This window comes from Sturnus vulgaris, chromosome 7, assembly GCF_052056855.1.
Source record: "Sturnus vulgaris isolate bStuVul1 chromosome 7, bStuVul1.hap1, whole genome shotgun sequence".
In the NCBI taxonomy this organism is placed as follows: Eukaryota; Metazoa; Chordata; class Aves; order Passeriformes; family Sturnidae; genus Sturnus; species Sturnus vulgaris.
The window spans coordinates 23,968,684-24,112,862 of NC_142249.1; the positions used below are offsets into that span (position 1 = coordinate 23,968,684).

The following is a 144,179-nucleotide window of genomic DNA, read 5'->3' on the forward strand; positions in this document are numbered from 1 at the left end:
AGTCTTTTAGCATGACATAGAAAAAAGTCTCTTCACGCTGGCTGTAAAATAGCTGTACCAGAGCTCCTCACACACCCCACACTGATGCATGTGCTTAATGCAAATAAACACTTGCTCTGCTCTCTTCAAACTCTCCAGCTCAAGGAGATGACAGTCATTTGTCTAAAACTTATTACATTTGACGTAGTCAAGAATTTTATCAAGGTTTAAAGAGAGAAGATGTTTCACAGAACATCTCCTGCAATATTACAGAGAGAAAATGCATTGGCAGGAAATGGATTTCAGATACAAAGCATAAAATATTTCTCTTTCAACAAACAACTGCTACAGCTTTTATTAAAAAATGCATATCAATAGAAACTAATTATTTTCCATTAAATTACACTCTGGGTGTATTGCTATTAATTGCTTTTTTGCATTCACAGAAACTGACATTTGCTCCTTTTTTTTTTCTTGAAACATCCAGGCAGATTTTATTCAGAAATTACTTAAAAATATCAGAATTGCAAGAAGACATGTGTTAGGGCCTCCAGACCCTGTTCCAGGAAATATTTCAGCATATGCTTATTTTCATCTTTGCTAAGACAGTATCTCTTCACTTACTTATCTTTAGTGTGTGGCCTGGTTTCTTCTTTGAGAGGGTGTTAAATTGTTCCTTACACTTTTTTTACTTGTTTCCAAAGTTGTTTTGTTATTTTAAAATTTTTTAAAATTAATCTTTTACTGCATAGTTCAAAAAGGAACCACTCCTAGGTGCAAAATAAAAATTTCCTTTATTTCCATTATTTTTTATAATTTTATGTTTACATGATTTGTATTTGCATAATATATGCGCTGCAGGACCAGCCTCATTTCTCAGTCACAATTTAATGCAATTAAAATGTCTATGTGGAAACCTTTGCAAGCATAGCACCTTTGTACTACCTGACTGAGCAGTTTTAAAGATACTTAATTTGCAGTTTTCTGTTAGTTTGATAATGAAATTTGGTTTTGTGTTTTGGGTCTCAAGTCTGTATGGATAAGATAGATGTGAAAATCACATCAATCTTTTGGCAGAAGCATGCACACAGATTTTGGAGTGTTGCAGTCAATATCTGGAAGAAAGTACTCGTAAACACATATCTTTATGTAGTGTTTTGATGCAGCATTTTGCAAGATCTGAATGGTTTGCTGAATGCTGAGCAGAAAAAGGTAATTTTTTTCCCCCTACAGTCAGGGTGTCTATCCTGTCATTGTACCTTGTGGCACAAATTATTTGAAATTCATGGTTGTCTGAATTGCTTTTTTTCTCCCATAAATCTGAAATATGCATGGTATTCTCATTTTGAAGAGATTTTGGTGCTAATGGATGGAGCTGTGTCTGCAATGGTACCCTGGATGTTGTTATACCAATAGGAGATACACAGTTTATACAGACAGACACACACACACACATATATATATATATATATATAGCAGCTGCTAAATATAAGTCTGGGAAGAGGCATAAACTAGGGTTTGTTCACAGTACAGGAATAAGGATGCACACAAGGAAAGCATTTGGGCACAGAGGTAAAGCAAGCAAAAACCAGAGGATTATCTTTTTATAAGGCGTGTTATCACAACTCACTGCTATGGAATGTACAGAGGTCAAAAATACAAAGGATTTAAAGAAAATTACATTAATTCACAGAAGAAAAGAAAAAAATCTCAAAAGTCGTTAGAAATATTTGTGGGATTTTTAGTTTAGGAGGTCTTTGAATGGTTGTTGGAGGCTGGAAAGATATGCCAGCTTGCTGAGTTAACTAAATCATTGGCATCTCTGCAGTTGCTAGTTGTGAATTTTATTGATATATTTACAAAATGAAGAATTTGGTTCATATTTGTTTGTCTAAGTAATTTATGTTTAAATGTGATATTTGGGAAATTTTATTCAAACAAAGAATTCTCTTCCCAGAAGACAAATTATTTCAGCTGAAACTTTTTAAAATATGGGACTAAAATGTTAACAGGCTTGAGAAACTTCAGATCATTTGATAGAAGCCCAGTGAATTAAGAATAAGTGTAAGTAGAGTCTTACAATAGAGCACCAATTTTACTTGTATTAATGTGTGACTCTCAGTTTTGCTGACATGTATGTATGTTTGTGTGTATTTCAGAGAATACACTGTATGCTTTGGTTGATAAATGTGGAGTCTACTCAAAGGATATAAAAACAATCAGCGTGTTTTAAATAGATGTACAGTAAAACCTAGGTTTGAGTTATTTTTTTCTGTGGAATAAGTCTGGGTTTTTGTTTATAGAGGTGGTGGGACAGTGATATTGACTTACATAGTTGATCAATTAATTAAATTTCAAAGTCTGTATATGATTATTTTTTATCCTGCAGACAGAAGCTGATGGAAGTATCCTAGGTGATTACTGAGTTTAAGGTAAATGAGCCCAAAACATTTTTGTTATTTATGACAATTTCTGGACATCTGCTTAGAGCAAGGATGGGTACAATGCAAAAATGAGCATGCAATTCAGCTGTACATGTATTCTGTTACAAAAATGTTTCTCCAGTTAAAATCCAGTCAATTTGAAAATTTCTGTATCTACATTGCATAGATTTCATCTGTAGCAGCCCAAATAACTTAGTCCATAATGGGATCTAAGACAGAAGTTGCCATTTAAAGAGGGATTGGTATTTTGGAGGTGGACTTGTGAAAAACTGAGCCTTAACAAAAGTGAAGGTGACCCCCATCAAGTTTTTTTGGCTTTCTATGCTAGAGAAGGAGAAGTTACTGGAGGGAGTAAAGAAATAAAGTGATGGGAGGAATTAGGATGTCTGCAACATCCTTTTTAATGAAAAGAAGTAGGGTAGGTCACATGTGCTTCCACCAGGGAAAGGCAAGGTGCAGGGAGTAAGACGAGGTTTTACATGCATTGCTGAATACACGGGAATTAAAGACCATATGAAAGATGCAATACATAAAAGGAATCTGCCAGACCTCATTGCAGCTTCAGTATAGAAGCGTTGGTGTGAGCTGGAGTCCACCTAATAGGTGTGAGTGACAGGTAACCCTGTGAACTAGAACATGTGAGGAAAATCAGATTATTTACGGGAGCAGGTTAAAATTTACAATATACTGCTGCATCACACTGCAGTTCCATGCCTGCTTTACACCACTTCCAAAGCACTCCCTGTAGCTGTGTGCTCCACCATTCCCCAGTGCCTAGCTAACATGATTGGAGTTGTGGGAGGAGAAGAGGGAGAGGACAGTCGTGAAATCTGAGGGATCAGTAGACACTTGAGCAGCTGTAATGTTCTCTATTTGTTGGAGAACAAGTATGGGAAGCAAGGAGGTATATTAATCTGCTGAACCTATTGGTTCTATCTCTCCTGGGGCCTCCAAAGAGCCCTTTGAATGTACTTACTTGAAAAGTACTGTTCTGAAACAGTTACTACGTTAAAAGTCTATTCTTTCTAGTTTCCTATTTTAAAATAGAATCTGCTTTAGCTCACATAAGAATTTGGGCCTTGTTTTTAAATCTAAATGCAATAAATCGAAGGAATTTGTTTATGTATATCCTCATGAAATGGGGAAAAAAAGAAAATAAGTCCCTCATGTAGGTTCTAGATAATCCATGTTACATTTAATGATATATTGCTTTCAAGAAATTTCTTTCATTTAATAGAAAAGGATGCTGCTTTCTGTTACTTAATCTGAATAAACATCTCTATTGTTTCTCTCAGTTAATGATCACTTCCAACATTCTCTTGACCAGTTTATTTTTCCAAAGAGAAAATTAAAAAATACTTAGCAACAGAAATCAGCAGCAGGATTACCTATTTCACTTCTCTAAAGCCTAATTTCTCCTTTTGAAGGGTAATAGTCTCAGATTTCTAATACAACCTAAAAATTGGATTGCTTTGGCCTTCTACCAGACTCAGAAAGAGTTATCATCTGAGCTCGAGTGCACCCATGCTGCTGCCCATGCACTGCCCTATTGAATTTGGCTGGGGGAGGGGGGCGGTTCTGCCATGCTGAGCAGCTGCAAAATTGGACCCTCACAAGAGAAATTATTCTGGTAGGCAGCCAGGAAGAACAAATACCGGGAGCTGGGTTTCTGCAGCGACAGACCCGCAGTCACACAATGCTTCACGCCCAGGTCTGCCTTGCTCGCTCAGTGCCTGTGTGAGATGCTGCCCTGCATCCCTGCAGCATCTCCCGCCCCGCAGCGCCCTGCCCGCACACAGCAGCGGCGGAGGCAGCACGCAGAGCACAGGCAGGCATGCATGAACACCAAAACAAAGCCGGTTCGCTCCAGTTTTAGGCCAGATCACTTTAGAGTATCCTTTCAGTAAGGACTTGGAAGCTTTCGGGGTTTTATTCGGATTATTTGCATTTTTAGGCAGTAATAAGAAAATTAGTTTAGTCTTCTGCTGGTGTTTCATTTTTTCCCATGTATGCACAATTTGCCAAGGGGATTCCCTTTCCTTCCAAATAATAACAAAATCTCAGTACATTATTCAACCCTACTTTACATATTTTTCTCTTCTAGGACATCTGTACTCTGCATACTTTTGCATTCTCCCCTCACCCTTTTCTTCTCAGCTGCTCCATGTTTTTATGTCTCTCAGGAGGGGTTAATTCTTTACAGCTGCGTCCTGCTTGCCAGGAATCTCACATGTGCAAATTATTAATCTTTTCTATTGCTACAGTAACTCCCAAGGCTTTAAACACCCCCTACCTAAAACTGGCTCTTTTCCAAAAAACTTTTCATATTCCCTCACTGAAAGATAATTTGGTCCCCTGCAGGGTTTGCACTGTTATTTAGCACAATTGCCTAAGTAAGTTCCTTATTTCCACATAATAATTTACAAATTGGAATTTAATTTAAAAATTTAAACCCCAGAGTATTAAATTTCTCTAGTTGTTGTATAATTGATTTGTTAGTTTGTTTGGGTTTTGGAGTGTTTTTTTTAGAAAATGACATTGTTTTAGTCTGTTTTGCTTTTAACCTTCAGTTTTAAATAATGTGTGTAGCTTAGTGATTGTAATGGTAATGACGTGATATGCAATTTGTAATGTCAACTAATGTAGCTAGGCTTCCTTTCCATGAAACATAGAATCTGGTTCTTGAATATGGAATTACTTAACTGGCTAAGTCCAGAATGTTCTAAATTTTTATTTAATAAGAGGTCTAGTTATTAACATCTGTTTAGCCCACTTATGTTTTCAATTTGTGATATTAACTCGATGCAGTTGCTCCATGGTTTATATCAGCAATCAGATAGGCACATGTAAGTGCACATCTTGTGTGATTCTCACCAGAAATCCACTGGTCGTGTACACACATCTCTGTGTCTGTAGGTGTGCACACACTTTGCTTAGGCCTGGCATGACTGATGAGCTGGCATTTTTTTCTACCCTCTACCTTGGTCTTTCTCATGTGTTCTCCTGATTTCATATTTATTTCTCAGCTACTGATTGGATATCGTTATGACACTTCCAAGCTTCCAAATAAATAATTTATTTTGAAAGTTAGATATGTCATAATAAAGCATTAAGACACTCCAGGCAGTGTATTTCTGGCTGATTATATACCTCCAGTGATATTATAAGGCACAGGCAGAGGACTGAGTGATTTTAAACACCTGACAAGTGCAATAATCCCCAAGAAGTGCATGGCCTGGAGCATCTTACTGCTGTTATGAAACAGAATTTATAAATAAAAATAAGAAGAACAGCCAGACCTATTTATTTGTAGGGCATTGTGACTGTAGAATGACATCACTAAGGACCAATCACTAACCTTGTTTTGCACTGATTAACGTAATGGTCATTTCCTAGTGTGAACAATAAACCCAGATACTTCGAAGAAAACATTAAACAGCTTTGAGTTTAATGTGTGCAAAGGAAATGTAAAGGTGGTTTAGTTGCAAGGCAGACACATGATCTGTTTAATACATACAGAAGGCCTCCCTGCAGGCCAATTAAAAAACCTTCCAAACAATGCTGACTATTAATTCACACAGTATTTATAACTCAAGTGAGTTAAATTTTTGCATCTCAGTGAAGAGCTCTGTAAGGAGGAGAAATAGATTTCATTAGGACAATAACCAGATATGAATTGTGTTTTGTTCTGAGAAGTAAATTTTAAACCTTTTAACAGCGAGGAGGTTATGGGAGATGTAAGAATGCTGCTTGAAAATTATTTTCTCATTAGGAATAAAAATCTTGATAAAGAAGTCTACTTCTGAAAACTTAATACATGTAGTTTATAAAACTGAAACTCTAAGAAGATGCTGCAGCATATAGTGGTATCATCAAAGCTGTAGTTGAATAAGTACTATCATAAAGAGCAGTTATAAAGAAATGTTTTATTTTATTTGTTTTTCTGTTGCACATATAAAAATAGAACTTCAGAAATGTCAGAGTTAGCACATTTAACTTCTGGGCACTGAAAATCTTCCTTGTGATTCACAGCCTGAGACTCAGTATAATCAAGAGCTCATATTCTTGTGCATAAGCACAAGCTGGAGGAACTTTCCTCTGTAGCAGGGAAAATGTGCTCAGGTAAAAGGGATCACCCTTAAAATAACATGGGATGTCTGTGATAGAAGTAAAGGTATGGAAAAGCCTCTGTGCTTCTGTGCTGCAAATAACTTACATCCTGAAGAAAGAGGAATCTTTGTGCAACTGCTGGGGAGGAATCTTTCAGGTGGACTGTAATTCACAGTATCCCAGAATAGCTGAGGTTGGTAGATCTCTGGAGAACACTTAGTCCTCCCCCCTGCTCAGGCAGGGTCACCTAGAGAAGGTTGCCAGGAGTTGTGCCCAGTTGTGTCTTGAGTATTTCCAAAGATGATGGTTCCCCAGCCTCTGTGAGCAACCTCCAAAAGTGTTCAACCTCCTTTGTTAATATGAAGATTTCACAGAATCACAGAATGGTCTTCTCCAGAAGGATCATCCAACTCTGAAGTGAATATGGGGATCAGACCTACAACCTTGATGTAATTAGCTCTGACCAACTGAGCTCATCCAGGTTTGACCCACCTATGTTTTCTTATGTTTAGATGGAATTTCATGTATTTCAGTTGGTTTCTTTTGTTTCTTGTCCTTCCATCAAATACCACTGAAAAGAGTTTGATTCCATTTTCTCTATTACTCCCACAAGCCAGGTATTTTTACACATTGTTAGGACCCCCAGGTTGAAAACTTCACCAAATCACTAAATCCATCTTTCTTATACTGGGAAGGCCAGGGCTGGACCTAACAACCCCCAGATATTTTTCACCAGGTGTGAGTAGGGATGAAGGATCATGTTGCTCAACTTGCTGACAATGTTCCTAATGCAGACTGCAGTGTTGGTGGCTGCCATTGCTGCAATGGATGATTTTTTTTATATATTCAACTTGTTTCTGGGACTGTTTGTTTCCTCACCTTTACTTGGATCAAGTAGAGGCTATCCTGGTGTTCACTGGATTTTCCTTCTTCTGACTTAAAGACAGGAGTGACACTTGCTTTCTTCAAGTCCTTGGGAGCTCTCAAAGATAAAGAGAGAGAGAGAAAGAAAGAGAAAAGAGAGTGGGCTTGCCACTATCAGGATGGGTCCTTCAGAACTTGTGGGTACATCCCATCAGGTCCCATGAACTTTTCCCCGTTGGTGGAGATTCTTTTGCCCCATTTGACTGAGTGGATCCCATCTGCTCCTAGAAACCCTCAGTCCTTCAAGAGGATCACATGGTTGTGAAAGCCACAGCCCTCTTGTCAGTGCCAGTTGAATGACCAGTTGTTGACCCACAGGACCCTGACCTTCCACCTCGAGCTGATTACCCTCACTGGTAGGACTGAGGAGAAAACATCCCAGGTCCCCATAACCCCTCACCCTCAGAGGCATGTAGGTATTTAGGACTGCAGCAGCAAGAAACTTAAGATGCATGTGAAGAAAGTTCTGTGTGTTAGTTATGCTCTTCCCCCTTGAAGTGTGGATTCCTCTTTCCTTTAGTGAGTTTCAGTAAGTGTAATGGCAGAGCCAGCATAATGCACCGTGTGTATCTGCCATACACACATGGTGAAACAGCCACTGGAGAATTTAATTGTCCTGGCGAATATAATCTGCATGATTGTGATTACAATTTTAAAAACCCACTACTTACCTACTGCCTGCAAGATCAAATGTTAATTTTGTCTAAAATTTCTGATAAACCTATAAATGATTTGTGTAGATATGCAACACTGAATTCATTCAAATAATATGGTAGTGCAGCCTGCAATCTAAGAGCAGAGGAACTGCCATGCCAGAGCAGACCAAAGGTCACAGTAACCTGGGATCCTGTCTCCAAATGCAGCCAGCACCAGATGCTTCAGAAAAAGCATAGCACCTCTATAAGGAGTGTAATGGAGTAACTTTCTCATGAGGAAAGATCTCTCCCCAGTTCTGTCATTTCTAGCATATTTTTTGTACAATAGTACAAAAAATATTAAGACTGCTCATTCACTTAGGATTTTTTCTATGACAAAAACTTATGTAGTGAAAAGTTACCAGAGAATTTTTCCAATTGACATAAAGAATAATTTTACTTTCAGTCTGATAAGCCCTTTTTCTCTCCAGTCCTTGCATCCATGAGTACCTCAGGAGAATTTTGTCTTCCATTAAAAAATTGTATGATTCTTTAAACTTCCTAAAATCTAATATAAAAATACCTCTCCTCCATGTATGTGCTGTAATTCAAAGTGGAAGAAGAGCAAAATTCAAAGATTAGAGAGCATATCTGTTTGCTTTGTCACAACTGATAGAATAACAGAAGTATATATTAAAAAAACCAACAAACCTCTCTTGATAGCATGGAGGTGCTCTAAGAATTGTGTTCTCATGTAAAATCCATATTCTGGACAAACTCTTCTTGTGTTTAGAGCCTGGTTCATTAGCAGCCCATGGGTAAAGATGAGATATTTAATGCATCTTCTCATAATAGTGAATCATCCTCTGAACTTAAAATTCAAGTGGGTAGAAGGCTTTTTTGCATTATTTTACCCTGCTCAGCACTGGAACTTCAAAGTCTTATGGAGATCTAAGAATCATTAAGGTTAGAAAAGGTCTCTAAGATCGTCAATGCCGACCATTAGCCCAGCCACCACCATGTTCACTGCTAAACCACCTCCCCGAGTGCCACAGCCACCTTCCTTTTGAGCACTTCCAGGGGTGTGAGATTGTTTTGTCATGTCTACCTGTTGAACAGGCAGTGGGAGTAAATGCAGGTGCTTGTTCCAGCCAGCACTGGGGTTTGCCTTGTCCTGTGTCTGCCTGTGCAGGGTCAGTGTGGCTATGGTAGCATTGTCCTCCTGTGTTAGTCTCCCACCACATATACACACATGCACACACAATTTCCTTAGCGTTTTCCAGCCCATATCATCCAATTAGTTGCTTCACATGCTGCATTCTTCATAATGAGAGTGGGCCACAAGGACAGTATGCTGGTAAGCTTTTCTGTTCTGAAAGGAAAGTCCATCACTCCCGCAGTGTACCAGTTCAGTGCTGTGAAATAATCCCTGGCTCTTGTTTTACCCTTCCCTTGGGGTATCTGCTCCACTGAATGACCCCATCATGCTCGGTGCATTGAGATTTTGAAACTAGCTGCTAACTACTGTGGATGCATTTCCTGACCTTACTGGTGGGAATTGAACCAAAGTCTCTCAAGTGCTGTAGGATCTAATTAATATGCATCTTATTCCAGGAAAGACTCATTACTTTATAGATATTTATATAAGGGGTATGTCTGCTATAATGGTTAATAACTATGAATAAAGTTTCATTTCTGATAGAGGAATAAAGCTTTTGTTTAGATATGGATTTTTAGTTTTATTAAAAAAATTAGAAAGTATGATTATGATAATTGGGTGAGAGTTCCAAATGGTGACACTAAGTTTTTATTCTTGTCTTTAGTACTAGCTGCAGTCAACTCTCCTTCCTCACCTAAAATTTAAACAAGAGGCAGGGAGGAACTAATTTAAAAATTAATTCAAAGCATTAGCAACGGATCCTGAGAGAGTCTGTGCTGGATATGGAAAACTTGTAGTGTATGAGAAAGTGAAGTGAGATATGGGTGACAAGGTATTGAAATAGTAGGTGTAAGCAAAGTCCTGTCCTTTCTAAACTGAGAAAAGGCATACCATAGTAACAAAGGCTACCTATGGATCTGGTCTCCTCTGATTTTTGGGAAGTATAAGGGTTGATTTAGAACCTTTGAAAAGCTACTCTGACACATTGTAGTTAAAGTTTTTGGCAACACTATATTCAGTCCCCAAAGGAATTAGCTGGTGCTGCAGAGGGGACAAACCCCAGTGGCTGGGCAGACCAAGCACCTGTATTTACTCTCTCAGGTTCTGCTCAAGAGGTAGAAATGACAAAATAACAGTGCTTCAAAATCACATGATTTCAAAGCAAATTTGGAGAGTCATGATTTTTGGACAACCAAATTTTAAGGCTTATTTATGCTGCACATAATGATTCAGAGGAACTGAAATACTATAAGCTGATACAGAGCTACCTCTGTAGAAAATAGTAAGAATCAGAGGCAATGCAAATGTGGGGTGCAGTCCTGCAGTGCTTACCTTGGGATAGCTGTGACAGTTACCCTGCTGCAATTGCAGGGGTTTTTTTACCACTGTATAAAAGATATGTTTTTGGCCACTTCAGAAGGCAGTGATAATTCTTCCCTATCTCTTTCCATTGTCTACAGCAGTAGGAGGAGTCCCAGGGAGTCTTTGGCAGTTTTTCACCATCTCGATCCTTGTGGAGAATCACAGCACACATGCAAAGATGATGTGCGAATTCAGGAGGCACTCCATGGCATCTGTGAACACGTGTGTCGAGGTACGTTAATTTTAAAATGACAATTGCTCTATCCCTCAACAGTCCTTAGAGTTATGCAAAGGAAGGAGTGCTTCAGAAGAAGAAAAGACAGGGAAATAAGTGAAGGTTTAAGGAAGATTTTTTTTTTTTTTAAGTATATATCTTACAAAAAATAATCCTTGGAGTAACATGACACTCTTGCAGTGCATGGTTTGATGAGGCAAGGGAAGCTTGAGACTATTGGTTTTGTAGGTAGCAGTAGGTTGTGTGCTTTGGAAGTGAGGCTTGGAGCACTGTACCTGTGTGTCTGCTAAAAGCCAGCAGTGCTGCTTTTTTGGCAAACTGTATCAATGGTAAATTCACATTCTGAAGATGACTGTCCCAGAGGTTCTGTGGCTTTTACTGAGACATATCCCCCGGGCTGCTGAAGATTTTCTCTTCTTCACATTCTCCTGTTCTTGCTTGGCCGTCTTCCAGTGTGTGCTGAAACCGTTTCCTGCCTCTGTTCATGCTAATCCACAGCCACAAGAGTAAATGGGAGTGAGTCTGATCAGTTGTGACCAGCTGCATGAGGGTGAAGTTGTGGGTTACCCCTCCTCTACTCACCCCAACACACACAACTGCACACGTGCACATGCTTGTGTTTCTGTGGGACACCCAGTGTGGGTACGTGTCAAGGCTCACTTAAGAAGCATCACAGCGTTGAATGGACAGATACCAGAGTCAGTGCCAGCAAAGCTACCTGGTTTATAGCTTTATGTTCTCTGCACTCAGCTATTGGAAATCTATAGCTACATGCTGTGAGGTAAAGCCAGCAACATAAGAACATAGGAATGGTCCTACTGGGTTGGGTTAAGGTTCATCTAGTCCAGCATCCTACTTCTGACAGTGGACGTCCAGTCAGACAAAGGCAGAATATTGCTATCTCTTCTACTCCTCCACTTCCAACAGTTTTCAGCTCAGGGTATTTCCTGAGCTGGATGTTTCTTGCAGTAAACTCCACAGAATTCTTCTCTGTGTGTTGTCCCAGTCCTCCCTTGTGACCTCTGCAGTGAGTTCCACAAGTTTGCTCACTCATGCTTAAACTTTCCTTCTTGAACTGGATTTTGTTTGTTGCTGCCTATATTTCTGAGACTCAGTGAACAACTGATGCTATGGGAATCGATGCCCTTTCACTCTTTCCTGACTGCTCATGGATAGACCCGTGCATTTGCTCTTAGTTTGCTTTTTCAAGCTGAGGTGTTCTTGTATACCCAGTCCTTTGCACTGATATACATTATCCTTACTGGCCTTTTTTCATTTAACCATATTCTCCTGAAAAAAGACCACAACTGCAGAAATATTAAAAATGCAGATGAGTCATAGATTTATTCAAAGGCAGTGTTTACTTCTGTTTTATTTCTATTCCTTCCTAAAAATTCTTAATAGTTTATTTGCTCCTTTGACTGATAATAAGCACTGACCTAATTCTTTCTTGGATCTATAGTATATTCTTACTGTGGAATCACAATTATCAGTTCAGAACCTATTTGCACATATTTGAAGTTGAGCGTTTTTCCAGTGTGTGTAGTCTTTCTTTATTCATAGGGAAATTCATCTGCCATGATATTGACCAGGCATGCAGCCTTGTAGGGTCCCTCCCTGCAATTCTTGGCAGTCAATTATTGTCCTCAATACCCTATATTTTGTAAATGCAGAACTGTGTTTTGCCTGGATGTAGGTAGTATAGAAGATATTAAAGAAAATCTGTTGCTCTTGTCTACAAACCTTTCTTCCTAGATGCCAAATCATTTTGAACTGGGGTAGTTACAGCCTGTGCTTTATCAGTAAGAAACTGCAGGATAGGATTTGCCATATTCAATTATTTATTGAGTGAAAGATCTTTCTGTGGTCAGTCAGTACCTGTGCATCGGCTGGGTGTCATCTGGCATTTACATTGCAGGATTATGTATTTGTCTTAAAAGCAAATCTTGGGTATTTTTAAGATGAAAGTACTGTTTCAGCCTTTTCTCTGGTACTTATTTCTAGAACTTCCAATCATTTTAGTTACTTGGGGATGACATCACTTGTTTAACAGTAACAAATTGGAGACCATCCTGAGATATAACAAAATATATCTATGGAAAGGAGGAGGAATTTCACCCCTAGGTGTTCAAAGTTGATTAGATCTCATTACAGAGCGCCTTAAGTGAAATGATTTGGAGCTCTGCATTTCTCAGTCTTCTATACACTGAAATTTTTGTGTCACAAAACCCACTAGATTTGTGTAGGGACTAATACTCCCTCTACAGAGAGTGAAGCCTTAAAGGGACATAATGTTTGAATTATCTTTCCATCCCTAGTGCAAGTTGTCAGCACTTATAAGCAGTAGTGTGGCTTGCCTTCCCTCATCACCCCTTTTACAAGAATCCATAGAGGACTTCAGTTTTCAGTGTTGTCAATTTGGCACCTTCGCTTGGTACTAAATTCACCTTAAAAAAACATGTCTACACATTATGGGTTCTATTCATGAATGACTAACACCTCATTTGCACTTGAATTTCATTCAGGTTAAATGGAAACATTGTGCAATGCTGTGGAATTTACACAAATTTTATATCCTTGAATACAGATTGCTGGTAATGAAACTGACACTTTGTTGTGCATATTAAAGATGCCCAGAAGCCAAAAGAGGATGGAGAATAGGAGAAAATGTGATCAGATCTAGCCTGAATGAGCAAAGTGCTCTCACAGAGGAGGGGGATATGGAAGGAGGAAGTCAAAACAATTCTGTAATGAGCAGGTGTTCCCTACAGCTCAGCCCTAGGAGCAAACAAAACTTGGGCTTTTGATGCTGGCTGTGTCTGCCTGGACACCTGAGGTTTTCACCTATCTGGGTGGTTACATTTGTCACTAGTGTCACTAGGTGGGAATCTGTACTGATCTAAACTAAGTTTCCCTCTTCTCATTTGAATTTTGTCTCCCTAGACCATTGCTGAAGGAGTTTTCCCCTACCAAGCTTTGTTTGTGTCTAAGTGTTTGGGGGCGTGTCAGGGGTGGAGAATTCATGAGCATGAAATTTGGAATTTGACTCAAAACCATCTTTACTTTCTTGTCCTTTATGCATTTGGACCACTATGACTTTTCTGCTGGAAATATTAAGCAGAGAGGGGCACTGAATGATCCTTCTTTCATAAGATTTATTTTCTTTTCCCTTGACTCATATGATGCCAAGCCCAGTGGCTCCCCTTTCTGACATGGACCCACACATGTGACAATATGGAGACTATAACTACACAATCCTGTTCTGAAATTTATTCAGAGTTGCAATTAGATGCATGTGATCTGGAGGAAATTACTGCACGACATACTGTGATACACCCTTATCACAGTCCACAGAACCGTATGTGAAAGCATTTGCCAATAGCCTGTAGAAGGTAAAAGTCTAGTTTCTTGCAAGAATTTCTAAGGTCAGTAGGGATCCTGTGCTCAATCTACAGAACCTCTGTCTAATGGTGTTACTGAGCAAGTTAAATTTTTTAAGAAGAGGTCTGAGCAGCAGTAAGGGAAGATGTTTGAAAAATTATTTTGATGTTAATGTTTTGTACCATACAATGTTTATTAAAAACAAACCTGAGATTTATGTGGCCTTGTTTTAACTCCCTACATCTAAGACTAGTAAGTATTGTGTCAACTAATACTTCCTTATTTGCTTATTTTAGTGATTAATATGTACTAGCAAATATCTTTAGTTTTGAGAACGAGAATTGTGTGTCAGAGCAAAGAATGTTAGAAGTACATTGTGACCTGACCACATATTTGAGGTACTCTCAAGGAGAAAAGATTCATCAGGAGATCCAGAACCATACCCGAATAAGTCCATGGAAACAATTAGCATATATGCATGTATTCAGGAACGTGATGAATATTTATTAGTTTGAGGAATAGAACCTGTTTAGGCTACTGGGCATGCGTGCTTTGAAGAGAATTCCCCATGCATCCAGCGTTGCTAACAAAGTAATCTCAGCTTTCTAACCAGCAAATTGGCTGGAGAGCTTATTTCACTGTTTTCAGAGACAATGGCACCTGTCTCCAAATGTAATTTTGGGCAATAGCAACCTTCAGGTGCACTTTTCCTCCTAGATAGTGATCTTGGATAAAAATTCAGAAGTTTTCTGCTACTGACTGTTAAGCTTTTCTGGTGATTGTAAGTATCTAAAACAACTCTTAACCTGTTGGAAAGAGCCTGTGACTGCTCATTATTGTTCAAACTGATCTTCATTGCACCACATAGAAGTTTCATTATCTCAGAAACTAGTGCAAAGTTTGTCTTCACATGCACAAATATAAACTAACAAAAGAGAAATAAGGGAAATGTTTAAAAATCTTTTTACTCCCTTGAACACTTATGCCTTTTCTTCAGTCTGCACTAGATCTTTTTTTCCATGATACACAATACATCCAATTTTCTTTCTTCACTGGTTAACACATGTGAGAATTATTGTGTGGGAAAAAAAATTGGCTATTTGAATATCAAGTCACAGTAGACAAAATCTAAACTCTGAGTATCTACTCAGGGGACAAGTACTTTCTCCACCTTTCAGAGGTCAGCAATCAACGGTGTAAGTTTTAGGAGTAAAAATGATTATGTATAAGAAATCCTCCTTTATTCATTATTTTCTTTTTGTTTCAATTTCCCTGCAGAAATTGATCTGCGTTGCAATTTTAATTTCAGCAGGGCTGCTTGGAAAAGCAAATCTGAAAAAGAGGCTGTCATAGGCTGCATATCATTATTACAAATTCATATGAGCGAGACAGGGGTTTGGAAGACTGGCTTCTGTAGCTTCAGTAATACCAAAGTGAGTTGTAGCCTGTGGAGGAAACATGTCAGGCATGTAATCTTGTTCTTCATTTAAAGTTTCTTTCTTCAGGAATATTAAATAAATAGACTGTAAACTGTTGAAATTACCATGCACACTTGGGGAACACCTATATACAAAACAAGCACTGAAGAACATATATGTGACCTCAGCAAGCTCTAAAGTTGCTTTGTGAACAACCCTGAGATATTTGGATCAGCTCCATTAAAAACAGAAATCATAAGAAGGATAACAGGAGAACACATCAATACATACAATTTTCAATTAGGTTTTTTTCCAAACAGAATTTTTTTGTATTCTTGTGAGCCTATCATGGTTACCAGCATGTTACCAGTTATCATAAAAATGATAACTTGATAAGCTATTCAAACCTGACTGTACTACACTGGGGAGTTTTAAGTTTCAAGGCACTTCCCTCTATTAAGGCAAAGAATCATAATCAGCCAAAGTCCAGTTATCAGCTTCCCCTGTTACCCTGTGTAGTGTGATTTTGCTCCATAGTAATGCAGCGTTGCAATGATTTATATCAAAGCAAGCAAACTTCAAGCTGAAGCTGCAAAAAATATAGGGAAGGTCAGTGATAGGAACTGCTAACATGTTGCAGTTTCTGTGAAAGCTGCAGAGAAGTCCACTATGAACACTACGAAGCTGAGAACATTTCCCTAGTCTTTGATTTCTAATTTTTGACAGGCTGTAATGGAGCCAGCAGGTAGTCTAAGACAATCAGGAAATGTCTTAGCAGACAATACCATGTATCTGAATTTCTTCTATAGCTTTATACTATCTATATCTTCCTTTGCTTTGCCAAAAGACAGAGCTGCTGCAAAGAAAACTAAGGTCTCTAGAGGATAATCATGTAAGAGAGAGATGATGCTGTGCAGCAGTTATTTACCTGTCTACAATCATAGGCAGGTATTAATGGCAATGGAAAAAGCAGTCAATGATAACATCAGGTGAAGAAAGTATATCAGCAAAAGTATTAAAATACCTGACTGGAATAAGTCAGGTTTTTGTCAATTAGCAGAGGTAGAATAGAAAGACATGCACTTTTCTTCCTTATTTTGCCACACTTTAAAAATAGGACAAGTAAAAGTGTTGTCCAGCCACATGATCTTCTTAGAAGTATTCTGTTGTTGTAAAGTTACACTTTTGTCCCTAAAAACCAAAATGACCCTTACTACTCTGGATTAAAAGACACAAGACCAAAAGCATTTTCTAAGTTCAAATTTCATGACATGGAGTTCCTATTTCTGGTCTCTGCCTTAACTGAATTGGACCAGCAAAATGTGATATTCCTAATACAACAGGCAGGAAAAGGAGAGGAGTTGTGTGGCCTCCATTTCTTCCAGTCTACCCAGTTCAGTGCCGTCAGGGACAGCTCTCTATACCAATCCTTATTAATGCCCTGACTATTTGAGATGTCAAGTTTCTTTTTACATCGCCTCAGTTTCCATTTCTTCTGTGATGTACTACTCAGTCATTCTCTTTCTAACTTCATTTTCAAGGCAATATGTCTGAAACTCCTCTGGCATTGTCTTCTTGGAGGTATCTGAAACTTGGTAAAGCTCCAGTTTTATTTCTTGCCTAGCTTATCCAGTTCAGAGCTATCATCTATTAGCTTTTTTCCCTCTGAAATGATTCACTTTTAAACTTCTTTCTCTCTGAATCAGCCATCAGACACTCGAGAGCCCAAGAAGTACCAGTAAGCTGCTTCTTCTCATTCTTATACCACTATCTGTGTGGTGTAAAATCAGGTAGTAAAAAGGAGTAAGGCAGTGGAGGAGACCTTCTTCATGTGCCCTAAAAACCTTTATGCCAGACAATGGTATGAGACTGCAGCACATATTTATTAATAGACACCTTAACTAACTGAATTTATATTAACAGTGGATTTTTTACAATGATGCCACCAAAATCAGGATTTTTTTGAAATTCACTTTTTCTTTTGCATTCAAAGGCATAAGAGAGAATTTTGTTGAACTCTAACAAAAAACGTTCTTAGGGCTTGGTATTATTGGAAACTGAGGCTGTTAAAAAATGAAATGACAGTTCTGTATTAGCTAATGGCATATTTTAGGAATAATTCCTTTTTCTTCCATAAAAATCTCAATATTTACCTCTATTCAGTCTTTTAAATGACATTATAAATTATTGAAGCTGTGTTTTTAAAATATAAGTGAGATTTTTTTCATACCTTTTATCCTCTGTGGAGTCATTTGCCTTACAGGATTTCTATTGTGACTTCTTGTATCTTCAATATAAACTGTTTCTACCAAGTTTCAAGCAATTGGTCCTGTCAATATTATTTCAGGGTTTGTTGTTTTCAGGAAACACAGTTATCACTGTGAGAGAGTTATTGATACGTTCATTAGGAGAAATAAATGTGCTTTACATCTGTATTTATAAATTATTCTGTGATCAGCCTGTCAGTACCACACATGCAGAACAGCATCAGAGCACCGAAATAGTAATAACAGGGGGAAATAGCAGTATCACCTTTATCCCTTCTAAAAACAGTGCTGCCACCAACATTAGAAAGGCAGGGCATGGGAAATACTGCTAGTGCAGCATCACAGTTCTTAGCACAGGGGCTCCAGAGCTCCTGGGAGAGCAGAGCAACAGCAGGGCTGGAAACACTGGCCTTAGGATGCAGTGCTCCTGCCCATAGTGACCAGGAAAAAGAAATAGCCCAGCTCAAAATCTGGTTTAAAAAGTCTGTGTTTAAAAGCCAGTGAGAGCAGGCCGGGTATCAGCACTGAAAAGGGTGTGAAAAGGCAGCAAAGTCAGCATAAGCAGATGAAAGAGCCAGCTAAAGGAACATGAGAAGTACATTTACCAACTCTTGACAGTTCTAACTAGAGAGATTTGGAGCAGATAACAAGGAGGTATTTTTAATGTTATTGAAATATATCACAACAGGAAGGATGTTTTGGGAAAATCAGACTCTTCATGCTTCTTTGTCCCCTGCAGAGTGGTTAACATCCTGGAGATAAAGGATGCTGATGAGTCGGGGGATCAGTGACGTTCCTTCCTGGTGGACAGGCAGGCAAAAGCAGCGCCAGAGCCAGCCCTTGTGGTGCTCTCAGGTCACACCCCAAACAAACACCTGCTGAGCAAAGCAGGACCTTCTGGGAGCAGCATTTGCACTGGGCAGCCCATGAGCTGCTTGCCTTGTGATGGGAACATGTGGGGGTTTCAATCACATCTAATAACAACCCAGCTGCCAAAGGCAAGCAAGGGGATGGGAATCTGATTCTTCTCCACCCAGCATTGTTGTGAAACTAGCTGTCGACTTCCATGCTAATAGAGCCAAAGCCAGCAGACCGAGTTTTAAAATGTAGTTCTAAGACACAATACCGTGTTTGGTTTTTGTTTCTTTAATAGCACAGATAGGAAAGTTGATCCTTCATGGAATACTTTGCTAAAATGAAAAGAACATAAATATTTCTCTTCCAAATAAATACGTATTTGAATTTAATCAAACAGGGTCCTTGTAAAAATAATTAAGAAAATAGATATTAGCTGAGCATGAACCAAACTACCCCTTGTTTACCTGAATTAGAAAAAGGATGATTAATGGTAATGAACATGTTACATTACTCATTTGTCAAAAAAGATCAATAATGTTAAATACCCCAGGAATGTCACAAAGCTGCCTCCAATGCTGTGCAAGTTTTTTTGTGAGCAATTCTAGTGGAAAACTGTCTATCGAAGGGGCCACTCCTCCACACACAGTTCTGCCTCCTGCTTCTCTCCTACCCTCCTGCTTGGTGTTGAGGAGTGACCTCTGCTAACAGGGGGAAAAATAAATCTAGAAAATAAATATGGTAATTTTTTGCTTTTATTTGGTTATTTTGCAATTCAGATAATTTCATGGGGGCAGGTATAGTTACAATTAGGCAAAATGTTAATCCCCATAAGGGGGATGAGGGAGGATGGGGCAACTCATCAGTGATGGCCCTGTGCAGTGGAAGGGACTGGGAGCTCCTGCTGGCAGGGCAGCTGCCCCTGCTGGCCCTGCTGCTGCTTGAGAAGAGCATGACACAGCCCAGGAGGAGAGGCCAGAGCATTGCTTGTGGCAACATTCTCTCCCTGTAGCTCTTCTGTAATTATTTCACAGTTTTTATGTTTCTGTGTGATGCAATGCAAATTCCTGGAGGCAGCAGTAGTTGCCACGAAGGACCAATTAGTGGTCATCTCAGGAGAACTCACGTGGTTGTATCCAGTCGTCACGGAGTCACATCCAGGAGTGGTTTATATGATGAGCAGAGATTGTTTTTCCCATTAAGTCTTGCAATACTGGGAAACAGGAATATGATAGAACCTACATAGTAGTTTGAAACCAGATGCTTAGAATTCAGAGTAACTAAATGCACTCTGACAAGTAATCTGGGCAAGCTTTTTAAAGTTACTATAATGCTTACTCTGCAGATTCAAGGACAGATGCCCTCAGTTTGTATAGAGGAGTGGGGTACAGACACATATCATCTTCCTGATTTTTAACTGATTCCCCTTCTCATCCTGAGTGAGATAATTTAACCTTCCCTTGGCTCACTTTTCCCACCTACAAATTATGTACATTGTTGTTTAAGTACCTCAGAGAGATATTTCAAATTTTAATTAGTGTTTGTAAAATGCTTTGGGTTATTTGGATCAAAGTGTGATTTATTATTCAGTAATGTATGTTATTGTGTGGTAGGTGTACACTGCATGTGCTGCAAAGTAGGGTGGAAGCAAATACACTCATTTTCACTTTGTTATCTGTTTATGTAATGTGGGCTGTAAGATTCTCTTTCTTTGGTTTCATTACCAACAAGTTTGATCAAAGATATTTTGATTTTTCACAGCCTTGCCCTTAATAGGTGCCCTTCTAGTGCATTTTCATGTGAAAAAGACCTAACGATATGAAGGGAAGGGACAACTAATAACCTGATATACTAATACTGATGGGACACCTCCACATATTTTTGTTTTATATGGACATGAATGTATGCATATCATATTGGCTAAAGGTCATGCTAGTATGTGAGGTCTGAGTTCTAGGTTGTGATTTTAGGAGAGTATGCCAGTCAGAATCCTGCCCAAAAATGTGGCAAAAAACTCTCCTCCCACATGGCAGGCTTCAGGAACGTGGAGTGCATGGGGAGCCTAGAACTGTGCAGGAATGGGAAATGAACCCTACTAATGAGATTTGCTTTAACTGAGACCTATAAGGAAAGCCCTGCAGAATGGAACAAGCTGGGGATTGTGTCTGTGTTCTCAGAGAGATAATTCTATTGTGTCTATAATTCTCAGAGAGTCACAGTATCCCAGATGAGGATATGAGCTCTGAATCGATCAACTTTGTTTACTTTTTTTTTAATATGAGTAGATTTCTCTTTGAGCTGTTTCAGCTACAGGTATTATTCCTCATGTTGGGAATGACAGAAAGCCAGAAAGCCTTGCTGAAGTTCACTGCAGTACAAGCTCACTCTTCCAAAGGTTTCCTGCCAACAGCATCACTCAGGTCCATCTAATGCACCTTGATTTGTTTTCATCTCTGCCCTGTCCATTTTCAGGTTTATTTCCTGTGGTAATCCTTCTGAGCCCACTCCTTCCTTGTTGGGCAGCCAGCAAAAGAGAGCAAGGGCAAGATGATCCTATGCTTTTAGCTCTTTGAAGGAAAAAAAAAGCTGTTAGAAATGTGCATATTTTAAGGGCAGAATAGGAGATCCAGTTGTGCAAAATGCACAGCACAATCCCTCCTGGAGGGAACAGAAAACAGGCTGCTAAGAGTGAAATGTTCAGGAGAAAACCCAGGGCTTAGGGAAGCTGTGCAAAACCAAGTGGTGGGGTAAAGAGCACTTCAGCTTTGCATGATGCTGTGAGTGGATTTGCCTTCAGTTATGCTGAGGCATCAAACATCAACTTCAGAAAAAGAAAAATAATATCAAACTGGCAGGGTGCAAATATAAACTCTTTATAAGATCAAGTGGAAAGATGATAATATGACAGGCACAGGAAAGCTATGGAGAGGCCACAGAGACTTGAGGTGATGCTTGCTGGGGCTGCAACACCATACCCTCTCCCTCATATTTTAGAGTGTTTAAAGTCTGTAGCAGTATAATTATAGCAAACTAAAACTTAAAGTAACTGCTTTGATTATGAGAAATTAGATCAACTGCACAGTTTTGATAGAATTTTAATTGAATGGGTGGCCTGCATAAAAAGAGAAAAGAAAAAGGACAAAATTACTGGATGGTGTTGACCACAAGATGGATTGGAACTCAAATACAGTTTCTTATATATGAATTTTAATAACTATCAATTTATTGAAGTATATATGTGTAAGTAGGTAAGATGTACCCTCATGTGTCCCACAATACATTTAGAAATATCTGCCTCAACTTTGTAAAACACACAAAACTAAATGATTAACAGTGCTTTGAAACAGAGCTGACACTGGTAAATTAGAGTAGTAATTCACTATGTCTTAAGACTTGAACTCAATTCTTCTACAAAGAGCTAATTCACTGTATGGAGAAAAGGAAGAATCATCTAGGACAGCAGTGAGGTCTGTAATAACCTGTTGTCTCTTTCTTTCCTGTCTCCAAGGTTTCACTTTTCCATGTAACCCTAAAGAGTGGACACAAAAGACATGTATTTGCTTGAAAGGTGAGAAATAAAATATATGTCTTGACTTTAAGTGGCTCCACACAGCACTGGTTCTTGAGTTTGATTTTCTTGCCTGTCTACATACAGCCCTCTCTCAGTTTCTCTGCTATTGTGCTCAGTGTCACTTTTGCTGAAGGAAAGTGGCTGAAATGTCGCTTTAACCAAACATCTTGAGATTTTGGAGACAAGTCCGAAACTGAAAAGAGATTTATTCTCATGGGAACATCCTGTTGTTGGACAAGGAGACGTAAATCACAGCTGGCTTACAAAACTAGTGAGAAAACAGATTTTGTTGTTGCTGTTGTTGCTAAATTGGCGAGAGGGTAGGCTAGGCTCTGTCAGGCTAAGGAATCCAGCTTTACCAGGGCCTGGGCTCCACTGCTCACCTGAATGCATCTGGTAGAAACTCTGCTGCTAGTACCCATCCAATACTAAAGCTGCCATGTGTTTTGGTCTTGCCAGCATCTTCCCAAGGTGTCTTTCACATCGCTCAGTCCCTGCCAGTATTGCATAACAATTCTTATCATTTTTATCAGTGCTTATTTTAAGCTTCTAAATAGTTTTATTTTCCATTGGAGGGGTTTTCCTGTGTGCAGTGAGGAAGCCATTCTGCACATCTTACAGTAGAGCTAATGCTGAGCTGTGGCTGCTGACAACAAGGGCTGATCCCACCAGGACTCATGTGCAGAAATAAGCGTCTGTGTGGCTGCCTGCCTGCCATTTCCCGTTGTTTCAGGGGGTCCAGAGACTGGCCCTGTGAATGGTGTTTACTGTTTTACATGGCTACAAAACTCTAGGAGAGAGTTTGGAATACTAAAGTGGTATAGAAATCTAGGGGTCAAGAGAAGAATCAGAGGGATGCAGAAGATGGCTCTTCCAGAGAGTCAGGGAATACAAAGCACCAGGCAAAGTGAAGCAGGGGAAATGTAAGGTCACTGGTCTGGGGACCAGCTGGGACTGCCAACAGCAGTATGCTGTCCACACAGATCCTATTTACACCTGAGTAGGAACCAGTGGTGGAGGAGACTGGATCTCTGTGTCCTTTGCAGGAGTCAAAAGCTTCATTCTACTGTGGCCAAGACATGGCCAGCTGAGTGGTGGAGTATACCAGATATACACACCAGAGGACAGTGTCCAGTGTCTGTGCCTCTTCTTGGCCCACTCTTCAGTTTATATTATAGCTCTTTCTCTATGCTTTGCCCACTTAAAGCAGTCATTACTCTTTTTTATCTCCTAACAATACAGAAAATTTCACCTCCTTCATTTTATATGGCTCTGTCAGTACCCTCTAATATTTTTGATTTCAAGACCTTTTCCCGAAACTTTTAATTTTCAAGACTCGAAATCTTATTCAGATAGTAATTCAGTCTTCTTTAAAAATCTCTACCTATATATTCACTGCTGTGATCCAGGATATCTCATTCTTCCATCTCTTCCTAAATCTTCCTTTATAGTTCATTTATTTTTAGTTTTACCTATAGCCATTTTCTTCAATAGGAAGTTTTTTATATGCTGGAGAATAATTAGAATGATTTTTTTCCTTTCAGGTTTTAGGAAATTTCTTTTTGTTTTTCCTTCAGAAGATGGTGGATAGATTTGCCATGAGATGATTCTTAGAGAATATGTGAGATTATGCTAACATCATCTGACACCTGTCAAACCAGCCATCTTCCCCCATGTCTCGTGCTAGAAATTGAAGCCCAAAGGTAGGTGTCCTCTGAGGTAGTGGTAATTTCCAGTAAGCAGATTTAGAGGAAAATAAGGCTTTTTTTCTTCTTTCAGGGCTTTCCTGAAGAACTGAAACCATGATATCTTTATTTTTGTAACTCACTGGTAGCAATTCCTCTCATCTACACTTACATACTCATGCATACATACAAATGCACATATGCATATACCTATTTGCAGCAAGAAATAACTGCACTAAAATCTTTAATGATACTGAGGAAGCAGACACCTGTTACTCTGCTCTGGCAGTTTCAGCTGTCGAGTGAATGTGAGTTATTGTGGTGATTTATCATTACTGCTTTAAGCCATATGCTATATTCTGTGCCTATATTTTATATTTATAGCTTCCTGCATTGAATACTTAAATTTTCATCTTATTTTCACAATGGAAGAATTTTTAATGTGAAAAGCACTAACCAAAATTAGTTAATGATTACTTCTTGTCTCATCTTTGATACCTGTTACCTTTTTTTTCAAGTGGTTGACCAAAATTGTACCTATTTCACCTGTATTCAGAAATTTGGGTCACAGGGATAAATAATGTTAAGGTCAGCAGCTGTTGCTAGTTTCCCAGTTTCTTCCGTCTTAGATGTTAAAACAATCTTGTCTGAGGCTGAAGGTCTTTGCCTAAAGTCCCTGAGAAGTGGTGCTGTTGATGATGGAACTCCTGGAGCATGTCCCCTGCCATCAATACCTTCCTAGGACATTCCGCACCTCCCTTGGCTGCTTATTCTCACTCGATCAGAGCAGCTTCTTTCCCTCTTGGCTGCTCTGGAGAAACAGTTTCAGGGGTGGTTCTGCATGCCAGATCAGAAAAATGGGCCAGGCAGAGGAGATGAGAGGTCTGGTGGTAGCACAGCATCCTTACACCAGTCTGGTTTCATGGGTCATGATCTGCAGAAATGAAATGGGCAGCACCTGAAAGAGAGGACTGGGGATTAGCAGCCACAAGCTCTTCCCTACTGGAAAAAATGGCTTCATCACTGAAGGAAACATCAGTAACTACAGAGAAAATAAAAATAAAGTATAAGGTCAAGACCTTTATTAATTAATACTAACTGATCTTGGTAACTGCCTTTTCTGGGCCTTGAGGTCAGTTTAGGGCTGTGCCTAACTTTCTGCCTCTTGTTTTGCACAGAATAACCAACTATTTTGCACTACCTACAGAGTAGTTTCCATTCCTTTTCTCCCCTGGTTAAAATACTTGAATATACAGTAGTAGTTACACAGATGGTTTGGTTCTTGTTGTTTCTATTGGAAGAGTAGAGAGGAGGAGGTAAATAGTGGGTTTGATCTTTAAATTGAACTCTGCAGGATAGGAGATGTTACAGTGCTTGGTTGATGGCAGAGCCTGAAGTGCAGGACAACTCTTTGCTCCTGAAATGCTACCAGCTTTCTTTAGTCCGCCTTCCAAAATAAAACACAAAATTAAAAAAGCTTCCAGCATCAGTAAACTTCCCACTGTTTGAACTGGCAGCTGGCCAGCTCATTTGGACTGTTCTCCCCACTGGTATAAAACACCCATGCAAGGAGGGGAAAAAAGGTGAGGAGGTCCCTATGATGGCATATAAAAGAACGCCTCGCCAATTTTCTTATTTAAACAATATAAGAGGAAATCTTAGACCCAGTGTTTAAAAACAAGCTTACTCACACTCTTTTATAACTCTAATTTTTTTTTTGAGCATTTATCACTTAGAACCATGCAATTGTCCATCTGAGTGAATAAATACACAAAACGCATTCCTCTTTGAAGTTTGAGCTGGGATTCAGGAAAATAGGGAGAAAAAATATCTGTATGCAGCAGTTTTCTGGGATTTTAGTTTCCCTGCTGGACAGCAGAGGCACATGTGTTTGGATTCTCTAGTGTATGTGTTGGGGTTCCATGACTGAATGCATGAATTCCACAGGCAGTGGACTGAGCTGCATTTTCAGCATGGTTTCTGCTCAGTCACTTTATAGGTATTTATGATTTGGTTTTAGAAACATCCAGACTCTGTCCCACATATTCTAGAAATTAAAAAAAAAGAAAGGTCCTGAAGAAGGACTGGCTGCACATAGGATATTTTTTGAATGCTGATTTTTATGCAGAGATTGTTGATAAAAATTAACAATTAAAAAGCATTTGGTATAAGTGATGAAAACATCTACCTGGGAGATTTGCCCAGTGTCAGCCACCTTGAGACTTGAACCTGCGTTACTGTCTGTACATTTCAGTTTGTGTTTCTGGATTTGCACAGGTGAAATGTTGACCTAGAAGAATATGGAACAAACCACTACAGCTTTAAGCTGCAGAGGTTTATAAAAAAAAAAAAAAGGCAGAAACAAAGGCAAGCAGATGGCTAAAGATGAAGGTCACATCAGATTGAGAAGTTTGTCAAAATGTGATGACATAGGTAATCTGTAAACTGTTATTGCACCTAGCTGGAGGTGCTGAAAAACATTTTGAAATTACAAAAAACACTGGAGTCACCAGCACACAGGCAGGAATGATAGCCTGGAGTGGTTCTGCTCTATGGATGAATGCCAGATGTGGAAAGCGACATATCTGGAATTAATGATATTAAACATGCTTTTCTTTTATGCTCAATAATAACTCTATTATGATTGATACAAACCGCAGACACTTTATCTAGTACAAATGGAATCGTCTGTCATTGACTATATTAAATCATCAATTTCTGCATGATGAGAATCGTTTAGGGTAACTAATCATCTGTCTCGTTCTGAAGTCTTTAAGGCTGATCAGATAACGTTTTGAATACTGCCTGAGCAACCATGACAATCTAACCCTTCCATGTAAGGATTGAGAGGGGCCCATTATGCCGTCAAAGCCTGTGGAAATATCACAGCTCTTTCTCTACATAATACCCTGCTGTAAATAAATCACTCTCCACCGCAAACTTTATTGATCACAAGCACTTCCATGCTTGTGTCTAGTGAAGTCTCTACAGAATAAAATGCTGCTTTATATTTTGTCTTGTCAAAATATTAAACGGCTCTGTCAAGCGGAGTCAGGCTAGCAGTGATGGTGTAATTCTGCTGTAGCCCTTCTCATTCCCTCTTTCTATCTCAGCTGCCAAGCTTACAAAGCAGGATTTTTTTTTATAAACTTTCCAATTATAGTCTCGTAAGATTATGAAGCCTTAAGATAAAGTGTCCTAATTTAGAGTGGTAGAGTACTGGAACCACTAGACAAGAGCCTGTTAGATAAAATATTTCTCACAAGAAAAAGATAACCTGGCTTATTTATATACACAACATTAATGGGCAATAGGAGATAGCCTGGAATATCCCTATTATTTTACCAAGTGAGATAGGAGAGAAATATTTGAATTAATTCAAGCTCAAAGCGTTTATTATTCACAGACAAAAAACATCCTTCTTATTACGAGACAAATTTACCAAAGGAGGAAACTGAGAGACTCCAGGTTAGCACAGCGCTTTGCATTTTCATACCCTATCGTTAGTTTGTAATTCTGTAAATAAGATAATGTATCTGTAGTGATACAGAAGCACCGTCAGGGTTTGAGGGGGAGGGAGGAGCGCTACTGCCTCCGACTTCAGCTCACGGTGTGTTTGTCATTGGATGGTCTCACTTCAACACTGCCTAGCCACACACAGCCCTGCTCTTCTTTAACACCCCGTGAATCTCGGGGGGAAAAACCTGGGGTCTTGCCGAGCTTTGCTGAGAACAGCCCGGGCAGATTGTAAGGAGATTTGGGGCTGTCCTTGGGAAGGAGCCGGAGCACTTCCAGGGCTGCTTGACGTTGTAATAGTATTCACTACCTCAGGACTGCGGAATCTTAAGCTCTGTCAAGCATTCCCATATGCTTCCCTCTCCAGGAAAGGCGAATAAGAGCCAAAAGTGATGGCAAAAAATTCTAACCTGTGCTGAAAATAAGGCTGAAACACAGAAACAGGCAGCTGACAGTGACTTCCTGACTTCTGGGCTTCTCAGGGAATCGGAGAAAATCTGGTCTCAAAATCACCATGTTTTATTCCCTTCCCTGTTTGATTTTTCATGCAGGTAGAGTTTCTGTTCAGGGAGCATTAATGTGGAGTTCACAACCAACCTTCTTTCTCTTGGTTGTCCTTTTTTTTTTTCCCTGTGACAAATCAAAATCCACATTAGGTGAGAGAACAGCAGAGAGACCATCTGCAGAGGAAGATGGGCAATTGTGAAAAGAGGTCGAGAAGAGAATAGGGAAGAAGGAGCAGCAGAGGCAGGGGTCAGTGCAAGGACAGAGGCCGTGAGTTGGAGGTGTACCCACTCATCCCACACGTAAGCTCCTTTCACTGAGGCAGCGGGGAGCGATCTCTCTGAAAAGCACCTACCGCAAGGAAGTCCTGACTGCTGTGCCTTACAGATATGACTCAAACAGAGACACTCAGTCTCAAAATGAAAGCAGGCAGAGTGAAGTTACTGATGTGTCGGACACTTGACAGTGAGGGCTCCTGAGCAGCAGAGTGCTGGCTGTCCCCATGAGTGACACATGCACCAAATGCAGTTTCTAAACTGCATATGCAATCACGCCAAACAGTTCTTTTGTGTGATTATGATCAAGGAAATTTACTTCTTAAATTAAGCTAGCCTGAAAGTATTCCAATGACCTAAAGCAGACATGGGCAATCTCTGAGCCCAGTAACTGCAGGAATATTTAGAAGTCCTAAAATGATCTGGCCACTCTCCCTTGTCCTTGCTCTTCCTAGTCTACAAATTGTTCCCCTCCAAAAGGGACTTAAAGACTCCTTTACAAGACTTCAACAACTTCATCTTCTCCTTCTTTATTATCTTTAGTGTTGTCCAATTAGAGGAAAAGTGAGGGGCTTCTTACCTCTGTAATAGCAATAGTTAATGACAATTAATACAGACTGTGAAGAAGCAGTTTAGTCAAAACCTTCATTAAACCTCTTTGAGTAATACAAATTTGTAAAACTATTTTTTTATGAAAAGCTTGCAAAACACAGAAAACTGTGAAATTCAGTGATTATTGCATTAGTAATTACTACTGCTTGAACTAAAGAAAAAGTGAAAGGCATCAGGACTTGAATAATCTGTCCACTTCCAGTGCTTTATTATTTAAAGGAAAAGTATTTTTAAATTACTAAATGAAACACTAGATTGCTCTTTCCCAAAATTTGTGTGTTCATGTTACATCTATCTTCTTCAGAAATTATGTTTACCTGGAATACCATTGCTTGCTTCCTTTGGTTTCTTTATGGGTTTATCTGTTTGCAGACATGCTAAGATAGTTCCACATTGTAGGTAAAAATGCATAACAAGAACCTAAAAAGAAAGTAAGAGCAGTGTTCTAATTATTTAAAATAATCATTTTTATAAGTGTAAAAAGAAGTCCAACAATAAGCAGCAGAGTTTGCATGAAATGGGATAGAACCTTTTCGTTATGCAAATAGAGTTAATATAATTAAGAAAATGCTCTGTGACTGTCTTCAAGTTAGAACTAAGCTGCAGAGCTCAGACACAATGGATAAAAGAAAAGGATAACTCAAAAAAGTAACTATTATTATTAGTGACAAGTCAGCCTGTAGTAACACCAGAGATTACTCTGGTGTCAAAGAACTGCTTTTCATGGCTGAACAACTTCAGGATCAAACACCTGGAACAAGATAAACAGCGTCTTTACTTAAAACATACTTCCATGAAGTAGTTTAACTTTCTTTACTTTTGTGGGCATGGTTAGTAGGAGGAAGAAAGGACTGAGGGGAAGGGAGAGAGAGAGAACAGATCCCCCAAGAGTGGTGTGGCTTGGTCAAAACCTCCAGACCCTGAAAATCTTTGCATACTAACATCTGAAACAGGTGGTCCTGGGCTCATTTTGTAAGCATAAGTTGCTGTGTGTCGACCTTATGCTCCTGAGCCTTCTCAGATGTGTAGCCAGGAGGGATCTGTCTGACTGTGTGTGATTTTTTTATATCTTTCAGCTGAATCACAGGTCTTAATGCAAAATGCACTCAGGGATAGCACAGGGAATTGTGACACTCCCTATAGGACTTTTCCACTAGAAACCAATAAATAGATTACACTGATCTGTGTAGCTTTTTCATCTGTGATTGCTAAAATGTGGATAAAGTCTTCATTTTAATATTTAATAGTAATAATCTTCATTTAATCATCAATACTAGTATAATTTATTGGAAGCCGTATAGACTATTGTGAGTGGAGATTTTCTGTGCTAGTTACTAAGGGCTGGGAATAGGGCAGGCACATAAGAAAATAAAATAGAATTCCCATCAATGGAGTGCAGAAAGCTGGAGATGTAAAGAGAGAAGGGAAGATGCAAATAGCAATAGTGGGTGAGTGCACGGGTATTGCTTCACATTTAATGACTGACTGCGTTAAGGACCCCAGTCATCTCCTCTGGCCAATCATTAACTGCTTGGAAATGTCCTCCCATTAGCTCTTATTGTTAACAACAAGTTACTAATACATATTTAACAGTATTCATTATTTTTTTAACTGCCTCGTAACAGCCTCAGTGAGTGAGCATGAGCAAATGGAAACTGCATCCCCCAAGCTCTGAGAGCCAGAGCAGAGCGACACAGCAGAGCTCCATTTTCCCTGCCTGTGTGTGAGCCCTGCCAAAGCCTGGGCTTTGTTAGAGGAGCCCTCTCTAGTGCCCATGGCCAGGCAGACGCAGCAGAGCCTGGTGTTTTGAAACATGAGCAGCGCAGATTTAAAGTGGTGTTGAGCATACAAACTCACTTTTTGTTTTGTTTTGTTTGTTTGTAACAACAGTAGATAATTATGTTGCAAGTAAATGTCCACAAAGATTTCTGGGGTTCTTGTTCCTTGGGATTGGGGTTTTAAAAATTTTTTCTTCCAAACTGTTCTTTCAGTTGGTCTGTATCATGTTTTTGAAAACAGTAGGAATTTAGAGAAACAAACTACTGGTGTGATATTAAAATGCATTATTTTAAATATAGACAGTAATGAGTTTAAAAGTTATGAGTCCTCAAAATTCTATTAACTCATTTCCAGCTGGATAAACAGAAATGCACAAAACAGACTAACTTGTAGGGAGTAACAGGCCATGAGCCTGAAGGCCTGCCCTGTACGTGTGTGTCACATTGACTGAAAAGATCCCTAGGCAGAATTTGTTATCTGAGGAAGTGAAAGAAGACAATTTATTGCAGTTAGATCCTCAAAAACAGATTCACAATTATCAAATAACAGAATCTGTTAGTTCTGCTGCCTTCAGTAAAATAACAGATCTCCATGGAAATAGGATTACAGGAGAAACCATATTAGATTAAGGTTCATCTGGCTCAATTTCCTGTCTCTGACAATAGCCAGTACTTCAGAGGAGGGTGGCACAAATAGACTATTAAATGCACATAATTTTTCAGTTAAATGTATATAATCTGACTGTAAAATCATCCTGTCTTTCTTCTTCTCCTTACTTCTCCCTTTCACTTTCCTCTTACATATCTTTGCCCCTTTGTCTCCTGAAGTGTGATGGTTTCTACATTTCGGGCTTTACTGGGAAAATAATTGAATGTTTGAACTATCTCTGAGTCATATGACACTGGTTAAATGGTGTTTGGAATATAAAAACTTGGCACAGTGCATTTTTTGAGGCTTGAGCTTTGTCTACTCACTTGGAGTGCTGTTGTGGCAAAAATACCAGCATGCACATGTAGTACTACTATTTCGTATCTGTAGACTAGTAACTCATAAAATCTCACTAAAAATTCCTCTACATTCAGAGAGTCAATAATCTTACACTGAACGAAATCCAGGACAGATAAATAATGCTGAACACATTTCCTGAACACAGCATCTAGTGCTACCTGATAACCTATATCTCAAAACTTCCCTCAAAGTCCCTTTTATATCTGGGCCCTGTTGTTTGGTAGTGACTGATGGTTGTAAACTAATCAGTGTGAGGTGCCAGTGAGGAGGTCAGAAATCTGCTACAGATATTGTTTGCATTGCAAAGATCTGCTTGCCCCAAGTTTGCAGCACAAGTTATGCTGGAAACCAAAACTCCCATTGTTCCCACAGCTCCAGCATACCTCCCCCCCAAGGATATAAAGGTAATATTTGTGTTTTTTACCATAATTATTTTTCTTCAGTGGAAAACCCAAGTGAAACAGACTGTGGCTGGATGTGTAAGTACTTAAGATACACAAAAATGTTCTCACTTTTGGACACTCTTTGAGACCATTTTCTTTGGGATATTTTGGGTTTTATGGGCTGGGTGCAGAAAGGTTTTTTTTTATTGTGGGCTCCTATAGCAAGCATTTGACCCAAAGCATATGGAAGAAGTGCCCCTGTGTTTGCATTGAGACCTCATTGATCAGTAGTTTAACAAAGAACAAAGAGACCATGGTGCACACACTGGGAGCTGTAGTACCACTTGCCCGAGCAGCACACTGGTTAATTGTACGCAGCAGGACATCTTATGTGCTGCCAAAAGATGTTGGAGTAGCTATGAAATAGTGACTTGAAGGGTTAGTAACAAATCAGTATTACCTTCTGGCTTAGGCTGAGGAGAAAGGGCAGCTCCTTATAAATTTTGTTTTGTTCTCCCTAAATAAAACCTCTAGATCCAACAGGGTAATGTTTTGTCTTACCAATGCATCTGTTTCTTTCTTGGTAAATAATATTTTAATTCCATGTGTAGCTAATGTTTTAAAGATAAGTCATTAAAGAAACAAATTTTAATTCTAGATTTCCACAGACTTATTAGGATTATAATGAATTAAAACATAATGAAAAATAGCCTGATTAAGGTTATTAAGAGGTTATATAATCTTTAAGCCATACCTCTGTTGAAAGAGGCTCATGAAAGGAGGAGTGCCTGTCAGCTGAGTCGTCTGCAATTTGATTAAAAGCATGAAAAAAGGTGCAAATACTTCTCCACCTGGAAGGATAAAAAGACAAAGATTTACTGTCACTGAATGTGCCAAAAAGTCCTTGTCTTCTGTGCCGCTCAGTCTTGAGAATGTCCAATTCATTTTTCATGTCCAGCTACAAATAAAATAGGGAGAAATTACTGTGATTTCTCCAGATGTTTGAATATTAGCAAATGTTTGGAATGAAAGCTATTAACATGTCAGAAATGAGAGGCTTTTAAAATGGAAAACAGGAAGCTGGTTATTGTCTGATAGATTTTTCCTGGATCCTTATATTGTGCTGAAGCAATGGGAAATTAGTGAAAATCCACTAAACCAGTCATTCTGCTGTGCATGCAGAAATCCAGAATTCCTTATCAAGCCTTATAATACCTCATCCATGTATTAGAGCTTGCCAAATAAACTAACAGTAACATCAGTCCTGCAGCTGTTTTCAGGAGGCCAGAGCTCCCTGAACCTGAAACTTTGACTGCTGACAACAAGTTGCTTGAAGCAGCAATGTTATTGAGAAGCCACCTTCCCTGTAGCATCCCTGCTCCTGCTGCCACCTCCAGCTTGGTGCCTCCATCTGCCTGGCTGTACCGTGGGGCAGCAGTGCCAGCAGGCTCTGTCCACGAGGTCCAGGATGCTGCTGATTTCTCATCAAACACCCTGTGCTGCAGGGACTCTTCCCTCCAAGTACTGCAGACAGCCCTGGCTGTGAGTTTGACAGGCGTGCACTTGCCTATGTTTATAATGAAGATGCTATCGGCAGGCCCTCCACGGGTTGGGTAAGGTGATTTCCTTAGCCAGAGATTTACAAGATTGTGCATGAAAGCCTTCTCAGCTTTTTCAGTATTTATTTTAGATGATGCCACAATGCAGCCATTGCCAATATTCAGCTTTGGGAAAGGTTCCTGAAATATTTTTAGCCTCTGTCTCCTTTCTCTGCACTTATAAATATTCTTGATAAAGTACTAAAAGAACTAATTATTTACTGGACCCCATACACTGCCAAATCTATCTTTCTCTGTTTACAGTTGCTTATCTAATTTTGTATTTCCTACTGTAGGCCACCAATTGCAGGAGTTGCATGTTGTGAGATACAGATACAATGCATTCCCTCAAGGGACAGAGTACAAAAGTAAGTTGCTTACTTTTTTACTCCTTTTCTGAACTATTTTCTTCTGTAAATAATCACTATTGTAGCAGTTCACTCTTTCCCTTTGTATTTGTAGCTGTGCCTGATGTTTACTGAAGCTGAAATGCAAACACAGTATTCATACCTCTTCCTAAAGTCTTCATGCATTTGAATATCCTAGTATCCTAGCACTTAGTTGGCCTAGAATATCAGACCATGATTCAATGTGTTTTTAATGCTGATTTTTCAGTGTACTTCCAAAAAAGCTAACTACCTTTTACCCACATTAATGTAAGATGTGGAGGCAGGAGACAGAGAAGCTGCCATAACAGAAGAGCTGACCAGTGCATGTGACTTAAATGCAATATCTTATACCTTATGCACTGTAGGTAAATCATTTATAGTTGTGCTTGGCCAGTTGTGCAACATCTTATCTGAAGGAGAAAAATTACCTTCTGACTCCCACAGAGTATCATTTTCTGCCCTAATGCATGAGAAAACTCTGCTGCTCTTTGCTTAAAGAAATAATTTTTTTCTTCCAATCTTCTACTTTACTCAATTGGAATTAAGTATTTTCTGGAGTGCCCAGCAGTTCAAAGGTGCACTTCTACCTGGCCTTGGATCTGGCACTTCCAGTGCACTTTCACTTTCTGTGTAATTGCAGCACTTTACCTTGTTTATGAAAATATTGTTTGCTTTTATCTACCAAGGGTGGCATCCAGGAATGCTTCATTTATGCTTTAAACACCAGAGAGACTTAGAAATGCTAAAGATGAGAGTACACTTTATTGTAAGCATGACAGTAGCAAGTTAAAAAACTTTTTCATCTTTAGCCCTCAATAGTGGCATGCTGCTCTAGCTATAGGAAAGGCTGTGCAGGGGTAGGGAGCCGTGATGTTCCAGCTGTGCTCCTGTAACTCGGATATTTGCAGCTGAGATAACTAGTCCTCTCAGCTACTCTGTGCTGCAGGAAAAACAGTCAAGATAGCTTCTGTCTAGGCACCATGACTGACTGCTATGGATTGATCACATAACATTTTTTTTAGCAGCATTATTCACATGAATTACTAACTTCAACCATGAAGCCATGCAGGGGATTGCAGAAGTCTGTTATCTCACATAATAAATTAGGTTTAGTAAACCAAGCCTTAAAATAACTGTCTCATTTGAAACTCAGGTTTACAGGTCATATTTTTTTACAAATTAACCTGAAAAAACTTCTGGCATAAGTAATGTTGAGAATGATGTACATTTCCCTTGCTATGGGCTAAATCTTCCATCCAGCCAACTGTGCCTCTGAGGGATGTGTATGCAGATGTAAAGCAGAAATGCCTTGCACCCACAACTCCTGGCCTGGTATCTGTGTGCTCTGCAAAGGCATGGTGCTTGGAGAGGGGGCATGTGCTGTCATGGAGCATCCCAGGGTTTTTGCCTCTCCATCTCCCCTGGCTGGGTGAAGGGTGTAGATACAGACACTGCCTTCATCCTCAACAGCTTTGAAGTGATGCAAATCCGGAGTGTAACTAAGCTGTCTTTGTTTTCTTCCAGCTGATGGGTTTGCTCTGAATGCATCAGTCCAGAGAGATCTGTAGAGGAGAATGAAGGCAGGGACTTGTGCACATCTGAAGCTGCTGTCTCCAAATGGCCTTTGGGTCCAGCCAGAACAGCACATTCATGGTAGGTCCTGGATTTCAGAGTTTTGTTCTACAAAAGAAACAAACACAAAGCATTATAGATAGTGTTAGACACAGAGTGACATTAAAAAGCTCTCCACCTGCAGTCTAGTTAACACACTTAGTGTCATACCATTATGCTTCTTGTTAAGAGTATTTAAAAGCCTGAGGGACTCAGCACTTCTGTTTCCTCACATAGGAAAGCACTCAGAAGAAAAATGGCAAGGTATTTTGTTTAGTATGAGGCCAAACCTCCTTAATTCTAATATCAAAGGACCAGATACCCCTTGTGTGAAAGAATTTAATTTTGTTGTCCTGCTTGTGCAGAATGTATTTGCTCAGGCTACCAACAAGGTAATCTCTTTGGGTTTTGGTTTGCATTTTGTTAAGACCTGAATCAAGACCACCAACTTCCTTTACTCAGGCAAGCAAGGACGGATGCCTTCATAACTGTACTGGTTGAAAAAACATTAGACTTGGAGCAGTATTTAAAAAAAACCTGTTTGAGGTGATCTCCCATTAAACACAGGCATGTTGATAAAATTGCAAATGCAGAATCTGACTTCGTTGGTTTCAGGAATGTTTCTAGGAAAGCCAACTCAGCTTGTCTCTTTCTAACCTAAAATTGGACCTGAATGATAATATTGTGATTTTCCTGTTATATAATAGTGACATAAAAGTGTGACAGAAAGTGACATAGACACATAAAGAAAGCCCTTTTTTTGTCCTAATCTACCACAATGTGTTATGTCAACCAAAAAAATGTATTTTAACTAAATTTCTGGGGAATAAAAATCTCCTTGGAAAATAAAGCCAGGATATAGCCATGAGAGAAAGACACAAGAAAGGACTAAAGGCTGTTTCAGTGAAGGAGAATAATGAAAAGAAAAAGCAATGTGAACCTATAGAGGGTTAATGTATGCGTGTATATACATGTGGGTGGATTTTCAGACTTCATAGCAGAAATTGGTTTATTTTCCCTGTACTTTAGTTAAGGAAACTGCATGTGATACTTGTAAGTACCAAAAAAAAAAAGACAAAAAAAAAAAAGACAGTAAAAAAACATCAAATATTTCAGAAAATTCAAGATCAAAAAAAGAGCAAGGAAACTGGTAAAATTTAACAAATTTTGCTGAGTGGTCAGGATAATGGTTCAGTGTTGACAAATGTAACATAAGAAGGAATAATTTAAGCCATCCAAATACATCATTATTGTCACTCAAGAGGAGACCTGTGCCTTCTACTGGATGGTTCAATGAAAGTCTCTGCTCTGTATAGAGTAAGGGTCAAAGAAGCAAGCAAACTGTTAGGATACAAAAGGATTGGGAGAGAAATAATGCCCAAAATCTTATAATGTCATTAAATAAATCAGTGGTATGCCCTGACCTGGAGTACTATATTCAGTTGTGGTTATCCTGCCTTGAAGAGAATGTATCATAAATAAATGAAGTATAGAGATGAGCACTGTAATTGATTAGAAGCATGAAAAGCCCTTCATTTCAAGACAAATTAAAAAGTTTCAGTTTTTTTTAAATGAGAGTGAAGATGAACTATATGACTATATGGGCCACTAATAATAATGGGTACACAGTGTATAGAAGAGGTTATTTATTTAATAAGACAAGAAGTTAAGAAGAAGTGAGATGAAGTTAGTAATTATTTCAATACATAATTTTTCTCTGGAGGTCAGTGCAACTTGGTGGCGAAGACTTCAGCTGAATGCAGACTTCAGTTAGCTATGTTTTTAAATAAATACATCACCTATCCTGCAGCACACAAGATTTAAGAGCTTTTTTGAGTTACAGACTACCCTAAGGGTGAACATTAGCCAAATTATAAGTACAGTTACGAAGAAACATTTCCTATAGGCAGGTTATTTCATAAATGCTTAGCTGCAAGGTTTCTGACCTGAAACACATCTGGAACAGGCCACTGTCACAGAGCATATCTGAGGAGATGGACCACAGCTCTGATCCAGTGTGTCAATTCCTATGTTGAATCAATGATACAGAGATGAAAGGTTCGATATCCTATTATCAGTCTCTTGAACCATCAAATTCTCCTCCTCTTCCCCATTCAGCTATTGATTAAATTAAATGCAGCAAGGTAAATGGGGACAGGAAAGAAATTCCTTATCTTAGCAGAGCTCTTTGTCTATGTGCTTTAGTCTGCATTATAAGGAGATGGTAACCTCAAACCACTGAGCAATCTGTATACTAGATTTTTTCACAGCAGCTTTTCCACACAAGCATCCCACTATTTGGTTATGTTTTTAAGGCCACTTAATTTTTTATTATTTTTACATGTATAAGTATGCATCTTGTGCTCATTACATGCTGCAGTTCTGGAGCAAAATGAGTTACAAAGAGACTGTGAAGGACAAGCCCCCACCATTCATCTGTATACATGTGCCATGCTGACTGCTGTATGTTTTGGAAAGATCCTCTGTAGAGTCACCAATCTAAAGAAATAATGAGCTTAAAGCAGTGGAACCTCTGAAAACAGTTGGCAGTTAGATAATGATGGATATGCTACAGAATCCAGAGATCTTGGTGCTGGAGGATGAATGATGCATATAATGAAAAGGAGACTGAAGCCCATCACCTTCCCTGTTAGTATAAACACGTAAAATGCAATTCACTGTGATGATGGTGGTGGTGCATTGCATAATAAATTATGTGTCTGGATCATAAAGGCAATATTTTATGATAGAAAAGTTTAATAGAAAATGCATGTAAATGAGTGTAACTTTCCAAATGATGCTTTTTGACTGGAGTCTAAGAGGAGAAAATAATTTCTTCTCCAGCACATTTGCAAGTTGAGCTGAAAAATGTCTGTGAGTTCCGCTTTCCAATCTCACTTACATTTTCACACATAGAGGGATAATAGATTAGTTAAGAGTTGTGTTTTATTACTGTAAAACGGCTCAACATTGTGCAAAATTTTTGAAAGTGCTGAGTGAAAGTTAGTGGTGAGGAAAAGGTGGTGGAAATTGCTGATTAATAGAGGAGCAGGACCCCACCAAATCCTATTCCACGTTTTCTAGGGCTTTGCATGGGTTTAAAATTAACCTGAGGGGCTGTAAATGAAGATTGTGCTAGCAGAGAAGATTTAGTAAGCAGAGAGCTCAAGTGGGGAGGAAAAAAAACCCCAGCCAGATAAATAAAGCAAATGCTGGACAGTAAGACACTGGTGAGAGACAGGAGTGCTCTTGTGTTCCCCACGGTCTGCAGAGGTGCAGCCAGGCTTTAACAACAGTCTCAGGCTCCTGGGGGGATTCCCAGGTTTGTCTGTGCAGGACCAGGAGCAGCACTTGGATAATCCTGGTTGGGTCTCTTCCAGCTCTTCTTAAGGACCTCCTCTTCTCGAGATGAGTATGAGAATTTTGAGATGCGTTCAGACAGGAATGTCATTATTTACCTAGGCTAAATTACTAATAAAAAAGGGAGTGGGATATTTTGGTGAGGGTACAGGGTTGGGTTGGGGCTTTTTTTTCATGGTGTTGGCTACACTTTGAGTGAGTTCATAGTGTTTGGGGTTTTATAATAATTTGAGTGAAATCTACTTTATTTTATATATTTATGTATTAAAAATATATATACATGCACAAAAAACCTGTCTGTGAGGAACTTTTGCAAAAAAAATTTTAATATTTCAACAAAAAATTGTGATTTACTGCAGAAAAGTAAAATTCAATAAAAATTTCTAACATAAATTCTAAGTAAAATTTATACATTGTAGACAGCTGAAATACTGATTAAAAGCACCAACTTGACATTTTTGAAACATAGCAGCCTAAATCATTGTTTTGTTTTGACATTTTGATGCAAAAAGTAGATATTTTTGTGTGACATTTCCAAAGCAAGTTGGGATTTTTTTGGTAACTATCCTGTAGAAATGTTTTATGATTCAACAAGCAAATGTCAAACTTTTAGAATTCCCATGTAACATGAATTCCATTGGCTGATCAGCTCTTTTTCATGCCCTTTGAAGAAGAGTTGAGCATACCAGCGTAATAGAAGTCTGTATTTCCACACAAGAAGTTTCAGTTCAAATTTGAATTCTAACAGTCTCACATAATTATCCTTTTTGGAAAATTCTGTTGAGAAATAGTGGGTGTAATATTTTGTCACTTTGAGATTTTTTGAGGTAACAGCAAATCAGAGGGGAAATGTATAAAAATCATATTTCAAGAGGATTTTAGGAAATTATTTCATTACCTGAAACTGGAAATAATTGTCTTTATTTAGTCAAACACTATACTGCCCCTACCTAGTCACAAGGTAAATAAATCATCACAAAATGATTTTATCTTTGTGTCAGCAAAGCATCATTCATTTCTGGCTAGTGGGTAGGTGTCCCAGATGTGGAAGATGTGTAGGGCTCTCTTGGCTGATGCCAGTCTTGTTACTAAATGCCAGCACTGAAGCCCTGGTTTTCTAGAACTGTACATAGGTCATATTAAACAGCTATAAACAACAGAAAAACACCACATTTTTGCAAAAAGGATGGGTTGCCCATTTGTAAATCTTCCTAGGCAGAGTTGGGTAATAAAGCAATCTATACCTTTAAGGATGTGAACAGAGCAGAACGTGCTGCTTAATCCTGGGATCTCCCAGGGCTGGGTCAGGAGTTAGACTTTGGTTCTAGTAATAACAAGGACCTATGCAAAACTGGACCCTGAATCCTCAGCCATTAGCAATTGCTGACCTGAGAAGGAACTTCATTGTCTAAACTGAATCACTCCAACACAGATTTTGGGGTTTCATTCATTTCTTCTGTACAGTCACCTAAATTCACATAAATTAATGGAAAAAAAATAAGAAGAAATCTTAATATGAATGTTTATTTGTCAAAGAGAAGCAAAAATAAATCACTTTTCCAGTTTTATTTTCTGATATTCTTACCAGAGTTTGAATTCTCTTTTTTTGTTTTGTCTCAAGATCCACAATATATTTATTGAAAAAAAAATATAAGAACCAACATGAGACAACAACTCCCCTAGTAACATAAAAAGTAGTACAGCTGTGCTCTGCTGAAATGGTTAATAAGAAAAGGAAAAAAAGAAATTAGACCCTTTATTCTAGAGAGCATGCATTTATGCAAAGAGGATGTTTAGCTGGGGGTGAAGAGATGAGGACTTGGCCAGTTATGAACTTGTAGAATAATCATGGGAAAAATGATGAAGTGTTTATAGTGGTATAGTAATGACATACATAAAGCAAATGTGTTATGATTAGATCAAATTGCAAAGAGAAATGAGTAAATGTTGAGAACAATGTCGTGTTCAATGTGTAAACAACACATCTCTCTCCTTATCTGGGGTTGTTATAAGCAAGCAAGAGTTAAAAATACAAGAGCAATTTTTAGAGGCAACCTCATGACTGGCAATCAGTGCTAATAAGATTCTTTTCCTCTTGCAAGATTCACAGAAAGCCCTCAATCCATGCCGAGCACATTCAAAGGCAAGGGACTAAGCGCTCCCCTTACAGGTTCATTATCATTCGCAGGTTATCCCAAGCCAAGTGAATCAGGAAAGCAAATGAATTAGTGAGAATTAAGGAGCCTCTGTGGTCTGAACCCTCTCCAAATCTCAGCTAAGATGAAAGGTAGACGCTGATGTCTTGTGTCCCAGGGTTTTCAGAATTGGAGCCCCAGTGCCGAGCCGCTTCCTCCAGAGCCTTGCAGAAATGTGCAGGCAGTTAATGTTGCCTAACGTCTCCTGACCGTGGGTTCAGCCATGTGGGAAAAGTTTTACGAGGCTGCAAAAACCAAACCCCCTTTCACTCACAATTAATTACAGGAGAGTTGTTATAGCACCTCGCTGTCAATGAGTCCAGTGAAAGCACACATTCCTCTCATCTCGCTCAGCAATAATCAAAGATACTCAGGTAATGTCTTAGTGCCTAATAATATCAAATGGGGTAGTTAAAAGACAGATCTAAAGCACATTGAACCACTAACACTACTGTTTCATTGGAAGCAAATACCTAAATGATAGGATTTGTACATGACATGAATTCATGACATGAATTGGGATCTCCAGTGTTTACCTTCCCTATTTTCATCTGTCTGAAACGATGCAGCACCTGACAATCTTTTAATCATATACTTGTTTATTGTTGTTATAATACAGTGATTTTCTGAGGGAAGCTATGGCCTTAAAGTACAATAGGTTGGAAAGATTTGAAAGGAAAGCAGTTTGTTTTCATTAAATACTTGTTACTGCTAATTATATTTGATGATTATAAATAATGCCGTTTAATTAAATAAGCATGTCACCTAGAAAAATATTTGTTTTCCAAAGGATAACAGTATACCCTTGCACTTGCAAGTAGGGGGTGGAAATACTAAGTGAAAAATGTGCAGATGTATTTGTTTGTGTGTCTGTGTGTGTTTGCACATGGGTATAAACAAAACAGTATTGGTTTGAGGAGACTAGATGTTTGGTAAAAAAAGTTAATCTATTCAAAATAATTTTTTCCAATTCCGATAATGAAATTATATTTAAAGGGCTATATTGCATCATATCAGATGAGATCTTTATGTGTGTTTCAAATTATTTAACGTAAGTAATTATCTACAATAAAATGACATTTGTCAAATGACATTAACCAGTGTTTTCACAGCCTAGGTTTATATCAATGTTCTCATCAGATATATTTCTCTGCCATGATTTTTAATGCCAGCTGTTTCATGAATGTGAAGAGTTCAGTATGAAATTACATGTTTGTCATAATAAATGTATGGGTTTAATTTTATTTTTTTTTTTGCAAGTGATATTTTTTCAAGGTTAGTTTCAAGGAAATTAATAGAAAATGAAGGCTAATAACTCTGCATGTAACAGAAGTCTTGAATTCATGTACCAATGTACATAATTGTTCCTTTAAACAATCATGTTGGAAAATTTTCTGGTTTTTACTTCCCCTCTTCATATAATTCCTGACTCATGACCTCCTATCTACCAGTCAGGCTTGATGTGCATGACTGTATCTCATTTATAATAATCATGATCTTTACAGAGAGATCGATTAAAATATTATGGTTCTTTAAAAATCAGAATGCATATCAAACGAAGCCTCACTTATAAAACTGAGAAAGAGCCCAGACTTTTCCAGTCTCCTCAGTGTGAATAAGATGTTGTAAAAATCTCTTAATATTCAAAGACAGTTAATCATTAAAGAGGCAAATATGTTAATATGGTTTTATCACAATTGAAAATGCTGTTAGTGGTTCTATGGATTACACTGTTCTATATACACTACATTTACCACAGTTAACAAAATGAGTCCCTGTCCTGAAATTTTTGGGTTTTCTCAAAAATCACCCCCTCTAAAATAATTTGTGGTATAAATAAAAAGCTAATGTAATTTAAATAATTGTTTTCTTTTTGGTATACATTTTTGTTTGTATAAAAAGTATTTTAGAAACTAAAGAATATTTTAATTCCTTCCCTTTTTGCTGAATGGAAAAAATAACCAACGTTGTTTAAATTGAGGTTGAAAATATCTAGAGGCTTCAATATTGGACAATTTATTTTCCTTGTAGCTATAATTAAACATTTTTTTGGAAAGGTGGGAGGGCTTTCTTGTAGTTATAATTAAATCTTTTTTTGAGGGGGGTAAGGGGGCTTGGAGGAAGGAGGAGGAGGACGGTGTTAGGAATCCTAGCCACTATACTGCTTGCAAAGAAAATGCTCTAAGACTTAAAGGAAAGATAAAGGTGAACTGCAGGATAGTGTTAAAATTCAACAAATTTCATTCTTAGTTATTTAACACTGCAGTGCTGTTCATTTCCTAGTATCTTTCTTATTTTCACCAAGGTTCGTGCATTTGTACGCGGAATTTGTACATTTTTCTGTTTTTTAAATTAGATGAAAGAAATATTTCAATTGATATAATTCTACCCACTCTCTTCCTAACCACTGTATCATGAGAGGATTTTATTAATTGCATTTTTTAATAGTGCTCTTGTTTTTAATCAGTTTCCTCTGGGTTAGCTTATGTATCGCTTTTAGTAAATTCTATTTATGTTATCCAAAGAATTAAAGATAGCAGATGCAGGTAAAATCCTTTTGAAAAAGGCTTGAGCATTAGAAAGAAGAAGAAAAAAAAAAACAACAAAAAACAACAAAACCAAACCAAAACAAAAAAACAATTAGAACAATCTCCCAGCCAGTATCAGCCTAGAAAGAAGCGAAGCACACACAATACCCTTAAGTGTGTGTGGGAAGGGCTTCATAATAGCAATATTATTTAAAATGGTGTGGGGCTGCGGCAGCCTGCAGCAGCAGCAGCTCCAGCCAGCGAGGCTGCGGGCCCTGCCCTTGTGCTGGCCACGAATGACCACTGAAATCCCAGAGGCACTCTTGAATTTCTGCATTCTCATTTCATCAGCCGCAAAATATCTGTCACTCACGTCCCACACTGGGCAAAGTGACACCTGCCAGTCTCAAGAACAAGGACAAATTAATGTTCCTCCACCAACTGTGTCTCAGGAACGAGTGGCGAGCGGCAGCGCGGGCAATCAACAGCTCGAGTACATTGTTAAAGTTTGCAATGCATTGCTGGGGGTTCCTTTCAGACAAGGTAATTTGCAGCAGCTGTTGTCGGTTTGTGCTGTTATTGAACATGTGTTCTGCTGATATCCCTCCTAATTAATCTTTTAAAAATATTTGCAAAATACGTGTAAAATTGCATTGCTGAGGTTTCATGAAGCTGCGAAACAAGGTGGCTCATTTTAAACAATGCTTGGGAGAGACAGTGCGGCAGCTGCCAGACAAATGTGTAAGCCAGGCGCTCACCTTATCCACTCCATCTTCCTAGAAATCACTCAGAAATATTTTGGATAGTAGGTATAAAATCCTCAAAAAACCGAAAACAACAAAAACCATTTTTGATGTCTGTCATCATGTCACATCATGTTATGCGATATTGTATCTGCTTGTGATGAGATGCAACATGACAGGATGTAATGCAATGTAACGTATAAAAAAATGTAAATAATCCACTTTTGGGGATTAGATATCTGCTGTCAATTCCTATAGCAGGAACCTGAACTGAATTTATTGAGGCGGATGGGAGCTCAGCAAACACCAAACTGTGCAGTGGTGTTTGCAAACCAGCACACATCACAGTTCACTGCCTCTCCCAATTACTTTTGGATAGTTTGGCTCTTATAGGACTGTATTCTGATGTTACATAGAAGTTCTTGTGGTGAACTGAGTCTTATGACTCAATAATTTCGTTAATTCTCACTGCCTACAGCAATCACTCCAATGATGACTCGCCATGAGTAGCTGTTTGTACAGTTTAAAAAATTCTTGTTGGAAATTGCTGTAGTGTTTTTCACTACACTGCTGTGTGAACAGAAAATCATGTAGTACTTGGGACATAACTGGGGGGAAAAACCAGTGCTTTGGGCCAAATAAGAGACTGCTCAAGACAGTGTAACCTCCTGAGGTCTCCCTGAGGCTGGAGACCTTCCTTCCTTTGTTGGCACAGCTTTATCTCTCTGTAGGTTTCTGATCAAAAAGCACCTAATTTTAGGATTGGACAGACTCTGCACCCTTGTATCACAGTGGCAGTTCACCAGAGCTTTCAGCCAGTTCTGGAGGAGCAGGCTTGGGCACAGAGCAGGGCTGTGCCCACGGGTGCCTGAACAGCCAGAGGGCTGTGCCATGGAGAGTGGGCATTTGAAATGTTGGTGAATGTAGACTGGATGCTCTGGGGTATTCTGTAGCAGTGGGGATATGGCTTTTGAAGTATTGCATAGGTTACTGATGATTTGAGGAAATTAAAACGTCTAGATTTGCCTTCACACAGCCATGGGTAGGGAAAAGGGCTTATCAGCAGCAGTGGCAGGAATGCAGAGGGGAGCACCCCAGTCTTCTGACCTTCTCCCAGCATAGCCTGGGTTTCTCTTTGCCTCTGCCTCTGCCTTCCTACTGACTCACTGTGACAGCTGATTCCAGCCCAGAATTCACTTATTTGTGTGTCCAATGCTTGGAAAAAAAAATCCAAGCCATTGTATTTCACCAGTAATTAAGTGCTAATGGATGTTTAAGAACATGCTTTTAATTTTCTTTCAACAGAAGACAAAATGCCATGTTGTCTGAAGCTTTGACTGCACCACAAGCACTCTGCAAAAATATCTTCTTACAGCTACAAGGGCTTCACACCCACTATGTTTGACTGTGTTGGGAGCTCGAGCACAGGTGAGTGGACAGCATTTTAAGTACTATGTTTATTCAATGTTCTCTAATCAGGGTTAGATATTATGATATTTACGAAGCCCCATTCTCTGTACCCTCGAAGGCTGCCCACCTTGGCAGCATCAAAGCCATTGAACTGGTGTTAGCAGCAGTGAGGGGTGGCTGTAAATTTTGCCTCATGTAGGCAAGGCTTACAAGGTAAGCAGGCAGACCCCCAGCTGCAACTGCGTGACTGGGAATGGAACCTTTTATTTGCTGTCATAGTGATGACTTTTAATTGTCCCAATAAACAAGCTTTTAAAAAGCTTCTAAAATGTTCTCTAATAACACACTTTGGTCTTTAGCCATAGAAATGCAGAAATAATTAGAAGTGCCATTGTGTACAGTGCCTTCTGGACTGGGCTGAAGGTGAAGGAGAAAGTATCATGCTATCCTTGTCAGCTGCAAGGGTAATTACTGCTGGCTGAAATTACTCAACATTTGTTTATAAGCTCCCCAGAGCATGCTGTAAATAGATTGTCTGTTATAGTCCAATCACATTAAAACGCTGCTCCTTGCAAACTGCTACCTCCTGTTTTCTGTAAGCTAGACAGAGAAAGCCTGCTGCTCACTTATTGAGCACCAAGCACTGAAGAGCTATGTTTAATGTGATTGTTTTCATTAGCTCTTCTCTGTCTGATATTACATTTATAGTTTGCTGGGTTTGAAGACTGGCGTGTTGCATTGCTTTCATTTACTGTAGTAAGAGTGAATAGCTTTATTTCTGGAAGCTGTATGCAACAGTTGATGGGAATTTTGGAATAGCAAAAGCATGGGAATATCTACAGACAACTTACTCTCCTCTTGGCAATGGTGTTTTTCTTTCGCTTTCTTAATGCTCCTGTACTGGTTCCAGCAGTGCTCACTTTGCCTAAATTGTCCTTTAAAGGATGAGGAGTATTTTCATAAAAGGTTAGAAAGAATGTATTTTCCTTAGCACTGAATTTCACACTATAGCATTGTCCTGTCCATTATGACCTGAGTTGTATGAAATAGTGATGCAGCCACAGCCTGTCTGTTTGATTTGCTCTCAGCATGATTTACCACATCGTATCACAGCAGCTCAGGTATTTCCAATAAATATGGGGACAAATTCATCGCTGACATATGCAGAGAGAATTCCAGTGCTATCGATAGAGTTGCATTTGCTCCCACCAAGGTGAATCTGGCCACTAAACTGAAGATTTAGGGGAAACAAATAGAATTTTGCAAAAAAACCCAAAATCTCAAAACAAAACAACCGAACACATAAAACCAAAATCAAAATATCTTCTATCTCCATGTGTTAAAAAAAAAAAAGCAATACATATCCAATACTGGGTATCAGAGGCAGAAATTTGTAATCCCTGTTTCATGAGTAATTCATGAGAACACACACAAAGGGTATTTCAATAGCACTCAATTTATTTACCACTGATTATTCCCCAAAATCAGTACTGATTATATACAGAGCAAAGTGTAGACTCGTCATGTCACATTTATTTGAAAAGGTTAGTAACAACATGCTGCCTTGCATACCTCCATAGCTGGAGAAAAAGTCTAGACATCACTGAATTTAACCTGATTTTCTTAAAACACAGGCACTGCACTGGTGTAAATCCTCATGGAAGACATTGCAGCTATGACAACTTACACCAGCACCTGAGCTTCCCTGGAACTAACACAACAAAGAAGCAATGTTAGTGACCAGTAGAGAATTATTAAAGGAACACAGATAATTGGAAGAAAATAAATGACCTGGGTAGAAGAGCTACTATAAAATGAAGTGCAGGTAAATCACTATACTGGACACCTTCCAGCCTCATGTCCTAGGTGCCTTTCTCCCTCATTTTAACATCTGCTTAAAGCTTCTGTTCTCTGCAAACCAGTCAGAAAGGGAAAAGAATTGAAGTTTGGATATTCACGTTTGTTCCTAACTGGAATCATTGCCTGTGGAAAACTGTCCTTCTGGGAAAGATGCTGGAGTGCTAGAAATGATGATTCAATTGCCCATTAAGATAATTCCAGGAAGTACTACTTTCTTCAGGCTGTATTTCCAGGAATGGCAATCACGGCATCACTGCTCTGACAGTGTGTAAGGTATCTCCAGAAGTGGACACAGCAGGTAAATATTTTCAGTTACTACAAGTAATACACTACAGGTTAGTTCTCATGGTTATCTTTATTTGCAAAAGCTGGCTAGTGCAGCATATTGCAATCCTTTCATGATGAACTATACCAATTGTTTTGCAATAAGCGGAAGCTTCTTTGCAGTCCAGGTAACATTTTTTATGTTCCTATTCCTGCTTTTTCGTGCTATTAGAGAAGCAGTGAATCTTTAAAGAGAAACTTCCTACAGCTAAAAAAGACATTAAGGGGGAAAAAGCTGGGAGCCATAGTGACAGGTACAACTAAGGCTGTATCCTTCGGTTCCCTGGAAACCAGTCAAACACTATCTCATCTTGCAATGGTTGTGTCTGATCCTCTGCTTCAGACATCTTCCTAATAATGGCAACTACAGAGGTGACTCTCTGCAAATAAGGGCTTACAGCAACTGGACATCCATCATATATCTCCAGAGCAACATTAGACCACCCTAATGGGTACTCTCGTCTTCATTATGATATTAATTCTCTAAATTTCCAAAGTGATTTCATTTGTAAAATGACAAAGGCTGGCTGCTCAGGAGACAAAGTGTTTTCATCCCCCTCCTGCATGCTTACAAAGGCTTGCTCTCTTTAGTCTTTGGGGGAAAAGAAATTTGATAGCATTAGATCTCTTGTGATACACAAGGCTGCCTAACAGCTACACCACCTGCCAGCACCGCATGCCTGCCCATCCAGCCTGAAGATTCTAAAGCAGTGGTTGATGAGTAGAACATAGAAATTGGGGGAGGGGGGGGCAGCGGGGGGCTGGTAGAAGCTATGCAGGGAGAAAATAGAAGCTGTATAAAATACTCAGTGTGAAAGTGAGGCAGGATTGAGGGTAAGGGTGAGGTCAGAGCCAAGGCTGGAAACTGAATCAATCTGACCAAGGTTGGTTTGGTTAGATTAGGTAAAAGCATGATTTTCTCCCTGGTGTATCAGAGCCTTTGCTGTGGCTACAAATTCACTGACAGCCAACCAAAGGAAGCTTTTCGCATAGAGACAATTCTTTGCATAGTTCCTGATCTTCAAACTCTTGAGGATTAAATAAAATAGAGATGGAATTAAAAAGAAAATCAGTAAAGCTGTGACAACACTAAATGTTTTGCCCCAGACAGTGACTAACAAAAGTGCCTGACTGAATAATAGTGAAAATTAGGAAGTTCTTTTAAGGATAGTAATGGTTGTAACCTGGCTGGCAAATTAATCTGGAAGCAAATGAAACAGTATTTGAATACACTGAAAAGTGTACAAGACACCAATCTCATTAGGCTTTATTCTGCTTTAAGAAACTAGACAGTCTTTTAATTTTTCCGTTTCTAGATTTCCTCTCGAAAGAATTTACAGAATTCCCTCCTGTTGCTGTCAGCTGTCAGCTTGCAGAGGCAGCAATGTGCAAGCAGACTTGCACCGAGGAATCCAGTTCCTCTTCCCAGAGAAGACTGCCTTAGCAAGCAGCTGATTTAGTGCTCCACCTATAACTTCATTCCCTTTGTCCATGCTCCACTGCTGGATTTTATTGTACCAGCTACTTTTGTACTATTGTACCCCCTTTGGTGATGAATCTCAGTAATCAGGGCCAGTACTTGGTACTGGTGTAGCTGCATGGCTCCCAGTCTTAGGGCATCCTGTATCCCAGGTGTCCTTCAGTGGCAGGAAGAGAGCAGAAAGCCTGTTGGGGACTGCAGCCCAAAGCCACATCCCCACATGTCTCACACACTCCCCAGGCACATGGGGCAGCTCTTGGAGTTACTGTGCTCGGCAGTGTGACACTCAGAGTGGCATGTGGTTCTGCATCCCACCGCTGCCTTTCATTAGGCATTTACTGCAAATGGAAATTAAAATTAAATTTTATAATTGTATAGGAGTGTTTCTATCTCACAAATTTGGAAACATCACCGTAAAATCTTGTTTAAAACCAAATTAATTAGCAACATTAAAAACATTTAAGAGGATGACTTTTCATTTTCCCAGAGGAAGCCTTCATGTTTAGTCTAGAGTTAAGCTCCTTTTTTTCCAATTCTCTTTCTTTCTGACCCTATAAATCTTGCATTCTTTGCTGAACAGCCATGCAGCTTCAGCAGGAAGCAGACTGCCCCCCTCTTTTCCCTTCTCTGCCCTCATTCCCCAAATCTCCAGCAATTGTGGCTTAACTTGGTTGTCAGAGCCTAGGCTGGAGCTGTAGATTTGAACCCCCTCACACTGAGGAGGTCGCTGAACCGTAGTCAGCTCACCAGTTTCTGGGTGAGTGCTTTAACCACTGCTATAAAAGATGAGCAGCAGCATCACCACCATCCATCTTTAAAAATAAAGAGTAATCCAGTTGTCCAGCCCTCAAGGAACAAAGCGCCTATGAGTCAGAGGGTTTTGCTGAATGTGAATGAGGGTTACATCTTAATGCTTAACTGGAGGCTCTGTGTGCACAGGTTAGTTCTATAGGAAATATGATTTTGGATTATTAGCCTCTCTTCATCACTCTATAGCAGATTTGAACATCACCTCAACTCCACATAATTTCTGCTAAAAAACCTTGTTTCCGGTAGTAAGAGTGTATCACAAAAGGAATCCGGATCTTCAAATTGGATGCCTAAATTTTCCTCAGAAATCATATTTTTGAATGTATTGTTTTAGACACTAGGGCTGAATTTTAATGCTCTAATGATCCTGCCAGATGATGACGGTGTTGTTTCTGTGTAATCTTTTACAGACATGGGAGAAGGAGATACTCAGAACCTCCTTGTAATATGCTACTTTCCAGTTCCACAGATGCATTTTTCTGCACTTCTAATGTTCAGCATGAAGTTGTGATGGTCTGAGGTGGGTTGATAGCTGTTCCTATCAGTAATTTATGTTTTCTTAAGTTTTGCATTCCATAGAGTCAAATTCAAACATGCTGCAAGAAACTCTACTGTGATTGCTTATCTCAGGGATAAACTTGTCTCCATGTTATATGCTTATGATGTTATTGAGGGCCCTTTGGCCCCCAAATTAAATTATTAATGGAAAATTCTTTGTCATTTGTTTCTCAATGTCACATGAATGCAAAAGTATTTTTCAGTGCTGCTTCATGGAGAAGACATTCTGCTTTTGCATTTAACTTCACCTCTTCTGAAAGAGGTGCTAAACTATTATTCCTTTCTATCTTTAACTAAATACTGCAATTCCCTGTCCAAGATTATTGCAGCTGCTAGTAATGAAAGCTCTGCTAACATCCCAAAGTCCTGCTTTTCTTTTGCAAAAATCATAGGCTAATATTTAGAGGCTTGTGCCAGTCTCATGTAAGTTAACAAGTATAAATCCACTTTGGCATCATATGGTTTCTGTCTTCCATGGCTGCCTTCCAAAAGCTTGAAACTCCAACCTAATGTGTCACTTCAGTATGGACAACATACTGAACAATTTGCTAGGGGAAAAAACATCCCATTTCCTAAGAATCTTGGATGCTCTGTAATAATCTAGTTTAGACCTGGAGCAATCATTATACTTTGTTTAGGCTTCCTGAACTTTACTATGGAAAGAATTATTTTCCCAAGGGTGACTGTAAGAGCTGTAGTATTTTGGGTGGGAAGTCTGTGCTCAGGAACAAGAGGAGCATTGCTTTGCTGTGATTCAGTGAGTGAAAGTCACTGTGAAAGGTGGCTCACCTCGTTTGTAGTGAGGAAAGCCCAGACCCATAAGGAGTGGTGTGTCATAGAGATTTTGCTGTGAATTGCATATGTCCTTTCTGCTTTCATGTTAGGGGACAGCAGAGCTATGACCACTTGATTTGGTCCATGCTGGCAGTTGTGCATGGAAGGGTTGAATGGATTTTTTTCTCTTTACAGGCCTGGGGTTAGTGGAAACCTGGTGCATATGATGTTTGGTCTTTTGCCAGGCTCAGATTCATAAAGATAAAAATGTGGCTGGAAGCCACTTTTATTTGCTCTCTCCATCCAAACAGTACTTTTATTGCTGAGCCTCTGGAAGGCACAATACAGCACCTGACGGGTTCTCTGCTCTCAGATGCCTCTCAAGTAGAAAACAAGTTGTTTGCCATTTTCTTCCCTTGTCAGATCAAGCCGATACACTTACTCAATATACCTATCTTGAGAAGTTTTCTTTATTGATGACTCTCACTTTCTCTGCAAACAATATATTTTCTGCCATACCCGTCCAGGTAAATAGGGTTCACTCTGGAAATAGAAGGAGCAGAACCATATGGGAGAGTATAAAAATGAACTGACCTGAACTTTGGTTCTGAAAACACTGTAAATTGTTTCCATACCTTGACAAAGTGTTCACACTGGGTAGGAACACCTTTGTGGTTGTGACTTGTACTCTAATTGTCTGGCACCTTCCATGGAATAGTTCCACTCATTTGCTAAATTATGACACAGGGAGATAGTTTGCTGGCTTGATCTGGTCTTTCCTGCATTAACAACAGTTTTTCATTGCATTCCTGTAGAATACAACACACGAAAAAGCTCAAAGTTTGCTCAACTTTTTGTTAATGTTTATATGACATCTGTTTTCAGTGGCGTTTGCACCAGTGGCAGGTAGTGGAGAGATGCCACAGATTCACTGGACTCTGGAGCATGACTGTACATATATGTTGCTGGTTTGATAACAAACTGTTTCAGGGATCCATGGTGTAGAGTTTTCTGCACCAACTTATGCTTGCCCAGGCAGCTCTGAAGGTATTTTGCACCCCTTCCATTCATGTATATTTTAAGAAGTCTCAAGCCTATTGCATATACAATAGCTGTGTAGTGTAAGTATTATACATCTATATGATAAGTCTCTTCAGCACTGTTCTTTCAGAATATTGCCATTCAGGAACATAGGTACACTCAGAAAAATTCTGTTAGCATATATACTTTACCATGAAAAACAGTGATCCCACATTAAAAAAAAAGTATAGAGTACAAATATATTCCAAGCTTGTTGCTCTTATTTTGTGTTTTTATTAGCTCTGTAGACAATATTTGGTTTTTTGCTATTTGGAATGGTAATAACAGGAATTATGTCTCCTTCACTAAGCAAGCTTTTTTAATATAAATAGGATTTGTATATGCTAATTAATAATGCATTGTATCTACACTGACTACTGGATACTGTAACCCTTAAAAGGATAGGATTCACACAGGCTGGTCACTTCAAATCCAAGCTTGTCAGGTATTCTCTGTGCACCAGAGCAATGCTGCCTTTTGAAGAACGTGTCTTCATTATGCAGTTCAAGATGGCCAACACCCAGGCATGATATTCTGCTTTTGACCTTGTAAAAATCATTTGCTGTTCTGAAAGCAGGAACACCTCATGATAAAACCATATTAGGTGATAATGACATTTTGCCAGATTGTGCTGAGAATTGCTCTGAGAGGGAGGAAGACGTTTCCATTGATTGTTCATCAATCTTCAGATTGTCTTCAAATGATAAACAGCTCAGGATTTCAGCCCTGCATATCCATGGTGTGAATGTACCCCAAAACCATGGGGCAGTGGGGGGACGTGGCAAGGCAGAAAGGGTGAGCCCCAGCCATGCAGACCCACACAGAGCATGACAGGCAGAGGACAGAGGGCAGCCTCAGCTTTGTGTCCTGAGGAACAGCATTATCAGTGTTTGGCTTTGCAGAGCCTTTTGCGCTGGTTTCCAGTGCAGGAACGGGAGGTTGATAGTGACACTATTTACAATTCATTATGAGAAGATTGCAGAAGATTGTTGGAGACAGGAACCACTGACCTTCCATTTCTCTTTCATCTGTAGGAGTACATTCATAAACGATAGCCCACTTTAAGGACACTGGAGTGGAGAATTAAACTGGGCTGCTTCTTCAACAATCTTCTTTACCTTTTGGGTTAGCAACATCACTAATTGGCACTTGACTGCACTTTGAGATACTCCTTGTGAATCTCATAGTGTGGCTGATGGTTGATTACATAAAGAGAAGAATCGTCTGTTCCATTTTAGTCTGTCAAAAACTAGATGCTGCATAGCATGTACCACATCTGGCAATTGAGAGCACCATGTTTGTTAAGGTTATCTGATTGGAAGAGCTGCAAGCAATGAATAAGGCAGCAAAGCTGCATGTGATAACCTTCCCACAGTGAAACTGCATGGCCTGACAGTTAGCTTCATGCTTGCCATTTTAGTATTCTGCATTTTTAAAGTGCAATAGGGAACTAAAGAAATGCTCCCTATTTTCTGAACGCACTTGCAGAAAAAGACACCCTTTAATGTGCTTAACAGATTTTTTTTTTCTATAGTGCTGAATTTTTCAAAATAATTTTTCACATTCTAAAACAGTAGGAATTATTTTGATGCCTGAAAGCATTTGAGAGACTAATTCATTTTGCAGTAGAACTGCTGCAACTTTTCTCTTGATGATCAAAGAAGAATAATTGAAGTTTCATACCCTTTGTTATTACATTTCTAAACCATAGCTCTTTCTATGTATTTTATAAACCAATCTTTTCAAATGCTTGTTCAATACAGGAGAGTTAGTAACCCTGCTTTTCTAATTTTCTCAAGACATGTAGGCTGGTATATACAAAGAAGTTGCTATGAGTCCTAATGAGTAAAAACTCTTTATGTGTGATTAGTAATGTGCACCTTCTTTGGCTCATTTTACATAGTTTCCTATGGTGTGGACATCATGCTAGTTAACACCATCTTCAACAGAAAGCAAAAAGCTGTACTAGTGCATGCAGTGGACCTGATAGCTCTGACCTGCCATTGAGTGATGGATGTTCTCACAGCAGCTGGGGAAAACAGCATAACAGAGAGAAATATTAGTGTTGCATTGCATTTTTTTGGGCAATATTGGCTTTGAATCTCAAATGCCCTAACACTTGCATGCATTTCAGCACCACGTCCCTGTGAGTGCATTACATAAATCTGAATTCTGGGCAGTGCAATGCAGACTTGCAAACCCTTCTTCTCTGAACTCTATTATTTATAAGATTAAAACCCCCGAGGTTTCAAATGGCAGGTTTATTGTCAAGTACAATGTACTTTTCATTCTGAATGGACAAAAGCCTTTGAGCTTACCTGGGTCTGCCTGGCTGTCCTCAGTGTTACCACGTTATTAGTGGAGCCCAGTCTTTTCTCTGGGGGTGTGAGACAAGCACCCTGTAGGGCACTCCACCTGGACCACTGATACATGCCACTGATGCATGGAGGAGAGCTCTTCCTTTACAAGCACTGGGTGCATGGCCTCCGTCCAGAGCTGCCTCAGATTTAGAAGCACTCAGAAAATGTAGAAAACAGATGCTCACTTGGTTCAAATTCTGAATTTCTTTGCACTACACTCAAAACCTGATGTTGAACCTCATAGATGTGTTCATTCTTAACAGCCATTCAATGAATATGGCATGGGATGGCAACAAAGTATTTCCTTTGTGGTTTTCTATTGTTTGATATTCAAAGGATGTGGTGAGTCTTTAATGTCATAAATAGAAAAAAAGTATAAATGGTGGATTTCAGAAAGGCTTTCTAAATCCTGCTGGTGCAGATCTCATAACTCCTCATGTAAGTATAGTTCCAGATTTCCTAGCAAAATAAACATTTAGACTGTGGTCAGGTATAATCAGAAGTTAAGGCTATATAAGTTTTTAAATAGAGAAGGCACTGGAGGTTCCTAAGATGGCCATTAATAATAATATTATAAAGCATTTCATCTGGGGCATTTTAAAGAACCATAGTTGGTCTTCCAAAGTGTCAAATGTCTTTCAGATGTGCTGGTGTTAATGAAACATATTCATCAATCTTTAGGGTGGGAGGTTTTTACAGCTGCTTACCATTGCTACATATGCACATAAAAATCTCCTCTCTTCTACTCAAATCACAGGCAAGGGAAAAAAAAGAAATATTTTTTTAACTATAAAAAGGAGATATGTTAGCTTCTTTGACTTGCACTGCTCCAGCAAGAGATCTCAAAAAAACGCTGACCACCCTGTTTGCCACATTGGCGTTTTTTATGCCAAGACTTTTAGTACTAATGAAGGCACACAAATAGAAAACAGTTGAAGTTTTATAAGATCTAGGTAACTCTTTGTTAGTTTTTGTAACAAAGATAAGAGCTTTTGGACTTTGGACATAAGAATGAAAAAAGTAAATAATGGTTAATATAAGAAAGGGCATACAGTTCTTGTTTAATGGATTAATAAGAGCAATTAACCTTGTAGTGCATTAACATTTTAGAACTGAAATGTTTGTAAGCGAGTTAGTTTTACATGAAGTGTCCTTGTAAAGGTCAAAGTCAAACTGTATTTTAAAAGAAATTTTAAGCTCAAAAGTTTTATTTGCTGATATTGTCTGTCCAGTAACACTAGGAATGGTCTAAATTTAATAGTAGAGAAAATAAGTGTGGTATGAGATACATAGTTGATCAATACCATTTGCAAGTGCTTATGTAAATTGTACCGTGTAGTAATTATAGAAATTTATTCCAGAATTAGGCGAGGAATTCTAATCTAATTTTTTATTTTGTGCTTGCAAGTCATAGGTATTTTAAGTCAGGTGTATGATGATCATGCCAAGAGACCACTGGAATCTCTGTGTTACATTACCAGTAGCAGCAATTGTGCTGATTCAAGCACACACATGTCCTAAGCGAGTTTTGGTCACTTCCATGTGCCTGTTCAGAAGGATAAAGTAATTAAAAGAGCTGGTTGTGTTTATTGAATAACCAGGACCTTGATGTAGTTATGGCTTACAGATGCTTTGTATAGGCAGAGAGGAAACCATGCATGACCCAGATGGTGAATCAGAGACTGTTGTGAGAATCTGTTCTCAGAAGTTTGGCTTGAAAAAAGAGTTTTTAGGGGTAATGAGCATTGATGCAATGATTTTAGAGAGTGAGCATTGCAGGGAGCAAACCATGAACGTTCTTTGTTTTTAGAAGCAATTGTTTGGGTTGGGTTTTTTTCCTGAACTCATACTCATGTTTCAGGGTAAGGCTTTCCTCCTCAGAAACATGACAGGACACTTTAGGACTGCAAATAAATTTTTACATTGTCTTTGTTTTCTTTTCCATCTTCTGGTACACATTCTAATCTGTCTGTTGGGATTTTACCTTTTAAGGCTTCAGCTTGTTGGACATGGTTCCTGATGGCTTGGGCAGTTTCTGTGGACTCTTCACAGCTGAAGAGTCTTTCAGAGGTGGCAATGATGACTCTATGGCTCATTCATCTCCCTTACCTCCTATGGCTCTATGGGTTCAAGCTCTTGGCTTTAATGGATTCTTCCTCACTGAGGCCCAGGAACAAAAGGTGCACGTCCTTACTTTGCTTGCAAGTTTTCTGACTCTTCCATATCTGACTATGAAAGAGGAGAACCCAGCAATAATTCTGCAATGAGCAGAATGTGCATAAGAGTCTGCTTTTTTCCCCAAATATTTTCAGTTTTTTATTTACTTACTCAAATTCTCCTGTTTTCTACAGAAATTATAATATCTTGGGGGCAGAAGCTGTGCCTCATATGGCTACAGTGACAGCATAGAAAGCAAAGAAGGAATTAGGATGCTATTTATTAGGTGAGTAGCTTGCTGACATTTAGTTTCAAATTCTTTAATCACTGTTTCCCTCTCTTTTCCAAAAGGCTGGTCCACAGTGGTCATAAGGCATTTTTTACTATTTAAATTGTTAATTATTTTTCCATATGCTTATGATACTTGCATCTGCTGTGCTGTATGATTTAGGAGAAAAGTGTCCCTATTATGTGTCTCAAGCAATCTGTGATATCCTTGCCTAGCCCTTGACTGCCAGAACTAAAATTAGATGGAGAGTAACCAAGAGAAGACCAAATTGTAGGATTTGTATGGGATAAGGAAAGCACCTGGATACATTATTTACCATTTAATTATATATGATTGATGTGACAAGAGCCAGCAAGCCAGCCAAGAGCTAATTATACTAGAATGTCTAAAAAAGTATAGGGAGTGTTTGAAGGAAATTACACTCTTAAGTAGTGGTCAAAACAGATGAAGAGCTAGTCAAAACCAAAAAGAAAAAGCACAAGACAGTTCATCAACAACAGCATAGGCCAGTTCGTGGGCACATAGGATCATATGTTTATTGCTTAGCTTTTGCTGCTAGTGGAAGTCCAAAGTTTTGAGCTGTTTACCTTTGTTTAAGGGGATTTCCAATTTTGTAGGCTCCAGAATGAGGATTAGATTTTGCAAATGTTTGGAAGGCAAGCTGATAATTTGCTTCACAGTCTTAGGGCTTTTGCTTGCCTTCTAGGAATGATTTTTCAATGTGTATGACATCGTGTCAGACAAGGCATCGAGAGTTTCCAGCTCATTCCTGTTTAGATGCCTCTCTATGTTGTCTTAGCCTCTCCTACTCTCCACATATAGAGCCAGTCTGGAGATGAAAAATTTTGAAGTTTCACTTTTACTTGCTCTCTGTTTCCAGATAATTAAACTGCCTTTTAAAATTAAATGTAACAGTACTTCTGTTGCAGAAAAGTGTGCTGCACTTGTGGTGTAAAAAAGTGGTCTTGGCTCTTGCACAGCAAATGTCCGGATTAGTAATATTAATTACAGTAATTGTTACAGGAAATCGACAAACAAAAAAGAACCTAAACTAAACTAGAGAATATATTTTCTAAAACCAGATGCAATGGTAGGAGAGAATTCGAGATCCCCAGTGGGTTGAAGGGCATGGGGCTAGTGGCTTTCATGTTGGGTTTTGGACAAAAGGGACAACTGAATCCTGTAGCTATAGCAAAGATTAATTCCCTAGTATTATTTTTAGAGGGCTCATCTAATTTTCAGCATTGGGATCTGCTTAAAAAATGGTACAGAAACTCCTGCAGATAGGTACAGATTTTTAATATACTTTGCTACATCCAAAGTATGAGAAGAGGAAAATTACAGATGCCTTTGAAGGGTCTCAGTGGCTGCCTCATAATATCAAGGAAACAGCTTTGGTCCTACTGCAATCAGAATCTCCCAGCCATGGGGTCTACAGCATCTATGGTACACTAGGCACCACAAAGGAGGGTGCCTTTGGCTCTGAGGTCAGTATTATCTGTGCATTTTTTAACAGAAAACTCATATATTAGGAGATGATTCAGAAATATCGAAGTTAAGATTACTGCTGTGTTAGATCAAATTTCTAGTTATTTCTTCAATCAGCATTTATTGTATGAATACATCATAGTAAAGATTTCAGAAATATGATGAAGCTGTACATTTGGAGTAAACGAAGCACCTGTGTTTATCACAAATCAGTTTAGTGAGCTCTATCTGCATAGATACTTGTCAGTCAAACTAATGTCTCTATATTAATTCTCTTTTTCTAATTGGGGAATGGAGGTGAGATGGCATTTATATCATGACTGTTCTGTGATTGACATGTCTAGGTTGAAGAAGAAGCATAACACACACCTTTTGTCAAGAGAAAACAAATCAGTGAAAAAGTTGAGTCACATGAGGCTCTGCTTTTTTGTTTAAAGTGTAAAGAACATCAAGTGCGAAATTTGTAGAAATAGCAGTCGTTTTGAAGACCTAATTATGGGAAAATTCTAGTCCTTATTTTGGATAAAATTTGTGCACTTCTATACTGGCCTGTTGTATGCAAGTACATACACAGGTCTGGAATATATAAGGTAGATGCTTTCAGTCATTATTTACTGCTTTTAGCTTTAGCATTTTATTTAAAATTTCATTACATAAAGAAAGTATCTTCCACAGTAAATTAATATCTGTATATAGAAAATGGCAAGGAAACACATATTTAATGCAAAAATTAAATCAAATGTTGAACTTACAAAAAGGAGGTACATTAGAATGTATCCACCTTCTTTTCTCAGCACTGAAGGTCCATCTGGAATCCGAGCCTTTTTGAAAATGTCCTGGTTTTGTACAAATAACCAACACAAGCCCACTCAAACCCATTTTTAAACTGGACTTCTATGAATAATGCAATAATTATAAAATGAAAGCTATATTTTTATCCAGTCAGCTTCTTAATTTCATTGCATTTTCTCAATTTTTAAAATTTTGCTGTGTCTTTTAAATAATGAACCAAACAATTTCATATATTGAAGTGTTCCACAAATTTCCACAAATGATATAGATAATGCCACATAAATTTCAAGCCTTGCTTTGGTAGAAATTAGCTGGTAGCAGGAGAAATTGCAGCAGGTTGTCAATGCCTGCTAAGGATAAGAATAGCTTTATAATTACATGTTTTCTTCTATCCAGATAAAGATGGCTTTGAATTATCCATTTTTTCCAGGGTGCTGTATATTTAAAAAGTATAGGAATTAAAACATTAAAACATACTGACTTTTGAAGCAAATTAGCAGTAAAAATGAAGTAGAAAAACATTTCCTTTTTCCTGACTGGCTTGGAACTAATGCGGTTTTCTTGAAGTTGTACATGCCCACAGCAAATGATAAATATATTGGAAAAAGGAAGGGAAAAATGAAAGAGTAAGCTGGCCACATGAAGCAGCTGATGTAAAGATGGAGAGACATAGCCATAGAAACTAGTCACATAAATAGTCATGAAATGAAAAGTTTCAGATTTGTATTGAAGTAAAAAAAAACTACTTAGAGAAAGGCCAACAGGCCAGACTAAATAATCCTCGACTTAACGTCCAATTCTGAATCACATATTAGCTGCAGAGATTTTAATGTAAATATGCCATTACACTGTCATTACAGTGATCAGGCTGCATGGCTCACAGGTCACATCTCAGCCACTGTTAATTTTGCAGGCAAAAGCTTTTTTTCTCTTGAAATGTTAATAACTTTCTATTAGTTAATGTAGCGTGACTAAAATTCAGATTAGATATAATTCATTTTAATATCTGTGACTGGCTATCCCGATCATTTAGCAATGGTTTCCAGCTGAATACAAGATGCTAAATTGGACTCATTTGCATAGCCCTGTTAAAGCAATGCCATTCTCTAAATGTAGGCATCTTCAAATTAATTTAAAAGATTTTTTTTTTCTGGTTTTGCTACCAGGATAAAATCTTTTGCTAACTAATTGAAGTTACTATGAGCCTAAGACACATCCTTTTCCTTCTTTTCTTGGGAACAAATGACTAGTTAAGATCATTAACCAGTAAGGGGGAAAAAATCCACAGTACTTTTGAGTGCTAAAATGGCCTAATTTGGAGCTGCAGACAGACCAACCACCACTATTTGCAAGCATTGAAATGAATATCTTTTCTTACTCTTGAGCATACTTAGCTACATTGCTGTATGTCAAAAGTTAACACTGGACTGGCTTTGAAATGATCACCAAATCCATTGGGTTTGTTTAAAGATCTGCCTCAAAACATATGCTCATTTAAGGTACAGCTGAGCCAAACTAGGCAGCTCTCACTGGTCTTCCTAACTTAAGAGTTCAGCACACTGGAAAAACGTGGATCCTTATTAATCACTGATATTCTTCCCTTAATATGCACATACACCACCATTTAATGGTCACGGGAGATACATTGGCTGCACAAGGAGAGAATGGCCCTCCAACTTGTCAAACCCTGTCTTTTAACTCATTTCAATAAACACCTGTGTGGGGTTTTTCTGAGACAATGGCTTGATGTAATCTTGAAGAAGTATGATCACAACTCTTTTTCTTTTTAATTAAATGCAAATAAATAAACGAGTCTATTACTTATATTGTATTAGTCAGTATGAATCACAGATTTGGCATACAATATATATTCCTGCATCCAGCTGCGAGTAATGCCTCTTGAATACTAATTAGACACTCACATATACAAGGACATAAACCAAGCCTGATTTTTTTATTATTTGCATTACCTCAGCACTTAAAAGCTCTTGCAGCCAAGGCAGGAGCCCCATCACACCAGTGTGTGTACAAACACATGCAGTCACACTCTGAGGAGAATCAAGACAACTAGAAAACTTTCTCCTCATTTACCTACAAGTAACCAAGAACAAGGTCAGAAACAAATAGAATAATGAAAATGCCATAAACTGACACTGCATCAGTTTATGTAACTGTAAAATTCTGCATGCTTCCTGGTGAAGGAATTTGCAAATCTTTAATTTAAAATACTGGAGGAATGTAGAAGAAAGAGTCGAGAGGGAAAATAGTGGTTAAATTGTGGTTCTTGATTGCCACTAAGATCCTAAGATTGTGTAGCTCTGTGGAATTGTCACATACCAATTTGTCAAAAATCCTTTACAGCTCAAAAAATAATTATGTGCAAAAATAATGAAGCAAATACTTTAAATAGCATATTAATTTACCTAGGGGGCAGAACATTATCGCTCTTGTTTTCCTATTGTTGTTAAAAGAACAATGGCTATTTATTTAAGCATGTAGATACAAAATATGAAAAATCATGATCTCTCTGTCAGTCTTGTAGCTTGATGGAGAAAGGGGTGCAGTCTCAGTGAGGCCCCACCTGAGTACCAGGTATATGGCAATTGTATATACAGTAGGGAACTGATATGTGATGCTGTCAAATCTGTTGATTTGCTAATATTTATATACACATTTTTATATATGTGTATATAAATACCTTTCAGCAGTGGGCTAGTTCGGACAATGTAAATGTGATTTTCTCTATCTATCATCTCCTCTACGTTCACTTAAAATCTGCAGCATGTTCTGGACTGCTTTGGCTTCCCAAGTTATAAATGACCACCAGCACTTCCACTGGGAATCTTTTCTGATTTCCAGCTCAGTTTCTTTCTGTTACCTGGTCATAAAAATTACCCATCAAGCTTATGAGAATAGTTATGTGTAGGAATGTTGGACAGATATGCTTTTGCAATTAAAACTAATTTGCACACAGTTTTACGTGGGGATGAAACTTTCATGTACAGGATTAATAGACAAAAATGTACAACTTTAATGATTAACCAACCATTTAACCAGCCTTGGTTCCAGGGTTTCTTTTTTGCATTTCTCCTGTAAAAATCAGAGTTTTCTGTTTGTTTGCTTTTTAGGAAGAACATTTGCAGTCATGGATAGAATATTAACAAATATAAATTGGCTTCTGCTGGAGTAAATACTAATTTTTATATCAATGATGACTAACATTGCAGCAGCAGAAATAAGGAATCTTAAAAGAACACATTTTGGTATTCAGTTCAGGGGCAAGTTAAGGTAAAACTGAGACCTGAATACCCCAAACTTCGAGAGAGTTTAGACCTTTGTTGATAGTCTGGAAGGATTCAAGTGATTATTGGCACTAGACAGTCCTGGCCTTTTGAGAATAGTTAGTTTTGAATTGGAAATATTGTTTTCAGATGTCTTCCTAACTTAATTCTTCCATAAACTTTGATTCTATTGTCATAACTTTGAGAAAAGAAAGGTATTGTAGCGAGCAGAAATGAACAAAAACACTATCAAATCTATGAAAACAAATAAACGAAAAGCAACAATATTCCTTCCTGAACCTGTTGGACAGCCAGCAATAGCACAGAGGATAACACACCTATTAGCTGTACTTCTCCAGCTTGAGGTTTTCCAGGATTGTGCTGGTTCTGGTCTGTCTGTCTGTCTCTCCAGAACTGTGGCAGGTAGGATTACTGCTAAGAAAGCCCAGATGAGCCTCATGTTGGATGGGGAGAAGAAGGCTACTTCTAAATATTTTAATTGCATCACTTTGGCTGGGAGTAAAAGGCTTACAAATGGCATTTCTTATCAGCAACCACAGCCTCAAAGCATGTCAATCTGTTTTACCTTGTCAGTGAGTGAAAGGGCTTATGCACAACCCAATTTTACATTGACTAAGTCCATTGTTCTGTTCCAATGTTGCCATTTCTATTTTTCTCTGAGGTTATACAATTTCAAAATAATTTTGTATATATTTGATCTCTTCTATTTTTCATAGACCAGCCAGATGATTTGTCAGCAATTCACTAGGAAGAAGGAAGGTAACAGTAACTACTCTCTGGGGTGGGCTGTGATAAGAAGCAAGGGTTGGATTAAATTCTGCAGTGATTGACCCCAGAAAGTTCAGCCTCTTACTTCAAGACCATTTCTTTTACACAGTCAAAAAGGCACCACCCTTTCAATACGGGGAAAATGCAGAGCTTTTTATTGTGTTTGTGTACTCATGCCAGGTATTTCCATATAGGAAATGCTTTGGGGCACAGGTGTCTTGGTTGACTGGTTGGTTTCATAATCAGGAAAGTGAAACAAAACCATTAAATTAGCCAGTCAGTCAGAACTCTCTTTACGTAGCTCAAACAGCTCCAAATATTAGGAGAGAACTTTTATCAGTCATTTCACTTAAAAATAACATGACTACTTTATGGATATTTTGTTAGTAGGAGAAACTAAATTCAGCAGATAAATTATGCATTACAAATTATTCCCGTGGGATTCAATTCAGAATGCTATATTTCAGAATTCTGGGCTGTATTTATATTTTTGTTTGGCTGAACATGAGGCAGACACAACAAAGCACTGTGTGTAAGCACGTTTCCTAGAGCTTTGCTGGTGTAAGTCCAGTGGTTAGCAGCTATTCTTTCATGTTGTGTTTCCAGCCAACCTGATACAACTTGCTTTTCCTCAAAAAGGTGGCTTCTTTCATAATGCATAAGGCATAAAGACTTTTGTGGCTCTCTTCTGGACTCAAGAGGGAGATTATTCCAGCTGCCTATATCTAAAGTCTGTGCTCAAGTGCAGAGGTCAGAAAATTCTCCAGCCAAAAGCTAATACAGCTTGTTGTGCCTTCTGAGATTTCTAGTTTAGGAATACACTTGCAATGTGACTCTGTGGCCATAGAAAGAAATAGGCCTTTTCTACCACATTTGAAAAATGGCATCCTTTGTCTAGCTCCTAAATTGTAACAGGAATATATAGTTAAGTGCTCAGCTTGTCCTTTTTTCTAGATCTGTATCCTGTAGGGCATTGAGCTGAAGTTACTTGTGTCTCAGATCAAAGTCATTTCACTTAGAAATTCAGGTTGAGCTTGAAGGCACAGTCTCTTAAGTGAAGGTCAATGGTTTATCCATTATAGCACCCAACCTCAAATTATTTTTGCAATTAGTAATATTTATATCTGTTTTTATAGTGTAAAAGAATAAAGAAAGGATAGTCAGCATTTTCAAGAAATACAAGTTAAAGGTGTCCTATCATTTAAAATGATATATCATGTTAGAAAGGAAACTTAAAAGCTGGCATATGCAATCTAAAATTAAATACAGATTTTGAATTTCAGGCTGCGGAGCTAAAAAGATCAAAGGAAACTCTTTACAGTTCTTCAGAATTTGGTATTATACTTCCCGGGAGGTCATTTACTCCCATAATTTAGTCTGACTTATTTTGGCTTCAGTTCCATTAAAAGTATGTAGGAAAGAGAGGGTCTCTTTTTACTTTAATTTTTAACTGCAACCTGTCAGTTAAAGGAGAGAGAAAAAAAAAAAAGAGAGAGAGAAAAAAAAGAGTGTCTGGAAGAGGATGAGCTACAGAAGTACTAATAGCTTTCAAATCTTTTGACTTTTTGAGCCTCATATGGCTAGAAACTTATCTGGAAAGATTGTATTTTAACCCTTTTGACTGTTCTTGGACATAATGTGTGCTTTTATTGAAAGGGAAGTTATTCACTTCCCTTGAACATATTCTGTCATTTCCACAATAACATCTCCCTTGACAGCAATGCCTTGACTTGTTGGACAAAATAATAGAAGGACCCAAAGTTTAAGGTTCCTAAAGGCAAACATCAAAAGAACACCTTTGTTAAGTCAGACAGGTATCCAGAAGTTTACCTACTGTCTGGAGAAACCCAAAAATGAGCAGGATGCCTGCTGGGATGTGAAGGCAGTGCTGATAGGGCTGAACAGACTAAAACAGAGTTTCACTTCACTGTATTTTCGGAGCAAGAAAAGCGAGAGTAGTTTGGAAAAGATGAGAAAAATTTGAAATAGCTTTTGCCTTTCAGAAAAGATGTGATATAGTCCTGAGGTCACTATTTATTTTACCTATACCAGTTCCCACAAACAAGAACTCAAAAAATAAGTTATGAGACATGGGTACTTTATCTTCTAAGAACGCATTAAGACCACCTGGTGGAAGCAGTAGAGGTGATAACAAGATTCTCTATGCTGAAATAAGAAGTCATCTTCCCCCTCAGTACGCCCCCTTTTTCCACTGAGGGATGTAAAGAGGCAGTACAACAGCTGAATTGTCCTGCAGGAGGTTGGCCTTGGCCAAGTTTAAGGCTGGGAATGGGGCAGTGGGATCCAGACTGTGAAATGGTTTTCCCACTCTTTGGCTTTCAGGCTTTCCACCGGTCCTGAAGAGAGTCCCTCCAAAACCACCCATAAGCTGTATGATCTCATTGCTTTGTTATATTGTAGTATGTATTTGCAGACGGATTCATGGAGAAATTCTGGTTTAGGAGTTGTGTTCAATCAAGCAATATGTTTGTATATGTATATATAGTTTAGCTTCTTTTTTATTGACCACATGATTTCAGTGTTTTGTCATACATTTCAGCAGCTATTTTGTTCAGTGGGGTGCACCCACAGGTTGGTGACTCTTTTATTCCCCCCTCTTCTCCTTGTTGGTTTTCATTTAACCTTCTAAATTGTTAAAACTAGAAGTTTTTGAGTGGGGTTTTTTCCCCCCCATGTCTGTAATACATTACAGCAAATAAAACTACAAAAAAAGTAGTCTTGAACCATAAAGAACATGAAGGACTAGTCTTTCTCGTGCACTTGGGAAATCTGGGGCTCTTGCTGTTCCATTAGAGTAGACTAATGACGGTCTAGTGTATACTAATAATTTCCCAGCAAGATACGTGCTTGAAAATATCTTCCCATATGATTAATGCTTCTGAAAAATAGCTGTTTCCTTCTGACAGAACCAAATGGATTAGAAATGTTACAAATGCTTTTTTTTTTTTTTTTTTTTTAATGCAGTAAAAGGAGTAGTGGCATCAAAGAGGTTAATTCTCCTCTTTTCATGAAGGTATCTTCTTAGAAGAGAAGTGATTAAAGGAGGGTTTTTTTGGCATAAAAGTGTTTTTCTAATCTTGTTGAAGTGCCTAAAATGTGTTTGAAGAGCCAGATAAAAGCATGGACTTCTTATTTAATGAGTTACCAGTTATATGTACCAGTGTTTATTTTGCTTCTGTCATTGAAACATATTTTCTTAAAATGTTTTTTCCTTCACCACAGTCAATAGGTAATAATGATACAAATTATTTAGACTGAATTTCAGCATTAAGTACAAAAGACCAGCTCCCTCCCAAACTTGTACAACTGCACAGACCAAGCCAGAAATAGATTGTCATTTTTAAAGAATTCTGAGCATAACTTCAGGATATTCTGACAAAATCAGAATTTGAGTTGCAATTTCTCAGCAAGTTACCTACTAGACTGAGGGTATCTGGAAAAAAATCAACATATTCCCACCAACTCTGGTGCCCAAAATGGTTGTACTGATATAATAATGCCAGAAATCTAATTCCCAAAGTCTTCCCTTCCCTTCCCTTCCCTTCCCTTCCCTTCCCTTCCCTTCCCTTCCCTTCCCTTCCCTTCCCTTCCCTTCCCTTCCCTTCCCTTCCCTTCCCTTCCCTTCCCTTCCCTTCCCTTCCCTTCCCTTCCCTTCCCTTCCCTTCCCTTCCCTTCCCTTCCCTTCCCTTCCCTTCCCTTCCCTTTAATGTGGGGTAAATTATTTTCTTTATTTAGATATCAAATAGTTGAGCCTGGTAGAAAATTATTTCCATTAAAAGAGCTATCACTTAATTTAAATCACAGATGATAGAATTCCCCTGCCTTCCACTCTAGAAGGAAGAAATAAACCTCACTGTAGTCAAGGAAATGTCTAGCATTGTCCCATACTGCAAATGCTCTCTGCTGGTATTAGATCATTCAGTGGAAAATTAGGTGCAAACCTAGGTTGTTTATTGAACTAAAGGCATACATGTGCTAAAGCCAGCTCTCTGTTCTTACAAAGCTATCGACTGCTTCTATCATCATAGGATTTCCCACTATGCTGTACCACTGGGGAAGGAAGAGATCCAAAGCAGAGAAAGAAAAGCTGTCTGAGCACATGCAGAACTTCCCTGAACAGCAGTGGCTTTTTGTGCTTCTACGATGTATTAGAAAAACTATTATGACTAAAAAAATCATCTAAAGGCAGAGCTGATATAGGCAAAATGAGTCTTACCTGTGACCTCTGTGGACCCAGCTCTCCACTAAGCAGCATCATTCCCTTGAACCCTATGTCTGCAAAGTTCTGTCTACATCAGGGCATCTAAACAGGTTGACCTTCATGGAGCACACAATAGATTCATGGATTAAAATGGCCATGAGGAAACTTCACTGCAGCATGGAATTTGGTGGACTTGAAAATAAATTAGTCAATGTGGCATGTTAGCAAAAGTTCTAATTGTACATAGTTCCCAGAGAAGTAGTTAGGCCTTACATTAAATCTGTTTCTCTCAGCAATTGAGATTCTTCTCCATGTTAAATATTTCTTTTTTACTATTCCTCTGTCCTCTTCATCTAAACCTGTCTGCCCTCTCTTTCCCCAGAAATTGCAAGAATTGGAAGGCGCAGCGGTCCAGCTTCAGTATCCATTGAGATCAAATCTAAAGAAATGGACCCATCTCTATTCAAAATGAATTTCCTTTATACAAAAACCACAAAGGAAACTGAAGCTACATTTCTAAATACTGAAAAGCAAAGAATAAAAGGTGACTTTTCCCTTAAAGTGTTCTATGTCAACGTCATTTAGTGCTTTGGCAAATCCCAGGATATTCTAGGAGGACTAGTTTAGGGTAGCAAGCCATGCATGTACCTTTTCATTAGCCCCTTATTTTCAAACAGAGGCCTGCAGAAATTCCAGTGCTCTGAACCCTCACAGGGGGATGGAGCAAACAGAAAAGATCTTGTTAAAACTGTCCTTCTCCAAAGACTACCCTTTTTTCTTTTCTTTTTTTTTTTTTTTAACTTCTTTTTTAAGTACTCTTCTGTGGGGAAAGAGAAATTAAGTTTAGCTGAATATGTCCTCACCATGCCAGCTTCCAGTATTTTTCCGTGTTGGCCAATGGCACCAGTGAGTTGTAGCATTGCCTCCTGTTTGTCTCTGGTAGGGTGCATGAAATGCCAGATGAAATGACTTTTGTACATGGACAGATTTTGTGAGATCAGACTCTGAATGTGCTAAGGCTTCTTCCCTTCCTGTGTAAACCCATGATTAACTATATTGCTGTATAGTTACACAGAAGCAGTGCTTATACAAGGCCAGTACTTTGCTCTTGTGTGCTGCTTTGTCAGTCATGCCTCAATGTGGAATCTTTTACTTAGCTTAGGAGCACCTGGAATATAACTCTGTCATCCCTAGCAATTCCTCTCTGCTTTGTTCTATTGGCTTTCTTTTCAAGTGTCTCTGATAATTGACTTTTTTCCTCTCTTCTGACTTTTTAATTCTTTATTAAAAGTCTATAATTTTTTTTGTTTTCTGCCTTAAAAATAGATAGTTTTTTTGTTTTGTTTTATCTTTTTAAACTTTTGCTTTCCTCTGGGTAAGCTAATAGATCTTTAGCTTATGGGCTTTCTCTTCACAACCTTAGAGCTCCTTCTTTGCTCTTCAAATTTCTACCAAAAACTGTTTAAATATCTCTTTTAAAAATATTTTGTTGTATTTTGGAATTCCATGTGGAAGATTTAACGTAGAAATTACAGGCAAATAATAGTGATATTGAGATTGCAACATTATGCAAGCAGAGTGACATAATTCAAGCCAATCAATAAGGGTTAATGAAAGCTAGATCTCATCAGAATAACTTGATATCTTTTGATGAAAACCTTAGGATGTTACACATATATAGGGAGAAATTATATTTTTATGTGCAGTGTTCTGATTTGATTTCACCCAACAGTTTATTACAAAATGTGAATATTACAAAATCAATATACAGTACTTATTAAATTGGTTAAACATGATGCTGGTTTCGAAATATAGTTGGAAATGCTGGATCATCCACTGAGTACTGAATACTTCTAGTGTGTTGTTAATGTGACTGTATTTGATGTCTTAATTCATGACATGGAAAAAAAGAGTCAAAATAAGTTGTAGGAAACACTGAGGCTGTGTATAAAGCATATAAATAAGAGATGAAGGAATAATGAAAACTGTTATGGGGTACTTTGGTAGCAGTTAAGTTGGGTACAATCAAACTATGCATTTCAATTAATGTAAGACCATATACTGAGGAAAAACGAAGTGGGGGGGGGCACTTAGAGGAGATTGAACTTACAGAAAACAATTACACTGAAAGGACTGGCAGTGAAGAATGGTTCTGTGTAAAGTTTCAGTGTGACCATGAAGAAGGGCTGTAAGGAATCTCTTTTGCTTCTATGGTGAGTAGTGATGTCTCCTGAAATACTGCGTGTTATTCCAGAAACCATACTTGCAGAGATGTAGAACAATAACAGAGGAGACTGAGAAGAGATGGGAGTCTGATTAAAAGACCAAACAATGTGCTGTACATTGAGAAACCTGTAAAGCAATGCCTGTCAATTTGTCAAACTGAAATTTAAGGGCTGATTTATTTGGAGTCTATAAGGTCTATAAGCGTGTATGCAAAAGGAGAAATATGATGATTCATGCCTCTTCATTCCAGTTAATTAAAACCAACAATATTTAGTGAATCCAAAGGACCTCATAAAGTCTTGGTTGAAAAAATGTATAAATATATCCTGGTGAGGATTTTTAATCATTGGAACAATTTATGCAAAACAGTGGTAATTTTTCCATCAGCAAAAATTTAGACATTAGAGCTGGCTGTTTTCTCCTGAGAAAAAGGAAAGACTGAGCAAAACTGAATCCCAAGAACTCCTATGGTATACAAGAGGTCAGACAAGATGTTTAGATGTTCCCTTCTGTTTTCACAGTCTATGAATCTAAGCAGGTACTAGCTCAGAGAATTTATCATCTTGTCTCCTGTGGGATTACTCATATACCTTGAGTTGAACAGGTGTTTAAGTGCTTTGCTGGAACAGGGCCAAACAGAGCTGGTATTGTGCCATTCCAGTGCCCCTTTTGCAGCTGTGGCAGAACAGGACTTGAGGCTGGTGTGGTACCAGCGGTCACACTGCTCCAAGTAATTGGCTTAGAAAATGGTGCAGATTAAATGATGCAACCAGGACTAATTTTGAAAAGAAGGGAATACTGGACTGAATGTCTAATTCCTGATACATGAAAATTACAGCTGTGTGGCTCAAGTGATGCAGAGAAGGGATTTTTTGAGTCCTACCACAATATGAGTCTGAGATATTGCTATAAATGCACCAGTTTTGCAAGAACATGCTACTCCAAGGTTGGAATTATCTTCAAATAAATGAGTGGGAAACTATTCTAATCACTTTCTTAACTGGTGCAGCTGCTCTAATATTACACAGGTGTGTAGGCAAGCTCATAGGGATCTACATTAGTGATTGTGGCTTTATTTTGTTTGTTAGCTCTCTCAATCCCTACCCTATGTAATAACTAATTTAATGATCTGAATTATGTCCAGAGATGTAGGGTTGTGTCTGGGCAAAGAATGCCTGAGCATTTTTCATAATTGATCTGATTTTGGTGTAAAGCAGATAAAAACTAAGTTATGAAAGGAAGAGCTGTGTGGAATAGATCTACTAAAGGATGTAATCTTACTGCATCAAGTTATTGGCTTTTTATCTGACAACTTTTTTACTACTTCTCTCTATATGCTCACAATTTATACTGCCTGAAAAGTGCTTTCTTTTTCTTGCATCTTCCCAGGTTTCTCCATCTATCTATTTCTGCTTGGACAATATGCTAATGCAGATCTGGTCCCCATGTCCTGCAACCTCTCTATTACAGCTTGCTGTTCACTATGTGTTTTATTTGGCAAGACTTTCCCAAAATATAGTATACATATATTTGTACAAAAGATACATCAAAGTGGTATGTTAATATTGTGTGAGGAGATAAATATCTTCTCCTGTCATCACTATTTCTATTGGCAGTAGTAGTAATTTAAATATGTTTGGAAATTACATTTGGAACTGTTACAGTTCCAACTTTTCCCACCTTTCTCAAAATACATTTGGGGATTGCTGCTTCTATTCAAAATGCTCTAAGGTATGGCTTGGCCAAAATGCTGATATGAAATGCTTCCATGAAATTATACCAGACCACACCAACTGCAATGGTACTGCTTGGTACCTCAGTCAACAGGATCGAGTCACATTCTCTGTTTGCTGTTTCTCCAGGTGAAGTAGGGGAGCTAGAAATGTGCAGTGCAGAAAGTCTCTTAAGTGAGTGAATATTTGGGGAACATTTATGCTGTGTTCTTTAAAAGGTGCCTTGTGTGCAGCCAATCTCAGCACACACAGGGTATTCTGGGGTAGAGGAAGCTTGTCTCACACAGACCATGCTATAACAATGCTGCCTTTGCACAACTCCTTGGAGGAGCAGAGGAAGCCAGCTTGTCTCAGGGCAGGCTGGTCCAGCATCACCTCAGGTATGAGGCTCTGGGCTTAAAGGCCAGAAACAACTCTGCCTCTTTAAAGTGCCCATCTCTTTCAGAGTCATGTCAAGCACAGCTTTACAGGACACGGGGGTCTATGATTTTAAAATGGGCATACATTCCTATGCATATCCCATTCTGAAGAAGAGAACTATAACATCTTTGGATTTTGTTATTTGTATTTAAAAGCCCTCAAGCATCTTCCTTGATAGGTCTGTATGTACACTGCAATTATGCATGCATGCATTAAGCACTAAATGAAAACAAAAGGCATTTAACTTTAATTACTCTAGAAAGTAATCATATTGTGATCACACACAGCACCACTATTGCTGCCCAGCTAGATATCCCACTTTCGTGCAAACAACAGAACCAAATTGAATTACATAAAAAGAAGCTACATACTGACTCCCAGCAGTATGTTTTGACAAAACACTTTGTCTACTTAAATGATTTCAGAAGCTGTAGTCAAAAGCCTTGACTGCAAATAATGGGTTCATAAAACCTATCTTTAAAATTTTACCTGACAGTAATGCTGTGCAAATATCTGCACTTCTGGTTCACCTTCTCCACTTGTTTACATCAGGATTTTAATAGAGTGGCTGTCACAGAACAACAGCTAAAGGCCACTGTTTGATAAGTTACTGTAAAAATAGACTGCTTAAAATGAGAATTTCCTCCTAAATTCAGTCATCACAAAAAGGTGGTGGGTAGGTAAACATTGAGGAGACAATTTCTAGGAGGACTGCAATAAAGTCTTTTCAAGTTCAGTGACATTCTAACCTGCAATGACTTTGTAAGAAACTACATTTCCCATCTGTCTTCAGTTTTATTGAGAAATGACAAAAAATAAAAGAACACGAAAAGTCAGGAGAGAGAGAGATAGATAGATAGATAGATAAACAGATAGATAGATAAATCGATGGATCGATGGATCTTTTTTTGGATTAGCTCATTTAGCATCCATGCATAATATTTGAAGAGTATATTGACTAGATCTCCTTACCCACCTGAAGAAAGAAGTTGAACACCCACAGAAGTCTCCGTGCTTACCTGTAGAGCAAAGAACAAACCAAAGATCTGTCAGACAGTGCCTTACCGTTCAGCTGCAGGCTTTCCCCATGCAGAATGTCTCTGCAGAGGGTGACTGGATGCTGATGGCTCATCCAAGGCCCCTCTTACAATGAGCCACCTTCCACAGCAGCATCTCTATACTGAGCTGCTCTCAGCACACAAGATACGAGTTGTGGGGAGGGTGTGTACTCTAGTCACTCACTTCTTTTCCGAGAAGGAGACATGGTTTGGAGGGTGCTTTACTTTGCTCCAGCAAGAGAAGTCTGTAGTCACAGATGTGCTCTTCTGTCACGTGGCAGACTTGTATTTCTCAGTTTTCTCAAAAAGGAGTTGCTCCTTATAATCTCAAATAGCTGGTTAAATGCATAGCTGAATCCTTTCTGAATTCAGTATCATTGAATAAGATGTCCATGAAGCTCCTTGTAAAGGAGAATTTCAGAGCCAGAAAGGAGGAGAGATGCAGAATGGCTTAATCTATGTAGTTTGGATTAATCTAATCTTATCCTCTGCATTCTCAGTTGGAGATCTTCAGTCTCAGTAGATTTTGGCATAGTCCAAAACCTTGGAAACATAGTAGATAATATTGGTATGTTAAATATATACACCATGCTTTCTTGCATTATACAAAATCTAGAGATATTTACAACTACTTGGTAGCTATGAAATATAAAGTGGCTATATAGTGTGACAGCCTGCCTTTCTTGATTTTGGTTTGGGTTTATGGATTTCTTACTTGTGGGGGTCTTTTTTGTATGCCCTGATTTCCTGCTGTGAAACTTTTGAAACAAAACTTCCAGTTTGGATGATCTTGTACCTGATATTGCTCAAGGAAGAAAGAAAATATTAGAGCTGTACTTGTGAGAGCAGATGTGAAGCTGCTAAAGCATATTCTGCCATCCTCTGCCTGTTTACTCATATTTCTCTGACTCCTGTGCCAGTATTATGTAAGAAATCCTTTTGTACTCATTCAGGGCTCATTTTATGAATCATTCATATTCACCCATTGATCACAATACTTCTTCCAGATGAGAGAGTTGGGCTTACCCTCAGGTCTAATACAGCAAATGTCCCGTATGACTCTCCAGAGCTACACCATTAATAGCTGTAACAGCAGGACTTCACTGCAAGTCTCTGGAGTTCCCACTGAACCAGAGCTTTAATGAGCACATGGAAATCTAAGACAGAACATAGCACCTCCTAAACAGAAAAAATATTGACCTAGAGCCTGTATTGGTGGGACTACAGAGGAAGAAAACGAAATGCTTTCAATTCTGCTAAATTGTTTGGAAAAATTATTATTATTATTATTATTTCATGAAGAGTGAATTTTATTATATTAAGGGATTTCAACCTGCAGAGGGGGTTGTGAAGTAGATTTAGTGGGACTAATGTCACTACAATTAGGTAAATATGCATTGTTAGCTTGAACAAGTCATTATATGACACTGCAAAGGCTTTAAATATTTATTTACACCCAAACCAATAATAATAGCTTCACAGCTCAATGTTTTTTCCTTCCCCACTTATGTATTCTGTGAACCCATGCAGCTGTGGCAGGGGATTGGACCCACACCCAGGGTTTTGGGCAGTACAGACCTTGCAATGCAAAAAGCACAGAACTGGTCTGAGCATCTGTGAAACCCCTCTGTGCACTGGGGTCCCTAAAGCTGTGAGCCCCTTCTCCTCTCCTCCTGCCTCTGCAGGCTGCAGAATGCTCCTGTCAAGGAGACAGACACCTGTGTTCCCCTTCTCTCTTTACCTTATCAATACCTAATGTTAACAGCACAAAATAGCCCCACTTATTTCTTTCATTCTAAGAAATGCTGAAGATATGTGTTGGATACTGTGCTTAGATCATGTCCTCAGATTTCTTTCTGGACAATGCTAGAATGCCTATAAATTGTCAGCACAGTGATTATTAAATAATTTGTACCTGTGCAATGACTTCTAGCAAAGACAGTAGAACACTTTTGTCTTAAGAGGACACTCAATGTTTGCTGAAGAAAGAACTATTTCTGGTCAGGACCCTATGGGGAGGAGATATTGCTGCCTTTTGGTTTTCTCTTGTCTTGCATCATTCAATTCCCTGTCACATTTTTTTTGTCTTTTATTATTATGATTATTACTTTTATCACAGTTAAGATGCAGTAAAAAGTCTGGATTATTTTTGAGGCACTCTCTCTTCTTCCCACTACTTTTAATGTTCCAGAGCATAGAGGCATAACTTTTGCTCATTTGCTGAATGCAAGCCATCTTCATGGGAAAGGGATCTTAGGTATAGATCTGAAATATAGATCTGATTTTTCTTTTTTCTTTCTTTTTTCTTTTTTTTTCCTCCTAAAAGCACTTTTTAAAGAAGAAAGATGATTAAGTACATTTATACTCAAAGATTCTGAGAAATTGACTCATCTGATATGCTATGAGAAGGAATTTAAGGGTATGGCCCCAAAACCTGTGTTCTGACCATCAGTCAAAATCTCTGCTTCTTATGGTAAGTTGTTTTTAAACCAACAGTACCTGAGAGATGTGTAAGGAAAATTAAGATTGCATATTGATGGAAAAAATGTAAAATACTCTGAAATATAGGAGATAGGGTGATGGAGACTGACCCCAGTCACCTATTATTTGTGTAATTTTAATTACTCTCCATTTAATTTAAGCAGCTGACACACACTTTCAGTGGTGTTCAGAAAGTTAATAGGGCAGCTGAGTAAGGATTTTAAGGTCATATTCTTGTCCTTTGGTGCTTATTTTATTTATTAGCTGCTGCATTAATATTCTTATGATTACAGAAATGATCATGTATGTATATAAAGTATCCTACAATAGTATACAATTAGGAATATTGTAATATCTATCTCTTAATATGTCCCTGATTCTTTAGCACTAAACTCACAAAATACAATGCATTTAGACCAGGCTGCTTCTTTCCTTACATTATTTCTTAATTATGGTATGTAGTCATCAGTTTGCTGACAACATTTTTCCTGGATGTCACTCTTTCTTTGATTCCACCCCTCCTGACTGAAATTAAAATATTGACATAAATAATTTTGCATGAACAGTGGAAAATTTAAAGAGGCATTTAAAGCAGAGGAGCTTCTACATTTATTGCTTCTATATACATGTATTTGTCTGTGTTTTCCAGGTACATAAACGATAATTTAAGCAAAACTAGTGTGCTGTCTCATCCCTGCCTTACATGTAGATAACTGATGACGCTTAGCTGCAGATATTTTTTTTAATGAAAAAAATCATTATTTTAATTACAAAACTAGAGGGAATCCGATCTTTATGGATGAAAGGAAAGGGTATTATTAGACTATCAGTGTACATAGAGTGGTCTGTTAATTTCTATAAATTTTTCACCCATTTGTCTGCTCCCTTCTTTGCACAGCTCTGTCCCTCTTGATCAGTGAGAAAGGACAGGCAAAAATGGTTAATGGAATTGGCTGGGGACCTAGCTGCAACCCACAGCAGTGGCATTTAAAAATAAAAGCCAGGCAGGAAAAGCATCCTCCAAGCACTTGATTGTCAGCTGGAGATGGTGGTGTTCTCCACTCAGGAAGAAAATGATGGTGATTTGCAATTCTGGGGCATCTCTTCTGAGCCCATTGCAGCAGGGACAGAGGGAGCTGCCAAGTAGCTACCTAAGTAATTTTTCTTATGGAGACATCTCTGCACATTTCTGCCCCTCCAGACAGGTCCAGCTCACCCACTGCTTGGCCAGGCATGCAACCTGCAAAGGGGAAGTTCCTGCTCCCAGCCCTCAGCAGAGATCTGCCTCCATACAATGCCAGGCCTCTCCCCCCTGAGGCTGGTGATCACAGGATAAGGCAGTGGGCATGCTAGTGAAATTGGTCAGAAAAATTTAAACTGGACTCTTGACTGATAAAATATTTCTCTTAATTCTTTTTGTGTTTTCATGGGTACTGGTGGTTTTTTTACTCAATAGGCACAAGTCACTGCTTTTCTGTTCAAGAGGTTATCTCATGATAGACCTTGCAAAAGCTTGTAGGTTTTATAAATAACAGTGTGTATGTGATGTAGTGACACACACCAGTAAGTATTCTCTGTTTTAAATTCATTGCAGTGAATCGATCTCATAATGTTAACAAATCTTTTTACATATCCTCCTGAAATGTCTATTCGACTTAAAAAGCAAGGTTTCAACATTGAGCAATGGCTAATGAGATCATGGTCAGCATTAGGATCTGAAGAGTTATTGAGATATGAGGGGGAGTATGTTTTCCTGTTGTCAATAAATGTTGTAAATCCTAAATCAGACAACACTGCAGTAATATCAAGACCTAGAAATCTAAAGGTGGCATAAAACACTCAAGAGCAGGAAGGGGACAAGCTACTAGGAGTCAGAACTGTTTAGTAGTTCACAGAATGTGCATGTGTGGTCAAGGCAAAGTTCAAATATGATGTGTTGTCATCCTTCTGTATTTACTTGCACAACTGAGTGAAAACTCAATCTTCAGTCCATAATATAGATAGGCCTGTGGAAATGCTCATCATTTTAATCCCAACATGCTAATGCCCCCTGTGAATATAGATTTCTCAATTAAATTGAAGTAATTTTATCAAAGAACAAGTCTTACAGGTGCAAGTAAAGGTTTCAGTAACAACAGCCTCAGTTATACATTGTTGGAGAAATCTTTTCCACTGAAGGGTTCAAGGCTGAGGCTTAGAGCTGTACAAGACTTTGGACTCAGAAGCACTCCAAAATTCATGTTTCAGTGGGAAAGCCATGAAACAGTCCACAACTTGGCTATGCTATGGAGAGTGCATCTCTGTATCCCATAGAGTTAAATTTCTGAGACCCCCTTGGAGCTAGCACAGTGGTATGAAGCTCTGATGTTTTTTCTGGGATCTCCTTTGATGAAGCCTGTGCCAATTCCTTTCTAAGACATTTCCAGACCCACAGACTGCAAAAAAAGTGAGTCTCCAGCCAAAGAATAGGAATATAAATGGGTGAAATGACCACATGTTAATACAACCCATGTAGCCGTATTTACTTACACTATTTTATATTTTTAACTACTGCATATTTGTTAAAAGTCACCATCTCTATTGGCATTTGACAAAGGACACAGTTAAATGGACCTGGCATTTTCTTATTCATGTTGTTGAGCTACTTGAATTAAGGTTCAGTCACCATATGATACCATGCATTTTATGGATTAAAAAAAGACCTAATCACTATGTAGACAAAAAGATCTAATATTTCTTCCCGAGAAGTTTGACTTCTTTTTTTTTTATAATTAGAAAAATATTTTTGCTAACTCCTCAGTGATGACCTCAATTTTAGTGCTTTGTCTCACACAGGTATGTGCCTTGCTGCACATATCTTTACAGATGCACTTTCTGGAACACATGAAAATTTTATTTTAATTACATTTTTTCTCTGAATTGTATCACATAATTTACTCACTTTCTTTAGTTTGTTCATTTTTAGGCCATAAATATTATTAACCCACAGAGATTTGTTTCTGCTTCCTTTAGTTAATTAAGCACACCGTTGGATTTATCTTGTGCTACCACCAGGAGGGCACAACAAGTGAAATACTGTATCACTAGATGGTTCATTCATTAGCATAAAATAATCAGTGCTTTTGAATATCTGCACTTCAGTGTCTCAGGTTTGTTTTTTGTGATTGCATCTAGGAAGCAGCAGCATCAATAAAGGGATAAAGAAGAGAGAGAGAGACAGAGAAAGAAAAGAGAGAAACAGGAAAAGAAAGAAGGGAACAAGGAAAGAGAGAGGGAGGAAGGGAGGAAGGAAGGGAGGAAGGGAGGAAGGGAGGAAGGAAGGGAGGAAGGAAGGAAGGAAGGAAGGAAGGAAGGAAGGAAGGAAGGAAGGAAGGAAGGAAGGAAGGAAGGAAGGAAGGAAGGAAGGAAGGAAGGAAGGAAGGAAGGAAGGAAGGAAGGAAGGAAGGAAGGAAGGAAGGAAGGAAGGAAGGAAGGAAGGAAGGAAGGAAGGAAGGAAGGAAGGAAGGAAGGAAGGAAGGACAGCTGTCAAAATTAGTAGATTTCCTTAAGAAAAGAAACAGGGAACTTGACAATAAAGGAAAGTCCACAAGCTTGCCTGGAAGCAGATCTAACTGGCACCCAGGACATAACATGGGAGCAATCTTAAGTATTTCCCTACTCTGCTACTAAGAGAGATTGAATAATTACAAACCCATTCTTTCAATCAAATGACTTCTTCCTTTGGGGGAAAAAATCCCAGACTACCATATGATCCTGACAAATATTTCTATTGATTCTACCTAATGTTTATCAATGCAAAGTAATGTTATTTTTCTAAAAGAAGAACAATGCCCCAGGATAACATACATAAATATATAATGACACATGCAGATATTTATTGTGTCTTGCACCTGCTTGGAGACACCTTATCACAGAATGTCAGAGAACACAGATTTCTTCAGAGGCTGCTCACTGTCCCCCTTACTCCCCTGGAGTCACAGTCTGATTTGCCTTCATCCTGGGACATAAGTCTTGTTTGCCCAGACTTGGTGGAAGACTTTGGAGAGAGCACATGCCTAGGCATTACCTTGGGCCTCCTTCAAAACCCCTCTCCCTAGGTATTTCTCCACCCTTTCTCTCAGTTTTTCATGATTGTATAAAAAATTAATAGGACTCTGATCTATATTGCCTTTTGTCCTTAATTGCATCAGAATGTAGGAAGGTGCAGCAATGATATAAGAGGGGAGGCTGAGGCTCCCTGCCCAAACTAGGGAAATCCACTTACAGAGAGGACCCCTCTGTGTACAGTTGTAGTTGCTGTGACCTATTTCTGGGACCTTTTTTTCCATTTTTGGGAGAGACACTATTAATTCATTCTTTCTTTCTGAAGAATAAAATAAGAACCCAGACACATTGATTATTAATCATTCATTTGGGGACTCTCCTCCCTCTTGACCAATGACATAATCTTCAGTGAACAATATGTATACTGAAATTGACATTTGCACACACAAAAAAATCAGGTTATATTGTATGCATCTGCACTAATAAAAATAGCCATCTTTCAAAGCCTCCTTTTCAAAGTCTCACTGAACAGACTTCAATATCTATATAGTATTTATTCTGACCTTCGCCTCTCTGATCTTCCTGCACTGGGGAGCTGTACAGCAATACAATAAAATAGAAGCATACTTTATTAAAATACACATTTACACTGCAGTCTTCAGAAGCTCCAAAGTTAGGTGTACAGGCACCATTGCATACATTTGGATGTTCAGTCTCTTTAAGCATCACAATGCTGAGTGTAAATGTCACTCTGAAAGTCTGTTGCATAATTATCTTCCAAACAGTGCTACTGATGTGTTGTGTGATTGCAGTAACTCAACAACTCATCCCAAACTGAGTCCATGCTTCTGCTTGTTTGAGATCCCTATTTTTGATATCATAGGTGATTTAATGCTATCTGTTGTGGTGACAAAGAGTCATAGACAAAGATCAGTCACTCCTACTTGCAGATGATTCACTCTTTCAGCATGTCCTACTTCCAGATTTTTTTTTTTGTGTGTGTTGGTTTGCTTTGGTTTGAGGGAGAATGAGGATGTGTAACAGCTTCTGCTTCAATTGCATAAGCTCTTGTTTTCAATCATAAAAGACATCTAGATGCATAGAACATTTGAGTAATTAGGAGATAGATATGTTCACTACTTTTAGATTAGTTTATGTAGAGATTCTGTTTTGGATTTAGCAATTGTAATGAAAAATATCCAGCTCAGAGCAAGCAATTAGCTCATGGAAATTCAGACTTTCGTGAAATTAGCCACTAGATGTAAATCTCAGTATTCATGTTAAAATAATAAATTTGTGCTCAGGTATTCCAAATAAAGCAACTTTCTTTGAGGCTGATGGAGTAATCATGGAGAAAGCAACATGAGCCATTGCAAGATGAAGGGCAGTGGGAAATAGAACACTTTTGATGCTAGGAAGGGCTCTGTGCTGTTAGAAAGTATTTTTACAAGTGTGGTAACTGCAGGAATCACAATAGAAAGTTCTGCATTTTGTTTTTGTAATGGCATCTTTAAAAGAATGCTGTTGCAGAAATTAACTCTTTTAATGATATTCTCTTGAATGATGAATCATCAAGCACTGTTACTTTAACCAGTGTTCCCTGCAGAAACAAAAGTTGAAATGTATGAGAAAATATTAGTCCTAATGGTTTTTCTTGGAAAATATTGCTCATATAGTAATTTTAATTAAGGAATAATTTAGAACTTTTATATTTGTATTCCCAATGTCAAACTCTTTTGTTCTCACACTTACACCTCTGTTATTAATGTTAGCCATGGTTTGCAAAAGAGGAAAAGCTAGTTATCAATGAATAATTCAGGCTCCATAACTGTCAGACCTCATTATTTTAAATAAGGCCTGGTAGTTCCAGTTGTAACTGGCTAATTGCATCATTTAAACTTAAACTGTGAGAATATTTCATATAATTAACAATTTTTAAAACTTTTAATACATTCAAAACTACTGTAGTACATAGGGCAATTTCCTTTAAATCAGGCTGAAAGAACAAAGAGACATTTGAGTTGTGATATGAGTCCTCAAGTTGTTAAAATTAAAAGAAGAAAAACTGTGGTGAAATAGATGTATCCAGTAGTTAAAACAAAACCCTATCATCAGAATAAAATTATGTAAAATACTTTAAAAAGAGGTAGATGAAGAAATTAAAACACCTGAAACTAATTAATATTTAAAAATTTAAACAGCTGAAACTTATGAACGAAGTCACAACCTGATACCCAATGGAGTTCTTGGAGGCAAGATTGTTGCAGCATTATCAGTGAAAATGTTTCCTTTGTGGGGCCGTATTCTCTGCTCTGGTTTGTTTTCTGACAGTAAATATGTAATTCCCAAAGCAGCTACAAATATATGCCATGATGAACTTCTAAAAAATTGAACCAATGTTTTTCCAAAAGGATCCAGGGAGTTGCTTGTATTTGTTAATAGTTTTAATTTGTTATTAGAAATTTGTAACAATATTTTAATTTTGAATCAATATTTACCCTTAATAATCAAGACTTGATAATTAGAGAAGGAAATACAGTTTACATACACATTTCTTCAGAGTGTATGGCAAGCAGAAAGAGTCAAGGCCATTTATAAATTAAACTAATCTTAAAATATTGTTTTATTTTTCTTCTTTAGCCTCATTATCAGATTACATCCAGCAGATTTTTATATGTATCCAGCAACTGTAAAGTGAGGGAGGTTAATATGTATATTTAAATAGACCTATTAAAAAGACATGAATAAAATTCAGGCTTTTCCTGAAAAGTACTTGCATGTAGTACATTAAGACTTGCACAGTAAAGATTATCCCCATTTTCCAGATGAGACACTTAAGTTCAAGGTAAGGTATATATGATTTCTGCAGTCTCTGCCTTCCCTTCCCCTTACTTCTGAGATCAAATGAGTTTATTTGGGGTTCACAGTCCGGCTTATAGCCTTAGTGAAAGGCTGTAAGAGAAAGCATGGTAGACTACCTGAGTGCTGTAAAAAAGAAAAAAGCTATATCTGCTGTCTCTGGAATCACTCCAGCATATTATTTTTTTCTTTATCTAATGAAAAAAAACAACTTAAAAAACACCACAACTTTCAGCTCTCACATTGAAACCATAAATTTCAGCCCACATAGCCATTAAGAACATCATTAAGGCTGTGGAAGTTACACAGCAAGGGCTTGGATCTTATCCGATATGTAGCAGCCTTGCCTTGCTGGATATCTTGTAAAAGCCACCCCTACATTTCTGCATCATACTGGAGGTCATTACAGAATACATACAGAAACTGTGTGTGTTCTTGTGCCTGAGAGCAGAATTGGTGCACCACACAGATTAGTTTCCTAGGTTTTCCACATGCTGAAACTGAGCCATTTCTACTCGTGCAAAAACCACATCTAGCAATAATTGGTCCCCACAGAGATACAGACTATCATATTTTCCCATTTTTCTGAGATCTTAAAGTTGAAGTTTCTTGGGAGATGTATCTCTTAAGAAGACAGGCAGCATTAGGTTGAGTTTTGCAAATCTTTGCTTAAGGCAGATTTAAGGATTAAAAACATTTTTACCCACCCCTCAACTCTAAACTCCCTCTTCATGAGAGACTTTTACCCCCTGTGCAGGAGTCAGTTTGAGATTTCTGAAGGAAAGTCAATTAGAATTGAAATTTTCAATGCTACCTGTATTTAGATGGGAAACCTAAGCAAGCTACCAAAATTGTAGGCTTGGACAGTCTTGTTTTGACAGTTGCTATATATTTGGGGGGTACTCGCAAAGGCAGTGGTTATCCCTTCTCAGAATACAACAAGTGATATGATGTAAAATGCTAAACGATTCCTGCAGTTAATACTTTGATAATATCAAATACCAAAGAGAAGTCACACAATATCTGTAATGGTCAGGTAATAGAATGTAAAGAAGGAGGTCGGAGAGACCAAAGATGATGCATCACACAAAATCTGGATGTATACAGTTGACTATAAACCTTTATCATATCCTTACAGATACTTGAACACCATCAACTCAAAAGTCACAAGTTGCCCATGGCTAGAGAGCACTTTCTGCTGCTGATGGTTGACTGGCACTTTATCTGTCAGATTTTAAGTTGGCATTCTGAGGTGGAGGTGCCCCAACAGGGTCACAGCTTTGGCACTCAGTGCTTCCAAACCCCTTTAATTTCTGGGGTTTTATCACCTTAGCTCTGGTTTGGTTCATTGAAGAATTTTTATCAGGTAAGTGCCTCACATTTAACTGTTTGGGAAGCCACACAGCCAACACTTAGAGACAACAGAGTTGTAGAAGATATGAACTGGTAAATAATGGAGCTCAGATGATGTATATTTTGAATAATATATATTTTCTATCATAATATGCCATCACATAGAATAATATTCATAACTCTATACAGGCAAGACAAAACAATGCTCAAACAAACTAAATTTGTAAGGTTCAATAAGAAGACCATTAAATTCATAATAATTTTGAAAGTTATAATGTTACAATGATATTACAATTTTAAATCCATACTGATGCCACTCCATAGTCTTAGTGTATATTTTTCCTATTTTCCTATTTTTCCTTAGTGTATAATTTCCTATCACTGGGATGCAATCAAATAAAAACTAGTAAAACAAGTTGCATTTCAAAGGAAGAAAATATTTGCTCATCTTGTCTTGAAGTGTCTGGAGACTTCTGCAATTGTTTACTTGTTCACTTTCTGTAAGCTGTTGTCAGCTCAGCTGTCTGAACTACAGCTTCATTTTTAAATATTTTTCACTGAAAAAATACCAACTAAGTCTTTGAATGTTTTATGTCTACAGCCACATCAGATATCACAACAAAAAGGAGGCTTATGTCTTGAAATTACTCAGTGTTGGCTTCACCCTTGTCAAGGGCTGGCTCCCCATACGGAAGCTGACAGGTTTAGGGTACTCTAGATATGTTTCATCAGTGAGAGGAATCAAGTTCTGTGTGTGTACAGAGCATGGTCTTAAAGTCAGTGATTTCACTGACAAAAAACAAAAGACATCTTTTTCCTTCCGAGCTGTGGAGCCCTGACTGAAGCACACAGGGTAACCAGGCTCAGCGTAAGCGGGAGGCGCAGAGGCAGCGGGTGGAGTGTTCCTACTGAGCATATCCATTCTGAAGGGTCATTCAAATGCCTCTCTACAAAAGAGCCTGAATGTAAATAATGTCAACCGTCTATGAAAGCAGGTGATTTAGGTCACTGAGCAGTGTACCTTGGTTAAATTATATTATTCTTTCAAATACTTAATGTACATCTGAGCTATTCACTTTGCTTGTCTATAAAATCTTCTCTAAGGAGAGCTATCCACTGCTTTAGGAAGGAAAGCAAACAAATGGATCACGCAGTGCCATTGAATATTGGAAAAAATGTCCGGTGAGGAAGACCACACATAATGCCAAAGTAGATCTGAAACTAACTGCAAGTGATGAGAAGATACTAAAATGCATGTGAGCATCTCTGAGAACTGTGAAAGTGTGGGGCAAGTTTTCATTATTGGCATAAAAAGTCACCAAATGTCTCATCATTATTAAATCCATTCTTATTGCAGGAAAAGAAAGACTAGGGGAAGGGTGGTGCCTGAAGAAGCAAAACCTAATTCTTTAAAGACTATAAATGCTGGAAATTCTGTTAAATTTCGTGTTCATGTTTCACTCTTTAGATTGAAATCAGGCAAAAGTTTTGCTCAAGGATCTCAAAAATCCCTTGTGTCTTTTTTCCACAGCGATTGGAAGTTAGACCTGCACAACTGGGCCAAGGAAGCTTCTGAAATTTTGACTTTTCCCAGCCTTTGAGGGAGAGAGGAATGTGGAACAAGCAACCTCCTCCTCCTTCTGTATTTTGAATTTGACAATCAGATCCAGTTGCAGACTCTCCTCAGGGGCCCAGGGACTGTGATCTTAGCTCTTTTAGAGGGTCTGCATAGGAAGCAGGTCCCCAGAACCACACTGCCCCACCAGTTGACAGAATCTTGCACAGCACTCCAGGTTTGCTGTGGAGGAAGGCTTCCCTCATTACAGACAGCTACTTGGGATGTCGAGGTAGGGCAGTGTGGCATCTGTTGTGCAATGTGGCTGCTTATGAGCTTAGAAATCCCGTAATCAAATGTATTTCAGTGTGGCAAGATGCTGTTACTTTTCTCTGTTTTAGTGCAAATTAGAGAGAACTCAGCTGTGGCTAAATACTTACTGCTTTTTACTGTGTTGTCAACACAGTCCTTTTATGTGTATGTACATCTTGCCTGCAAACTTTCCTACACACTCAACAACAGATGCATGGACAATAATTCTGCTAGTTACAAAGCTACTAGGAGTGCTGTAGTTGAACTCTGAGTATGGAGCAGCCAGCTGTAGTAGACAACAACAATTTTTGACACAGCCGGTCACAGCTGACATTTCTGTTTTTGATCCACTGAGTCATCTGTAAGAACACTCATCATGGAAATACTCTGAAACAGAGAAATAGTCTGAGCTCTTCTGCAGAATATATTCTTGACCCAATATGCAATGTTAAGAAAGGGCTCTGATGGCTGCATATATTCTCTTCACTCATAAGTAATAGGGGTGCACTGCTTACTGGTCCTAGTCCTTGTGGTCACAGTGGGATTGTCACTGTTTTATTAGTTACTTTTGCACTTTCTGATGTTCCTGTAAAACAGCATTCTGTTTCAGGAGAAGTGCCTGTCAAGGAAGCAGGGAGAAGGTGGATGACATGATGAGTGGCTTCCAACACTTTGTTTATGTCTCCACGGGGTGGAAGCATTTTCTTAACTCTGCACTCTCAATGTGGATCAGTCACTACTGCCAACATAAATAATTTCAAATATTTCACTGAGAATTGCTGCAAAGCTACAGGAGATTTTCTGCCTATATAATTGAGATTGTCTCCTTTGATTTCAACTTGATTTAATTTTGTAGAAGAGGCAAATACAGGATGAATGTTAGTGCAGCCTTCCAACTTGCATTATTGATACTTCCAAAGTGCCCAGTTCAAATGGGGGCAGAATGTTAACAGAACTGAGAGTATCAGTCTAGTGGCTGAAGGACAAAAATAAGCTGCTTTTTTGATCTTTGCTGGTCAACAAAAGCATGTTTTTCTAGCTCCAGAAGTCTTTCATGTGAGAGAAAATGGACAGAGATGAAAACCCATGTCTGATCTAACACTTTGGCAAGCTTTATTTTCTTACACCCACAGGAGAAGATTTCTGGCCTTTCAAAAAATGGACAGAAGTAAATCAGAAGTCCCTTTCTGCAACGTAGAAAGTCAAAGTTTATTCTGTGTATAAAACATGCTCTGTATGCAGAATTATCATCCTTAAAACCCTACCCTCCATTGAAATTAGATTGGTCAGAAAACCAGAGCCTCTGGCATAAACCAGACCCTCAGTTCTCAAAATGGATCACAGTGTAAGATTTAGAAAAAATATTTACTATACTTGTCATCACTTTTCTGGCTTTTTTTTTTTTTTTTTGGAGAAGCTGAATCAGGCAGAGCTAGACACTCGATAAATTTCTCTAATCTCTTAGTTAGAGTACATATACCTGAAACTGAGCAAGTAATTCAAAATAATTTTTCAGATAAATTTAATTTCTTATTTATTTTCTGCATGTAGAAAACCTGTGAGCAAGTAATAAGTTCCATTAATTCACTAATTGTTTGAACGTACTCCACATATTCTAAGTGATATTTTTATTACCTTAGAATGGAGTGATCGGAAATAATTTGTTGAGTTATTTGCATTAAATGTCTGTCCCTGCTTCAATAAGCTTTGCTGTCATTGTGAAGATAAGAAGATGGGAAATCTCTGAGGCTTTTGTATTTTCAGACAATGGGAACAGATTAGGGACAAGGAAGAGAAAATGAAGATTAGGGGATTTTAGAAAAATAAACCTATGTATTGCTGTTGGTTTTCATGTCAGAAAAAAATGGATTTCTTTTGATTGTGGTACATTTATTTCTGTCATGTTTAGAACCCATGTAATGGCCTATTATTCTCTGTGGGCCACTCAGGTAAGGCAAAGACAAACTCTGCTGCCTTGGACTGCAGCAAAGCAAAGAGCAAGTGAGAGAGTTTCATGGGAGAGGAGATGTCCAACTCAAGCCTCTCCTCTGTGAGTGTTAACTGTGTTCATCCTGCTTCACATTTCTCAGAGTGAGTTGTATTTCAGATTAGTGGCCCTTGGCAGTAGGCTGGAGAAAGATGAGATTTTTGTGTGATATGCTGCACAGGCATGGGGGGAAAGGAAAGAATATGTGTGAAAAATTGAAATGACAAGGTCATGTTGATAGCTTGGCTGTGGGAGCTGCCACTGTAGTTAGTTGCATCATGATTAGAGATGGGCCAACTAGCATGAATGAGATGAGAGCTGTTTGAACCTTCATCCACTCCTCTAACCAGACTGGAGAGGAGCCCATGGTGAGGCTAAAACACATCCAGCACTGGTACATTTGGTTTCTCAACATTATTTAACGAGCTTCTGCTTCTGATAATTTAGCTCAGAATAGAAAACAGGAATCTAGAAAAATATTCAGGACATTAATCCAGTCTAAAATCCTTCAATCTGGGAAACTTGATCGTATAAAACCATATAAATACAATTTCATACCATTCCCAGCCTTCCATCTGTAACAAAGAGCTCAGAATCTTTGTTAACAACCATCCTGTTAACAAAATGAAACAAAGTCTGCAAAGCTTTCAAATTTCAACACAGGGTCTATTTAATTATGAAGCCTTCAGATGAGATGCCAAGCTTCTGTCAAAGGGTGAGTGTGAGAGTAGTCAGTGTACGAGGACTTGCAGTGGGAACTGCACTGAGCTAAGTGTACGATCCCTCTGGCAGCTGTTTCTCTTCTCTTTGGCTTTATCCTGTGGGAAGTAGCTTTACATTCAGATTCAGACTACAAGGGATTCTACGAAAGCTGAATTTCTGCACTGGCCGTGCTTATTCTGCAGTGTGTGTCATACTCCCCGTGGTGAGGGCTAAGTTCTCCCTATTTTTTGCAGCCTCTGTCTAATGCAGACAGAATTCCTCCTTCCCACAAGGATTCCAGGAGAAAGCAAAGGCAGAGAGCAAGGGCAAGTGGAGACAAGCACTGCAGTTTACCTTGGACTCCCTGTTTTGAACCACTTGCCAAGCTCACTGAGGTAATAGTTGTGATTCGGTTGAATAACAAAATCCATATCCAGCCCATTTCTCAAAAGTGCAGTCAGCAGTGCAGGATTCTGCTCTTCCTTTTGCCTTAATAATGTCACTGCTTAGTTCTTGGTTACAGGTATTCATGATGATACAGTGGGGCAGAAATACACAGGAGTCCAGAGTGTTTTGAAGTGGCTCTAGGAGTCACTGAAATAATGACCTATATTGGTATAGGAAACTTTTTTCCTGACCATTTTCATCCTCAGTGTGCTTTACAGACCTGAAAGCTGCATCTCTTTGAACTGTGGCAATGCAGAGCAGAAAGCAGCTTCTCCAGCTGAGGCTGCAGGGAGCACTCTGCTACGTGAGGACTGGAAGGATAAGCAGAGCTTCTCACCCATATCTGGATAAAGGATTGCCTGCTAACATGCTTTTCCTTTCTTCCCCTCCCTTCCACTCCCCTCCCAAAAGTATATGGCAGTGAAAGAAGGAAACCAAAGACTCCTTTTCTCTTTTACTTGGAGGTAAATGAACCTGACCTACCACTTAATGAAATCTCCTTTTTACAGGATGAAGACAGCAGCTGGGAAAAACAGAAAAAGAAAAGAAAAAGGAGGTTTTCTTCTTCATGTGTAATTTTTCTGTAAGGAGACTAAAACTTGAAATTAACCTTGCCTGTGATTTTGAAGCATATAGTTTATTATTTACCCCCAATTATTTTCTTAATGGCTGGGCTTCCATAGTCTAGTAAGTCACTGCACTTAAAAGGGACCTGCTAAGAGAGGTGTTTGGATTTGTTTTTTTTAACCAGTTATCATCCATTTCTGCAGATTAAATAATGCTTCTGAAAAACATGATGCAAAGCCTCAGAATACTGTCCATTGATACCTGCAAACAAAGTCCAGTGAACTCCTTACTCAATATTTTTTGACTTTGTAGTTATTGCAGTCTGATTTATTATCGTAATGAATTTACTCGTACGGAATAATAACAGGCATTATATGGCTGTGTATATAATACATAAATTATGGGGGTTTTTTTGAGGAGTTTAAAGACACATGACTCCGATGTTACTGAAGATTGTGTCCTAATCATCAAATGGAGTTGGTGCCAAATAAACCAGATGGAACTTTCAATCAACAAACTGCATTTATTTTTGATATCTGTGGCTTATTTGTTATCCATGCACCTTTTAATAGGATAAGGTAAGAAAAAAAGACCTGCTCCCAGAGAAAAAAGAGAGCTATTAGAAGCTCTGACCTTATTATTTGACCTGACAGCACAAATAGATGATGGGGAAAAAGTCAAAGTACAATACCCAACTCCAAGTGGAAGGTATTCGTTTGATGCTTTCTGCTGTAGCAGAAGGTGGCATGAATGATTATTTCATCCTACCATTCTATGAAAAATTTCTGAGTATTTTTATTTATCTGTGCACATATTACTCTTTAATTATTGTTGATTACATTGCTATATTAGCATATTTCTTTTTTTTCTCTTTTCAAGAATATATATAATTTTATTGAATATATAACCTTCCTTGTGTCTGTATCAAATTGCTTTTATATTCATCTTTGTATATACTGTATTATATTCTGCCTGTAGTATGAAAGAGACGAAAAGTAAGGAGTTTGAAGGAGTTTGATAGGTAACCAATATGTGTCACTTTTTTGTATGAGGTATGACATAGCTATGACTCACTTTGGCCTTCTAGAGACATGGATAGACATAGGGAATATATATATAAAGAAAAAACAAACTCTTATTTAATTTCTTTTATTTTGTTTATTTTTTCAAATGCCTCTTTTTTGTCTCCTTTTTTTTTTTTTTTTTTTTTTTGTAGTGGTAGTCTTTTCTGTTAAGTGAAGATAGATAATCCAAAATAATACTCCCCTAAGTTTCTTTTAGCATTTGAATGTATGAAGACTATTGTATGAAAAATTATGTTGCTTCTCTGAAAGCTGTTCAGCCTATGTGTAATTTCCTCTTCTCTTTATTCACGTGTTCTCCTAAGAGAAGAAAAATATCTGTTTGTGGCCTAGGATGTAATTTTTGTTACTCAGACAGATGAAACAATCCTACACATTCCTTCCCTGCACCTGTACAGCTGCCTTTCAATCAGATCCCTGCACTCCTATAACTTTGGAGACTTTCTGGCCCACTTGCATGAGGCTGCAGGCATAGATTGGAACCTACTTCGTTTGCCCTTCAGAATATGAAGAAATTAGAACACAGAAATGAAGATTTTTCCATTTAATTTTAATTTTTATATTTTGATTTCCTTGACAGAATTTTGAACAAGATCTCAATTTTGCCTTACTGTGTGGAGTGGTAGTAGAATCTCATGGCAATGAACTGAATTAATTGTAAGGGGAGGTTTTCATACTTGATGGTGTAAATACATTTAATATATCAGTGCAATTCATATGATATATGATTTTCCAATAAAAGTTCTAACAGATGAATGACTGAGTTTAAAACTGACATATGAGGACTCTTCTGTAGAATTCAGATTCTGCATGAGAAGTTAATACCTGACTGTGGGGGAGTCACCTCTGTGGATTGATCTGGTGGGCTCAGTCCTGTGCCACTCACCTCTCCACGCTGCAATCAGCAAGTCTGTACACAAAATAGAAGAGTTAAGGATGACTTAACTATCAACTCGACCTTTAAGATTCCTTCAGAACAGATTTGATCCACACTGCTTTACTTTATCCTTCAAACCATCAGATCTGTATTAAAACCCTGATTGACCTGAAGTAATTATTTGATGCCTTATGTTAGCAATGTCCCAAGGCCCAACATGAAAACTGGGGGTGAAAGTCACACCTCACTGAAGTCAAAGGGAAGACTGCTTTCAGTGGAACTGGGATTTCACCCAGAAAAGCCTACCAACAGTGTTTGGCTCCTACCTATGTCTGACAGCACACAAATCTTTCTATGGTGCCCATCATATTATGTAAAGGGTATCTCACAAGCTACTTTATGTATTCATCTAAAAATAGGAGATTTTATTGGAAAAAAAAGTACAGTGATGGCATAAATTATGTACTGGGTTACTACAAAGTGCTGTGTCACCTGGTATGATAATTATTATTATTATATTGTTCTGTCATTCCTTTGGTAATGAAAGGCTTCACTTATTTGTATGTTATTTGTTTACTGATCATAAGGAATACCACACATAGAGGGAAAAATTGCAAAATCAACATTAGGCAGTTATCTTGCAGGCATAGGAGCAATTAACATAGACATTTGTGATAATGACCAACATATATCCTTGGATTTTCATAACTACTTCTTAGTAACTTCAGTCATTTAAGTTTTCTCCCTTAAAATTCCTTCAAAGGTCGTTTCCATAACCTGCCACTTTCTGGGGCAGATGAATCAGCTGCCTTTGTAACTCCCTGTTTTGTCTCTAGATAGTTTTCTATATTTTGACCCAAGTAGATTGGATTCTTTCCAAAAACTGCTGAAAAACTAGACCTCTCTCAGTCGTGTAGGTGAAGCACTGATACACAGTTACCTCAGTATACATTATTAGGTAATGAGTTCTAGGCCCATGTTAAAAATATATTTTGCTTATTCTGACTTGACTCTAATTATGTCATGCATGAAATTCTATTTGTTTAGGAGACAGTCTGTAAATAATTTTAACTACTCTCACCTATGTACCTACTCCAGACACTGAGAATGGGCTACTGCAGAGTACTAGGACATGTATGGCTATAAATTCCTAAAAATCCCAGAATAATACCCAGTTCAATAAAATTATAGAAGACAAAGTTCTGAGAACACCTTTCCCAAATTATTGGTATATCCTACATATAACTTTGTGTCTGAATTTTATACTAACATGGTGCTCCAAGTATGACATTAAGATAGGGCTCTTCCTCCAAAGCCACTTCGTATCTGTGACATGCAAAATCAGAGAGGCTTCTTCCCATATGATTTATTCACCCAGAAACAGAAAGCAGTACAATCTATCAATTGCTGGGAGGAAGAGAGCAATTTAAAATATAAATAGTCAGCTTGAAAATGTTGAAAAGTTACAACTGGTCTTGAAAATAAAATAAATAAAATATTTTATAATTTACTTTTTTGATACTAGGTATAGAAACATGTACACTACTATAATTATACATTACATTGTACATTGTAATTATACATTGCATAACTATACATTGCATTGCATTAATACAATATACAATATATTAATTTACATGGTTTTTTTATACTATAGTATACTATATGAATAATATATAGAAAATATTTCATACCCATGTTTATATATTTTAAAGAGTATGTTATATAAACTAGAAATAAGTTATTAACTATAGTTATATATATGAATATGGCATATTTATTTATATAATATATTCCCACATTCCCTGATGAATGGTTCCATCTCTCTCCTAGCAGGATTTCTAGGATATTATCCCATGGTTCTAGCATGGATACATTCTGCAGACACCAGATACTAGTCACGGAATAAAGTGGTATAGAGACTCATATTGATGTTTTGCCTTTCCAAAGGAAGTAAATGACAGCAAAGCATATTTCAAGGTCTGGTTGCCAACATACTCAATTAAGCAGAATTTGGAGGAGAAGGAGAAGGAGGAGGGGGACGGCTGAAAACTCCCAGTCATACTACAAATGTCAGCTATCTGCTGTCAGAGACCTGGTGACGTTGAACCAAACTGTGAAATATGTGTAATTCTTCAAATATTGCTGATGATGTAGCACCAGATTTTTATTTTTTTTCCTTGTGCATGTGACTGCTTTTGACCATGACAGGTTTTCATAAATCTGGTGTCATTATAGAACACATGACTTGTGTCACCACTGCTACAACAAGAGAAATCCATCACAGATCAAAGTGCCAGGAAAAGTCCTATTCACTATATAAGCCCCACTTAAGCTTTCCAAATACAGCTTGAGTGGAATTTAAGTGGGCCATAGGCCATGTTTTCTCTCCTATACAGACAAGAATTTTACAATGTGAAAACAAATAAAAATATAAAGCATTTTCACGAAACTATCTGAAGTCACAAGGCCATTTAGACCTAGATATCTTTGCCAGTATTTTACCTTGAATGCCATGTTAATTTTTGTAGGATATGAACCTAAATAATAAAAGTGTCCAGTATTATTTTAATACTTTTAATATTAGACCTTCAACCTACGTACTAAATTAGATCTATCTGAACAATGTTGTCTGTAACCTTCTCAGACAACAAGCTCTTTGAGCAAGGATCATGCTTGTCTCCTTGTTTATGTGTTGCTTAGATTGTTGCTGGCTACAAAAAAAATTCTACTGTAAGACATTTGTTGAACTCTGAAAAATCCACATTTATTTATCTCTATATGTAGTACATATATATATATACATATATAATTTATTTATTTATTTATTTATTTATATAAACTGATAAATATATATTTGCTTACAGGAAAGTGCTTGTGCTACTTCACTGTAATGCTTCCTGACTTAGGCAGCCTCTTCATATAATACTACACTCTTTTTTTCCCTTCCCAATATTTAAATGTAGTGCAAATTGCTATTTTAATGTGCTTTTTATAATAAGCAAAAGCCTAGGACACTTTAAAATAATTATACAGTAAAAATAAGTAACGACTTATTTAAAGCATATAGAGACTTTTATGTCATCCCGTTGTTTGCAATGAGCAAAATCCTTTTTGTGATTGATTTCAGTAGGTTCCAGCACCTGCTTTCTTTCCCAAAATTTAAACACGTTAATTTTACTAAGCACTGCAGCTTATGATACCTACTTGTTTTAATGCAGGAAAGTAGAAAACTGTACTTCTACACACCAACAATCCCCACTGAGATGCTTTGAGTTGGCTGTGTGATCTTAAAGATCATTTTTATTCCACGGATAATAATTTCTCCTTATTTCAATAAAACAATAGAAAATAAAATATTCTGTTCATCAAGGCACATGTATCTAATTTCATATAATATTTCATTTCAAATTGTCTCATATTATTCTCTCTGATTCTGTTAAAAAAATCACTATAGTGGGAGAAAGTCAAACTAGAGATTATATTAGGCTCAGGCAAATGGTATTCACCTTTTATAGTCCCTATGTTTTATAATGAAGATACTTCATTGAAACAATGATGCATACTTCAACAGTTCCCTGGAGAGCAGTGAATCCTGTTTGGAGAGATTCATGAATATGTGCATTAGCACAATCCAACTGGAACTTGCCCTTAAAAACGAACCACAAGAGAAGCTGATCAGTTCCCGCTTATGTATATAATCAGAAGGTTATCATATTATCTCCCCCTCCACAGGGAAAAGCAGATGCATATTCTTCTACCACTATAAGAAGAAAAATGCCAAAGGAAACAACAATACCCCCCCTTCTATGCTTTCAGCAACATTTACGTTATGAAACCAGAAAGACGTTTTACAAAAAGAGGAGGAGCTTCTCTAAATGAGGATTTATTTTGCATACGATTAGTCAGAGTGTAAACCTTTTTAAAAAAATTACATCTGCATTAATTTAGTCAAGGCCATCAATAAACCAGAAGTGAGTTCAAAGACTGCTATAAATGGCAGAGAGATGAGACAAACATTTCACAGAGTCAAGGTTTGCGAAGATATACATGAAGCTCTGTGTCCTGAAGATGAATGAGGAACACTTGGCAGTTCTTGAAGCAGTAGTTTATTTAAAGTACAAAAAATTCAGTGAAAAATACTTCTGGCCAGCAGTTGGTGCCCAGCTTTCAAGAAAAATGGCAGACCACCACCAAGCTAGTGACAATGATAAAGAATAGTCACATAGATTTGCAGATTTATCTTTAGGTTTGTAGCAACCTCAGCTCCGTGAAAAAGCGTGTAGCAGTGAGACTCCTTACCACCTTTGAAAACAAACGAAAAAGAGCTACTGCCTTATCATGGTGCATATTATTAAATAGTCATTACACATACCAGAAAGTAGCAATAAACTTTATTATCCAAAATGAGCAATGATTTGATCTAAGCTTGGAAAGATTAACAGTGCAATGAAACCGGCAAGAAAAAACGAAAATACTGATCACCTTCTGGATAAAATATACCACTGCCTTATTGCCACCTCTTCTATAGCCTCTCAGTATATATCCACTATATTGGTAGGTAATTGTCCTAAATACAAAATAGATTTTGTTTAAAAAGATGTCTTCGATTTTATTATGGTTAAGAAAATTTCTGATGCCACTGACTGACATGTTTAATATAAGTTGTCCAAAAGTCATTACTAAGACATCTCTGAAAAATTTGGAGAAACTCATGCAAGTCTTCACGTAACCAAAAGCCACAGATACTGTAGCTTTTTTTATTTTTAGGACTTTTTTCAGGTATGTATCAGGAGTCCAGCCTTAAGTTTTGCAGCCCAAAGATTCTGTATTCAAAAGCCTTCTGGATGTCTATGGTATTTTGTGTGCTGTAAGCAAAAACCATTGCATCTCTATGTACTAGTTTGTCAGCTGTTAGGGGAGAAGCATTATGCCTTCTAAATAAGATATATAGAGATGGCATAATTATACCCTCTAAAGAGGATATAATCTCATAATTGTTCAGCAGAGTTATCCTCAGATTGCACCACAAACCATTCTTGTATGCCTGATAGACTAACACTGGGTTCAGCTACTAGTTTGAGGGTATTATTTTTTACTTAAAAGCTGGTTTAACACTGAACATGTGTGTACTCATATGTTGGTTTGTGTATATGAAGTACCCTATTTACTAAAACAGATCCGCCTATCTGGTTAGTTTTTATTCACATACACACAGATAGAGAGAAACCAAGCACTTGAAACACTCAACTGTAATTCTTTTTTTTTTTCCATAGCTAATAATGGCTCTTCACCACAAAAAACACTTAAAAAATGCAGTGGTGGGGGGAAAGGCTAGCAGGTTTATTTTGCTTAACTTGCTGTGGTGTGTCACATTCAGCTCTAAAGACGGCAGCTATTACCATATGTCATCAAATAACCAGCATAAGCAGCTGTGTTGTTCCTCCACAGTGACCCCATCTAGAAGTTTAGAGACCAGGAGCGCGATAATACCTATTTCTAGCCCCACACAGTCATGCACATGTCTATGCACAGTTCAAGAAAGTTTTTAAATGAAAAGAAATATTTCACCCTACTGAATACTTCACCGCTCCTACGTCTTGTTTTTGCAGGATGTATCATTTCACAGAAACATTTGCCAAATATATATATGGCAAAACCCATTAAATTCTGACGTTTCTCTGGGTGCAGTAAAGATACAACAAAACAACTACATATATATTTTTATATCTATATATGCTTTTGTCCCTGCTGTTTGCTGAGTTTTTTGAACTTGTGCAAAAAGCAGTTTTCACCAGTGTAACAGTGATGTTTAGTGAAGACAAAGCTTGTTCATCACAGCAGGGGGACAAAGGGGAGGGGAACAAAGGTCAAAGGGTAAATTCCAATTGCTGAGACATGTTTTTATGAGTTGAATCTTAACCATGTGATAAGCAGCATTCAGAGGCTAAGCAAAATGGGGTAAGGAATCTTACTTATCTGTGGGAGCATTCACAAACCACTGTACCAGTTTAATACCTGGCTGACAAAAGCTGGGTTCTTGCTTTCCAGTGGTTGCTTTCTCCTTTTGTTCTAGTTGTCAGATGGAGTGTTCTTAGGTAATTAACATGTTCCTTCAGCCTTTGGAAATGGAGAGGAAAATGAGAGCTTGGTTTCTGCTGTATGCATGGCAATTACTTCTGCTTCACAGAGTGCCTTTGATTCCCAAGATACACAAGAGGTGCTGGTGTTACCTTTTTAGTAGAAACAACATGCAAAAAGGAAGGGGCTTCCCTTAGTAGGGACAAAACCACTGTGGGCAGGAACTGCAAATATTGCCTGTGAAGGGGTAAGAGCAGCAGCTGTTCCAAGGACAGGTGTAGCAGATTTTCCACTACTCTTACACAAATAGGATACAATAAACTTTTGCCCTCTTGGCAGATCCTTTTCCTGGTGGTGAGCAGCCCTACTTCTCATCTTAGTCTGATTACATGGTAGGAGTGCAGGAATCCTGCATCCAGGTAGATGATATTGGGCATATCCTCTTGTAGGATGGATACATTAAATGTAGCTGGGCTGCGACTGAACTGATGAAGGTCTGCTAACAACTATCTCTGCACTAGCTATTGGATAGTTGATAGTTGATATTGGATAGCTGAGCCAAAGGACCATAAAGATGAGATTTTGGTAAGCAGAGATGCCATCCCTGCTGAAACTCCCTAAAAATGTGTCATTAGAAGAATTTAATTAACTGAATGTAAAAAGTTAGCTGGTAGCTCTATATCTGGCCTTGATAAATCAATTTCTCTGCTGATACTATTGTTTGATACAAAAGAGTGCATCTACACCAGTTTATGCTTGCAAAAATATTAATCTGTTGGTTTTGTACAAGTTGTAGGAGTACTGCCAGTGATACCGCAAATTAGGCCAAACAAAAATAATGAGCCACTTAAATGCTGTGTTACTATATATGAAAGAAGATTTAGAAAACAAGGTCCGCTCCTTGTCCTGTTCTTAAAGCTCTGTGAACACTGACAGTAATTTAATATAACCAGAACCCACCCACACTGTTTGATTCCTGTGTTTTGACAGACAATCTACCAGTTCCTCAGTTGCTCTAAATCTTCAGTTTCACTTCAGTCACTGGAGCTACATCAGTTTATTCCACTTATGGACCTGATCCAACACCTTCAAATAGCTACAGGAGGAGAAGATTTTTGCCTATTTTGTCCTGCTTTACAGTATCTGCTGCCTATGTTTTCTCATATAACAGATATGACATAATTTTCCCACCAATTACTGTTACAACTATCATAAGTGGTGGAAAATATGTCATGCAAACCTGATCCTAAAATAAGCACCTCAAATGAATAAATGCTACTGACTTTAAAGGACAATTCTCTTGAGTTTAAGTTTACAGAATTATTGCTGAAGTTTGTACAGTGTTGCAGTACAGTCTATTTCACTTCAACAGTAAAATTTATTAATGGGAGTAATTGAAATGTATCTTTTGCTTATGAGCAGAACTGTAACATTCACATCCAAACATTGATGAAGCCACATGTCCCCTGAAGGTCCAAATCTTTCTAAGTGCTTCAGGGGAGATAAGAGAGATTAACAGCCTGAAGAAATAGTCCTACTATGAGCTCTCATGTAAGCTTCATATTTGTCCTAGAAGAATCAAAGTGTAGTAATGGGGCATATTTTTCCACTTCTTAGGTTTTCATTGCAGTATCTTTCCTCTGTACCACTTGTATAATTGAGTTCCCCTATTTTGGAATGGGTTCACTTGACCCCAGAATAATCTAAAATATTACTAAATTATTTTCAACATTTTCTAAGGAAAAAATGATTTGCTTTACTCCTAGTGTCAGCAAATAATAAAATATTGTTGCTTTGCTGATAGCACAGCAGACAAAACCCATAAACATAAATAGCCTATTTGCAATGCTAAAAATTGACTCAAACAGAAAGCAAAATTAACTTTTTAATTTTGTTTAAAGCAGAGATATTAAATAATCTCCAAAGTCAAATACTGTTAAAAATCTTATTTTAAACTACGGAACACTTGACAGCATCGAAGGTTTCACACAGCTAAACAAAAGCTTTCTGAGGGAAGTTTCAGAAGGAATTTCTTTATGCTTTGTCCATATTGTAAGTGCCCTCTACTGCCAGAGGAGCCGTACTACAGAGAAAGCCGGCTCGGCTGCGAGAGCAAGTAGGAACCCACCCAGGGACTGCTGGAAAGGAAGAATTTGGTACTTCCTGGTACTGCTTTTCAGCCTCTGTGTAGCTGGACTTGAAAGCTATCAGCAATAAGATGCTACGTTTTTATAAGAAGATAAACGAAAATTAATCCAGTGGTGAATGGGAATATAATAATCTTTTATTTCTCCTTATAACAACAATGTTGTTCCTCAAATGTGAGTTGTTCCTTTCTGCAGCTTGCTGTCCTCCATTGATTTCTCTGCCCATTTGTGATGTCTATTTCGGCATTTGAGGGAAGTGTTTCCCAAGCCCAGCTGTGCCCGTGCTAAGGTGCGGACGAGTTTTACACTTGTGCCCAAGTCCCAGCGCAGTCCGGGAGGGAAGGAGGCAGGGAGGGAGCCCCTCCCTGTGGAGCTGCTGGGGCGCACTGGCTGGGGAAGTTGAACCAGTGTAATCAACACTGCGTGCACTCTCAGGGCAGCGGAAATTCTTTCTGGGGCACAGGGAGGTGTTTGAGCCAGGGCTGGCTCCCCTGGGAAGGAGCTCTGCTCCTCCCGAGTCAGAGCCGCTTGCCGTGCACAGCCCAGCCCTGGGCGAGCTGCTGTGCATTCCTTACGTGCCGTTCGCACTGCATTTCTCAGCACAACGATTTTCATTCTTTCACCAAGCTTACTTGCTCAACACGGACCAAAAGTGACTTAGGAGTTTCTGGGTGTTATTTCCATGTAAGGCGGTCAGACAGAGAAAATGCACGTCTGCACTACGTGGAGTTGCAGATCTGATTGTGAAAATCAGTGCTGAAAGCAGTGGGGAAAAACGACTCATCTGTGACTCAACTTTGGCCTTTCATAAGTTAGAAGTGGATGTTTATGTATTCTAGATAGTCTTAGTACATTTAAAAATCTGTATTGTGCATAGTGGGAGACCATGCACACATACGAGTTTATGTATGTGTGTACCTGTACTTATATACAAATATATATGTGTGTGTATGTATTTACTGTGTATTTGTGGTGATGGATAGTCCAATCACACTGGCCAAGCTGTGAAAAAAACATAAACCCTAATACTGAAGTCCCTGGTCTCTGATCAGATTAACCCTTCATCTCCCAGCACACCTGGCAGTGCACTGAAATTCCCTGACATTTTCCTGTCTCCTGCAGAGGTCATTATGAGTTCAGGTACAGTCTCAGCATAGATACAGGAATCTCTGAAAAGTGGGAATTATGGCCATTTGTTGGTGATGTGGAGGCCTTGCTGGCTACTGAAGTGACCAATGCTATGGGTGCAGCTCCATCGTGGGGACTATTGAAGCTGATGGGAGTTCCCAGTGCTGCAACAGCCAGCGCTTCATTACAGAGAAGTATCTGAGAAATTACATTTTTGCTGCTTTTTTCCTCCTTTTCTGATTTACAATATGAAAGACATTCCATAGACCTGTTTGACCTCAGGGTCATATTGAAAAACTATAAAAGCAAGAGCTCAGCTATATTCTCTGTTCTTCCTCATGAACGGACAGGATTATTTTTTACAGGATATTCTGAAATGTCATGTCCAACCTGGTTTAAATAAGGCAAACTACAGGAATGAGTTTGCTACTTTTGGGAGAGGCTTTGAAACCAGTTTCCCTTGCAAAATATGGGATAGCACTTTTAAATGGTTTTTGCTAGGACTTAGCAGAATTCTGAAAAACAAGCAAAAAATGAAAGTCAATTAAGTCTATAGATTCATCCGATTGTGAAGTCAGTTCTTGGACTTGCTAGCTGAGATTCCTCAATAAGCAGTTCATATTGAAAGTGAACAAATTTATACACTGAACATAAGGAGGCAGGTGTTCTTAAGAATCTTTTGCTTCTAGAAATACTCTCATGTTTTACCATGCAATTAAAATTATACCAGCCATATGAGACAGAGCTGAATTATCTTTCACTGTATATAATATATATATATATATACATATATATATTTATATGACGCTTCTGTGCATATAAGACTTATGAGCCACCACTGAGGCACTTTGTTTCGGTAAGAATAACTTTCAGCATGACAGTGATCCTTCAAGCTTTCCAAGGGCAGGACATCAGCCCTCATTTCAGTGCAGAACTCCAAATGCTCAACAGATTTTATTGTTTGAATCTTCATGCTCAATTAATCTTTTGTCCTCTGCTGAGAGTGGAGACAAAGGTGTTGATCATTTCCTACCTCTATTGATGGATTTTGTTCCTAATGCAATAGTTTGAGGTGACAAATTTTACAATTTTTACAAACTTTTAGAAGAAAACCAGATACTAAAGACCTTTTCAATATAGTATAGGCAGACTGAACAAGAAGCTGTGATTTCAAGTGGAAGTGGACAAATTCAACTAAGCGAGGAAATATGTTTAAAACCAAAATGCATAGCTCTTCTCCAAGTTATACAAACTCCTAATATCTTCAGATAAAAACTTGATACTTTCAAAAAAGTTACACTCTAATCAAGGAGAAATTTTGGTTTACTACAGAGGTAACTGGGTAGAATTTGGTGGCTTCTGATGTCCTTGTAAGTATGTTGGATTACAGTGACCAATGGCAACAGATCAGAACTGATGATATTCAGTAGACCCCTCGAGCCAGAGCTCCATGGATGTTTGCACATGATCTAGATATTAATGACACTGGCTTCTCACAGCCTAGGTCAGATTTGATTCAGGAGCTAGATATGAAATGTACATGTAATGAGATGCAAAAGTGGCTGCAAGAAATTTACTTTATCTTGGATTCTGGTAGCTTAATGGGTCACTCTCCAGTGGTGGAGTTTGATTTGCCAAGAATGGTACAGTTCCTGCCCTGGAGTGCTAGCCAAACCACCACAGGTGGCTGAAGAAATCCAGGAATGGGCAAACTGGTCAGCAGCAGACTGAGGCCACTGCTAAAAAGTAGAATGAAAACATACAGCAAGATCTAGCAGTATGAGTGTAAAAGCGTCAAGGACTGATACTCCTGAGCTACTGTCTCAATATTTCTCAGCTGCTCAGGTCAGCATTCACAGCAAAGGATTCAGAAGATGAGGATGAATGGCCAGAGATGCCTTCTCATCACTTGCCTTTTCCTTGGCTGGCTCGCCACTCTCGTGTGGGAGCTGCCACCTTTACAGCTCCCTAATATGAAAGGGGCACAGTGCACATGTTGTTTATGGCAGCTCTCTCCTGGAAGACCATGAATTTTATAAGCTCCAGTTGAATCCAAGACACCACATTCTGTACTCCTCTATGCCAGTGACCAGCACCTCACAGAGACACAGCCTCACTAACAGAGAGTGGCCCAGCTCCTCTGTCCTGGCTCAGGACAATACTGTGCTCTGCCTCCCTCTTTGGCTTACTCCTGCTGGCTCTTGCACATGCACACACTCTCTCCTCATGTGTATCATCATGTTATGGATACATATGGTAAGTCATATGCATTCCAGTAATATGCATTCCTTCAAGTATTGCACTGCATAAATATTCTGTACATGCAAATACATAGCTATCACTAATATTCCCTTGCACCCCTCTCCTTTCCACTTAAGAGCTCAACCTTCTAGCCACTGAGCAAATCTCAGCAAGGGATAAGGAATGAAGCAATTTTATTTAAAAGATACACTACTTTCACTATATTGGAGTGAGCCATAAAAATTTTAAAATAAGATTATTAGAAAGTATTTAACAAGCCAAATATTTAGAAGCTTCTTCTCAGCCTGGTTGTAGAAGATCTCACTAATTCCTAGCTCAGAATTAAATAAGTGCTAGTAAAGCTTGTCATTACTACGATGAAAAATTATGCACAAAATACTACAAGTGACAGTCCTGCTTATATCAAGCAGTAATGGGGTGAACCTTCTCTTACTTTGAAGAATTAAACAAGATAATTTAATGGGTATTGATCAACTGCAGTTATTGACAGAAAGACTTTATCTAACTACCTGATGAAAATAAAATTTTGCTTTGCAACAATACTGTTGATGTAATAAGATCTATTAAGCATTTGATGTGCTTTTGAAGATTTGAATTGGGGCTCTAGAACTGTATAAAATAACTGTTTTACATATTATGTAAGTTAACCATCAGCTCATGGCTCTCAAAGTCTAATTATAAGTGAGAAATTATCATTGAGTAGGATATCACTAGAATTTTTTCCAACTTTGTCACATTTTTATTAACAACTGATAGAAATCATCTAATCATATCACTCCTGATACAAAGGAAAGACTGAAAAGTGATAAATAAGGATAAAAGCAGATCACTAGTATAAAAGGATCTGCACTGCATAGAGAGCTAGAACAATCAAACACATTCTTCAATACCAATGATAAAAAGCTCTTTATATAAAAGAAAATATATGTCTTGTTAAAAAGCAAGAAATTCAGATTGTAAGATTATCAGGCAGTATTTCCAATAAAAGGAGAAGTAGCATTCATGGCAGACACCTGAATATATGTTGTTCCTGAGTAGACATTGTGGCTTCTGTGAGTAAAGGCATGATTTAGTGAAATAAAAAGCAAAACATTTGAGGGTTATAGTGTCTTGATATTGAATTAGAGTCCAACACAGCTGTCCACACTTTAAGGAAGATAGTACAAAAAAAAACCCAAGAGGATTCAGAAAAGAGATAGGAGACAAAGAGAAAAGCTGCCAAAATTACTATAAATATTACTAATGACGGTAAAGTTGTGTTATTAACTTGATCAATTCACATCTGGTTATGGAGTTTTGATCATCTATATTTTGACTAAGTGTCTGTAGATACTTTGGGATAAATCTACTACTTTAATGCAATAACTTCTTCTTGGGGTGGTTTAGAAGATATGAAATTCTTGAGCCTAACCTCTGCTGACTGTATAACTGCAATTTTTCCCCTCTCAGTGTTCCTGTGGAAAAGACAGCAAAAGAGTAAGCCCGAAGTCTAGACAGAGATAAAAAGTTGTGACGTTCACCTTAGCTAAGAAAGCCATCCATATAATTAGAGCCCAGAATTTGCTGTGTTTTATGTACATGTTGAGGAATGAAAAACACAGCTATTTCCCCCTTGCCTTCAGAAGCATGTCTGTACACAAGTCTGTCTCTGTGCAAACATCCCTGGTGTGAGAATGGAGGGCTGGACAGCTGGCAGGCTTGTGCTTGCCTCTGCCACAGTGCAGCACGGAGGTGAGCAATGAGAGACAGAGGCAGGGAAAGCCCTGTGCAGCACTACCAGCTTGGCTTGAGCTACTTGCTCAAATCTGAATCTGGGCATTGCTACCAAGCAGCAGAGGTAAGACTTTGAACTTATCAGAAAGAAGGTCAAAAGAGCAGATTTTCTCAAATCTGTAGTTATGTACATGGGGTACTTTGAAGAATGCACAGTTGTTCAGTCTAGCAGAAAGATATGATAAGGCCCAACACCTGGAAACAGAAGTGAGAATAATTCAGACTAGACATAAAGCTTGTATTTTTAACATTATGGGTAATTAGGCATTGTGAACTGGCAAGTCAAGACTGCAGTGTATTTTTCATCACGAGAAAATGTTAAGATTGGGTATTTCTCTAAAAGGTATATTCAGCTCAACCATGGCTGTAAGACTAGAAAAAGGAATTAATTCAGTGATGTTCTTTGACTTACGTTACGTAGAAAATGAGGAGAATAGAATAGATAATCATAGTATGACATTTTGCCTTAAAATGTGGATAATTGTGAGTTTGAAAAGAGAAGAGAAAATGCAAAAGATTTGTGGAAAAGATAGTTCAATGAGGTAGACATAGTGAGAAATTCTAATTTGTGTATGCATTTCTCTGTCTTTTGTGCTAAGACTCTACCCAGTGTATTTGAGCAGACTTGCACTGGTACTGACCAGATTTATTCAGGAGCTGGAAGATAATGCCTCAGCTCAGCTTCCACTGTGGATCCACTGCACTTCCCTTAGTGACTGCACAAAGTTTCAGGTATGAAAAAAATGTCTGTGCTCTCCAGGGCTGGCAATAAAACACAGAATACCTGAGAATGAAAACAACTAGCTTAGGTAGATGGTAGATAAACATCTACTTAGACCTGTAAGTTACATGATGTAAGTCCACACGTCAAAGCAATAACTTAAACCACGGTTCTGACAAGTCTGTCTGCTCGATTCTCTGCTTGCCCAAGCACTGAAATGCCAGTTCAGCAGATGACCTGAACTACCCATTCCTATTTCCTGTTGACCAAAATCTAAATGATATTTCCAGAAATGTCATATTCTTTGCATCATTTTCCCTTTTTTCACAGTTCTTGCAAATCTCTCAGACACCTGGAACTCTCGACCAAGGACCAAATCCTTCATCTCCCGCAATGGCAATAAACCATCAGAATTTAGGAATAGAAATAGGTTGCAGCTGCCACATATAATGCCACAGATAACATAGAATGGAAAAAGTCAGCTTTTACTGCTTTCCTAAGAAAAGAAAAATTAACCCTTGACTTGCAGTTCTATAGTCACCTCTTATTTGAAGCATTTTTCTTCCAGCTATTTCCAGGAATAAAAGCTCAGAATTAGAGCCTGCTCTCGCTCACTGCCAGTTAAACTTTTAGGGGTAGTTTTAGAACTTCTGAAAAAGAAAAGTTCATCTTCCCTGAACCTGTGCATTGCCTAACAATGCTCATAATCATTTGCTCCTCATTTCATCAATTTCTACATTTATTATAGTTTTATCACATGTTGGAGATAGCTAAGATTTTTTTGCATGGTCGCTAGACCCTCTCTAATGTCAGAATGAAGCTGGGTATATAAAGATTTCACAGATTAGGATCACTGCATGGCTAGTACAGTCCTATTTATTTCTAAGATATTGTAGCAGCTGAGATCAGATGAGGTATTTGGGCCAGTAGGTCAAGTTTCACTGGGAAAGAAGTAGGTGCTGTCTGTTAGGGATCCTAAGCCCGAGCAAACCAGGCAGTATATAGCACTGCAAAGTCTCCTAAATGTCTGTCATGAGAAATAAAGGTGACCATCAGAAATCTTGGTTCTAATAGAGCTAGCTTTTAAAAACAGATACATCAAATTGAACTGCAGCTCCAAACGTGCATACAGACAAGCTGAAATAATAATTTTCATCAAGACCCTCAAGTGTTATTAACATCCTTACTAAGCTTCAGATAATGTTGTGTTTGGAAAATACTCTACCAGCTACATCTGTTCACGTATGAAATGGCAAAAGATGGAAAAGTACATTATGCCACAACTCACAAGAGGTTTTTCTTGAATCACTGACTTCATCAGCAGTTTGGAGTAGGTGCTTTGAAAAGCCTTCTCTAGCAAATCCCTGTTTTTCCCAGCTCTTTCTTTTGGGGACTTGTGCCACACACTGAACTTTTTTCAGCCACTGCCAACAATGGCTCCATTCTATGACACAGGAAGACCACTCACACACTGAAATGGCAACTGTCTGTACAGCATCCTCTGAGGCAGCTCAATGAATGTCAGCCTTGTCTTGGGCTCTGCTTCTCATATAATTTCTGATTTATTTTAATTGTACCTTAGCTACATGTACATAACTCTTTGAAACACCACATCCTAATTCCAGTTTGGATCCTCCTTCTGGAGCCATGCAGTTGATTTCTCATAAAGTCTTGCCCAGCTTGGGAGTGGATCTAACCCAGGAAGTTTCCCAAGCTGTAGAGAGCAGAGTCACAACTTGGGGCACTGTGAAAATGCAAATTTCATGGCACATCTATATCTTTTGTGCACCCTTTGCTGAAATTCCTGCTGTACTCAACAATGTGATAAGATTTTCACCAAAGAAATAAAGCAGTTCATGAGATTACAAGCTTGGGTTATGGTACAGAGAGGATGCCATCTGAGAAAAAAGTACTAAGAAAAAAAAAGAAAAGCCACAGCTTCCATGAGGAATGAACAAGCAACTCCTAAACCTTGAAAAATTGCAAGAAAATCACTGAGAGCTGGTGTCTAACTTATTTTGGATGTCAAGGATGGAGCTGGTCTGGGTTCCTCACCCAGAGAAGGGTGAGAAAACTGCAGACCAGTACAGGAGATGCAGCTGCAGAGATGAATTGATAAGACACAGAAGAAAGGAATAAGTCAAAACAAGCTAATTTGGGAGTCTAAAAACACAGATTTCCTCACTTTAACAAACCTTTTTGTGCCAGAGTACCTAGACAGCAAATTTTATCCTGGAGAAATCTTTCTCCAATTTCTCCTTGATTTTTTTTTTTCTTCTTGCCCTTTTTCCCCAAATAAGAGACCTTATATTCAATAGTGTCTTGGTACATACTGGTGCATATTAAGGAAAGACAGATTCAGTTCAAATTTTTCTTGTTTACAATTTCAGGCTGAATTCTGCCCTCCAGTCCTGACTCCAACGAGAGTAACACTTGTGTAATTGAATACAGAATGCAACCCTTAGGGTTTTGGTCTGACCAGTAACAGAACTTTATGTGTGTTTAATTCATTTTTAGGTTTAGGCATTTTTTTCAAATTGGGGCATAAGTTCTGCTCTCGTGTGAGGAATGAAAATATTAAAAAAAAAGCAGAAACTTTTATTTGGTTTCAATACAGTCATGCATATATCCATATGTAACATGTAGAAATAAAGAGAGGAAGGAATGTCTGGAAGATATTATTTTTAGAGGTATATAACCATTAGACATCCTTCCTTATTGTTGGAAAAGCCTTCAAATCAATGCAGTAACAAAACATTCGCTTGTTGTTTATTGATGAGGATGCTCCTGTGTCCAGCTGTAACAGGGTCCTGTTCTGAGGGAGAGAGCCTGCAGCAAACTCCCTCAGCTGCACTGGGAGCAGGATCAGGCCTTGCTGGTTTGAAGGTCACTGCATAATACATTCATATTTACAGTACCGGGCACAGAATGGCCTATTTGGTAGATGTTTTACTTTCCTCTAAGTTTTGTATTGTGAAAATATGACAATATTTAGGGTGGGGTAAAATATACCTGAAGAAAGAAATTAATGTGGTCATGAGGAAGGATAGTTTCAGTAAGGAACTTGGCCTACTTAAGTCTGTGCATGGATCAGTAATAACCAACCTCCTCCCGGAATGCTGAATTAATTCTCAAAGCTACAGTAACCCCTAAATTATCAAAGTTTTGCCAGGCCAAGGGAAAGTGGTTAGTGTACCAAATCTGAAAGCAAAATTGAAAGAGAGAGATAAAAAGGGCAGAGATAATATGAAAAGAGAACTCAGAGACAAATAATAATCTAAAACAAAAACTAAAATAACACTACTTTGATTTTTATTCTAAAAAACACATCAGAAAGGCTTGCACCAGTTTTTTGCAAATTATGGTGTCAGTAAAATGGACAAAATGTTAGAACAATTTAGGAGATGGGGATGAGAAGAAATTGCAAAGGTGAGATGATATTTACCCAAGTTGTCTGAGAACTGATATGTGAAATCAAACAGTAATGGTGCGTTGGTTTAAAGCATCCACAGAGGCAGAGAAACAAAATGTGATTAATGCAACATTGATCTTCACTACAGTTCCTATGGCGCTAGTTATTGCAGGCCTGAAAATTTATTTCTGTGTTAGGTAAAGAAGTAGAAACTGTAACAAAACATCAGTATCATATGGGAAGAAGGTCAAGATTAACTTTTGTACGGCAGTCATGCCCCAAAATCTTTTATAGTTGTTAGATCACATCAGTGTGTGTATATGGATAACACAGCCAGTTGATACAGTGTGACTGGATTTTCAACAGACTTTAAACAAAATCCCTCACCAAAGACTCTTAGAGAAACAAAAACTTGAAGATTAGTCATGGGCTAGATGGAAGGTATTCCTCAGGATTAGCAACTGGTGAAAAGAAGGGAAACAAAGGGAAACAGTAAGTGGTCAGTTTTCACAGAGAAGGACAATTACTGACAGAATTCCACTGGAGAGCTCTCTTGGGATTCTGCTGTTCAATGTATTCATATATTAGCTGGAAAATGTTAAGTAATGAGTTATTGCTTTGCAGTTTATGAGAATGATTCAGGATTAAATCTATGATGCAAAGTGTTACGGACTCAACAATAAAAATAACAGATGGAATAAAGGGTAAAAACTTGCAGGCAAACAGCCTTAATATATACGGGATTAGACATTCTCATCTCAGGAGATTTTAGACGACTGTGAGACTATTGGCAGTGCCAATAGGAACTGAACAATGCTATTGTTGAACAACGCCAGAACAATGCTATTGACAACAAAAGGCAAGGAGGGAGTTAGGAGCTACCAGAAGAAGAATAAAAGAAAGAAAATATAATTGTTCTTAAGTCTCTAGTACATGCATACCCAGAGCTCCCTGTGCACCTGGGGTGAACAGTGTTGAGGAACACCAAATGGTTTCTGAGAGAGAAAGACTGAACTTTTCTTCGAGTCTCAAATATATCTTTTGTGCAACTGCTGATAACTTCACAGCCTGCAAAGTGAGCCTAGTGTAAAGCCACTCATCTTATACTTCCTATAAAGATTCTGAGCAGCACAGCCAACATGATATGTTCAGAACATATCTGTTCCCATGAGGAATAACCATCAAATGTGTGCTCTATCAAGTAATCCTTTCTGGGAAGAGCTGGCTTTACTATGTGTGTGTTGTATGGGTGGTTTGTGTAAGCAGAGCTACACTCTGTTGAGCAATGTGTAACTACACACTGCTGTCCAGGAAAATTATGCTGTCAGTATGGTGATCCTGCCAAGTTCTTGGGGGGATTCCCTTGCATCTCCTTATGCTGCCAGGGCATCCCTATGGCTCCATGTCAGGAAAATCTACACAGTGGCTGAGTGGACTCCCTGAGATCTGTTTGTTCAAGGCAGGAATTGCTAAAAGGCTTTACAGTTTTACAGAATGCAATTGTACATATTCCTACATGTGTGTGAGCATATCCAGCTCGGTGTGCATGTGTGTTGATACCCCTACACGGCCAATAGAGACGTTTTTTACTAGATAGATTTATAGTTGTCTAATTGTGAAAACCACACCATGTGCAGTAAATCCTTTTGCTAAGTCAGATTAAAGGTGCTGTTACTCATGGCAATGTAATACTATCTATAATTTCTGTGTTAAACTTGACATTATAAATCCTTTAATCTGAGTATTTAAAAGCTGTTCTATGGCTCATTTTTCACACGGCATTCCAGTTAACACCTTTACTGTTAATGAACCACTAACTTGTTCTTTCTTTCTTGGATAAATGCTGTTGACCAAGATTATTATTTGCTCATCAAATAATTTTTTCTTTTTGCTTTTCAATTTAATTGCATCAATAAAAATATACACCAATAATGCATTTTTAATTACACTTCCCAGGTGACCTATGCAAAAAGAGGTTTTATAATGAAGCCACAGTAATTAGCCTGTCATAGTCCAGTTTGGGGCTATTGTGTAGTTGTCCTTTCCATAGTTCACCTTAGCCTGACTGGAATTCTAAAAGCCTTATATATTATCTCCCGTAACACTTAGAAAGGTATTAAAAATGTGCTCAGTACTGGCAGAAGCAGGCTTTCTAATTATTGTCAACTATTTCCAGTATGACGTGGTTTATTCCCGTGAGATCTGAAACAACAGCCCACTCCAGGATTTGTAATAGGCCCTAGAGCCTAAGTAGTTGTAGACAGAGCTGTTTCCCTCAGGATAGATAATTGGTTTACATAGTAGCTTCACATCTGAACTAAATCTGTTTTTTCCTATTGTCATTTCCCTGTTAAATATACATAACTATTTGGGGGTATTAAATACAATGTGGCTGACTATTTAATAGCAGAATAATTTGCATGAGCTACTTTACCTGGAATACTAATAACTGTTATCACCCTACATTTCCATGCATAAATGATAAATATTATTAAGGTGAAATTCTGTAGTCCTTAATCAAGAACACCTTTCACTGAAGCCACTGGGAGTTTTGCTCAATTAAATATTGCAAAACACATCTCTCAGTTTGTTGAAAGTAAGAGATCATCATTAAGATATTCTACCTAATGTTTTTATTGGTCAGCTTATTAAATGAGTATTAATGTTATGTACAGGTATAACCAACACTGTAGGGTGCTGATCTTTTATCATCAGTTTATAAACCACTTTCATGAAATGCTCAATTAGCAGAATTAATGGTTAACAGACAAATATATTTACTGTCAGTGGAAATAACCTGATTCTAGCAACTACATGTCCTGAGTCTGAGTTGCTATAAAGAGAAGAGAGATAGTGAGTTTATTTTTTAAATACATTTTACTTTAAGCTTGCAAATCTAGGAGCAGTATGTACAAAACAATTGTAAAAGGAATCAAGGCACTGCAATTATCATGGTCTCTTCCTTCAACAAAAGATGTCTTACTATTTCATGTGAGGAAGGAAACAATTGTCGATCATTTGAAAAAACTTATTTGCTCACTGCTTTTCAAGGAACATAAAATCCTGAGTCTGCAAATACGAAGTACTTCAGTAATTCAGGATGTTCAGAAATCACAGGATTACATCCTAATCCTTGTGGTTAAATGTGACACCCAGCTGTGCAATGCAGTTAGAGATTTCATGTCTTTGACACTAAATTTGGTCATGTTGGAGCTGAAGGACCCTAATAACAAGATTTATCCTGCACTTCCTATTTGTCGCCTCATTCTAGTGAATATCCTGGATGCATAAAAATTATTATTGTGCCTGTAGCTTTTTATCTGATGTACACAAGAACTTAAAATACCACATATGTTTCTAGTGTCCATAATTCAACACCAGCTCAAAAATCACATGGATGTTATGATTTCAAAAGCACTGCTTTGTCATGCTTTTTGTCTGATATTAAAATAATGTTGGTAGACTTTTTCTGTCCCTGAAAGGAAACATTTCAGAAAAAGAAACAGTAGGAAATCAATTCATAAGAGTGGTCAAAATGTGATACCCTGAAGTTTACAATTCTTTGTAGAAATACCTAGGGATATTTAGTCTCATAAGAGGTACAGGTCAGACCCTGCACACCATGACCATTGCCATTGATTTCAGTGTATAGAGCCAGTGGCTCCAATTCTACAAAATACTCAAGTCCTTGTAAAAAGCTACTAAAGCATAGCAAAGCCATTAAGCATGGGCTCAGCTTTAAATTTATGCTTAAGTTAAATGGAAGGCAAAAGGATCTAAATTTGCATTTGTCCACTACCACAAGAATTTCTTGTGCCCAAAGCAAAGCATTGTATTGTGCTGGGAGAGTCAGCTCTTCTCCACCAAGACTGCTGGGGCTTGTTCCAGAGATCAGCTGTCAGACTTAAGTATTTTAATGAACAGTAAACAATATTGTTAAAACAAATCTTAGACTAGTATGCCTAACATGCACAAATATGACATGGCATATGTTTTGTGTGTAAGAAGACTGAATTTCTTAGAGGTGGAGAAAGGATGAGTAAAAAAATCAGTCATGTGAGTTGTCAAATATAACCTTTTGGCATTCTAATAAACTGTTGCTTGGATAGAAATATCAAGCTATTACTAATGGCTATTAATGTGTACATGCTTCATGTAATTTTATAGTATCTTATTTTAATATCTGTAATTGTAATGAATTGCAATTTAGGAAGGAAACAATTTTCATTTACTTTATATAACATAATTATGGACCAAATTAACCCCACACTAGTCTTAATTACATTTAGTTTCATTTGGCTGATCAAGCAATTAATGTGCCACTGTATTTTGGAAGTAAAAACCAAGTTGTTATGGTCTGTCTTCAAAAAACATGTACTCATCTCAAATGTAGCCACTGTGTAAAACTGTCCTTTGGAGTATTTTTTTTTCCTTGGTTTACTGTACATCCGTATGTTGCAGCACAAAAATGTGAGTATAATGAGGCCCTTCTGCACCTGGGGTCCTGTTATACTATGCTGCTTAATAATCTTCTCTTCATGGCACCCTTTATCTTCTGTTCTCAGATTGTACTTGTGCTTTTCTCTTTTAATTGGGAACTAATTTTAATTTTGCCATTAGAGACGATAAAAAGCCCACATATAAACTTGTGATTTCCTCAAGCCTCTGTACTGTCACTCAACCTTTTTTTTTGAAGTCAGGGTTGGAACTAGCTCTTTTTGCTCTTCTGCCTAAAGAATAGCAGAGGGAGAATATTTGTAAAAGCCAAGACTAGAAAACCCATAAAATATTGAGCTGCATACTGATGTTCATATTCAGGTTTTCCTCAGCACTCCAGTGAAATCAATGCCAGCAGAACGAAGCATGAAAACAGTGTAATGGCTTTAGGATCTGACCCATTAGTATTTAGTACTATCTATCAGTGTGTCTAATCCTTTTCAACTAATTGAGAGAGAAAACAGCCTTTTGCAATATAGGTATGTTGTGAATCTAATTGGAGTAGTACAAGGTAATTTAAGCACAGTTCATAAGCAGGGACATTCTCACAACAACATAGACATTGTATTATGTATTTATGAGGATTTGGAGGTGCTTTCAGAAATCAAGTGACTCATGTCATAGCAATAGCTTTATGTTATTTTCAAAATTTGAAAAAGAAATTACTATTCCCACGACCTTCACAATTCTCAATGGAAAGCAGCAGTGCATTTATTAAACAGTATTTTATTTATGCTGCTTTTTTTAGAGATAATTTGTGTAGTTTGGTGACTTAGACAGAGGTAATTTTCAGCAGTTTTTTTCCATCTAGGGGGTGGATGAAGCACCAGCCTAAACAGGACCATACTATTTGCCTTGAGAGTGCATTGTGTTACTACTGGGATTAAGTCTTTGCTGGACCTCAGGAAAATCTGGATCTTAATGTACTCTTCAGCTATTTCAGTCAAACTCTAGCACTTTTTTAACTGAAGCAATTCAAAGTCATTTTTAAAGGTTTTTTTAGTATCCTTAACAGCAATTCTGAGAAAGCAATGTCTTTACACTTCCTTTTGCACCAGATAATGCTCAAAGCTAAATTTCTCTCCCTGAAGAACATTAGACAAACTGACTTTGTAGGATTCTTTACATGACTAAAATGAATTGGATTTGACCTTTCATTTTTGACTGCTATGGATGACAATCATCAAGCATATCATATTATATTCATGTCAAAAGCTAAAAGATATTCCCCCACCTCACTCTTAGTAGTAGGAAAGACTTTTTTTTTTTTTCCCCCTATATGCCCACTGTAAATTCTCACCTTAACAGTTGCAAAGAGCCAATGAAAACTTGGGAAGAAGGAATGTTGAAGCATTTGTAGCCATGCGTTTCATCACGATTTTCCCACATTTGCCCAATTGGAACTGGCCCATCAGTCAGTGCTGCCACTCAACAGTGTGCCCAGCTGATGTGGGTCACCTCCTGCCCAGACAGGGTAACAGGCTGCACATAGCACAGCTTGCAGCAGTTTGTCCTGCTCATGCAAATGGTCTAACCAGGGTCACCTCATTGGTACTTAGCTGATAAAGCTCAAAGGCTGATGTGCACAATGCTCAGCAAATGGTAAAAGCAAATCTGGCATAAAGTCACTCATGACTTCTCAACTGTAGGAGAAACCAATCTCTCCAAGATAGAGATAAACCCTGTATCAATTGGATGACACAGTAGATTTTTGAGAATCAGGGGTCAGAATGAAGTATATCTTCCTGCACACTGATTTGGGTCAGGTCACGTGGAGTGTGGATCATGATCAAGTGAAGGTGGAGAAGTCTGGTCCTACAGGAATAGCCTGATCAATTGGGATAAACTCAAAAGGAAAGCTGTTGCTTTCACCGGTATGCAAATTTTACTCGCACACGAAGCTTCATGCAATTAGAATCAGATGTTAAAGATGGAATTGATTATACCTAGTATTCTCCTAAATTCTCTCTAGCAATATTTCAAAACCAAAAGTAGGCAGCATTTCCTAATGCTGCTCTATACTAAATTTAAGAGAAATTTATATGGCAGAGTGATATAATCCAAGGCCTAAGCAAACTCATTATCAGAGAAAAACAGTAAAATGAATTGCAATTGGTGCCGTATATTTTTTCAAGGAAAAGAAAATGTACTGACTATTGAGAGAAGAGCATTTCTTCTCATTTCTAATGCAAACAGCTGAACCACTGTCCCATACCTCTTATTGAAATAATCAGTCCAGATTTGGAAGTATACAGGATTTTTAGCTGCATTTTTCAGCTGGTTAGAAAACTGGCATGTTTACAGTGATTTTATTTTCAAAGCAGTACTCTGTAGTTTTTAAATTATTAACTGCAGTGAAGCTCAGTCTTGGCACTTCCTACAAAACCTGTTGGACACAGAGATCATTTCAGAAAGAGGAAAGAACAGAGTGGCAGGTGAACAGTACAAGTGCAGTCTAGCCTTGAGTGTGAAAATGGGGTTATAAGTCTACATGGCAAACTAAATATGCCTCCCCAGTTGCTCCACAGCATGTAGAACATACATCAGTAACTACTCAAACTTTTAATAAACGAATCCAGCTTTCTTTGTAACAATCTAACGTGGAGTGATGGCAGTGGGAATGCCACAATGCCACACTGCTTTCAGTCTCTCTTTGCTATCCAGAGCTATTAGGGAAATTACACTTAGGGATGGATTGACTCCTCTGTATTTGTATGACCGAAAAACGCCACCAGAAGTAATGAAGGAGAAAAACTAAGAGAACAATGAAGCCATTCTTAGAAATGTCTGTTAATATCCTAAAAAAAGATTGCACAATCAAATTATGATGTAGAACTGACTTCTAATATTCTTCCAAGCTGGAAAGTATCTTTAGGTCTGCTAGGGAAAACTGAGTAACATGTTGCAAACTACCTTCTCTTATTTCCAAGATGTCATTCTAGCACAGCCTCATACTGTTTATTTCAGAGGAGATTGAAGAGCATCTTAAATAGTATTAAACTACAGCTAGCAAAACAATGATTACATACATTTAATTTTACATTATTCTTGATTTTTTTTAAATTCTAGTTTTAGTTTACACACTGTACATCATACATTTGTTCATTAGTTTGCAGAAGTCAATCACTCAGTTTGATTCCTCCAGTCAGTTGGTGAAAATTATCCAATGTTCTACTCTATTTCACACTCAAAGCACTTCCATTATGGTTGGATAATGGTTGTACCATCAATAAAGAGTATGAATCCAGTTATGTGGAGACCTTGGCTTAACCTTTCCATATGCTATTGATATTTATAGAGCTTCTGACATAATCAATTAGTCTGAAAACTGGCACTCGTGGAAGGTAAACCCATATAAAGGAACCATTGCATCTGCATTTTCATTAACCTTTCAGATAAGTATGTAGAAAATAAAGACAAATACATACCATATGTAATGAACACTAACCCCCAAATTTTCTAATGATATTGCAGATCAAGAATAAACTTGTTTAGTGCTATCATGATTGCTTAGTTCTGCAGCTGCTTTCATGAGTGTTTTAATCTTCAGCCAGACATCTAGAAACACTGAAAGTGAAATGAGATTAGCTGACTCTCTCTCATATGATACTCCTCTGAAACTAGTGCTGAATTTAAAGTCAGATGCAAATCCCAGTTTCATACAGTAGCAAATCGTATTTGAAGTCAGTTGTTAACAGCTGACATAGCATAGACATGGTCCAGGAAATATTAGACACACTACATACAAGTTTCAGGGGAATATATAAGCAAGCCGGTTTTGATATCTGGAAATATCTGGAGTCTGGCCCTGGAAGAAGACCTGGAACAACTGAGCTGGCCTTATTGTGGTTCATGAGAATTTGTACTCCCTTTCCACTGACACACTGCAGAAGCATACTTTTGCTTTATTGGAAGACTTACTCTGTTATACACCTGATTTTTGTACTCTCTTGATGGTTCAGAACACAAATCATGATATTTTAGTCTTTCTCTAGAATATTTAGTCATAATGGAATTATTTTCATCTTGAGAGAACAAGTTGTATCTAATTATTAATTAAAACATTACTACAGTAAATTAGTTTTCCTGGTCTGTACATTTCACTCTATTAATGCAAGTCATAAGGAAGAGATTTCTGAAGAAATGAGTAGAAGAGCTGAAAAGGAAAGCAAGTCCTTGGTGTTATCACTGTGAAATCCACAGGACAGGTTTTGGGAACCTCAGTGATGACAGCCATGCCTGGTTGGGCTAGCCTTGAAAAGAGTTAAAAAGATCACTTCCCCAGATAATGCAAATTCTTCCCTACTTTAAGAAGAGTGTGGGAGGTGCAGCAGAAGAGAAGTACAGAGGTCTCTAGGCAGGCTCGAGGAAAGGACCATATGAGAAGCTATGACCTTATCTGCTATTACCTTTGGGGATTTACAACTGGATCCAGTTATAGTAACTAGTGAGGTTACCATTCACTGTTGAAGACAGTACTCACCTCTTTTTGGACCCAAGCCATGTGAATTACTTAGGGAGACTTAGACAGATGGGCTGAGGTTCCCCCTGCTGCAGCTGAAAAGGAAAATTCACATAGACTTCAAAGGGTCAGATTTTCCTCAGTCATCAAAGGATGTTGGCTCCTTCATAATAATACCTTTACATATGCATAAGTACAGGCTAAAGAAAAACGGAATAGATTATTTGTAAGGAAGAAAATGTCTTTGGAGCTTGGTTATTTAGTACAAATTGTTTGGTGTGAGTGGGATGTTTGCAACAGCAGTCACTTTGGTTGCAGGGCTAGATGGCAAGGTATTCTGGTGAAAGGAGTGAGTGAAATTAGTTCAGTAATTAAATAGATATATAGCTTTTACATTTGAATAGTAGGGCTAGAGAATGTAGTAGATGGAAGGCTTTTTAACTCATAAGATGGTGTGGTAGAAATGAAGGCCTTGTAACCTTATTTTAGCAGCCTGATGGGTTTTTGTTTCAAATCCCATCTTATGCATTTAGTGCAGCTCTAGCCTTTTATTAAAATGGGAAAATATATTGTTTATAAAGGGTACTCTTGACAAATAGTAACCAAAGAAAGGTGCAAAAAATGTATTGTTTCCATAATCAGAGATACAGTGTAAAACAGAATAAAGTGATAAATACAGCGTGCCATTGTTTGTTGTTGTTATCTGTCTGTGCCCAATGGCAAGAAAGTCTAAATGAATTACAAAGAAATTTTTAATAAAAGAACCAAAAAAAATATAATAGGCTCCATAACCTGGAAGAACTTTGAATAAAAAATGTCCCCTGGAACCAAAAGTCCTTTTAAAATCTCCACACTCTCTCACCCTTTTCTGGTTTTTTTTCTTTTCCCTGCTCTTACTTAAAAGCCTCTGGGTGATTTGTCCTATTCCCTGCCCAATAACAGCCAAACCATTGTTTTAGGGAGGATATTTTTAATGTTGTATATTTTAGTTTTTTGTTGCTTTTATTTCTTTTCTTGGACATTTCATCCACACACTGCAGAAAATGTGAACATAAGCAGCTGCAATATGAGATGAACTCTGAACACCAAATAGGTAGGCCCTAGAGGGGAGGAACTGAAATATGAGCTGCTTATTCTTGGAGCCCTTTAAACCCTCCAATCTGTTTTAAATTATTTTGGTGCCTCTATTTAAAGGTTAAATTTTTGTTGTTGTTGTGAGCCATAGTTTAGTAATACAAAACCTGGGCAACATCAGCATAGAGTCAATTCAGAGATTACACACCCAGGGTCTTTCCTGATCCTGCCTAAAGTGAAGCAGCATGTTTATACTTAGCAACACATTTTGACATGAATGAACTTTTCACGTCTCTGCTCATAAAATAAACACGTACATTCAGCAGGAAGAAAATCATCTCACTCAACGATCCAGCTTACATATGTTATTTACAGACCATATGTCGAAATCTAAATATGGTTATGTATATGCAAAAATTATAGCTATAAAACACTGACTTCGGAGCTGTGCATTAAACAGCAAAACTTTTACATCTATCATTAAATACTTTTTTGGTGCTAAGTCTTTAGTACATTGGATTTCACTAAAAAAACCCAAACTTATTTTTTTTCCCCTCTACCCCTTTCAAGCGAAATCTTGGCACCTAAAGCATTTATGCTTTGTTTTTCCTTCTACAGTATTTTGTTTCAAGGCACTCATAATTTGAGCACTAGGGTTTAGATGTCAGCATGAACACAGTTTCGATGGCTGCTTTTTGCCATTGCCACTTTGAGCTCAGCTCTACTAAGTGCCAATGGGAAATTCCTAAAGGCCAAGGCATTTTCAATAAATTAGCATCAAGACACTGAGTCTTTGTAAAGCACTTAGGTGAAACTTGATTCAAAATGCATATTTGGGGATTTCTGACAATACTTTCTTTGTTTTTTATGCAAATAGAAAAAGCCTTGGAATCTCTTGAATTTATATGATCAAAGATGACCACCATGAATGTGTCTGGGAGCATTACCAAATGACAGAAATACCAGAGACAGTTATATTATGAAGATTAAAATAGATGTCTTTTAAAAACTGTGCCTTCTAAAGAACATTGGGTTTTTGACAATTCATTAACTTTATGTATTTTTAATCAAACTAATTTTGAAGCATCACATTTGACATGATACACATCAAATGGTTACCGCTGGCTGGGGACTCAGAGACTTCTAGAATGTAACAATTAAAGGGTTTATGCTCCTCTCAATGGGCCAACTAAACTCCATTACAATTAATTAGAGAGAGATTTACACATTCTTTTAAAGACATGAGGATGGTTTCAAAGATATTAAGTAGCATAGCATACACTCCTTCCACTACAGCCACTATGATACAAACTTGGTGCATGGATCTTTTTATTCAAACAATGATAGGAATGCTTTGTCTTTTGTTCTGCTGGGCTATTTTATTTCAAAAACTGCAACCAGTTAATGAAGAAAGGGTTTCCTGCAAAGATATTTCAGTTATTCCCTATGTAAAGGCCAAAATTTCATTATAAAAATGCTAAATAACTGACTGGTTTGGTAGTCCAGATGAATAACATGGTACATTTTGCCACACGAAGAAAAAATGGGATGGTGACTCAGTCACTTCCCTGGGAAGTCTGTTCCAATGACTGAAATGGGACTTTCAAAGAACGCTGCCAATCTATGAAAGGTTTAAAGGACAGCAACAGCATTTTCAATCAAATATTATGGGGTTTAGCTGCAAAGAAAACCATTGTGAGGAATCAGAAAATATCTATTGCGAGAAGAATTGAAAAGATTATAAACAGCTACCAGCTTTTTGTTTGGTAGGCAGAAATTTTCTAAGCTCTGATGATACCATGAGAAGGATTTAAGGGCTTCTGCTGCCCAAATAGAGATTTGCAAAGGTCAACTATATAGTTTACCTTCTTGTTTATGGCCACGTGTTTAACACAGTACTAAGAATAAGAAATTGTCCTATTGTCATGTGGCAGCACCCCTCAGGCTGAATAATATAAATGGGACTGAATCTTCTACTCTTCAGCCCAGAAAGAGCTACCAAGAAGTGAAGCTGTTTCTCAGCTCACTTGCAGGATGTATTCCAAAATCCTGTTCCTAGTGATGCTTCTACTAATATGCATATATTCTTATTGGTTTTTAGGAAGAAACTCTCTGTTTCACTATTGATGGGTCTCCATATAAACCAGAAATAATTATTTTCTCTTTAATAACCCAAAGGGTCTTTTCTACAGATTATTGCAAAAAGTCTGCTTGAAGAATATTGAAATTATACAAACTGGAATTGCAGTGGCCAAGGTCTGAGACAATGGGTCATTCACTACTGCTGGATCTATTTTCTAACTGACATTAAGCTGCGAAGAAAATTTCGAGTATCTCACCAAAAATACATCATGGTTGATCTAAGTCTCAGGGCTAATATAGCTCATCCCTTGGCTGATTCTGATAAGGAGAGGTTATCATCCAAGCAGAGTTTGCTGTAAGTTCCTAAAGAAACTTTGAAAAATGGAAGGTTTTCAATTAAATTTTGTTTCCTTTTATCTAGGTATTCACTTTCTGTGAAAAAAAAATTGTTTTCCCCACTCTAATCATAGGACTCAATGCATTGGGAAATTTTGAAGGTAAAAATTGCCACCTACTTGCTACATTATTTGTGGTGTCAGCTTGGACATTGTGTATAAAAATGGATTTTTTTTCTTTTGACTTCACTGGGCCATGGAACAAGCTCAATATCCACAGCAGTAGAGAAAAGTTTGCTTAATTTAAGTTTTTCTGGGTGTTTTTTTATGCACAGATACACAGTGTCATCGCTTTTTTTATTGTTTACCATAATTATGTCTTTACTTGAAATTCGTATTTAAACCAATGCATGGTTGTCATGGAATTGTTGGTAATGTGTGACTACATTATGCTGTCTTTTGCCAGGACACTTGTAAATGAGACATTATCCTTGGAGATTTTCTTGGCTGAAAATGTGAGTAATTAAAAATGTAAACAAATATTATCCATTACATATGCCACAATAATAAATACTTCAATATAATGCAAGTAAATGACTCTTTAGGGATTCAGCCTAATCCCATTACAGTGTTTCATAGGTGTACAAACCAACAGTTAATCATTTAATATTTTAACATGCTTATTATATTTATATTATATAGTTCCCTGTTGCAAAAAAAAAAAAAAAAAAAAGTCAAGGCAACAATGCCTAATAATTATAGAGCATGAAATGTAAGAGAGGCAAATAGAGATGGAAACCCAGAAGGTGTTCAGGACAGCTCTTGGTCTGCTCTTCAAACAGACATTGGGTAAGGAGGATGGATATGAAAATTGGGGCATGCCTTTTGCTTTCAGTCCAGTAGAGAAGTTATTAAACCTCGGGTAGGGATATTTATATCCACGGTGTGAAGGGACATGACCCAGGAGGGATGTGTCAGTCTCAGCCAGCCCTGCTCAGGCTGCTGCAAGAGCTGGGTGCAGGGAGCAGGGCACCCCTCTGGCCACACAGCAGCATGGGAGAGGGGCATGGATCTCTGGGAAAGGCAGGTGGGATTCAGTCGACCTTTCTGAAAGAAGGTGTTTCTTTTCTGTCTTTTAGATCTTGCTCTCAGAGTTAAAAAGCGAACTACCAGATGAAGAAAATCCTCCAAGCGCTGGGAGGATATTTACAAAAAAGTGAGAGCTGGTGTTGGCAGCACGTGCTGCACTCAGGGCAGAGGAATGGTGCAGTTCAGAATGGTTCCATCAATAATGGATTACACAGGAGCCAGAGAGCTGGGATGGGCAGGGAGGTCCTGGAGGAGAAGCAGTGGGTCCAGGCTGGGTGCTGGCTCTGGAGGGTGCACAGAGCTGTGTGTGGCCCTCCATGGCCCCCATGGACACCGTGGCACACACAAGGACAGACGGGCTACTGAGTCCCTGGGCAGCTTCACTCAGTCTCTTTCTGGAGCTCCTTGTTTCCAGTGGAGTGACCCACACCATCCCTGTGCAGGTGGGCTGGCTGATCGTGTAGGTTCCCTGAATCCTGGCATCATGGACTTGGCTTCATTGAGATGCCAAATATCACAGTGCCTTTCCTGTTAATGTACTGCTTTACAGATGACAACCAGCACATCCCATTTCCCTGGGAGATAAGCTGGCAGATGCTGCAATGGGCCTGCAGCAGCAGAGAGGCTGCCATGGCCATGGTGTCCACAGCCATGGTGTGACACAGGGGCCATGGGGTATGTTAACTGATTAGCTAATTCCTATTGAAATGAAATATCATTTCATATCAAATTCCCCCTGGCTACAAATCTTCATCCTGCTAGTGACTTCATTCATTACCTCAGTGAAATCATGAAAATTATTTACTTCTTTTCCCCCATTTGTAAAACAGGAGTTGAAGTTCTCACTTCCACATCTACTTAAGCCCTTCCCAAACTTGCTGTTCACCAGTTCCTCACTAATTTCCGTGCCTTTCCTAATGCTTTAAATAATAGCAGAATTTGCCAAATTAGCTCTCTGAATGGATACTGAAAACTCCTAAACACTCAGTAAATCTCAGAAACTTTTCCATAATTAGTTGCTGTAAAAGGACAGTGATCCTAGGAACCTGCATAAGGACACTGCTGAGTCATCTTTATACCAGGCTCTTAAACCCTGCACAGAAATGCTCTTTAATAACTTTGAAGTCATATTAGCAGGGAAGTCTTATTAGCTGCTCTATGGATTTGCAGGCTCTTCTAGAGGAAGAGCTTATAGGAAAAGTCCAGGGATCAACTTCGGAGAAGAAATAAAGACTCTCGTTTATTTGATGCCTCTTTTTTTCCCCCCTTTTCTTTTCAGGGATGAGTATCTAATAAAGCCATACCACCTGTGAACAGGAAAGAGAAAATAGCCTGTGCTCATGTCATGGGCTTTCTCAGAAGGCCAAGATCAGCTTTCTGACAGCTGAAGACATTGTAGGTGTGGGCACTTGATGGCTATCTTCTGCTTACATTGCTCTGAGAGCACCATCTGACATATAAAAGATGTATTGAAGACAGGCAGGCAGAAATCCCAGGTGGGATGATGCACACTTCAGCAATGAAGAGTTTTAGTCAAATCAAGCCAAATAATCCCACAATTACATGGCCATTCCTAACTAGCATAGCTCTTTTACACTATTCACAGAAAATCCTGTCTCCAGTTTTTTGGAATAGAACCTCTTGTCCCTCTAAGTTTCATCTTTCCAAATTTATGTTACCCATTTCCTTTGATAAGGTGCCTTGGTTTATCTATAGGAATACATCTGTTTTTGTATCCCTAAGATGTTAGGTCTCTCTTATGATTCACAGTAAATCCACAATTTTTACAATAAAGTACTTATTAATCCCTAGGTTTGAAGTGTTTTCACTCTGATTCTTTGATTTACATCTGTTTACAGGATAGCCCTCCTCTCACAAAATGTGAGGGAAGGCTTGGTACAAATGTTAATTGATAACACCAACTTGAATTTCATTATATCTGCATAGCTTCATAGAGATTCCATAAATCCTAACCAGTAGAACCAAGGATAAGTTATTCCCTTTTTCTAATCAGTAGTTTACTAATAACACATCAAAACACTGTTCAGGAGTAAAGATACTGGAGTACAGCCCACAGTGTGCCCTGTACAGTATAGTATAGTAAATGGAATTCCTGAAGACAGTATGCTGCAGTCTGAAGTCAGATAATATCAGATGTTTGCTGCCTCATTTATTTTGATTAATTGCTTCAGTGGGGATGGACCAAAGGGTAAGCCAAAAATCCACGTCAGAGAAAGGAAATCTGTGTTTCACCCTCTCAGTTTTTAAGAAGTAAACATGCTCTGAAATTTTCCTTTCTTGACTCCCTTTAACTTTCACAATTTGCAAGGAAGGTTCATCACGCTGTTAAGAATAACAACAAAAAGCCCGAAAGAACCATGATCATGTTTGTTTTGTGCTGGTGTCTTTTTGGAGAAAGGCTTGAGACTTCTGCCACCAGTGATCTGGGATCACTTGGTTGTTTCAGAGATGTGTGATCACCCCTAGTCTGTTTGGTTTTTTCTCCCAGAATTTTTCTTTTGCTATCAACTCTACTAGAGAGTTGCAGGAGCTATTTTCAGGTGTCATGTCAATCACAGCTTCTCTTCCTACCACCAATACTTTAATTTCATCTTCGGTCCCCTCCTGCTACCTCCTCTGAGTGACGTGGCTGCACAGGGACCATGGTGGAGGCAGGGGACGGTGGGAGAGACACATGCCTACCTCTCAGCTGAAATCATGGATCTTTCCAATTCAGCTGCAGGTGATTACACCACCTGTGAAGCCTGTGGGCATAGAACTCTGGGTAGTGATTTCAGCCATAAACTTTCTGTTTTGTGGTGTTTACCTTTGCTATCGTCCATGACAGGTTTCTCTTCTGAGCAGTAGCCTATGGCACTTGGCTGGGGCAATGAGACTCCTGTGCGATGCAGCACACAAAGAGTGACAAATTAAAATGACAGGGCTGTCTTACAAGATTGGGATCTAGTGAAACGAAATATTTCTAGTCCGGGTAATGGAGGCAGTGCTACATGGTAATACGTGGGAAAAGCCAGTGTAATTTTCAAATGTCTGTAACATAACTGAGTTTGTCACTGTCCCAGCGCTATCATGTCCATCTTCCCCAGGTGCAGCTGAAAGTGCGGCCAGGGGGACTTTGTTTGCAAAAATAGCTCTTCTCATAATAGAAACATTTTTCATTTTTATCTCCTCTAGCTGTATTAATGGCAGCAGTAAAATAAATCCAAAGAGCCATCATGAGCTTAGAAAATCATATGGTAAAAACTTCTTTACAATGAAATTCAGCATATTATCTGGCACCATTTTCCCCTCTTTATTTCAAACTGAATAAATAAGTTAATCATGCAAACATACACACAATGCTGCCCTCTGATTTTCTGATTCCTATTGTCCTATTTAACTAATAGAAAATGTTGATCTTCTACTATCAGCATTTCAAAATCCTGAGTTTTAAATTCATTGTTCTGCATTTTAAATAAAGGCTTGAAAATTACTTTGAAGAGCTCTTTTCTCCCAATGAGTCTTCAGCGAATACACACAAATATTTTGTATTCTTAAACACAGCACTGATGTACACAAATGGATAATTGCCTCTACAACTTAGGTATCTAAATCTCTGCCTTTCAAGTGACATTTTGCATGCTCATTTGTGTGTAAGATTACAATGAGGCTTCAAGTGTCCAGACTGCATCAAAATAATTCCTGAAATGCTTATGCCTCTGTTTAATTAAGTTGAAGTGAAATTCATGTTATTCAAGCACTGTTAAATCAGGCTGAAGTTAGTGAATCTGAATGACATGCTGTAGCATGATTTTAAACTAACTAAATATGTGGCATTTTAAGGTGCTTTCTTTTTGTTTGAGAAGCAAACCCCAGGTGTTTTTCAGAGCATCCCATGGAAAATTAAAGCCTATTTTCATATATCTGAAAGGCAGGAAAGTCTGTGTTCATCGAAGAAACAGAAATTCATCTTGAAAATAAAGACAATTCATGCCTTGCGCTAAATTGTTAAATAGAAGTCATAATTTCTGAAGCACTGTAGTAACTGAAAGATGTTTCTTGAGTGAAGTAATACCCAACCAGAAGTGCAATGGTAGCTAAGTAGGATACAAATTGTAGCCCCCCTGCCTTCTCATTTAATTTCAACTTTAGAACAATTTCAGTCCATCACTGAACATGTTGAAAGGGATCTCATTATTAAAAATTCAAAATATATTCTCCATGATCTTTTATTCTAAGAAATCCCAAATGCCTCAATGTACAGAAACACACATTTTTAATGAACCAAATGGACTTGTTTTTATAACTGACAGGAGGTGCTGGGAATTGGAATTGGAGGGGGGGAATCAGCTAATTAAATCTAAATCACCAACAGTGAACATAATTTCCTTGTCCAGTCACTTCCAGTTTCACCAGCTTCCTTGTACCAGTCTCATACTTGATTTCCTTCTCTGGTTTGGCTTTGTTACCTTTGAATTTTAATTAGACAGCTTCCTCCATGCTGCCCGGGTGCCACTCAGCAATGCATGTCATGGTGTGTGAACACAGCACTGACAGGCTCATTGCTGTCAGCTCCTGAGCCCCAGCCCAGCTCCCCATGCCAGGAATGCCTTCCCGGGCAGGATCCAGCTCTGCTCCCAGCTGCTGGCATTGGGTCACAGACACAAGGGCACCTGCCATGTGTCAGGACCCTCCAGGACTTTCAGCTGCTAAAATGGAAGAAGTCTCCCACCATGTGCAGCTGTAACTCTTCGAGGCTACAACACGGACAGATTTTCACAGGGATAGGGAAGGCTGCCTCCCTGCCAAATTTCAAGTTGCTATTCTGAAATACAAGGTTGATGGATCTGCTAGGAAAGGAACTTGCCAAATTTCACCAGCATTTTTGTTCTTTTTTTTTCCTAACAATATTCTTGAAACATCTAAATCTTCTGAGATGTTGTCATAGCTAAATGCACCTCAGATGGTTCAAATTTGGCAAACACTTGGGAAACAGAGTTTTAGAAAGGGACTTGCTGGGAAACCTTAATAAGAAACAGAGCTAACAACCCAGTCAATGTTTACACTGAAAGAACAAACAAATAAACAATTGTGCACTTTAGTTGCCTTGACAGTAAATCTAATCAACATAACAGATTGCAATAGATCTTTTTCCCATTAAAATGAGAGCTCTGAGTAAGAGTTAAGAAAGGTAGATCTTCATTTTTTACTGGCTGAAGAATAGTGCATACAGCAATATTCCAAATATAAAGGGAGAGTAAAAAACTGTTTCACAGAACTACCAAATGTGTTAGGGTATGTCATTCTTTGGAGAATCACTTTCAAATTGGACTCCTATTATTCACCATGCCATGATGCATCCTGGCCCCTGCAAGACAAGATACCTGCATATGAGATCTGCAGAAACCCTGCTCCTGCCCAGGGTTTTCCTAGCTTAGACTAAGACTTTACTTATAACATTTAGGAAGTTGCTGTAAGTACACTTCAAGTAGCATTGCCAGAGGAATCCTGTGCTGAGAGGCAAAAGATAGGAGAGACACAGGGAAAACCTGGGGGGAAGATTTTATGTAGCTCCACAGATCAGCATAAATAGAAAAGGGGCATTGCTGCAGCTGTAGTCACTGAGCTGCAGAAAGAGTAATTTTTCAGTGGGATGGAGATTTTAGGGGCTGTTACTCCATTGTCCAGCTTAACCCAGTGGGCAGGATACCAAATATTACTTCCACATTTCCCTTCAACATCACACACAGTAAACCAAAATCAACATGGCCTTTTGAGTTTGTTATAAGCTATCTGGACTATGAGGCATATTTTCCTTTTTTGTAAGAATTAGGGGAAATGTGCATCAATGCATACACTGTAATAAAACAATGAAACTGAGAAGCCACTGCTTAAGCTAATTCAACATGGCCACAATATAGCTCAATCTAATAAAAATTGAATAAACATTTTTATATAAATTCAATTAATTCATGTGGTTTTACGTGCTCATTCTACAATGTGAAATTGTGACCAATAACTTCTTCTTCCAGCACTGCTAAATAATTACCTGAAGTCAGAGGATAAAGAATAGAGAAAGCTGAAAATCCATTATGCCCTGTAACAGTCTGGCTAAAACTAATTAGCTGCTATCTAAATTTTCACACCTCTATTTCACAATCATCTTCTCTTTTAAAAATAAACACATGCAAGGTAAACATAAATGGTATTCAAAACATGAAAATAGCAGGTCCAATTTTGAACTCTACTCTGGCTTCCGGGTACGTGGCAGAGACACTGGAGGGGTCAGGGGTTTTAGGAGGGGGATCCTCCCTGAAGGGAGACAAGAAGGGGACTTTCCAAATCAGCTCACCACATTGGTGCTCCAAACGTTCCCTCAGAGCTTTACAATTTCACAAATACAATGATTATTTTAAAATCCCCTGACTAATGTGTTTTGCATGTTGAAAATGTATGGATTGTTGCTAAGTTTAAATAGATGTTGAAAGTTTGGATGATGTCATGCTGGTGTGCAAGAGCAGCTAACACATGACTCCTCTTGCTATGGGTTATGTAAAGCACTTGAATTATTTGGGAAGGGTAGTAATTGCAGGGAGATGAAACTATATTCCCCTTTAAAATTAGCTCAGAGTATCTCCAACTTTTGTAGATTCACAGGGTCAGTCAAGTGTCAGGAATGTACAGAAACACTTATTGTGGAAAAATTATTATCATAATAAAATACTCATTTTTTGCATGAAATGTTAATCTCTTGAGGAAGTGCACTCTTACACATTATAACAACACCCACCGGGTAGAATAGTGATGCTGTAACTTCATTTGCTTGTCAGGAAATGCCCTATATTGTGATGAGACAAAAAAGAAGTTTGATTTTGTATGCTGATTCAGCTAGGTTTCATCAAGTTTTTCTCTAGTACTGTTATTTATAAGCTCACATAAGCAGAGGTTTTAACATACATAAATGGATAAACATGTTGGTTTATCCAACAAAACTCAAAAGCAACTAATTCAGCTATTTGGGCTTGATTAGATGGGGAAACAGAGGATCACTCTATAGCTAAACTCTATTAATTTGCACTATGAAATTCCTAATGTGAAACTCAGAAGCCTTTAGAACACCAATGCCTTATAGAGAGATGATAATAGAGACTGTGAACTTACTAGGTAGGCCTTTAGGGTATTTACTTTACACACATTACTCCCAGGAGAACTGAATGAAGACCTTTACCTAAACTATTTTTATTTAAAAATCATTTGTACAAGAGAGTTTATCTCATTGGCCTTCTTCAGCTAATTGTAAATGAAAGTCTTAAAGAGCTTTCAAAAACCTGTGCATTTTCTTGGAAGCAATCAGTGAGTGTAGACAAGAGTAGAACAGAGAACAGCAACATTTCATCTTTCAGCAAGATTATGAACTACCTTGCTTATTTATCAGCTGAATAGCACTTTGGCTGCCCTTGAGACTGAGAGGGAGTCGCTATATTGGTAATTACTGACCAGGGCATTCTCCAGCTCTTCTGGCAAAGCTTTGGCCTTTATTTCCTCACTTTGCAGACCATGAAACTCAATGGAAAATAGAGTAATAATCAGTCTCTGACTGGGACATGATGCTGTTGCGCCCCTAAGCTGCCTTTACACAATGTTAGAGCTTGTTTTACTTTACTTCTTTTGTCTTGTAACACATGAATTTTGTATTACAGTAGCATAGGTACAGCACTGGCCTAGACTGCTGTCCAGGTTCAGTCTTGCCTATAATGCCATAATGTAGACATTTATGCAGAAATATGTTCATAGACACTAACCCCAATGAGGCTCTGCAAGCTAGAAATTCCACTAAATGACTGTTCCTCCATCCGTGCATTTTTCTGTGGATGGTAAGTACTATCTTCCCTCCCAGCAGGGCTGTGCTGTGCCCTAAGGCTGTGTCTGGAGGGGTCCTCCAGAGCAGAGTGGGGCACAGCCCAAGCACAGCGTTTCCCTTCTCTGCCCAGGCAGCAAGGGAGGGATGTCTCAGAGATGGGCACTCACAGCCACTCCTCAGAGGGTGCCCTTGAGAGAGGAGGGATTTCCTCCCTATGGAACTACTTCTGTAACATTTTGCTCTGTCCTTGCAACCATCAAGCCAGTGGCTTGTTGCCAAGCCCAGAGCCTGCCTTGGCTATCAGATCTCGTTTATGTCAGTGAGCAACGGCCTCAGTAAAAGAAAATGTTCACAGTCAAAACTATTCTCAGTGAAACCAAAATAGTCAATGCATTGTCAGGGAAGAGTGGTGCTGCCCTACCAAATAAATGTCACTTTGGAAGCAAGTATATTAACAAAAATATATGTGTAGGCAAAGTCCAGACACTTGTTTTGACAGTGTATGATTTTGCTCCCTTGTCAAACTTCTCTTATTACACATGGAATCACACGCTCATTTTCAACAAGTACATGATGATGCAGGAGATTTCCAGTACATCACAGCATGTATTTGCCTTTGGATTGGCTTAATGTATTTTTAGGCTTATCCAGCTGGCTTGGAGAATACACAAGGACCAAATTCAAGCACTGCTTATGCTTTAATTACAAAGGTTTACACAGGACTACACTCTGCCTCTCCTCTTTCCACCAAGATACATTTCTGTAGAGTGATTTAGATATTTTATGTTCCTCAGTGGATCTCCTTGTTGTAAACATGCAACTTTATTTAAAATATGAATTCCTGAATTAGATTCAAATAAAATGTTAAATAAGAGATTTTCATCAGTAATTATCTACCAATAAAAATAGTTTTATATGCTTAATAAGGAATATAATTGGAATTTTTTATGCACATTACTGTGTAAGTATTTGCAATTATTGTTTTACATTATTTTTCTATCAATCTTTAGATCTCTACGGAATAAAAAAATAGAACATTTTTAACCTAAGCATATACATTTGTAAACCAGATAAATGTTGTGATTATCTCTTCCTGTATATAATTCCTCATGAGGGATTCAGTTAATTGAACATACCTTTCAAAACATAATCTATGGCTTAATTAAGCTCAGCAAATATAAAATTTGAAACCACATACCCTCTATTGGCAGCAAAGTTAGGGACTTTTTTTATTTACTTTTTATCCAATGCTATTAATGATTGCTTTGCACAGGCACATAATACATGCAGGTAGCGTGACTATATCCAAAACAGAAATTAAGTTTTTGATTTCACTGTCAGGGATCAAAAGTCTTTTTTTTTATACATACATCAACTCTTTCAATAACAAAATAAGAACTTATTGACGTTGAGTAGATTTCATAGCTTGTAGAAAAGACACATATCATTGTAATGTGTGAAATTTTAATCAGAAATGTTGTGAAGGATAAAGGTAAACTGACTGCTATAATTAATGTGTTCTGCCACAGATATTTAGCTGACACATTTGAGAAGTGTGGTTTATGTTAACTATTCCACTGCTTGAATTCTGTCCTTGCTAAACGATGGTTGTTTGACAGTTTAAAGTTACGATGCTTTCCTGTCTTCAGTGAAGTTTTTCTTCATCTAGAGTATGATCCTGTCAACCAGAAACTTGCAGTACTGCAGTGGTAGGTGGAAAACAGACATGCTGAGGTAGATAGGCTGTACTTGGTAATATGTATTAAACCTGCTAGCAAAAGTTGTCAGGCTTGAACCACTTGACTGTTGCCTTTCCTCTCCCTCCCTTTTTTAGCATTTCAAATATTCTATTTATTTTATCATTCAGTTTATGAAGACGTGTGCCCACAGCCATAGCTCCTTGAAAGAGAAATAGGTTATCTTACCCATGGAATGAAAAATAACTAAAATCTAATACCACAACAATAACAAGGATAGAGTTATAAAAAGATTATTGTTCTCAAAACAAAATGCCTGTTACATCTAACACATTTCTAGGAAAAGCCCAAGGCCTTGATTCTGCCACTGTTCCTTGCATTGAGTAGAACCATATGGTCCCATGGAGTTGATCTAACTGCCTTTGGAGTATGCTACCACTCAAAATAAGTAAGAATGGCAGGATCTGGCCCTGAATGAGCACACGGGCTCTGCACCCTGCCCTAGAGGTTAACAAACTGGGTAAGAAAAATCCAGGCTGAAGGGGATTCAGCTGAGAAGGCCCTCTCTGATACAAGCTCCCACCCCTCCAGATGTAGGGCCACTTAAGGGAAATGCTCATTCAAGATACATTCACTTTAGAGGGTTTTTAAGGAGATATAATCTTTTTATATATAATTTATATATTGTCCTATTTCCAGAAGCAAAGAGCTGCCTGTGTAACTAATTGCTTTAATGAAGGAATGACAAACCAGGAGACAGACAGGAAATAACAGCTTCAGAATTGCATTTGTCATTCTGAAGCAAGAGAAAGGATTTTCTGGTGCAGATATTATTTGGTCTCACAACCAACAGAACTCATTTCTCAGTCTTTAGGCACCCAGCTTCTCTATGCCCAGTAAAGACTACCCTGAATGCTTGTTTTATTTTCAAAGCAAATAACGTCTTTAAAAAGTTGCTCTTGCAAATAGAAAAATATTGTTAACTTTTGCTGCATCATATACCCCCCATCAGTACAGTGCATTACAGGGCATATTTTCAAAGGCTACAGGGTTATAAGTATGCAAAATAAATCCCTATGATCTGTCTGAAATAGACGATTAAAGGGATTTCCTCAGAGTGCAGATAGAGACAAAAGTATCATTTACAAAAAATCCCATACTAAAAGTCAGGGATTCTGATTCTTTACTTTGCTTCTGCCTTGGATATATCAGTCTTACCTGAAAAGATCTACTGCAGGCGCCTCTTGCCATGCCAGTATGGGTGTGCAGCAGACAAAAGACATACCAGAAAGGGGAAGACAGATATGCCACTTAAATTAAATAGGAAATGAATTGGCCAGCAAGTTGGCATGTCTGCTGAGACAAATCATAGACAACATGTCTCTCAACAACAGAACTTATTTGTTTTCTCTTGCCAACAGATTCATCACTGCCCAGGCAAAACAGGCAAAATACATTAGTGTCATGGTAAACTGATAAAGAGAAGTGCCTCAATCTAGCATCCTCAATGGCGAAAGTCTTAGGGCTGTATTGATCTGTGTTATATAAATCTTGTTTTCTGTCTGCAGAAGTGAATCAGGAATGACCCTTAAGGTTAACAAACATTGTAATGTCTTTCAGCTGGGGCAGATGCCTATGTGCTCCACACATTGTATTTGGTCAAGTCCCATCTTGTCATTTTACTGCCAAGGAGCTTAACTAATTGCTGGCAATCATAAGACAGTTTGATGGAAGCAAAGAATTCCTACAATTGTTGCCCCTCTCCCTTTTTTTTCCTCAGCCTTAACAAGCACTCAAAGCCATGTAGCGGAAAACAATCAACACTGAATTAGTCAGCAGGAGTCTTAGCTGAGCTGGAATTTTATGTAATTGGCATGTCATGTCCATACATAGCCAGAAGCAGGCCTGATTAAGCTGATGTATTTTGTTTCAGTAAACTTTTACAAAAGCCACTTTACCTCCTCTTGGTGGTTGCACGTCATAGCATGTGCTTAACGTGAGATTTTTCTGCAGAGCAAAGGCATTAGACAGTCACCACAGGCATTTTGGATGGGAGAAGTATTGTCACACTGGCATGTGCCAGTTACATAACAATCGAGCCTCTAGAAGGAGCCAGTAACTAAAGAAGCAAGTTCATTATTGAAGCATAACTGTTACACCAAACTTCTTTGGTTTCTGTGCACAACTTCATTTTCTACAGCCTATTTAAGCCGGTTTAAGAAAACAAGATACTAGTTACAGTTTTCTGTTAAAACTATTTCCAATTGAACTTGCATCGTTTTCTTGGGGTTTAGTAAAATGATTCCCATGCAACAAGGAATCCATCCAGTACAGATACTACTCGGGACACTTAAGCAGTCCACCCTATCTTATCCAATAAAATTTTACTATGCGTTTTACTTCGCTCTACAGATAGATTTAGTCTTAAAATGCTAAAAATGCCAGTCTTCATGTAAAAAGAAAGTATCTAATCCTTATTGCTAAAGGTATATCATAAAGCTTAAGGCATGCCAGCTGTATTCTTTCGTAGTAGTGTCCTTTTTGTCATAACCTTAAATCAAACGATACAGTTGAACTTGGCATAGATTATTAAAGCTAAAAGAGTAGTATTCTGTGCTTCTATTACGTCATAGTTGACAATATAAAGACAAGATTCAGGGAACTAATGGAGCTTTTTTCCTTTTGTCATAGAAAGGTCAAGCTAGTTTTCCACATTTTATATGTGTGTCATTCTCAATATAGCAACAGAATCTCTTATAGAAAACAATGTAAGTAAATGTCTCTACGAAGCTACTAGTCACCTGATCAAAAGCCAATGTTGAAAAACACTTCTAATGACTTTCTCTTATGCATCAGTGCACCTACTAATGAGCTGCCAGAAAAGGCTTTGCAAAGCTTTGCTAAGATAGAGCAGGAATGTGAGAAGCCTGAGATCTAACTTCCCTGCTGTGATCCCTGCCTTTCTACTAACAGGGAGCCCAGGCACGGAGCTACTAATGAGCATGCTGGAGAGAGTGTCCAGCCCAGCTCTGGCCAGAGACAATCCACCTGTCTGCTCTCCGATGCAGGCTATGGTGCATGACAGTGAGACACCCCGTTGTATTTTGTCCTTGAATAATTTAGGTATTTATTGATTTTCTTCACATTTTTATTTTGGGGTTTTTTCTTATTGTTTTGGTTTGGTTTGGCTTTTTTTTTTTTTTTTTTTTGCATTGACCTTGCTCTCAGTAGCAACTCTCACTGTCTTTGGAAGAAAGTAGCAAGTTTCAAAAGCAGGTTTTCCCTCCATAACTATTATTTGATTTGATCTAAGGAAAACAGTGCTTTTATAGCACATACTGCTCTCCAGAATTTCAAGTTTATTCCTCCTATAACATAATCATTCGTCCTTAGCTTGATATTACAAAAATGGTAAACCAATAATAACAACTAGTTAAAAAAATCCCAAATATCCTTTATTTGAAGGGAAAAAAATTATAACAGCTGCCTGACACTAAAAATAGTGCAAATTGCATAAATTAGAGCCCACATTTCAAAGGCACCACACTCAACATCTTTATCTACAGTCAAAAGCCAGCAGGATACTGGTATGAAACATTTACTTAACTCTGTTTGCAGAAGTTCTGTATGAATGGAATAGTTACTGCAGGATACCTTTCAACTCCAAGCTGCTCACATAACACGTCACAACCATACCTAGCCCCTTTGGGCTTTTCTTGAGGTTACCCTGCCATTTAATATTTTGTTAGCCAAAGAGACAGGTTTGCAGAACAGACACTAGATAACATTGCCAGTTAGCAGTAGGATGTCACAATTACTCTGAAAGAAATACAAAAATGTAGCAATGTGAATCAGTGATAAATTTCCTGTGTTATGCTCCAGATTGTCATTAGGAAAAGCTATTCAAGCCAGCCAAATGATTTGCTATTTCCACTTCTTGTTTGCCTCCGTTTTCTATCTGAGTTTTCACGTTAGAAAACCTAAGTCACACCTAGGATGAAAATGTGTCCTCAATGCATTATTGATCTTCTATAGTTTCTTCAACTAAGTCTTCACCATTATGAAAAAGTATCTCAGGGATCTATAGTCTCCTGTTGATACAAATTCTCACTGACATTAATGGGACTTGAGTGTGCACACTGCACAGGGAAAAGAAAACACACTGTTGATGTTCAGGACTAATATTCAGAAAATCTAGTATTAAAATACAGTAGTATTATAAGCACACTCACCTCCACACTTGCAGGCTAGTCATTCTGAGTTGGAGCTTTAATTTTCAACTCAGTGGGTTCTCCTTCTGACAATATTTTAGAAATATTTATTTTTTAAAATTTTTTTTTCTAGCTAACACCTCAGTTTTCCAATCTTAGAAGATTTAAAAATAGTTTCTACTTCTTTGCTGAAAGGAGAATTTAACCATTTAAAAACCTTTCTGATTTCCACCACTTCAGCTGAATTTACAGGGAAACGTTGAATATGAAATATTGAAAAAATAAATGTTGGGAGTAAATGTCATGCATGATGAAAAAATTATTCAGGTGTATAAAAGTTTGAGAGTGCTAGTGAACTTACTTGGGCCAGATTTTTCTGAATATGTGTACTGCATTTAGTGAAAGATGTCATCTAAATGCTTCACTGTTCTCTTGATACTTGGTCTTAATAAATATCTAAATTGTGCCTGGTAAGGCAATCTAAGCACCCCTTAAAGATGCTGGAGAGAATCACCAGATTTATTGAAGAAAAAAGTACTGATAGAGGCTCCTGAGCAGCAAAAAAATATCATCTAAGGAGAAATGCTGGGCCCTCCAGTTCGGCTGCTAAAGAAATCTTGCATCATGGAACTCTCATCCTTCTTGTTTCTACGACACCGCAAACTCCTCCCAGAGCAGTGAGGACCAGTGACCTTGTAATGCCGAACTGGTTATGCTGGCTTGGTGCTATCACCCCTCTTGTTGGGGAGCTTTTAACACTGTTGGATTTTGTTGTGTTGTTCAACCTTGTGTGCTGAATGAGCCTGAGACAGATCTGCTCTGTGCTGAGCTTACAGACCAGAATCACTCCATGGAAAGAAATCAGGCACAGAAAGGAAACTGGGTGCAGTTTCTGGCAACACACACCTTCAAACAAGGTCCAGGGTAGAGTGGAACATTCCTACTCCTCTGTTCTTCTTCTATCCTATTCTGTAATCCCAAACTCCCAGGATGAACAAAGTTGGCCATATCTAACACAACTCATTTCATTTCCTAGGAACATTAGGTTACAAAGAACATGTAAAATCTACCCTTCTTGTTAGACTGCAAAGCCTAGCTCACACATGAGATAACTCATATAACTCTTTGCCGTATTTTTCTGTAAAGTGTTCTGTGCCTATTAGTGCATCAGCCCTATTCTCTGAGGATATACTATATAATAGAATTAAAAGTGCTTTGAAATTGACAATCATCTTTCAGTCTGTGCAGTGAAGGAGATACTTCACTGAGAGAGAATGGAGATTTTCTAGCTCTATCTCCTCAAAAATTAGTTTATCAAAAAATTTCTGTGAAACGTTTTTCCTGTGAATGCACAGATTTTTCAGAATTTCAAATGGAAAACTTCAAAGTGCATTGATAAAAATCTATTACTGTACTGGTGATATTTTTTATTATTTGATTTATTTGAATAAAAATACAATAACATTACAAACTCAGAACAGAATATATTATCAGAACAGATTATCTTTCAAAATATTTCTTTTATCTCTCTAAGTTTTTAGCTACAGGGAAGACTTTTTAAAAAACAATTTCTTACTTCTTCAGAATTACAGAAAATTTTAAAATTCAAGAATAGATAGATATTGTTTGATCAACTCTGGTTTATCATAAGCTCACACTTTTGCTGGTGGTTTGAAAACTGAGTTTTTCCTCTCGCATAATCCTGGCATTAAATAAATATTCCTTTTAATAATTTTGATTCATTACCAGGAAAGGTTGGTTTCCCCAAAATAGCCGAAATATATGTGGATTTATGAGTCAGAGCAGGAGACCTCTCTAAATGATAGCAACAATTTACAGAGAGTTCCGAGAAGACTAATAGAAATGGTTATGGGGCTGGAAGACATGTATACATATAATTTCACAGTCATAAGTAAGACATATGGGGAGAATGATAACAGTCTAAATTTTTAAAGCATATTAGCAAGAGCGATCGAGAAAAAAATTAGACTGAATATTAAAAAAAATTCCTGAAAATGAGCTGAGTTAGGCAGTTGAATAGTCTCCAGAGGAGTGATGGGAACCCAGCTTCAAGATACATTACAACAGGACTAAGAGGGCCATCAGGGTGACCTGCCAGGTTTTACTTTTCTCCACACTGGTCTTCAAAGAATTGAAGTATTAGAAAGTCAGAAGAAAACAAAATGGAGAAGTTTCAGATCCAAGGCTGCCTTGATATTATCATTTTATATCTTAGCTGAGATTTGCAATCTCCTGTCATCTTATCTGAGTTCCTTGGTCAACTCTGGGTGTTAAGTCAATGAGATGCTGAATGACTTACCTTGGCTGCTGGTAAAGTTAATGTGTTATAACAGATTTTATATGTGATGATTTATGTATTTAGGATTTTTATGTCAATAATTACTGTACATGTTATACGACCATTTAATAAAATTACACATCACCATAAAATAACTGTATATGGCATATTTAATTTTGAACTTCCAAAGACAAAAAATGGAAGTAGTTACAATAATCATTATTTTCAATTTTATGTAGTTAAGTGGTTTTACAAAAAAAAATTAGCCTTCCAAATTGCATAGTTATAATGTGTTAATGGTAGCATAACATGTCATTACATTATGCAGCTTAATTTCATAGATATTATATATAGTTGGATATTTTAGACTCTTATCCTTACAGTTATTACAAGACACTGACTTCTTTCAAACCATATTCTGCTTAACATGCAGTATAACCTTTGATGATCCAATTCATTTGGACACTTGGATCACAAAAGAAATTGGTGATATTGCCTTTATTTCTTATTATGAAATGGGAACAGTGCTCCCATTCCTTGCAGTTTTCTCTGTGAACAGTTCCTTTTTTATTTTTCCCTGCTTATAAAACATGTTCTTCCAATATGGCTGATGGGACAAGAGTGCTGCTCAGAGAGATGATGATGATGAAAGTCACCTTGTCTGTGCTCTTCTAATGGTCACCTGTGAGGCTTCGATTCATCCTACCTAACGTTTATAATGGGACACTCAGTCTTGGAGTTCTTGGAGTCAGGTGGGATGGATCTGGGGCTAAAAATCTCTATATACCCCTAAGGTATCTAGGCTACTCAGACCTTTAAATTATGCCATTGTACCTTATTGTCTTGTTCTATATGTGTGACTTCAGGGGACTCAAGGGCAAAGAGTGGTTTTGTGTCAAAAAAATGAAAGAGATGGTGCAAAAATCCACCAAAACTCTCTGATGCTTACAACAAAAAGGAACTTCAAATACTTCTTCTGATGTTTTGCCTTGATTTCTTTACGCAAACGTCATCTCTTTTTGATCCACCCTCAAAGCATTCAGATACTTCTGGATTTTTAATTTACCATCTTCTCTATTTACTCATCCTTTAAGGCATGTTGTGTAAAAATTTTAATTAGTATGGAATTCATTTTGTCCTCAAGGTCACTAATTAATATATTGAATAATGCTGATTCCATCTCCTGATCCCTAAGTACTCCCATCAACACAGCCTCCCAGTCACTTGCAGCTACATTTGCAATCTCTTTTACCTGTTATTTGTCATTTCTTTCTTCAGCCATATATAATTATGGCTCTAGAGGAGCATGCCTCATCAGTGTTTAAAAGAATTTTCCTTGACCAACCTGCACTACTGGAAAGGTAAGTTCATGTCTGCACACTCTTGTCTCTCTCTAGCCAGTTGGGCTGGAGGATGGTGTACAGAGAAGAGAGGCTATTCTGATCAGTCTTCCCTACACTTGCCATTGGGAATGATTTATGACACATCAAGTCCCTCAAATATTGCTCAGATAGTTTCTTGGAAAGTTAAATCAGCATTGTCCATAAATAGGCTGAGAATTATGCAGGGTAACCAACAGTCTCTCCCCTGCCTGGCCTCTCGCTCTCTTTTTTTTTTGGTGAGAATTAGCAGTCTCTTTCACAAAAGCAATAGCTTTAGAAAAGACTACAGTTACAAGAAATCAATTACTTCAAACCTGTAAAGAAAAGTGTTTCATGGTATAAAAAGAAAGCAGAAGAGAATAAAGCATCACAGAGTACAGATAAGAAAACAAGATCTTTGCCTAAGGACCTTCCTCCTGCAGCAGAGTAAGACAGGTATTTTAGCTGTGACTCTGTCATGTGTCATCTCAGTCTTTTCTGCATGCTCTTCTTGAACTGTAGTTAAAGCTTTATAAGTCCAGGATTCCTATATACCCTTTCAATTATAAAATAAGTGTTTATATCTAAGTTACTCCACTATGCCCTCTTGGATGGCCAAGATTTGCAAACAATAATCAGTTATGATTTGACACTTTCCTTACAGTTCCTTTCTTCTGCTTCTAGAAGGAACTATTGTAACAACCTCTGCTGAAGGCTACTGTAATCCCTTCCTGGGTTTTGTCAGTACAAATTGTTGTTTAAGACTGAATTTCCTATGGCTGTTTCACACCTAAACCACCATGTCTGCAGAGTCAAACTCACCCATAAATCCCTCACCAAGTTGTAGAGTCACTGTGCAAATGGACTCTAATAGCAGAGTCTTATGCAGGACAGCAACAATTAAAACATAAAAAGAAATCTAGTCAAGTATGTCTCTTTTATCAAAATGCATTCCTTTGATTTGCTAGTATAAAGCAATGTTTCATGAACAATCATCTAAACGTTAATAAAATACACATAACAATTCTGATGTCTGCCTTCAGACTGGGACTGTGCATAGTCTGTTATGTGATATATAATAGCAAAGGAACAAACTCTTCTCTAAATTCATTATTAGAACCCTGGTAATATTCTCAGTCTGTCCATCATCTGAAAAGCTGACAAATGTATGCTCTGCATCATCAGTGTAGCAATCTCCGTATAACATTGCAATACGTATTTCTGTAGCATTTGTACTACACTCCAACAAAAATTGTTCCACTCAGCAGTGTAGGTATTTTTTAACAAGTCTAACTAGTCCAAACATTTCTGCAAGAGATTTCAACACAGATCACAAATGAAAATAAAAGCTGTACCCTGGGCAATTGGACTATGAAGTTCTAAATGGGAAAGTTTCACTACAGAGTTATTTTATATTGACATTTTTTATTTTTTGTTTTGTATTTTAGGGATTTTGCACAATAGATTCTAAAGCAATCCAAATCAACAATACCTTTCAATTTTCCTCAAAATCTTTGCTGACTCAGAGGACAGATCTACTGCTTTCCCATTCTGTTTAATATGTCCCAGGAAATATGAAAGTCAAGATAAAGCTAATTCCATAGAAGTACTGCCAAAACAACAAAAAACTGATCTCTTTAACTGCCACCAAGCTGAATGATCCATAGAGACCTTGGCATAAGCCCTTCTTTTCTCAACAATTTCTTCTGAGATAACAAAGTATTTAACTAAGTATTTTGTTCAAATGGATGTTCAAACATCCTCATTCAGGACTTGCCTGATTCTCATACCTGGTTAGTCTGCAATGCCTGTAGATTCTCTTCTTCCCAAATCCTACTCTTACACTTCTTCCCAGAAAGGATACTTTGCTCACCAGGGTGACATGATGCACTTCTTTTCACTGATAAAGCTCCAGGTCAGGCTATTACACGTCACAAATGTTTCCAGCTACCTAAATTCATGGAAATCAGCACTTCAGGAATTATCTAGGATTTTGGGTGACTGCTTGTATTTTGTACTAATAATTTTCACACTTCAAGATCTACTGCTACCATTGCCAAATCAGTGCAACTGTTGATTAATTGAAGATCATGACTAGTACTTGAAAAAATTGTTTGTAAAAACCACACATCAACTTAGCCATTATAGCAGAAGACAAAAGGCAAATGTTGACCTGAAAAGTAAGTTTGCAAGTGTTGCTGCCTAAAACATGTTTTTCCTAATGTGATGCAGGAACAGCAGCCCACTGTCTCCCCTACAAGGCAATGACACCCCTCTGGATCCTGCTGTGCATACAACTGCAGATTTCTATATTCAAGAAGTGTTATATAAAGGCTTTCAGCTACTGCTCCGAAGAGAATCTTAACAACAAACCCAAAAAGGTTTGTACAAAACCAGCAAAGATTATCTTTCAATGTTTTTGTTTCACAAAATTACATGACCTATGGGTTTATGAGTATCAGCATATTCAATTACTTTCCTTTGGAAAAGTTGTTCCCACTTATTCTAAACTACATATGAAGCTGTATCTTCTGATATGTGTTTATACATCATACATTTCCCTTTAACTCTTCTAAGGGAGTAATTACACAATTCAGATCTTCAGAATAAGCCAAAAATTCTAGGCTTTAGTCATTTGCCAGTCAGCAAAAGTTATTGTGACGATGACTGTCAACTATTCAGAAGCGTGTTCATTTTCTTAGTTCAGCCACTTTTCATTTTGCAAGGCCGTTGAAATGTTGTTAGTACCTATCTTTCTCACAACATTTTTCATCAAAATTCATGTGTGAGCACTTCATAGAGGAGGTAAATATCTTATTGTATTTAAGAGAGAGAGAGAAATGAAGATATAAGAAGGCTGAGTATTTCCCCAAAGTCTTGCACTGGATGAGCAGCAGGAGTGCAGCCTAGCCATCTTGGTGGTCTGCCCAAATAATGCCACATGATGATAGTCATGCCTTACTCCAGTAAAATTATAATACCATCAGAGCTGTAGAGGCAATCAACACTTTCTTGAGACAGGTTTTAAGTATTAGTTCCTAACGTCTTGCTTGGTTGATTCATTTTTCATACAGTGACAACACACCACCTAAAGCACACAAACACCCATTGGTACTATTTTCTAGCACTGGCCCTAAAAGCAGGAGAGACATCAGTAAAGCAGTGAACATCAGTAGCTGGTGAACCTAAACCTTGCTCAGGAGCAATGTTCCACTAAATAGGATTTTACCCTTTCAAGTCAGCAGCAAGCTTAGTTTTAGAACAGCTTAGGAAAAATAAAAGGTATTTTATTGAATATTTTAGATGTGAAGCCAAATAGTGCAGCAGTGGAAATAGCTGCTCTACTTGTTAGCTGTTATACTAATATAGCAGGGTCTTATGGTTCATTCATTTTAAATTGTGATCTATATTCTTCTTCCAATTGCCACAGCCACTGAATTGGAAGAAACAATCCAAACAAAACTAGACCATGTGTCAGATGGGTCATTTAAATTTTGCTGTGAAAGACATTAACAATATTCCCATTTCAATAATCATCTGTGAGTTTCAGAATTAACAAGCCAATGAGGAAAAAAGGGCCATTCAGAGTTTCCAGGTTTTCTTTTGGCTAATGAAATGCAACAGTGTTAATTTGCACTTGGAACACATAGGCAAGGTTTTATGTCTGTTTTAAAACAAAGAGCATCATCTTAGAATTATTTTTTATGGTAATAAAATGTGAATCATGTATGTCCTCTACAGATAAGACCCTACTTTTCAGTGATTGGCAAGAGTGCATTCACTA

The 144,179-nt window shown here is 38.1% G+C and overlaps 2 long non-coding RNA genes across 3 annotated transcripts; one reads left to right on the forward strand and one right to left on the reverse strand.

Moving 5' to 3' along the window:
* The first annotated feature begins 10,711 nt into the window (after positions 1–10,711).
* On the forward strand, positions 10,712–92,075 carry LOC148223210 (uncharacterized). 2 transcript variants are annotated; one of them, XR_015804888.1, is made up of 10 exons: positions 10,712–10,845; positions 33,997–34,068; positions 35,614–35,742; positions 45,832–45,954; positions 47,571–47,761; positions 50,821–50,930; positions 57,534–57,625; positions 68,583–68,744; positions 75,964–76,110; positions 89,887–92,075. It is a non-coding gene; the product is annotated as an uncharacterized LOC148223210 (long non-coding RNA). The 2 variants fall into 2 exon arrangements; XR_015804889.1 differs by lacking the exons at positions 10,712–10,845; positions 57,534–57,625; positions 68,583–68,744 and having other exon boundaries at positions 32,187–34,068.
* Positions 34,947–74,174, reverse strand: LOC148223211 (uncharacterized). The gene is made up of 3 exons (XR_015804890.1): positions 73,822–74,174; positions 73,556–73,598; positions 34,947–35,769 (listed from the first exon to the last, which is right to left on the reverse strand). It is a non-coding gene; the product is annotated as an uncharacterized LOC148223211 (long non-coding RNA).
* Positions 92,076–144,179: the final 52,104 nt, after the last annotated feature.